At 47.3% G+C, this 144,179-nt stretch overlaps 1 protein-coding gene across 2 annotated transcripts; it reads right to left on the reverse strand.

The window, feature by feature from the left end:
* Positions 1-9,936: 9,936 nt before the first annotated feature.
* Positions 9,937-117,098, reverse strand: ETS1 (ETS proto-oncogene 1, transcription factor). Of its 2 annotated transcripts, XM_080983576.1 has the most exons (10): positions 116,963-117,098; positions 109,673-109,755; positions 102,139-102,283; positions 36,390-36,509; positions 35,392-35,592; positions 31,698-31,775; positions 30,739-30,990; positions 28,614-28,874; positions 16,867-16,985; positions 9,937-16,159 (listed from the first exon to the last, which is right to left on the reverse strand). In XM_080983576.1, exons 2-10 carry the CDS (start codon positions 109,742-109,744, stop codon positions 15,944-15,946), a joined length of 1,464 nt encoding a protein of 487 aa, XP_080839702.1. In that variant the 5' UTR covers positions 109,745-109,755; positions 116,963-117,098; the 3' UTR covers positions 9,937-15,943. The 2 variants fall into 2 exon arrangements, with proteins under 2 accessions (XP_080839702.1, XP_080839703.1); XM_080983577.1 differs by lacking the exons at positions 102,139-102,283; positions 109,673-109,755; positions 116,963-117,098 and adding an exon at positions 70,511-70,923.
* Positions 117,099-144,179: the final 27,081 nt, after the last annotated feature.

A 144,179-nucleotide genomic window follows, 5' to 3' on the forward strand; every position in this document is an offset into this window, starting at 1 on the left:
TGGAAAGGTGTGAGTTTTGCGGTGTAGCTGCATCTCACTTTGTGCACTGTCTCAGGAAGGGTGAATTAGCTGGGCTCCCATTAAGATGCAGAGCAATCTTGTCCCTCGTCCTTCCTTCCCCAGGTCTGTCGCAGCACAATCCTCCCTCAAGGGAGAAGCTTCTCTGCAGTCACTTTGTGAGGGGTTGGCAGATGCCTTGGGACAGAAGGTCTGGTTTCCCCTCCCGAAGTTCTGTTTATTATACTTGTTTATCATAATATTTGCACTTCTAACTCCTGGCTCCTGTTTTTAAGCAGCAATCCAAAAAAAGGCGCTGTTTGTGTATGTGTGTGTTTCTGTGTGAAAAGCCAACCTCGCTGCCACTAATTCCTCATTACAGGGGAATATCGAAGCCAACTGGAGGAGCTTGGGAGCTACACAAATAATTCTGCAGCTGAAGGGGCTGATTAAGAGAGAGTCACAGGGACAAAGTTCAGGAATGATTAAGGAAGGGCCTGGGAAGGCCTTATAAATATTCTTGGAGCAAAACAGCACTCCAGGGGGGACGAGAGGCACTGAATGTGATGCAGGGCAACAGAGGGCCTCTTCACCAGTTTTTCTTTTTAAAGCGCACACATTCCGATAGATAAATTCGTAGAGGACACATGGTATTAGCAATTGAAGTGAATGAAACCTCCATCTGTAAGAGCAGTGGACAGTGTATGCCTTGCAAGTAGAACATTTTGGCTCCTGAAAGCCGCAAACCTGGAAGTGAGTGTTCTGGTTTGTGAACATTCTTTGGAACCCTATCGCCCAACACAGGTTCCGCAACTTCCAATTGGCTGCAGGAGCTTCTGACACCCCCTTGGCAGATCCAGACAGGCAGTGTTTTCCATCCATCTCTCAAGCTGTTTGCCAAGGAATCTGCCAATTTACCACTGCTTGTCTCACCCACTTCTGGTGCTAGCGAGATCAGTGAGCAAGACAATTGTGGCTGCAGCAGCCCCTTCAGGGAGCCTTCAGTGAACCAGCTGCAGCTTAATGACCACATGACACATGGTCCTACTGCCCTGGTGATGGTGATGCCCATGGGATGCCTCACAAGGTTGACAGATCCCCACAGGATGCCAGTGTTGCCCGGAACATTATTTATGGCTCATACAAATTAAGGGCGGGACAATCTGTCAATTTCCTTTCCTCATGTTTCCAACCCTTTCTCATGTTTCCAACCTCAAGGTCAGTTCTGCACATTTTCATATCAGTTTGTGAACTTAAAAAATGTAAAACATCCTCACCAGCATTTTAGGGTGAATTTTTCCAAATAATACAGTGGTACCTTGGGTTACAGATGCTTCAGGTTACAGACTCCACTAACCCAGAAATAGTACCTCGGGTTAAGAACTTTGCTTCAGGATGAGAACAGAAATCGCACAGCGGCGGCGCAGCAACAGCAGGAGGCCTCATTAGCTAAAGTGGTACCTCAGGTGAAGAACAGTTTCAGGTTAAGAACGGACCTCCAGAACAAATTAAGTTCTTAACCAGAGGTACCACTGTATCCACACTATTGTGTGTGCAGTTTTGCCTAACAAGCAGTTTTGCAAAGCCCCTTGTATGACAATTCCACTATTCTACGATGCACGGCATGTTATTTTCATTCATCTTGATGCATACTTTGCCCTGGCAAGTACATTTCTGCACACCTGACTTGGCTGTAGAACTGCACTGCAAAATCCAGTGATTTTCGGATGCCATGGAATAGTTCTGTGTTTTGGTCCACATCTCATTTTGGAATGTGAAGTTTAGGTCGCTGTGTCTTTAAATGCAAACTGAATTGAATTCCCACCTTCACAGTGGGTTTCCCATACTCAGATGTGGCTCATGGGCCAAACATTTTGCCCCCTAGTGATGTATAGAGCAAGAGTGGCAAGAATCGTGCTGGCATTGTGATGGATAAAAGCGAAAAGAGAGAGAGAAAGAGAGAGAGAGAGACCAAGTGCAGAGGGAAGAGCCTGTCCACTCGGCTTTCCTGTTTCCTAATTCCAGCTGCAGCTGTTTCCCCTAGTTGTAGGCCAGTCAATGGAGTGGCAAAATTACAAGTTGCCGGCCTCCCATCCCAGCTGCATGAGGGTTGGCTGCCGTTACTGAGTGGTGAGAGAAATACGCACAGTTCAAAGTGAAAGATCCTCTTTTCTCTTTCCCCGATCATGATCCCTCCACATTTTCCAGAGTCCTGGCTCGGGAAATCACCCATGAACAGGCAGTTTTGGCCAGCCAACAAGCTCTGGGGTTTACATGCCTGGAGGGGCCTTGAAGGGAGGTGGGGCTTCTGCAGCAGGCCCCTGATCTCCTCAAATTTTCCCCACCTTAACCCCCCCATTACTACGCTTATAAGGCCCCTGGGTGCATTGCAAAGCATGGTGCATGTGAGATCTTCTCCCCTCCCCCGGCCAGTCTTCATTTGCTATAAATGAGCCTTTGCCTATTTTATGGGCACCAAACTCTTGGAAGTATCGAGTGGCTTGTCTGGTGTCCCAGCGCCAACCCAAGACATTTTGCTGTGTTTTTATTTTATATTCTCTATTGAAAAATTAAAAGTACAAAATTAAAAAGCGCACACAATATGAAAAGACACGAGAAAGAAGAAGAAACAAGAAATAGTACCCATGTTGAAAACAAAACAGAAAAAAATATATTGTGCACATTGCAAAGAAAGGGGGAGAACTTGTTGCTGTAGTTAACCAGTCCTTAGTCTAAGATGGTCTTTATAAAAATGAATTCCGTGAAGACATATTGCTGTGTGAGGTGCATCCCTCCTACATATAGAAGCTGTAGGGTTGCTGTTGTTATGATAAAACCAGCGACCACAGTACAGTGGTACCTCAGCTTACATACGCTTCAGGTTACATACACTTCAGGTTACAGACTCCGCTAACCCAGAAATAGTGCTTCAGGTTAAGAACTTTGCTTCAGGTTGAGAACAGAAATCGTGGTCCGGCGGCACGGCGGCAGCAGGAGGCCCCATTAGCTAAAGTGGTGCTTCAGGTTAAGAGCAGTTTCAGGTTAAGTACGGACCTCCGGAACGAATTAAGTACTTAACCTGAGGTACCACTGTAGTCATAATAACTGTATAAAACTATTCCAGGAATAGCCAACACGGTGCCTTCCAAATGTTATTGGACACCAGCCTCCACCAGCCCCAGCCAGCAGTCAGGGATGATGGGAGTTGTAGTCCAACAGCATCTTGAGCACTGCAGGTTCCCCATTCCTGTTCAAAGAAGTCTGCAAAAGTTGCTTATGGTTTGTTACAGCTTAGAATACAGTGGTACCTCGGGTTACAAACACTTCAGGTTACAGACTCTGCTAACCCAGAAATAGTACCTCGGGTTAAGAACTTTGCTTCAGGATGAGAACAGAACTCGTGCTCCGGCGGCACGGCAGCAGCGGGAGGCCCCATTAGCTAAAGTGGTGCTTCAAGTTAAGAACAGTTTCAGGTTAAGAACGGACCTCTGGAACGAATTAAGTACTTAACCCGACGTACCACTGTACAACATCCACAACTGATTCGGTTACACAAGGTTATGCATCCATGACCAGGGTACAGACATTCCAAAACAAGTCAATCTTTTAATTAGTGCTCTTCATTTGCACCTTGAATAATCTACTCTGACTTCCCCTTGGCCACCAGAAGAATATTTGTTTCCTCTGTTTGTTACTCGTTTTCTATAACTCTCTGCGAGACACAGGCAATCTGTTGGTTTCTTCTTCTTCTGCATACAACTTTATGAATGAGAAAGGGGGTGGGGTGGTAAAGCCCCCTGCCTGTGCCTTGGGGAAGGGGAGGGGTGGGGGTGGGGGTGGGGAGCAGCACAACCCAAAGCCGCGTGGCTTCATTTCCCAGCTGTGGAACTGAAGTCTGGCAGAGATTGAGACGAGTTGGAAATCCGGGCGCCAATCCGATCGGAACCCGCATCCCACAACCTCACAAATGTTCAATGTGGGGTTGAAGTCCGGCAGGTCTTACTTATGAGTAAGTGCATTCAGGGTCACTGCCTCAGTGATGCAGCTCTCTCTGCTCTTCCCACTGTTCAATTCCACCCCACCCCCAGCTTGGTGGTGGTGCTGCTGCTACGAGGGGCTGCGTTAGATGACTCACAGTTTCCATGATGGCCTTTTCGGCTCATCCCACTCAGTCCTTGTTGGGTGGGTGGGTGATCTGAAACAGCTGTCCCCAAATGCCCTTGCGAGTCTGTGTCTGTGTGACTGTTTCTTATCACCTGCCCTGGATTTATCGGGAAAATATTTATGCCTAAAAACAGGGAGGGGTGGCCACATGCCAGTCCCTGTGGCCTCATCTTGAGGGTGGCAGTGGGGCCTGGGCCAAGGATTCAGAAATGCTATGGCTCTTTGCCTGGGAAGATGGGGGATTTTGCCAGAGCCCTTCTGGGCTGCCGGCAATTCGTCTTGTCAATCCTGTAGATTAGGGCTATCAGTGCCTACAAACCATGATGGCTATGCTCTCTGTCTCCGTAGTTGGAGGAAGCCATGCTTCTGAATATCAGTTGTTGGAAACCACAGGAGGGGAGAGGGCGCTTGTGCTCAAATCCTGCTTGTGGGTTTCCCACAGGCAATTCGGCCACTGTGAGAGCAGGATGCTGGACTAGACGGGCCATGGGTCTGATCCAGCAGACTCTTCTTAAGCTTGAAGCTACATCCATTCCCCCACCCCCTTTTGCTTATAGTCCAGTCCATCACTGTCATGTGGCCCCCCCCCAAGACATGCCCCCTGAGCAGATGCAGCCTTTGAGCTGGAAAAGTGTCCCCTGAAGCTCAGGGTGCAAAGCCCCCGGTCACATTTCCTGCCATTCCACCCCACCCCTTACTCCATCTACCCCACCCCGCTCTCCCACTGGACTTCAAGCAGGAGGAAGAACCAGGTTTTAGCTGCTCCAGGAAAAAGTTTGCCCTCTTTATTATACCTAGCCAGTGCTCCCCCCTTAAAAATGTTTAGGGGTGCTCTCAGTTTGACTCTAGAAAACCACCATTTTATAGTTCAAATCTGGAAAAAATAAATACAGTAAATGGACAAAAGTCCAAAGATTCACAAAATGTTTAGGAGTATGTGTCCCCCTGCGTCCCCCAGGAGAAAGCACTGTACCTAGCAAAAAGGGGGAAAAGGGGGGGGGGGTCCTTCAGAAGGAGCCGCCTGGCACAAGCACCCATTGTGTGGACGGCTTTCATGGCAGGCCAGCTCCTTTGCAGAAGAGTCAGCCAGAGCCCAGAGGATGGAGGCAAAGAAAGAAAAAGAGAAAGAGAAGAAAAGAAAGAAAGAAAGAAAGAAAGAAAGAAAGAAAGAAAGAAAGAAAGAAAGAAAGAAAGAAAGAAAGAAAGGACTGGAAAGTTTCTGTTGGAAACCGTTCAGAAGCCTTCGCCCAGCAGGAGAAAACCCAGCGTGGAAAGAAAACAGTGCGAGGCGTGGAAAGTGCTGACTCTGAAAGCCAGCCTGGGCATCGGCCGCCAGCCAACCAGTCGGCCGGTCACTGAGGCCACCTGCAGCTGCAAGAGGAGCTGGGCTGTTTTCCACAGGGCAGGCCCTGGGCAGGCCGCTCCCTCCCCAGAGCTGACGCACTCCAAGGGCTGCAACTCCCACCTTAGGAAGAAAGAGAGTTTCCACTGGAAGCAGCAGCACTCTGTGCTGTTTCTCTCCTGGTTGCATGGAGACATTTTGTCTGTTTCTGTTTAAACAGAACTTTGCTTAGAGTCATGAGGACTGGTGTCTTGGGAAAGGCATACAGGCACTCGGCGTTGTTCTGCCACTGTTGAATCCCTAATACTGGCTTACTATTCATTATTATACTGTTTCAGTGCTTTTATGTTGATTTTGTATTATTAATATATATATATTTTTTAAAGCAGCCTGGAGAATCAGTGTGGCATAGTGGACCAGGACCTGGGAGAGACCAGGGTTCAAATCCCCACCCCCCTCAGCCATGAAACTCACTGGGTGACCTTGGGCAAGCCACTACCTCTCAGCACAACCTACCTCACAGGTTGTTGTGTGGACTGAGTGAGGAGGGGGAGAACCATGCACACCAACTTGAGCTCCTAGGAGAAAAAGACAGGACAAATGCAATGATAAATAAATGAAAGAAATGCTTTTACATACCGTAAATTAATCATCTTCATGGACACCCACTAAAAGCTTGAGCCTGAGCTTCAGGGCCAAGTGAGGATTTATTTGTAATTGTGGTTTTATCATTTGACACATTTTTGCCCACCCTTAAACCCTCAGGGGTAGGAGTGGGGTAGAGAAGAAATGGAACAAGTGTCTCTTGAGCAAGCGTCCTACTCTTGAACGCAACGCCTGCAACTTCAGCAGAGAGGTTGGCTGGATCCCACATGAATGAAGAAATGGTGCTCCGTGTTCCATTAAAAGGTAAAAGGACCCCTGACCATTAGGTCCAGTCGTGACCGACTCTGGGGTTGCGGCGCTCATCTCGCTTTATTGGCCGAGGGAGCCAGCATACAGCTTCTGGGTCATGTGGCCAGCATGACTAAGCCGCTTCTGGCAAACCAGAGCAGGGGATTCGAACCGCCGACCTTCTGATTGGCAAGTCCTAGGCTCTGTGGTTTAACCAACAGCACCACCCGCGTCCCCATTGAACTCTGTGTTCCATTGAGCTCCCTTAAATGTCAGGCTCAAGAGACCCGCTTAAGGAGACTGCCTGCTGTTCCTCTCAATGATGCTCAATCAACACTTGGCCTGACACCCATCCCTGTTGCAGGTAGGACGACCTAAACATTAACCAGATCCTGAGGCCTCTCCATCTAGTGGGGCTTGCTCAGAAGCAGCTGCTAACAAGCAGGCTCCCCTAGAGGACCTTATCAGATGAAGCTGCCATGTTTAAGCTCTTTGGAGGGCTGAGGCTGTGTGTCCAGAACTTGTTAACAAGCCCAGAGAGAGATAAAGACAGGGCTGGAATTCAGGTGAAGACAGAGGGTAAGGACTCCTAATTGGTATACCTTCACTCAACATGGCCATTTTCTCGTTCCATCTTTCTCTCTCTCTCTCTGGCCAGGTAGAATTGATGAACTGGAAGCTCCCAACATGTCTCAATAGAAGAAATGGTCTTATACAGAGTCAGACCACTGGCCCATCTAGCTCAGTGTTTTCTTCAGCAGCAGTGGGACACTTGCGACAATTCACTTGATGACTTTCGTGTAGCCCACCTGGACACAATAGTTAAGATGGTCCCCAAATCAAGAATATAAGAAAAGCCCTTCTGGATCAGGCCAATGGTCCATCTCATTCAGCATCCTGTTCTCACCCAGTGACCACCCAAATCCTTCAGTGGGAAGCCGGCAAGCAGTAGTCAAGCACAAGAGCCCACTCCCCTCCTATAGCTTCCTTCCAGCAACTGGTATTCAGAAGCAAATGAACAGAGACTGGGTCCCCAGAGTGGACAACCCCACTTCTGCTTGTATTTTGTTAACTGCAAACACACAGGCTGTCCCTGATTGCTTGTCCAGAGTTTAACTGGCGAAGCAGGAACCTTTGAAGCCGGGGGCCTAGCTTGGGCCAGGGCCACAGGGACGGCAGCCCTGGAGCAAAATTCTTAGGGACACAAAAATTCAAAAGGAAAAAAAAGAAAGGAAGTTGTAATAATAATAATAATAATAATAATAATAATAATAATAATAATATCCTTCTTCCCTACCCACCTTATCTCCCATGCAATACTTTCCTTGCTGTGGGTGCTGGCAACCCACGCTATGCTACTGCTTGAAGCTGACCCTTCGCTGTAATTTTTTTCTTGGTTTTATTGCTTTATCTTTTTGAAAACTGCTTTGAGTTTTGTTTGCTTTTCAATGAAGTAGCATATAAATTGTATAGGGACGCGGGTGGCGCTGTGGGTTAAACCACAGAGCCTAGGACTTGCTGATCAGAAGGTTGGCGGTTCGAATCCCCACGACGGGGTGAGCTCCCGTTGCTCGGTCCCTGCTCCTGCCAACCGAGCAGTTTGAAAGCACGTCAAAGTGCAAGTAGATAAATAGGTACCACTCCGGCGGGAAGGTAAACGGTGTTTCCGTGCGGTGCTCTGGTTTGCCAGAAGCGGCTTAGTCATGCTGGCTACATGACCCAGAAGCTGTACGCCGGCTCCCTTGGCCTATAGAGAGAGATGAGCACCGCAGCCCCAGAGTCAGTCACGACTGGACCTAATGGTCCTTTTAATGGAACACAGTGAGATGAGCGCCTCAACCCCAGAGTCAGTCACGACTGGACCTAATGGTCAGGGGTCCCTTTACCTTTACCTATAAATTTTATAAGCTGCTGCCTTAGACTGATCCAGGAGCCCACTGAGCCACACCACTTTCCAACTAGCAGTATCAACTGGCAGAGCTTGCCTGATCTCCCGGCAGCTGAGTCTTAGCTGTTTACTGGGTGTTTGTGGGTGGGGGGTTGTTGCATTTCCAGCGAAGTCCCCAGCATTGCACAAACAGGACTTCCAAGCCCCTACAGAGGCTGGGCAGAGCAGCACAGCTGAGTCAGCTAAATCATTTTCGTTCCTGGATGAGAAACAAAGATCAGCATCCAGGAGGTGTGGAGAAACAGTCTGTGTTGTAGGCACAAGCCAGCCTTTTAAAATTCTTATTCTCCATTTACAGGCATCAGACTGTAATATGTCGCAACCAATTTTGTTTACGAGACCCACTTACCGTTTGGGGGAAGGCGAGCCCATTTTGCAAATTTCGTGGCACTCGCAACCAAGCAAACACCCCCCCACGCCCCACACTTTGTAAAATAGGAAGATATGTTTGCACAATTAGGGACAGTCCTGGAACTTTCAAGAAGTGGTTGCAACATACCGTACTTTTCCATGTATAAGACTATGTTCTTTTCTTTTGAAATCATGCTAAAAAGTAGGGGTCGTCTTATACATGGGTAGTGCATAGGGTGGACGTTTGATTGGTTGCTGCCAAGGCTGTCAGTGGCTATTGTGTGTGCTATTGGTTGCTGCGTCAATGGGTGGTGTTGATTGGCTGATGCTCTGGCAGTTGGGCGGGTGACTTGCAGCTTCTGCCGGCGATGGGACAGACGGGAGGCGGATTTAGCGACACGTGTATTGAGCGTTTATTTGGCAATCCCCCCTAAAAAAAGCTGAAGAACCCTGGGTAATCCCCTCCAAAAAGCTCAATAACTCTGGGCAATTCTCCACAAAGGTGGATGTTTTTAATGTATTTCAATGTATATGTTTGTTTGTTCTAATGTATCTACTTGGGTTTTCGTTTCTTTGGCTTTTGAGTTGCCTTTGGCAAGAAAAAGTGACCCATAAATTTAATAAACAACAGGAACAATTAAATAATTATAACAAAACCTCTAAGTGGTTTAAGAAGAAACATTCAAGACAGATCGAGAAAGAACTTCTTCACCTGGTGCATAGTTAAACTATGGAACTCACTCCCACTGGAGGCCATGATGGTTGCCAGTTTGGTTTTAAAATAGGGTTAGACAAATTCATGGAGTAGAGGGCTGTCTTTGGCTACCAGTCATGATGGAGGCTGTGCTCTGCTTCCACAGCTGGAGGCAGCTATTTTTGTTATTGGTATCCATCTGTCTTGAGAGACAATGGGCAGCAATGCTCGGATCCTGCTTGTGGATTTCCCATCTGGTTGGATGTTGTAAGAACAGGATGCTGAGCTAGATAGGTTGTTGGCCTGATCCGGCATAGCTTTTACTTACCTTACTGAGTGAATGTTGGAAAACAGACTGGATATATAATCAAACATCTATGTAAGTTTCATGCAAGTACCGTAAATGGGGATGACTGCTCTTGTAAGCAGGTTGCCTACGTGCCTTTTGGCACTCTGTACGTGTTTCTCTTTCCACCCCGATGTGACCTGTGGTCTTCAGGGAAAGACAAGGCCAAGCATGCTGACAACCATGACCAGGGCAAGGGATAGCTTTGTGATTTATTTATTTTTTTAAATTTCAAATGGTTTAAAATACAATATGAAATAAGGCTACAGTATATAAAAGACTCTCCAGAAGAATGATGTGCCAGCATCAGCAATTAAAACAAAACCAACTCCGCTCCCTATTAAGTCTTCAGTGTGGGAGGGAATTGCATTTTGGAATTCTTTTTTTAAAAAAAACCACACACACATACATACAGACATCGCTACATCTCTAAGCTACCTCAGATGAGTTTGGTTTTCTTTTTCCTAAAAAGCACCTGCTTTTTTTTCTCCTTTTTTTTTAATTAAAAAAAATCTTGCTTTTTAAGGTTTTTTTTCTTCTCCCTTTCAGTTCTATAAAATATAAATTATATGAAAATACAAGTTGGAAAATAGTTGAACAGCATAATATAACAATCTTTTTCTTCTTCTAAAATTATCAGCTTAAAAAACAAAAAAACAAAAACCAGGTATAAAAACAAAGACCAAAAAATAGTAATTGTACAAACAACATACATTTTCTTCTTCTCAAATAATAACTTGTTTCACTGAGGCAGTTAATTCCTGGAGATATTTCTGTCATAAACATATATGTATACATCAGTTATCATCTATTCAAACTTCTTTGGAATGGAGTGCACAGTTCACTGGCGCTACAGAGACCCCATCAGAAACAGAACAGAGGGAGGGAGGGAGGGAGGGAGGGAGGGAGGGAGGAAGGAAGGAAGGAAGGAAGGAAGGAAGGAAGGAAGGAAGGAGGTGAATCTCCAGGCACATGAATGCAAGAGGAGGCACATTGGCACATCAACACAGCGCCACAGAGAGATGCTCCACACTCAGCACTTTTTAGGCGTAGTCTTCTGAACAACGTACACTGAAATAGGCCATGTGAGAATGAGACAACAACGTCTACCAACATACAGACACACACAGCAGGAAGCCACAATGAACGGCGGTTCCTGGTCCGACGATCCAAACCTTGTCATGTGTGGATTGGTCCACAGATATGTTCTCTAAAGACAGTGAGGTTCAAAAATCACCCAAAACGTAGAGAGGTGTCCTCAGCACTTTTTTTTCCTTACAAAAAATGTTTAGGAGTACTCTCATTTTCCTACTGATATTTAAATACTGCCCCTCAATGAGGCCAAACTTAGATTCACAAAATGTTTAGGGGTATGCGTACCCCTGAATACCCCCAGAAAAAAAGCATTGGGTGTCCTTATATTTCAGATATTAATTAAAAGCTATCCTTGGCAAAGGTGTCTTCCAAGTTCCCTCTGCGTATCTGCTAGAGCAAGTTGTTTAACTATCAGATCAGAATTTTCAATGGTAATTCGGAAGCAGGTTGCAATATAATACAGTGGTACCTCGGGTTAAGAACTTAATTCGTTCCAGAGGTCTGTTCTTAACCTGAAACTGTTCTTAACCTGAAGCACCACTTTAGCTAATGGGGCCTCCTGCTGCCGCTGCGCCGCCACCGCACGATTTCTGTTCTCATCCTGAAGCAAAGTTCTTAACCCGAGGTACTATTTCTGGGTTAGCGGAGTCTGTAACCTGAAGCGTCTGTAACCTGAGGTACCACTGTACTATACTGTCTAAAGAGACAATCCTGTGGGCCCTGAGAGGGTGCCCTGGGGGCTAGAGGGTACTGAGGAGGTCCACCCATGGAGACCTCTTCACTGTGGCTACAGGAACCTCTGCAGTCATCGTTCCCCATCAGTGCTCTGTTGTCAGGAAAGAGGAAAAACGGGCATGTTGGGGTGGATCTAGAGAGAGGCCTTGCACCCCCAGGACCCAAAGTTCTATTGTTCCCCCAACAAGGGAGGACAATATCCCAGCCCTGGATTTGCCATATTTGTTTCCCTCCAGCTGCTGCCTTAGATTGCATCCAGGCCAGTGGCAGGACTCTGGACTGGGCAATTCTCCCACTCTTTCTTAATCTGCCTCTCCAGTGAAGGAATTGCTTTTGCAAAGAAAACCCAACAACTTATGCCATTGGGCTGCAAAATGGCTGTTTGTTGTTTTTCTGAACTGAATTTCCTGGAGTTACTGAATTAATCACTTGCAAGGTACAGTTGAGCACTGCAAGGATGAGCCACTCCTACCCCCTTTCCTTCTTTCCAATGTGGCCACAAAGAGCTCAGAAGGCTCTACTTGGTTTTAGTTAAACCACAGTGAAGGGCTTAGTCTGATACCTAAACTGTGGTTTGTTGAAACAAGCCAGCTTCTTAAAATATGGTTTGTAATGGGCTTGTTTCAACAAACTACATCTAATCTTAAGCCACATCAAGTCTGGACAACATGGTGAGCTGTGCTTAATTGAAAACAGAAACAGAAGTTTCCAAAGTCTACCTCACAGATGGGACAACTCAGTGCTCAAAAGCTCTCAGATGAGCACTCCAAAGGTTCTGGTGTAGCTTCACATGGGTAGTGTAACTTCCAGCTGACACCTGAGTAGCTCATCAGGTGAATTGGTCATTTTGGGACTATGCTTTTCAGACCAGTGGAACTATCCCTGTTGGGTGCTTAACCAGCAACAGGAAGAGGCTTCAGTAGTTCTGGGACACAGAAATGCCACCTGCAATACTGGCTGTTTCCTATAGCTTCATGTCAGCTTCTCTTCTCTCTCCTGTTGGCTGGTTTGTGGCCACAGGTGTTTCCCCCTCTTTGCCTACATCTAAAGCAGTGTTCCCCAAACTTGGGTTTCCAGCTGTTTTCAGACTACAATTCCCATCACCCCTGACCGCTGGTCCCGCTTGTTAGGGATGATGGGAGTTGTAATTCCAAAAACAGCTGGAGACCCAAGTTTGGGAAACTCTGAAGCTTGGATGGGGAACCTCTGGCCCTCCAGATGTTGCCAAACTCTGGCTCCACAACTCTGGCAAACAGGCAGTGGTCAGAGTTGATGGGAATTGTAGTTGAGCCACATCTGCACAGCCAAAGGCTCCTTAATGCCTGGCTGAAAGGCACCATTTTTGGGCTTTATGAATACAACCTTTCCCCACCTCCACTACCCCCTCTTTCCTCTCATCTTCTACTCTGGCTCTTCTTCCTCTCTACTGGAATCAAATCTAGCTGAACTGGAGATTCAGTCATCATTACACCCATTCCAGGAACATCCGCCATCAATATCCTTGACTCAGAAACTATGTCCTATGTTGTCCTGAGAAATAATGAGCTTTATCTCCCACCAATCAAAACCAAGATCTCCAATCTGCCATGGCTAAATACATGGAAGCTCTTCCTTGTTCCCAGCCAGGTGGTCAGAGGCATGAAGTATCAAGTGCTCCTCCTCCTATAAACTCCAACCCAGCCAGTGCACGTGAAAGACTGGCATGCTAAGGAGAGGGATGTAATGTTTGGGGCAACTGTGGGGGAACCTTTGCCTGCTGAACTACAATTCCCATCACTCCTGGCCATTGGGCCACGTTTTTTGGGGATGATAGGAGCTGTAGTTCAGCAGTGCCTGGAGAACCAGAGGTTTCCCATCTCTAGTTCAGTGGTTCTTTCCAATGTTCTCCTCAGAGCAGTTAGGTATGTTTTTGTTGTTGATGTGCTTTCTACTCTTTATCAATTCAGGATATCTCTTGGGAAGCGAGTCATAAATTACATTTTAATACATAAAACAAAAATGACTAACTTAGGTTCATTACTTCCAATGGGTCTGTGCTCTGAGTAGAACCTAGTTGGACACAACCTTGAATTTGGTTTTTCAATTAATTACAGTTATACTTCTTCCTTCTGTCTGCCTTTTTGTGTGTGCAGGGAACTGTTCTGGACTGACTTCTATCTTGCCAGCTGCAGCCTGCAACTTGAAATAGATTTACCACCTCCTCTGACGTTTGTGAGAAAGGGACCTCAGCAACAACAGTGTTTGCTCTTTTTTCTTATAGCCCTGCCAACCTGAGATGTTATTATCTCAAGTCCTGATCTGCTTCAAATTCCGCTGGCCCGTCATTGACCCAGGAGTTCCCCCTCTTTTAATTCTGCATGATTGAAATGATTCAGCGTGAAGCAAAAATTAAAATACATTCAACTATTTGCCGCTTTAAGGTCACAGATTAAGTTATCCAGTTTTGTTTTAAAGGGAACTCTGGCCAATTCACACAATACATTTCCACAGTGATGTGGATCTAGGATCCATTAAGGGCTGGTGTAAAAATTATTAAGTGCGAATTTGACAAACACGTAGTTACAAACAGGTCTGCCATGCAGTTATACTCAGGGAGGTGGGGTTGGTGTGGCTCCTTTGCCAAGGATACATCCAGGCCTGTAAAACAAGGTGTCGTCACTGTAAATCACAGCTGGGGAGGGGTGGTGGGGAGGGTGCTGACACCCACAATGCCTCAATGGCATCAGCAAAATCATGAACATTAAAAAGGAGCAAGGAAGGCAAATAAATCAGTAGATTTCGCTTCACCACCTCAACTGCCTTCTTCTGTAATAAAAAAGGAACTTAAAAAGCCACTTTTAGGAAGGAAATGTTCCCATTTGCTTCTTTGGGACGGCCTAGGTTTGGAGCTCAAGGTTTTGCACACACAGTAGAGCATCAGGACTGGAGGAGAAACAAAATGGCATCTATCCCACTTCCAGGAGACCACATTCCCCCCCCTACCTAGGCCATAGTTTGGCATAGAGATTACTTGGAAACTGCAAATAGGTGTGCGTGTCTATGAATTAGGCTCATGGCTGCTGGCCCTGACTTGATGCTTAGTGAGTTGACTTTGTGGAAAGGTTCTATACACCAGGAGTGGCTCCAGCAGGCAGATTCCTCCACTAGACTCCTACATGCATGCTGGTGACCTGAGAATGGTTAGGGGACCCTCGCGGGAAGAGCTATTCTGTTTACAAAGTGCCCCATTCTAAGCACAACCTGAGATATTGAGGAACTGGGGCCTGTAAGCTGAAGAACCAACGACCAATGAGACATGAAGGGCTGGGTCCTCCCACCAATTAGGGGATTGGAAACAATCCTAAAGTTCAACGCTGGAAGAAAAACCTTTCTTTAATATATCTTGAAAAGGCATAGGGAAAGTGGAGGAAAGTCCAGATAAAACTATTGATGGAAAGAGCCCCTCTCCCCCTCCCCAAGACACAAAACTGATTCATCAGTTGGAATGGGAGAGCAAAGACAGAGTAAGGTGTGGGAGACCCTGTGTGAAAGCAAAACAGTCATTCACCCACAAATCTCTCCCCACTCCTAGGGTATATCTTGATTTTCTACTGAACAGTTAAATGCTTCTGTTTCTGGAGGGGTCTACATAGCCTCTGTATTTCCCCCCCCCCACCAAAAAAATGCTGATAGAATTCGCAGCTGGCATAACAAAAATAAAAACACCAACGACAACACAATATTGCAATACCGAGACCATCTTAGAGCTTAAGACTATTTTAGAGAAAAATACTGGCACAAAATTTTAATAAAATAACATTCTTTTTACAAATTCAAAAAAAGAAAAAGAAAGGTATTGGTCCCTCTTAAGAAGCAAACTTGTTCTTTGAAATGCAAAATTATTTAGGACCACCAATGTGACTTCCCTGCAGAAGAGGATGCTCTGCCCCCACCCCCCAAAAGGCCACTCCTCACTCTTAAAATCAAAAGGGAGCCTTATGAGCTTATGGATTGTCAGTTTATGGCACCTCAGGGGGAGGGCGGGGAGTTCTTTATTTATCATGCGATTCTAACAGGGCGGTTAACTTTTAGGCTCTTTCCCCCACTGATTTTTAAAATATCAGCCCCCAATAAAACTCTCCAAGGACATTCAAATTTCCCCCCCCCCCATTTCTCCTCCCAGCCAAAATATGTCACAGTTTCATCCAAAAGCATGATGTGTCGTCCCCCCCCCCCTTTTACAACCAGTGGAAATTCTTGTTTCTTTCTCTTTCTCTCTCTTTTAAAAGGAAAACCATGACAGTAAAAAAAATACAAATGACAGAAGTTCAATTGAACGCCTAGATGGATGTCCTGAATCCATCTACAAGGACTTCTGTTCTTGCCTGCTCCTTCCCTTCACTCATCGGCATCTGGCTTCACATCCAACATGGCGTGTAGCTCTTCGGGCGTGTATCCCAGCAAGCTTTGCAGGTCACACACAAAACGGTAGACGTAGCGCTTCCCGGCCGTCTTGTGGATGATGTTCTTGTCATAGTAGTAACGCAGCCCACGACTCAACTTCTCATAGTTCATTTTGGGCTTGTTTTTCCTCTTGCCCCACCTCCTTGCAACCTGGGAATGGCAAGTACACCAGAAACATCACGGAAAGTCCTTGGCGAGCTCGGAAGGGAAGGGAAATAAATGAGTCAATGCCAATCGCGTAAAATACCCTCGGGCAGCTTTAGCGGTCATGCAGAATCCCGGGAACTGTAGTTTGCTAAGGGTGCTGACCTTGCAGAGCTACAGTTCCTAGCATCCTTCACGAAGTAGAGTTCCCAGGATACTCCATGATTCTTAGACCTTCAGTAGTGGTGTAAATATCTGGTGTGGGTGCAGAAGGGACGGAAAGGCGATGAAGAGAGACAGGAGGTGGACTTTTTAAATACGTCAGTTTGGGTATTAGATTGCCATTCGCTCCAATTGAGCTTTAAAGAGCAGGTTGTCATGGGGCAACAACCCCCCCCCCCTTACTCAAGCATGGACCATGCCTGGATAAGAGCAGAAGAGAGGTAAGTACAGATAAGCCCTTAGTTTAATTAATTCAACACAAATTATAAATTTGATTCAGTGATACCAGCTTTTCAAAGTTTCATAGTCATTTCCATCTCCAAAGTCCACCTGCTGCCCCCTTACCTCTTAGTGCCCCCCCTAAGGATTTGTGCTGCCCCCCAGGAGCAGTACCACTCACTTTTGAGAACCACTGCTCTAGGTCCTTACCTATTTATTCCTTCCCTTATAGCACGAGTGTCTCTCCAGGCCTGATTCAGGCCCATACGTACCTCATCCGGATCAGATAGCTTGAACTCCCAGCCGTCACCTGTCCAGCTGATGAAGGACTGGCAGGACTTGTCTGTGAGGAGCTCCAGCAGGAACTGCCACAGTTGGATCGGTCCACTACCTAAGACAGCAAAGGGAAAGGACCCCAACAGCATTAAGAACGGAATCCATAGCAAGGCGCCTTGTCCACTAGGACCAACGAAGTTTTCAGCCCTTCATGACTGAGTGGTCTGCTACCTGCCAGGCCAGTGACCCAAAGGACTCTGCTTGCCATTTTTGTAAGACCCTCACCATGGGGAAACTTGGCTGGCTCAATCTGGCCTACAGATCGATGGTCCTCCACCCCCTCCCCGGGTTTAAGCCACCTCTGGATATGTGGCTATTAATAAACACATGTATTATGCAATATTGGAGGGTTCATGAAATATACTCTGAGTCGAGAGTGGATTTTATGCTCTTTATTCAGTTCATAGTGGTGAGGAAGAATGTCTGCTTTATATACATTATTTACACAATGGGCCCCATGTGATTGGCTAATTCCGGGATTCTCCTGTAGGCCAATCAGGTTGCAGATTCACTTCCACCTGGAGCTGGATTGGGTGGCTCCTGTGGACCAATCAGACTGCTGCATTCTGGGTTCTATTGTTCTAGGACCAATCAGACTGCTGCATTCTGAATCCAATTGTTCTAGGACCAATCAGACTGCTGGACTTTGGATCCTATTAAACTCAGTACATAACACCTCAGCTAGATGTTACAAAAGGCACACCCAGCTGGTGCCATTTTGGTTCTCCTTGCATGGCAAGGTTCCCCCCCCCCCCCTGCTCTTCAGACCCCCTGCCCTTCAGATGCATGACAACTAGCGTTTTGGGTAAAATCAAGCCACAATTTTACTGAATACATATTAAGAGGTTTGACTCAGGCATTGGGTAGAAGCCACCACTTTTGGCCCACCCAAAGTGGGCTAAAAGTAAGCCGGAAGGACTTGCGTTTGGGGTCAGCCGGAAGTGAGGGAGTCCCTGACCTACATGAAGGAATAATGCCCCTGCTGGATTGCATCTGGGGGGTGCTGTGGCCCCTTGCCCCCACCTGGGCATCTGGACAGAAGAATCTCCTCTGGATCCCTTTAACGGGATACTCCATTCTCAGAGGGGCAGGCAGAGGCCATAACCTCCCCTCTGTCCAAGACTACACCTACTCAAAGCCTAAACTGCCAAAGTTGTCATGAGGATGACGAAAACCTGAATGCTGGAATTGGGGGAAATTCCAACTTGGCACCAAATACGGTGGCCGACTCTGCTACTGCAAGGTCCAGCAGAGCCACATGTGACAGCAATATGGGGCGGGAGGGAGAAGTGGCTCCAGTGCAAGCGATGGGCCTTCATTATATACCGGAGGAGCGGGCTGGACCTGCCTCTCAAGAGCGGCCCACCTGCATGCCTGCTCAAGATTCATCAATTGAATGAGTGGGTAGGATCAGCTTCCCTGGCAGCAGGATCGATCCAAGAACCCCCTTTGCTGCCCGGGAAACAGTCCAAGGGGCTTCTCCTGTCAGATTGCAGCGGGCAATGCAATGGCGTCCACTGAGAAGGATGAGCTGTCTTTTGAGTAATCTCTAATCCAAATAGTGCAAGCCGCGATACCCCTGGGCTGTGGGGTCTCCAGTCTGTGATGTGGGTGAGCATGTGGGTGGGGGGGGGGCAGCAGCAGCAGGGAGGTACCACACGTAGTGATGCCATGCCACATGGCACATCTCTTGCAAAAGCCTTTGCCAGGCCCCAAGGGCATCAGTAGAGGAAGAGGCAAGCCTGGCAGGTTCAGTGTTGCCACTGAATGCAAAAATCTGCAGGATGATTCCCGGGCAAAGATTCAGCCCTGGTTCCCCAGTTGCTTAAGCAATATGACATTTATTTATTTTTTTGCATCCAGGCAAAGGAGGCCCCATTTCCCTGATGCACGGGCCTCCCCCCCCCACCTGCCGAAAAAGGGCCCTTGGCCGAGACCTGACCTCTGGCACGCTCCTGCCCCCGCGTCTTGCCAGCCGCCTCCCCTGACCTTGACTTTTTGTTCCCTGGCAGTGTTTACCAAGATGTGATAAAGAGGAGGCAGGTATGGAAATTATTTGGCCTCCATCCAAGGCGTGTTGATGCAGGAGCAAGCTGCAAAGACTCCCCGGGCAAGAATGCTCGGAGCCAGTGAGTCAGAGCCGTGGCTATTCAGGTGAGAGGAGGCAGACCCCAGAAATAGGGCAGCAGGAGTGGCTGGCTCTCGCCTCTCTTTCACGGGGCTTGTGCTTTATATATCCCCCACCTCCGGGCACCCGGCGTCAGCTGCACCCCCAGTTTCCAGTCTCTAGCCACACACAAACACACCGAGGGGCTGACAGTCTGTCACCTCCTGTCTACTTTGGTTGACTGGGTTAGACACACTGTCTCATGGGTGGGGAATCTCAGGTTCTGGGAGGAGTTGAATGCGGCCCTCTGTGTCCGGCCCTCATAACTCTCTCTAGACCACACCCCTCACCCGCACTCATCTCTTTGACTCAGCAGCGCTCAAGAGCAGATAAGCAACTTCTCCTGAGGCCTGCTGTGGATTCTGGGTTGTCAGGGAATGCCACTATTATTTGCCATTCCCCTCCAGCATCATGGAATCGTAGAGTTGGAAGGGATCTTGAGGGACATCTAGTCCAACCCCCTGCAATGCAGGAACCTCAGCTAAAGCATTCAGGACAGATGGCCATCCAACCTCTGCTTAAAAAACTCCAATGAAGGATAGCCCACCTTCCGAGGGGGGGTCTGCTCAACTGTTGAATTGGGGGAAGCCAGAAAGTTCTTCCTGATGTTCAATATCCAGGCACCTCAAACAATTTACCTTCTTCCTTTTCCCCTGCCTCTTAAGGGATACCATAGCTCAGGGGAAAAACATCTGCTTGGAGTGCAGAAAGTTCTAGGTTTGGTCCCTGGAATCTCTTGGTAAGGGCTGGGAGAGATTCCTTGCTCGAAGACCTGGAGAGCCATTGCTGCCAGTCCGTGAAGGCACTGCTGAGCCAGACGGACCTTGGGTCCGATTCAGTATAAGGAAACAGCTTCCTAAACTTAATGTGACCCTCCTCTGCAATGGCCTTTCAACGCCGGTTTCAGCCTGCCAAGTTATTTGTGGCCATGTGGACCACATCTAAACCAGCCTGGCAAAGCCAGCCAGGAAAACCTTCCAAGTTCCCATGAGCTGGGTTTCCAAGATGCTGAGAAATTCACAGCTAGCTTGGATATGCAACTCCAAAAAAACAGCAATGGCCTTGGTTTTTTTCCACAGTCCTGGGGAACATGTTGGCCTCCTGAAGATCCCGCCTTTCCATGCAATGGATCTATTCCTGATAAGAACATCAGAAGAGCCTGCTGGATCAGGCCAATGGCCCATCTTGGCCCAGCATCCTGTTCTCACAGTGGATGATCAGATGACCTTGGGAAGCCCACAAGCAGGACTGAAGTGCAAGAGCACTCACCCCTCTTGTGGGTGAACGATGAATCAATGACCTTCCATTCATAATTTTTAAAAGCTATTTTGCAAAGCAAACAATGAAACAAGGAAGGGCAGGGATCAGCCCTGCTCAACAACACCAGCAACCGCAGTAACAGCAGATGCTTCTAATTTACCACCAACAAATCCACAGTGAAGGTACAAAGTTGGTGCGAAATGTTGAGGCAAGCGCAAAACTAAGCTAAAAACAAAACTGGCAATATTTCAGACAGTCCCGTCGAGCAAAGCCCTCACTGGCTGCCCCGAATTTCCATCGCTTCCTAGGACAAAAGCAAGAAGCCCCAGGCCTAGGAGTGTAATGTGGCCCTTGAGGCCTCATCAACTGGCCCTCGGAACTCATTGCAGGCCCTGATTCTCTTCTGTTTTCACCTGGGTGGAAATATGTCCTTGAACTCTGATCAGGCCTCTTTATTGGCTTGACTGAATGGAGGGCGGGCAGGGCTGTGTGTGTAGGAACTAGCCTATTCTAAGATAGTAAAATCTGCACCTGTTGTTCCTTGGCCTTGCCTACCACTGCTCTGTGGCCCTCAGAAGGCTGCCCAGAAGGAAAAAGCATTCAGTCCTGCATCTCAAGCTACAGGGCATTTCCATTCCTAACAAGTCAAGGTTTAGCGAGAGCTGCCTGATCTGTGTTTGCACCTCTCTTGTGCCAAGCAAAGCTAGAACAGGAGCCAAGATTTCATGGCTTAGCCAAGGCTGGATGAGGACCACACCTGACTCCTGCTCTTCCTGCTCTTCCTGAAAGCTAACAGCAAACACAAGGAGGACCAGCAAACACAACACCAGGAAAAGGAGAAAGGAAAAGACATCAACCATCACTGTGTGACTCTGACCACCTTTACACTCAGCCCTGGGCTTGCAGAAGAAGTCTTTCCTGGTCTAGAGATTCCAGTTCAGTTGCACCTTGTTATAATACTCTGCTTACATACCCTCCAAGTGTCCCTACTTTCTAGGGACAGTTTCAGAATTATGAAAACCATTCCAGCTTCTGATTTGATCCTGGAATGTCCCTATTTCCCCTGCCAGTACCGCTGCCATTGAGCTTGGAGAGGAGGATGAGCTGTTGCTTGTCCACGACTGCCACTGCTGGCCTGCTCCCTTGGGCAGATTGTAGTGGCTCCAAGGAGGTGGAGGAGAGGCTACCACCACTGAGGCCCTGCTGGTTCAGAGAGGCAGGCAGAGGGCAAGGCTGCTCTGGGCAGGAAGAAAGTGAGAGTGGAGCTCAAAAAGTCTTGATATATATTTTTTAATGCAATGCAGAAATCATAGCTCAATAGTGCCTGACAGATGGCCACCTAACCTCTGCTTAAACACCTTGAACGAAGGAGAGTCTTCAGACTTCAATTTCTACAGGAACTCAAAGATCCTTGGGCTTTCCTCCATGCCATTTAGAGATACAGAGTCCGCGCACTACAAACAGGAGGACCCCTCCGACACGGACACGGCAGGAGCAGACGACAAGCTGCCTTTTGTGACGTGATCCTCAAAGCCTTTGGAAGGAAGCCGGAGGCTGGCAAGCTCAACCCACTGCAGGATCTGCCAAGCCCAGTCAGTTGCATGGGCAAGACCTGCCCCCCCCGCCCACCACAAAAGGCATCACCCCCTCCCCACCCACCAGGAAGAGGGAGAAAGTTCCGGCCTGCCCCTTGACAGCGGCCTGCTGACCTCTGTCCTGGAGAGGGAGCCCCACGCGCTAAGAATAGAGGCAGCCAGAGGGGGCTCACATGCTAAATGCAACTCACAAAGGAGGGCCTTGTCTCACCCCCAGAGGAGTGAAGGGAGCCCTTGAGCAGCAGCCGTCGGGAGACAGTCACACGCTAGGAATTCTCTGGCATCACTGGGAAAATATGACTCGTCAAACGGATTATGAAATGGGGACTACAGTGGGAACCCTGTTTGAGGAGAAAGTCCCTCTGGGTGTGGGTGTGCGGCAAATGTACATCTACAGGCACCACTTCCAGATGCTCCCATTGCCAGAGTTTACTATGCACAGACTCTGTTTAGCGCTGCTGCCCCACCTCCCGCTAAGACACTGGCTCTATTTTTGCCTTCTGGGAATGCCTTGTTAAAGTTGTGTTGGGAGCTGGTAACTATGTCATTCCTGAGTGACCCATTCCCGTATCTCCTAGAAGTGACATTTCGGAGCGACGGAGTGGGGCACCTCGACTCCAGCATGCACAGGTGAGAGGGAAGACACCTGAATGCCAAAGGGACACCTGTGCTGCTGCAGCTCCTGCAGAATATTTTAGACCATGAAGCTGTTGGTGGGCAGTTATGCTTTTCTGTTGCATCTCTAATAGTTAAACAAAGGGCTGCATTCAATGCCAATTCTACTCAGTGCAGACCCAATGGAATTAATAGGCATGGCCAACATAGGTCCGTTAATTTCAATAGGTCTACTCTGAGTAGAGGTTAGTGGGCTATTGAAGCAGTATCTTCAATGGATGTTGCAGAATCAATTTATGCAATGCCTAGCAGGCAGAGTAGAGCCTTTGGGTGTGTGTCATGAGGCAGGATGGGGAGTGGGGCAGGGGCTTTGGGGATGAAAATAAGGGTGTTACGTTTGTGCCCCTATTTTATTTGCCTGACATTCCACAGTTACATCACATGGGTCTGAAGGTCCCCTTGGTTCTACTAACTATTAGCTAGTCTGGTCAGAAGAACCATGTTCCATCATGCAACCAATACTGGGGTTTAAGGAAAGGCGATGGGCTGGCTCTAGATTCTGCCAACCTCAACCAAGACCTACCAGACTCCCCCAATCAATACCTCTAAACTGTCACATTCTGCCCTGGAAGACAACATTGAAAACAACCACTCAAAAGATTACCACCCTATAATTGCAAAGGCACATTGGGATGAAACCATCTCAACCAAACCATACAGTTAGCATTGAACTCTAGTGAATATCAACCATATCTAAAATGTAGCTTTTCTGTACATCTGGGGTTTAGGGGAAGTTTACTTGCTTGTGGTTTTTATCTGGCCTCAACATGCTTTTTGTCATTCTCCCAGTGATGCTTTGCAAAGCAGCTGTAAAAATGAGAGCCGCCCACATTTTATTGGGCTCTGATTTCAATGGGACAAAATACTAGGGAATAGAGTGTACGTGCCCTGTCACGTGCCAAACTGCTTGCAAAGGTTGTGAAGCTACGAGGCAGAAAATAAGTAAGCAAACTAGCTGCCTGCCTGTCTAAACATACCTACTTATTTGTTGCACATCAGCGGCTTGAAAGAAGAGGCAAAGGACCCACCTTTATAACTGAGAAGCAACCATGTTAGTAACAAGTAAATATTCGCTTATCTGTTCTCTCACATTCCTTTTTTTGGGTATGACCCCCCTCCCCTTCTGAAAGCTGTGTTCAGGTATTCTTTGGGGTACAAAGTAATGTGTTTTTTTTGGGGTGGGAATTATTTGAAGGTCTCATCTGCCCAGGGACTTTGCATGCCCACCCCTGACAGCACCCACAGGGTGTGGCAGAACATGGCATGGCTACTCACCTATCTCCGACCAACTATCAAGGCTGGGGTGTGTGATGTATAATGTTAAACAACAACAACAACAATAGGAGGTTTTGCCCATTTTGGAAAGAGCTTCATTTCTCCTCAGGACACATTTGCATGGCAGATTTCTAGGCCTTCATTTTAGCACACCCAGCCAGGAGTGTGGAAATGCCAGGTGGAGTCCCTGAACCCTTAGATTTTCGTCTGCTTTGAAATGGAGAAGCCTGGTCTGGGAACTACAAGGTGATGAAACTTTTTCTTTCAAAGAAAGCATCCACATTAAGTTTGAGGGGACAGCAAGAAGGTCCAATGTAGATGAGTCTTTTCTTTTCTTTTCTTTTCTTTTCTTTTCTGTTGGTTTATGGGGAGGAGGATAGGGAGATCTCACCCATGTTATTGCGGCAGCTGTTACCAAGCTTACGGGAGCCGTGCTTACATCAGAAGCATTTTAATGTTTAATGTTTTATTATGTTTTTTTATATGTTGGAAGCCACCTAGAGTGGCTGGGGCAACCAAGTCAGATGGGTGGGGTATAAATAATAACTGTTATTATTTTTATTGTATTGTATTGTATTATTTTATTGTATTATTTTTATTGTTATTATAATTATTGTTATAATTATTAGTATTATTATCAGACAAACAGACCCATGCAGGAATTGTGCTGTCGGAAGGACTGTTATTGTTGCAATTTTCATCACCTAAGGGACAAGACGGTAAAATGACAGCCTGTAAAACAAAATTGCAACACCGGCCAACCATGAATGCAAAGAGCTAATTTTGTTCTCATTTGCAAACTTCAAGCAGGTGGAACCCGAGTTACTGAAGCAGGGCGAGGACTCGCCTTCTGGGTTCCTCTGTCGGCTCAAAGGCAACCTCATGCTAGGAACTGTGAGCCTTCCTTATGACCCACCTTGTTCTTTGCAGTATGTGAATGATGGCAATTCTGTCTTTAACGTCAAAGGAATAGGTGATTGCTCACAACCTCCTGGGAAATTCAATGCAGCTTGAGTTGACCCAGGTGATGGCGAGTTTGGATCTTGCCATGTCTCTGTTCCTAAATCTGGGCACCATGCTGGGAGGAGAACAAAACCAGGAGGGCCTTTTGGTGGTGGCCCTGTATCTGTGAGCATCCGCCAAAGGAGAGCTTTTAAACCAGGCACCCCTTCAAAGAAAGGCGCCCTAAGCAGTCCTCCTCCATCCCATGAGCAGAAGCAGACTTCCAACTTTGAAGGTGCGTTCACATGACCGCTTACTCTGCATCCAGTCTGCTCCCACTGTTAGGTTTTGTTAGGTTCGCACTATGTTAGCTATAATCCATAGTGATCCTGTTCTTCCTTGACAAATACTGCTGTTGGAGGTGTTGTGGTCTCAAACCCGCTTCAGTCCAACTAGAAAACTGGATGAGTGAGTGTACATGTAACGTGTACATGTGCAGAGGATGGTTTCGCGAATAGACGTTTGGGTGGTTATGGAGAGGGGCGAACCCCAAAGGCCACAAGTGTTGGGTGAAGACATCCGCACCCCCTTCTGACCTGAACAACCCCATGCAAACATGACTTGAAATGCAGTGTCTCTCTCTCTCTCTCTCTCTCTCTCTCTCTCTCTCTCTCTCTCTCTCTGTGTGTGTGTATGTGTGTGTGTGTGACTGACCTTGCTGCATTTTAAGCTGCTAATATGAACTGCCCCTTCCTTTAACCCTGGCAATGGGGCAGCTCCCGCTGTTGCACGTGCAGGCAGCAGGCCAGCTTAGGGGCCCACAAGGCAGCTGCACGGCACATGCAGCTCCCTGTCCCTGCTGCATCTTTCTGTCTAATGGTAGAGCCTGTAAAATGGGCACGTTCCCTTTCCACCAACAACCTTGGGTGTGTGTGTGTGTGTCTTTCCAGTTGCCCAATCTAACAAGACCACCCAAGCGAGTGCAGCAAACTAGTAGTCAGGGGCCACAGAGCTTTTCTGTGAATTCTGTAGTTTTAGAAGAAAGCCAAGGGCAGGATTTTGTGAACTTGTGAAAGGAGGCAACTTGTGAAATGAGGTCAAGATGTGGAGGGCAGATAAGGGAGCTCAAGGAGGCTGACTGTTTGCCACAGGAGACATCAAAAGCCACGTGGGCCAGGCTTCCGCAGAGCCTCATCACCTCTGCAGCTCGGACGCAGATACCATCAGAGGGTTGGGGCCCCTGGCGATAAAAAGGAAAGTTCCTCTCTGCCAGCCAAGCAAGCAGCCAAGCAGGGGCAGCACACCCAGGGCCCCATTTCTTAGCTTATCGCAGAGATAAATAAATGCCGTGTGCTTTTAATCCATGTTCACTCAGAGGATTCTTACATACTGACTTCGCTTTTCCCTGCCATGTTTCGTGTCTTCAGAGTGATTCACAGACAGAATCATAGAAGAGTTGGAAGGGACCACAAGGGTCATCGAGTCCAACCCCCTGCAATGCAGGAATCTTTTGCCCAAGATGGGGCTTGAACCCGTAACCCTGAGATTAAGAATCTCATGCTCTTGGTCGTTTTCACAACAGTCCTGTAAGACAAGACAATGCGGCAACCGTCTCCCCACCTTACAGGGAAGGGGACATGAAGGAACTCTGGCCAAGACTACAGTGCCTTGTTTACACTCAGTTGGTGAGTTCATAAGGGAGGTGATTTGAACACAGCTCCCAGCTCCCATTCTTAACTAATACACTTATGCCAGCTTCCAGCTTTGGTGCCAGCAGCTCCTGGCAAGTTTATTTTGATCGGGCCCAGAGTCTGAATAAGGCCCTGCTCTCCACAGGCCATACTGCTCCCTGGCCTGACCCTGCACCCTCTGTGATTGTTTTTGCCTGGCTGGGATGCCTTTGGCTTGGCTTGATGGAGGACAGAGAGGGGTGTGCGGAGAAACTAGCCCACCGTCCAAAGGTGAGAGTCACATCCACTTGGGCCAAAAATGTTTTCCCGCCCCTACAATATAACTGAATGTAATTGCTTTGATGCTCACACCATGTGGGGTGTGGACTAATCTCCCAAAGTCTCCAGCAGCTTTGCAACGATTCAAGATTTCCTCTCCCTTGGCTCAGATCATCAGACTCCCACTGCTGAAGGGAGCCAGTCTCCAGAACCCCACTCCCAGCCCAGTTTTCTTATCAGCACCTATTCCTGCAAACAGAAAGCACTCATCACAGCTTGAAGCTGGAGCATCCAGCTACTTCCTTCTGTGCACAGCTCCTAAAAATGATCTCCCGACCCCACAAACACACACCGGTTCCCAGCCCCAGTAGAAGCGCTGCACTTGGGGAGGAAGAATCTCGCATGAGAGCTTGTCAAAAGTGCAAATCTTTCCTCTTGTCCCACCTGACTCACGGAGTCAAGGGTTGCTACTGAGGCATTGCGGTTCTAGCAAAGAAGGACAACACTGAAAACCTGAAATTTGCTCTCCTTTGATTTAGTGTGCAAACATATATCTGTGTGAGAGATGTGGGCCGCAATGCCCCATCCATCAAGAGACAGACAAACAGCCTCTCATCCCATCTGCAGGCTGATTTTAGCCAGTTTATAGGTGCTTGTAAACGGTTAGATTTTCTTTCAAGCTGAAAAGGTGCTTGCGCACGCCCAATTCAAAGTCACATATTTGTTCGTATCTGGATCTGAAGTATCACTTTCGCATCGGGAGTCAAAGGTGGCAAGTTAACCTAGCGATCTGTTTCAAGCTGGCTCCCCAGGGTTGAGTCACAGGGTTTCGATTCATTTTCATTTGTTACTCAGTTATGTGTAAACGTCCATAAATACACATGTTCCTGCATGCATCTCCCACCCTTCCTCTGGCACAGCCTATTTACAGATACAAGAGCATGAGCCAGGAAGGCTCCAGTTCATGGCTGGCTCACTTGTGGCCTCCAGATGTGGCTGGACTCCAACTCCCAGCAGCCCTTGCAGCCAGCATGCCCAATGGCCAGGGGGTTGTGGGAATTGTAGTCCTGCAGTGTCTGGAGAGCCCTGACAAGGTCCCCATCCCTGCCTTATCTTGGACTCAGATCACTGGTCCACCCGCATAGCTCAGTACTGCCTACACTGACTGGCAGCAGCTCTCCAGGGTTTCAGATACCTGCCCATTCCAGCCCCGCCTGAAGATGCTGTGGACTGCACCTTCTGCATACAGGGCAGCCCCTGAACTGCAGCTTCCCGAGTTCAAATCTCGCTTGCGCCACTAGGCAACTAAGGCAAACTGCTCTCTCCAAGCCTTCACCCTGATTTCACTTGGAATATGGGGGAAACAACAGCACTCTGCCTTGTAGGACTATTTGTCAGGATTACCAGGGATTTTTTAAAGCAGGAACTCAGGGGAACTCAGTTCCCTTAGCGGAGCCAAAATATCCACCTATATCTCTAATCAATTAAGTTGTGGCCATTTCTAATTCAGATCATTGTCTGCTTGAGTTTATTAATCACATCTTACATTTAGCCACTGCCTGGGGTTCAGGGGTTGCCACTGCAACTGGGCCCGCAATAGACAGACAGACAGACAGACAAACTTCACAGTGAGTTCCCGCACCTTTCCCCCCCAGAAAAAACGTACTGAGGAGCATAGATATGGTGCAGCCAAAGCACTTTGTACATCTGACATTACTACAGACATGCTAAACATAACTAAGGGCACTAAGCAGAGATCAACGTTTGTAGTTTGGGAAAGGGCCTGCATTCTGTCTGCCCAGCTATCCCCAGGGTCTCACCTGTGTAGCCAGCCAAGGCGGCCGCAGGAATGACGGGCTTGTCCTTGTTCATGTCCGCCCGATCTCGAACATAGTCCTTGAAGGTGCCTTTGGGCTTGTGGCTGGGCAGGGCCGCTGGGTAGTCCTCAGAGTCGAAGCTGTCATAGGAAGGGACACGTTGGAGACTCTGGAAGGAAGACTGGCTGCTCCACGACTGGGTCAGGCGGTCGCAGCTGTCGTAGCTCTCGATGCTCTCAAAGGAATCCTGGCCCCCGAGTTTCCCTGCGAGGCGAGAAGGAAACGAGGTTGGCGGAGAGGCAGTGGGGCCTAGTGGTCAGAGTGCTGGACTAGGGCCTCGGGGAGGTCAGGGTTCAGGTCCTCACTTGGCCCACTTGGGTGACCCTAGGCCGGATGCAGCCTCTTAGCCTAGCCTACCTTGCAGGGTTCTTGTGAGGATAAAATGAAGGGGAACCGCACACACCACCCTGAGCTCCTCGGACGAGGTGGCAATAAATAAATAACAAAGCAGAAACAGCAGTGGTGAACCTGCTTGCACTCAGGTTAAAGGATTCCCCATATTAAAGGGGAGTGAAGGTTGAGGAAGATGCTGATTCGGAGACCAATGGAAGCCCTGCATGGTTTGGGGCAGGCCCTGCGGATTCAACCCCATACAATCAAAGCCCACCCCAATGCACATTGGAAGCACTCAACTTTGCCCAGGGAGTCCTGGGGGCTGCATCTTCCACCCCACAAAGAGACGCAGTTCCCAGCCCCCTCCATGAACTGCAGAGGAGGCGAAGCGGCACAGAGGCAGATCGCACACCTTGCATGCAGAAGGCCTCAGGGTCGCCTCCTCTTTGGATGGTCCAGCAGCAGGTGATGCGAAAGCCCTCTGCCCTTTTGTAAAGCTAGAGATTCACTGGGGGAAATGGGCAAATCCTGAGGTTCATTTGTGGAGGCGTCCTATGTTTCCATTGCAACAATGGGCATTTTGTTTAATTGTTTATATAATTTATACCCCACATCTTCAGAACAGATTTTATGTTCTCCAACGGGATGTTTTGTGACTACAGAGCAATAAAATGAAGATCCATTCAAAATAAATAAACGCAGCAGGCAATACGACAAATTAAAAAAAGAAATAAAAACAGCACGTCAGTTTAAACGCACTGGGAAATCAAACAACTAAATCTAACTTCTCAGAACCTGACATGCACTCACCATCTCCAGTGGCTTTTAAACTCTGGCTTCATGATTTGCTGGTCAGGTTTACTCTAGCATGTTTTCACATGTTAAGTATATGCCCAAAACCTTTCGGTGCACCAGAATGTGGACAGGAAGAACAAAGCAGCTCTACCTTTTCTTCCTTGTGTTTCCCAAGGAAGCATAATAATTATTTAGTCTTGTCTTTGTAGGGATCACTTGATCAGACGCCAAACCTGCCAACTGTGGCCTCCCTGTGCAGATTATGACTTTTTATACCAGTCAAAGACGTGAGCCCCTATTTAGCCAAACGCATTCAGAAGAGTTTTGTTTTGTTGTTGTTTGTTTTTTAAAAGGGAGAGACGCGGAGAATTCTCCAGAATTCCTCAGCTTGACTGTTGCTCAATCATTTCTTCTTTACTGACAACCTCAGAGCATAAGAGGATCACTCAAGTTCACTAATTTCCCAAGCCGGACTGAAAGCAGCTGCTGGGGTTGTGTAAGATCTCTTAAGAGCAAATTCCGCTGGCAGAGATGCTGGCAGTGAAGACCCAGCTACTAAATCTCAAGGACAGAGGCGAGGAGGCTGAACAGCTGGCAAACTTGCCCACATATTTGCTGTGTCCTATTTCAACATCTCTCTCTAATTCAGGTGTGGTAGGGATCACCTGCGCAAGGTAGCTTGAGGGCCAGGTTTCAGGTGTATGCAACTTTGGGAAGCTTAAGGGGCCTATAACTCAACCAGAGAGCCCAGGTTTTGCATTCTCTACATGCTGGTGGACTATAACTCCCATCAGCCCCAGCAGACAAGGCCATTGGTTTAATTTCTAAAAAAAGAGCGATGCCAGCCTTTGGTGGAAGGCCCTTTTCCTTGGGAAAATCTCATTCCTTCTTATATGTGGGGTAGGGTTGCCGACTTGTGATTTTTAAAGTGTTCCATTACCTCGGCTAGTGCGCCCCATGCACATATTATCCGGCGTTACGACCTCCTGCTTGATTGTGAAGTAGTCGGTAGGCAGGGACTCCATCTGCACGGGGTCCCGGAGGATGACGGAGGAGGGGTACTCGTTCTCATACTTGAGAGAAAGGAGCTCCTCAGAGCTGATGGGATGGAGGGTCTGGTAGGACTCTGTGATGAAGCTGGGCTCAGAGAATTCCGAGGGAGGAACACACTGAGCGTGCTCAATGCCATAACCTGAGAGCGGAAAGAAGACCGCAAACTGAATATTATCACCCAGGGCATTATTATTATTATTTAGCTGGAACTCTGTTCTGGCACCTTCTAAGGGAGGCATTTATGGAGAGTTCCAGCACCTCTTTTTCTAGAAAAATAGCACCGTTGTTGTTGTTGTTAACTGAATTTATATACCGCCCTATACCTGGAGGTCTCAGGGCAGTTCACAGAACCCTTGCAGTTCTTGCTATTATCCATAATGATAATAGTAATAATATCATCACCATTAATTAAGAGAAAGAAGCCATAAGAGTCACATTTCTTCAATAATAATAATAATAATAATAATAATAATAATAATAATAATATTTGTACCCCGCCCATCTGACTGGGTTTCCCCAGCCGCTTTGGGTGGCCACCAACAGATATAGAAACATAATAAAACATTCAAACATTAAAAACTTCCCTATACAGGGCTGCCTCCAGATGTCTTCTAAAAGCCAAATAGTTGTTTGTTTCCTTGACATCTGACGGGAGGGCAACCCACAGGGTGGGTGCCACTATCAATAAGGCCCTCTCTGCCTGGTTCTCTGTAGCCTCACTTCTCACAATGAGGGAACTGCCAAGAAGGCCCTCAGTGCTTTTGCTCCTCATGTGCTGCCTAAACGTTGAAAGGATCCCCGGTGCTAAATCTTGAACTCAGCAAGGGAAAAACAAGGGAGACTTACTAATGAAGTAGTCTGATGTATAGCGGGATTCTGGGTAGGCTGCGTTCACTCCGTTTGCTGGATATGGCTTTATCTCTTCTGCACCGAGGATGGGAGGAATGAAAGGGAAGATGCCCAGTAAGTAGCAGTAGTAGCAGTAGCCTTCATTCATTCATTCATTCATAAAAAGCATTTGTATTGTATTAAAGGGTTTTCTCAGGACAGTGGAGGGCGCATGTGCCGTGTCCCATTGGTGTGGTGGCACTTGCCCTTCTTCTGATAGGAAATGCTCTGCATGGGGGGCAGGAACAAAAATAGAGGGTCAAGGACGGTCAGTTTGGAGGGGGAGAATGAGATATGTCCCCATTTTCACACGAGGAATGTTGGCAGGTATGCTCCTAGGTAAACATGCACAGGCTGGCACCAGTTTCTCACACCCAAACCCAACATGACATTCCGTGGACCTGTAGCAAAATCTTTTATATTATCTAGGTAGCTCCACACACCAAACACTGAAAGTCTCAAGGTTTCTACTCAGAACTGTGCAACCACGTTCCCTTTCCATCGTAACGAGCCTGACAATGTCCATCATCTGAGACGTTCTTGATCTGTTTGGTGGACTGGGTCATGCCAGGATACGTGACCCCCCCCCCGGGCACTCAGAAGTGTGGGGAGGGCCCTCTAACCCCATCAGCAATTACAAAACCTTGCAGTCAAGAGGTGACTCACCTACCGCAGGCCATATGACTGGAATAAAAACAGCAGTATGCTGGCTGCGATTGCTTCATCCATTTGGGCACATTCCACTTTTATTTTGTCTCCCCCTTCCAAAATAGCCTCCACTTCCCCGCAGTCAGCAGTGCCCTCTGTCTGACTGCAACCCCCATGCAAAGTTGACTGCGGCAACCTGGCCCCGCCTTCCCCTGTGGTCACACACACCCCATGGCTTGGCAAGCCTTGCCAGGAGGGGAGGGGGCACAAAGGCTGCAGAGATGCAGTTCACACAGGCCTCAGTTTGTTCAGCCCACCCCCCTTCATCGCTGCCGTCCCCAGGAGGGAGGCCAAAATTAGGCCCTTTTGAATGAAGGCACATTATCTCTGGCGAGTCTCTGTCTGGGCTCAGCAGAAACAAACCAGAGCCGCAGCCAGGCCCTGTTTGGGTTGTTCTCCTCCTTGCTGGCCAATACGTGAGGTCATAGGATCATAGAATCGTAGCACTGGAAGGGATGCAATGGGTCATCTAGTCCAACCCTTTGCAATGCAGGAATCACAGCTAAAGAATCAATGAAAAATGGCCATCCAACGTCTGCTAAAAAAACACCAACAAATGAGGGTCCACCACCTTCGGAGAAAGAAAGTTCCATTCCATGGTCGAATGGCTCCTACTGCTGGAAAGTTATTCCTATGGCTCAGTAAGAATCTCCTATCTTGTCATCTGAACCCGTTGTTTTGGGTTAAGGTTACCAAAACCCTACCTTCTGGAGCAGGAGAAAATAAGCTTGCTCCATCTTCCGTGTGACAGCCCTTCAGATGTTTGAAGATGGCTATCCCGTCACCGCTCAGACTTCTCTTCTCCATACCCAGCTCCCTCAACCGTTCCTCATAAGGCTTAGTTTCCAGACCCTTGATCATCTCTGATCACCCTCCTCTGCATATCTTCCAGCTTACTAATGTCCTTCTTAAATTGTGGTGCCCAGAATTGGACACAGGACTCCAGGTGGGGTCTGACTAAGGCAGACTAGAGCAGTACTATTAATGCAGACGTGAAAGGCCACAGCAGAAGAAAAGAGGCCTTTCCTTCTAAAGTCAGGAAGCAAGGTCACCACCTTCTTGCAAAAATGTCCATGCCAGTTGGACTGTCCCATTGGTCCTGTGGCTAGGGCAGTTGTGTCACGTAGGCTCTGGACTTAATGGCACTTAATAACACAGAGCATAGTTAAACAGTGGTGCTTATGCAAATCCTATTCTCAGTGCCCTGGTTTTAACTTCTTCTTGTTCAAATGCATTTACCAGAACCAATGAGGCAAAATATGGAAATAATTGGGAATGTCAGCTGCCGCTCCATGAGATCCTACAACTGAGCATGTTTACCTTCAGAAAGCCACAGGTATGTGTGTCTGGGGTGCGCACGTGTGGGTATACCAGAATCCATGTTCCCTGGTGGCTTTTGTGGAAGGGAAAAAAACACCCCCTCCCTCTCCTGACACCCAAAACAGCACAATGAGCACCTGTCTCCACCTATCGCAGGAGGTCCCCAAATGATCTGCAAACATCTCAGTGGGCAACACTCTGTTTACAATTGGTTTCGTCTCGCCTGTTTGCATTGTTCAGGCATGAATGCGGGTCTGTTTCTCAATGCTGGTCCAGCACGACCCAGGACTAGCTGAAGGTCCTCCTATGCCTTTGGGTAAATGAGGAATGAATCCTACAGCCCCACACACCAAAACACTCACAGGTTGGCAGCAATAAACTTCAGGACTTCGTATGAGACACACGGGCTCCCTTGGGCTGTATTTAACATGAAACTTTCCTGCTTTTGGCAAATAGAGAGTATGGCTGTATGTGGGAGATCTCACAGCAGGGCTGGCCTTTGATATTTTGCTGCCTGAGGTGGAGGACATAAAGGCAGCCCCTTCCCACTATTCATCTAGAACAGGAGTTCTCAACCTGTGGGTCCCCAGATGTTGTTGGACTACAACTCCCATCATCCCTGAGCTCTGGCCTTGCTAGCTAGGAGTGATTGGAGTTGTAGTTCAACAACATCTGGGGATCCACAGGTTGAGAAAGGCTGATCTAGAAGCTGGCTGGCTGGGTGGTTGAATGTGCTCTAAGCACTGGGGGGTGGGACAGGTCCTCCATGCATCGGAAGCAGCAGACTAATTTAGGACCCCCTGTCAGCCCTGTATGGCAAACCCTTCCATCAGGGAGTAACCACTGCTGTCCCTCAGCATCTGCCGCCTGAGGCACTTGCCTCCTTCTGCCTAATGGTAGGGCCATCCCCATCCCACAAGGAACAGACAAGCCATTAAGGCATTTGTAAAAGGTACAAAACTCTTCTAGTGCTGTGGCTTTGTTCTCATTCAGCTTCTACTCTTCTTAAGAGATCCTCTCAGCCCATTGACTGAAAAGCTGCGGAAGAGCTCTCTCAAGAGACTGTGTGCAGCGTCACTCAGCGGGGAAGGCACGTGAACAGTGGCAAAGCTCAGAAGATCTCCAGGGAGATCTGGGGGAGATCCTGGTCTGAAAGCCTGGAGCTGAGAGCAGACAGGGACACAGCCAGGAATAAGTGATGGAGTGCAGAGGACAGAGTTTGGGAATCTAGGGAATCTCACACGGTGGCACCTTGTTCCTGAGCTTGTTTGCAATTGTTATAGCTCATTTGATTTATTAGTTGCTCACAACAACAAAAAAGTCTCTAGCCAACTTTCAAAAAAATTAAGAGCCTAAAGAATGGCATAAAAATGAAAACAATACATGACAATAAAACCATTACGACAGCCCACAGCAAATGTCAACAGCAGAAAAGTGTTAGCAATAAACAGCAGGACACTGATCACAATCTGTCAGATGCCTGGGAGAGGAAGGAGGTTTTTACCTGGCACCAAAAGGGGGTTAATGGTGGCACCTGGCAGACCTTCCTGGGAAGAGCATTCCCTGCAGTGGTGAGCCACAACCGTAAAGGCCATGCTCTTGCTGAAGCCTATCATAGTGTTACCTTTCTGCAGGATCTCCAGATGTTCCCAGAGGATGTCTCCTACAAAATCCGGTGCCAGCTCCAGGAAGCAGTCCTTGCCCAGAGCACAGAGGGCAGCTCCATTCATACAAAACTTCTGGAAGTCCACGCCCTTCAGGCTGAACTCATTCACCGCCCACATCACCCAGTCCCGGACATGGGTTTCCGTCCATTGCTGAGGGTCTGCGCAAAGAAGCCACAGGAGAGAGGAATTGAAAGGCAGCTGCTCTGCGCACCATCTCATAAGGCAGGTGTGGGGAACCTTTGGCCTTCCAGATGTTGCTCCCATCAGCCCCAGCAAGCATGGATGATGATGGGAGTTGTAGCTCCGGGTCCTCACACCTGATCTAATATATGGTGGAAACATCATCACACTGGGAAAGGAGAGATTCAAGGCCATGAAGGGACCATATTAAACTTTGGAGCCTTTTATCTTTCTCCCCTTTAGCTGAATTTTCTCTCTCTTGCGGTCTGCGTTTCTACTTTTACTGGGTGCTGTGGATTTTTTCATGTGGCCTTTAACTGTTTAGAGTGATTTCACTTTGTTCAGGCATATTTCCCAAAAAGTGGTCTATGAACCCATAGAGCAACCACCACCGTTTATTCTGAGCTACAGGGGAGCTCAAAGGAATCTTAGGCAAATGATCACCACACTGGGGAAACTGTTATTTTCCTCCATGTGCAACTTGAATGGACTGATTAATGGACCACCTTACACCTCCCATTAATGGACTAAAGCGTCTACGGTTAATTTTTTAAGATTTCCTTAATCAAGTGTCAGTCCTGCATGCATGTGACATTTACAGGTACACCTTTTTGCTCCCCAGGGATGGTGGAGATGTTCAGCAACCACATTACAAATGCTTTAGGGGAAGTCGCGGCTGCAAAGAGGTTTTGACCCTGATCTGTACAACCAAATGACCGAGAAGCGAAACAGCCAATGTTCGTTCAGAGCTGGATTCATGGGGAGCTCATTGTACCTTTGGGGATTCCCAGCCGCTGCTGTTCTTTCGTGAAACCGCTGAAGGTGGCCTTCAGTGCCTGTGACATCATTTCTTTGCTGCTTGGAGTTAACAAAGGCACGTCGGCACATTCCATATCTGGAAGAGAGAGAAAGGAGGGAAATGAGGATGGTTCAGCTGCAAAACTCAGGACGATGGGAGAGGCAGCTGAGTCACCTGCAAGTCACCTGATTCGGCGTGACCTTTTTCTCCCAGCCTGAATGTTCATCAATGGGCAGTTTTATATTTGCTACAAATTTAAATGAGTCAACACATCTTAAAAGAGGAGGCAAAGGTTTCTGTTTAGTAAAGAGACAACAGGAAGAGGTTGAATAAGATTTCCCAAAATGAGTTGGTTCTGGAAAGAAAGGTGGGATTCAATGGGATGCTTTTTGTGGGCTGATTGTTTTCACAGGACATTTCCTATTCCACCAATGCAGTCTAGCAGATCCATCTGTGATATTGTGCCACTGCTTAGGAAATCAATCCTGAGGTTGCTGTTGGATTGTGATTTTAGACAAGCTCCTTGGGACGGCACAACGGCACCTTTTCCTTTAGCGCTGTTGGGCTGGCCCTCACTTAAATATAGTGCACCCACCTCACATTACACCAATTTCTATAAATTAGCGCAGATTATCTTGTGGGAGGGAAAATTAATGATTTGGAGTCTCAGGCAGGATTTGATCAAATAAACAAGAAATGTTTTATTAAACAAAGGAAGTTTATGATACAAAGTGGGTAAAACAAAGGATACTTCAGGTTATAATATTATTTCAGGTAGCCGTTCACCTAATAATATTTATACTAAATCTAACTAATGTTATGGACTTCTAATTAAGCACAGCTTCCTTTAAACTTCAGTTGCTTATGTTCAGTTACTTCGCTTCAGGTAGATGTCACAGGTTTTTAGATTAAAGAGTAAATGCTCAGCTTATTTCCAGTTATTTCCCTTCAGTTCTTTCTCAGTTGTTGCATAGCTGTTGCCACTTAATACTTTGGTTCTTAAACAAGGTGGTACTTCCTGTCAGTTACACACCCCTTAGACAACCCTACTCCTGAGGTACTCCAAGTAACAGACCCAAAGGGATCACCACACCCCTCTTAACTGGTTTGGGAGTCTTCTCTTTATGTAGAAAAATCTCTCCCCTCCTGACCTAAGTGAGACCTAAGTAGACTGTATCTTTCCTACTACTACTACTACTACTACTATATTTATACCCCGCCCACATCTGGCTGGGTTTCCGTAGCCACTCTGGGCAGCTTCCAACAAAATATTAAAAATACAATAAAACATGAAACTTTAAAAGCCTCCCTAAAGAGGGCTGCCTTTAGATGTCTTCTAAAAGTCAGATAGTTGTTTATTTCCTTGGCATCTGACGGGAGGGCGCTCCACAGGGTGGGTGCCACTACCGAGAAGGCCCTCTTTCCTCCACAGTTTCCAGGCATATTATCAATCTCTCATTGTACTTTGATAAGAACTGCCTACAGATGAAGGGGAAGGACAGTTTGGACCCCATGTGAGAGGTGGGCAAGGGGGAATGTCACGGGTTGAGAGGCTGTGAGAAGAGAAGGGGGAGCCCAGGTGAGAGCTGGCAGAGAACAACACCCCCTCTGTAGATGATGAAAGTTAAGATATAGTGATAAGGGAGGATCTTGTCTTTTTTTCTGTTCCTCCTCTCTCACCGATGTTCAGAACAGTCAAGGTTGGCCCCTCTCTAAGTGAAACCGAAGACATAAACCACAGGTTTTGCTGCAATGGTCAGAAGAGCTAACATTTTCAGATGCAACCGGTCGGCAGACATTCACCAGTTAAAGAGTTTGGTGTGGGAAAAGATAATCAGGCCATTGGATAATAAGTAACAGATTCCACGCATTGTTTAAATAATGTCGTTTGGATATTTAGAAGGTTTTATTAGCCAAGGCTCTGGAGAAATAAACACACACCCCAGCGCTCTCTGCCATCCGTCTTCCGCTCTGAGATAACACCAAGAGAAAGTGTCCAGAACACTTTTCCCTGACCCTCGAGCCGCTTGTTTTTAATGATGGGTTTGAGAGAGCTCGGAGGTTACAAGAGACCACCCAGAAACTGCTCCATCACCTTTGCGGCCTGGTTTGGAGGGCAGCTGTGTTGCTCTCCCGGCTATGGGAGAATGATTCAGAGGCAACCTGGGGCAAGGGGAAGGCGGGGGAAGAGGGAGGAGGAGACTAACCCTCTTCAAGCAGAGAGAAAAACAGATGGACCAGAAATAGGTGTGCAGCCGGAGGCCACGCACACTTACTCAAAAGGAAGCCCGCTAAGCTTTATGCTGTGAACCATCCTGTGATCTTTAGATGAAGGGCGGCAAAGTTCAGCGAGGCTCTCTAGAGAGTAAGTGTGATCACATGGGATCAGAGCCTTCAGAGACATAACATAGTACGCATCAGGTCACTGAACAGCCAATCTCAATGCCAGCCTTATTGAGCTGGAGAGAAAACCAGGTAACTGAACCCTATGTTTGTTTCATGGGAGTTAAGGTAAAGGTAAAGGGACCCCTGACCATTAGGTCCAGTCGTGGCCGACTCTGGTGTTGCGGTGCTCATCTCGCTTTATTGGCCGAGGGAGCCGGCGTACAGCTTCCGGGTCATGTGGCAAGCATGACTAAGCCGCTTCTGACGAACCGGAGCAGCGCACGGAAATGCTGTTTACCTTCCCGCTGGAGTGGTACCTATTTATCTACTTGCAATTTGACATGCTTTCAAACTGCTAGGTTGGCAGGAGCAGGGAGCAATGGGAGCTCACCTCGTCGCGGGGATTCGAACCGCCGACCTTCTGATTGGTACGTCCTAGGCTCTGTGGTTTAACCCACAGTGCCACCCACGTCCCTTTTAATGGGAGTTACTTTCAAGTAAATATGCACAGGATGAGGTTTTTCAGCCTCAACGTGTAGCAGTGTGCATTGTCTTACACCCAAAACCTATGAATGCTCAAAAGTAAACCTTACTGATTTCAAAGATTTGTACTTCCAAGTAGGTCTGTTTGGGTCTGCAGCCTTTAAGGAGTGTGGGGAGCAACACTGTTGCTTCAGCCAGGCATTTGAGGAAACTGAACAGGACGGAAGGCCTGTTAAAACATCTCTGCTAATATCACAGGGGCACAAGGAGAGCCAACAGTATCCAGCTCCTCCTGGTTGCATCCAAGTTCCAGTTATACATGGATAATCTTGAGTTTTACAAGAGCGCAATGCTAGATCTCGAGGAGCAGATACTGAAACCCGACTCCGCCCCGCAAAGCGTTCGGATTTCACAATGGCATTTTCACCCACAACCATCAGCAAAATGCAGAGTTGCTATTGCAACATCAGCCTTGCAGCAGATAACGGATGGTAACTAACTTGAGATAAAGCAAAGCTCCAGGACAAGCTGAAGAAGTTTAGATACCGGCCTTGAGAGTGCAAGCAAAGGTCAAGCACCCCTTGTGAAATCAAGGGGCCAGGTTTGCTACCCAGGAGGGCCGCTGCACATGTGATGTGGTGGGCCATTCTGTGTCATCTCACTGGGCAGGCTGACTTCACAGCCACTCCCTGTGGCACTCAGGGATACCTGTAGGATGTGGTTGTGCTGGACTCAGGGGTGGAGCATCTGCTTTGCACGCAGAAGGTTGCAGGATGAGTCCCCAGCAGCATCTCCAGGTAAGGCTGGGAGAGACACCTGCCTCAAATCTTGGACAGCTGCTGCCTGTCAGTGCAGGAAGTGCTGAGTTAGATGGAGCAATGGTCATTCTCAGCATAAGACAGCTCACTGCGTTGCTGCATTCACAACCATGTTTGTCCCATCCACATGCTGTGTCTTAGGTGTGTGTTTAATAGCCTTAGCTGCACACCTAAAATTATCGTGTGTGAAGTGGTCCCAAAACACACCTTTCAATAAGTGTAGGGGAGGAGGAGTTATCTATGGAAATGCATCTCCTCCCCAATTTCCTTATGGACAAGAATTCCAAAATGTAATTTGGCAGGTGGCGGGTTGGGGGGGCAACGTACATTGCCATTCCACTTGCATCTAGTAAAATAACTCCTTGTTGGGTTTGCACATGTGAAGCAGCAAAGAAAAGAAATTCATCCAGGAATTGGACCTTAAAATGATACTGGCTCTGTTGGGATCCAAACCAGGGTAGGTCTTTTTTTTGCAGCAAATCTAATTATATTTAAAACCCAGGCCACGCAGGGAGAGAGAGAGAAACTGGAATGGCGAGAAAGAGCACCCATGTTCCTCCCTGGGGTCTATAAGATAAAGGGCGTCACCCACTCCTATTGTTCTACTATGAGTGTCCCAATCTGCGTGGTTCTCCATCAGAGGCCTCCTTGCTCCTCTAACTCACACAGTAGCCAAGCTGAAATCAATGTCCGGTTGGTCACAGCAGGAGTAGCCTGACCTGGTCAGCCGTTCTGCTGCCCCTCCTGTCTCAGGATCTGATGGATGGAGTCAGAGGTCAGGGACCAAGCTCACTGCTGTCTTCTGCAGGAGCAAAACATCTTTCTTCCCCACCACTCCCCATCCTCATCTTCTTACTCAAACTAGTCAGGGAAAGATACCCGATGCATCATTGTCACGAGGGGAAAGAGCAACTCCAGCTGTTCTGCAGACTCTGAAACTGAAGGAGGCAGCAGCAGCAGCAGAGGCTGGCCCATTAGAGTGAAAGGCACACTGCTCCACCAACCTCAATCTGCCCCCAGCCAGATCAGGGAGGCCTAACAGCTTCCTCCTCCTGAGTCTCAGAGTTGCCGCTTGTAGAACTCAGCAGGGAGGAGGACCAAACTGGAATGAGTTGGCTCTGCCCGTCATTGGCTCTGGTGCCACCTACTGTTAGCCTCCCAGTTCCCAATGGGACCCAGCCAACACTGGGCAGCAGAGAAGAGCAAAAAGCAGAAAGCCCAGATTGGCCTTGAGAAGATGCAAGGGTTCGGGTGCAGGTGGTAGAACAACAAATATTGCCTTGCTGAAAAAAATAATCCAAAGAACGCAATGAAAATATTCAAATTTGAACTAAACGAAGTCAAGTCATGGTGAAGGGAAGTCACAGGGTGGTGGGGGTGGTGTAGAGTTTATGTTTGTAGTGTAGGGTGTATATTGTTTTTCTTTTGGTCGATTTTGTATCAGTATTTGTTTATTTTACTTTTATTTTCTGTATCATTTATCAAGAAATAAATAAATTTAAAAATTTAAAAACAAAAAACAAATGTTGCCTTGCTGGATCCATCTATTTCACTGCTCTGCTTCCAGCAGAGGTCAGGGACCAAGCTCTGCTTCCTACCAGCTGCCGGCTGGAGATTTAATAAGGATGGACTGTATTTTTTTTTACCAGGAATAGGTGAATCATGGTGCCAATGGCATTGTTTTTTTTTGTTTTGTTTTTTTTTAAATTTTTTTTATTGGTTTTACAGAAGAATTTTAAACAATACAAACAAATAAAAAAGACATACAAACATGTATAATTTCATAACCTTTTTTTCATATCCCTCTCTTCTTGGACTCCCCCAAACCTCCCCTTCCTACATCCCAATTTCCAAAATTATTTCAGCAAATTCTAATTAATTTTATCAAATATATTTTTTCTTATTCTTTTCTTCAACTTAATCTTATGTCGCTGTAATCTCCTTTTCTTTCTCCAAACCTCGACATTTTAACATTCCTCAATTTTATAATAGTTCTTAAGATAAATTTTAAATTTCTTCCAATCTTCTTCCGCCGTCTCTTTCCCCTGCTCACGGATTCTGCCAGTCATCTCAGCCAATGTCATATAGTCTATTACCTTCATCTGCCACTCTTCCAAGGTGGGTAATTCTTCTGTCTTCCAATACTTTGCGATGAGTATTCTTGCTGCTGTCGTAGCATACATAAAGAAAATTCTATCTTTCTTTGACACCAATTGGCCGACAATGCCCAAGAGAAAGGCCTCTGGTTTCTTAGGGAAAGTACATTTAAGTACCTTTTTCATTTCATTATATATCATTTCCCAGAAAGCCTTAATCTTCGGGCACGTCCACCAAAGATGATAAAAAGTACCTTCCGTTTCTTTACACTTCCAACACTTATTATCAGGCAAATGATAAATTTTTGCTAGCTTGACTGGGGTCATGTACCACCTATAGATCATTTTCATAATATTTTCCTTTAAGGCATTACATGCCGTAAATTTTATACCGGTGTTCCACAACCATTCCCAGTCAGCAAACATAATGTTATGACCAATGTCCTGTGCCCACTTAATCATAGCTGATTTAACTGTTTCATCTTGTGTATTCCATTTCAGCAGCAGATTATACATTTTTGACAAATTCTTAGTATTGGGTTCTAACAGTTCAATTTCTAATTTTGATTTCTCCACCTGGAATCCAATTTTCCTGTCTTGTTTATGTACCTCCATTATTTGATAATAATGGAGCCAATCTCGAACTTTGGGTTTCAATTTCTCATAACTCTGTAACTTCAATTTATCTCCATCTTGTTCCAAAATTTCCCAATACTTTAGCCATTCAGCTTCGCCAATGGCATTGTTTAGATGCTGGGAAGAATCAGCATGTGCAAGGAGTTCCTGCCCCACCATAAATCAATAGAAACCCTGCCCTGGTGCAACCTATGACTGAGAACACGGTAAGATTCTTAGAGGTAGAAGCGGCTGGTAAGGTGGGATGGGGACCCCTCTCTCACTTCCTGACAGGCAGTCAGCTGCTGCTTCCCCTGGGAGGGCGAGCAAATGCCCCAGCAGGTATGCCAGGCAGGCTCTGTTGGTGTGTTTGCACTGCACTGGACTCCCTGCTCCTTTGCCACTCCCAATAAACAAGAGCAAGATGTTTCTGCTTAAAGGAATTATTTAAAGTCACCTAGAAAGATGTCCACTAAGGTACTCCTTCCTTCTTTTCAATGCCTGGTCCCAGGACTTTTTTCATCCAGAACTCGCTGGAATTCAGTTCCGGCACCTCTCAGGTAGGCGCCATTGCCATTCTAAGACAAGGAGGGAGGCATCCATCATGAGTTCCAGCACCTCTCTTTCTAGATAAATAGCACTAGCTGCTCCACCTCACATTCACCACGGCTGAGACTGCAATCCCATGCACACCCATCTGGGACTTAGGACTGCACTGCCAAAGGGGGACTTTTCCTCCAGGATTACTCGAGAGTTGCAAAGAGCGACAACTCAAACACAAGCACATGGGGGCAACCCACTCCACCCCCCCAACTGCACATATGACTTTCATCTCTTACCACCAACACACAGAGAGATAACTCATCCTGTCTATATAAGGTATTTCAGAATTTATGGAAGGTACGTAAAACACCCAGGATTTAAAAATAACTGCCCTTATTCAACTCAGAGATGTCTGACGTTCATTCATAAACACCAAATACATATAAACAACCATGTGTTGTTTACGTAGCTCTAGAAGGTTCTGCCGACTATTAGGAAGCAGCTGATTCCCCACCTCTTCATTTTTTAAAATTTCTATTTAAAGTAAAGTAATAATTTCTGCATTAGATTTTTAATGGAAGTGAATAACAACGAAGTGAGCGCTAAATTTGTGCTATATTCTGCTATATTTCAGGAAGTGGTTTTTACGTCATGTGAAAGCTTGAATATAATGAGGAGGTTAACAGTTTGGGAATCATCAGGGGAAACAAAAGGAAGTGCTATGTGACAGCAGCATATGGCTCTCCCCTCCCGTGACCATTGGGCAACGCCGCCTGGGTCTGATGAGAGTTGCAACTGAAGAACACCTGGAGGGCACCATAAAGAAACAGGGTGGCACCTCTCACAGAGGACCTCTATCCACATTATGCGTAACTTGCATAACTACAAACCTCCAAACCTGGTATCCCCTTGAAATTGGTGTAAAGGTTTAAGTGCCGGTTTTGTACCACAAACCCTGAGTTTTGTGCCACCACCTCTCAGTGAGTATTGACATACAATCAGACAGACAGACAGACAGACAGACATACAGACACACACACCTGCAAACAGCATGGCCATGTCCCCTCAAAGTCTATGCTGAAGTATTGTGCTAGTTTGGTTATAAATTTACAGGAGACGCCAGTTTTGAGAGTTTGTAGTTAACACAATGTATGTATTCACACACACACACACACACACACACACAGAGAGAGAGAGAGAGAGAGGGAGACACTATAAAGAGATTTCCACAGGCACTTTCTCCTTCAAAATCTACTTTGTTCAACAATCCATCTACAAGGATTGATAAGCTCAGGACCCAAAGACCTTGGCCAAGCCTTTGAGCAAGTCCATCTCTCGTGGCCTGACCTCCATTGGGGAGACCAACACAAAGGACCACATGCTATGGAAATATTCCACTGCATTTCCAGAGATTAAAAAAAATATGTATACAGTAAGAGTCTCCACACAAAAATCCCACCGCAAACACAAGACCAATAAATTATATTTCACGTGCGCAATTTACATAATTTTGGGCCATTGTATTTTCCAGACACCATTTCCCACAAAGAGGTGATCAAATGTCAAATAACTACCATTATAGACAGCAGGTTTTTTTTTTTGTTTCCAGGGTCACATGATTAAAAGAGCACACCAAAAGCAAAAGCCTCCCAGCAGAAAAGAAGTCATAGTATCATAGACTTGAAGAGTTGGAAGGGGGCACGAGATTCATCTAGTCCAACCCCCTGCAATGCAGGCATCTTTTGCCCAACATGAGGCTCAAATCCACAACTCTGAGATGAATTCTCTCATTCTCTACTGACTGAGCTGTTCTAGGTCCAGACTTCCCATTGCCACACTAGTTTTCCACGTGCAGGAAGCCAGAGTCTTTCCAGACCTGACCCTGGGAAACTCCTCCACTGCTCCCCATTCTGATAGCTAAATGCGTGAGTCCTGCCCCCCTTTTGAGTTATGCTTCTTTGCACCCCAATAACCTGTTGCCTTGAGAAGTGCAAAGCAAATCTGGGTGCACAGGAAGTCTCTGCTGCCTCCTGGAGCCATTCATGCTCCCTTCAGGCTTGCCAAGACGCATGTGGGCAAACACACACCCCAGGCAGAAAACCCCCCAATAGTGATCAATTAAGAAACAAGCCAAATTGTCAGCATTCTGTAGCACTCTAAACCAGACACACTCTGTAACTAACCCTGTTCTGCTTAATGGAAGCAACATCCCCACATTTTCTTCTGCAATAAGACTTGTTGGTTAGTGCAAGGGGAGAAAAGACATCTGTCAAGTGTGTATGAATATTGCAGAGAGAGAGAGAGAGAGAGAGAGAAAGAACGCTAAATTTCAAGACTTCTCAGAATTTGGGCAGGTTTTCTTAGAAACCCTTGCAGTTCTACATCAAGGAATTCCCCTCCATACCAATGCCAGGCCCTCTACTCCCCCCCTTTGAAAGCAGCCAGCTTCCCTTGAGATAATCGCCTCTAATCCCACTAACCACTTTGCTAAATAGCTCTAATCCTTCCCCAAAGGATCAAGTGAAGAGGACAAGGGGGGAAAGGGTCAGCTCAACTTGTAATAGACGCCAAGGCTGGGAATGAATGAGAGAAGGCAAGCGGGTGGCAGGGCGACCCACACAGTCCTTGGAAGTGGGAGAATCGCTCATTCATTTGATGGCCATTTACCCACAGCCAAAGCCCAGAAGCGATTTAATTGCTAGGATGCCTTAAAAAAAATAAATGATAAAAGGCTGGATTTGTTTCACCAGAAACTAGAGAGAAACCACTACAGGAATGGAGCCTTCCAGTTGGATGGTCTCACAGGAAGGCTGCTGGCAGCTTGGAGCGCTCAAAGGTCTCCCACAGTGGCCAGAGACCTCTCCAGGAAGAGATGCTTCGGGGTGCCAGAATACCAGCTTCTCTGGCTTCCAGGCACATGTGGTTGAGGGAAAAGCAAGGAGCCAACCTGTGCAAGACCAAAGCCAAGGCAGAGCTGGCCAAAGGGTTGCAGATTTGAGTGCCCAACAGGCAATGCAAGCTCTGCATTGAGATACACTCACATTCTGGGTTGCTGCCCAAACTTCCCATATTTCCTCAACCCGCAGAATCATACACACTTCATTGCCTTCTCATTCACATTTCTCACAAGAGTAACAACAATACTGATCTCTCTTATAAGATGCTACAGGTAGAGATAATGGGCTGGTTCACAAGTTGCATGGACAACAGCGGAGGAAGCTGCTCAGGCGCCTGGGGCGGTGTGCCCAGGGACCTCCAGAGTCTGCCTGCCTCCTCCCACTCAGCTGCCCTACAGCTTGGGGGAAGGCAGCGGGCGGACCATTTGGGCAGCATGGTGCCTGCGCATGCCCAAGCCACCATGAGACACGTGGCTCGGGTGCACTGCAGGCCCCGCAGTGAGTGCCGCTCAGCATTTTGTCACCCCCCTTTCTCATTGGTGACACCTGGGGTGGCCCGCACCCACCGCACCCCCCTTCCTCCGCCCCGTGCAGGGCTCTGGTGTTTCACAAACGACGGCTTCATCCATATGGCCAGCTGAACAAGGAGGGTGGTGCAGTGCAAAGGCACCAGCAGGAACATCAGATTGGCTCTGCTGGGGCATTTGTACTCAACTCTGTTGCCACTGCCACCCGCTCCCCCGATGCAGCAGCGACTCACCAGCCATTTTCTTTAGACTTGGCACCTTTCACCACTGCAGTCTCCCTGACTATAGATGTGCATCTCCTGGTTCCAGTCACCTGATACGTCTGCAATTGCAAACCATCTCCATTTCTGCCGCAGTGCCAGCATTTATGGATGTCAATGGGTGGCAAAGCCACAAGCCTTCAAAGCACCACTGTTCAAATTGCAGATGTGGAAGGACTCCCAAACAGAACAGCACGGTGCTGTGGCCTTGATGCAACGATATGGATGAATCCGATGCACCAGCAGTCACGAGACACAACCAGCTCCCCATATAAACGTTGCCATCACACAATGTGGTTGCCAGATTTCACCACGCACGCCAGCCAAAACCAATGAGCGCCAAGCCACTTGTTTTCAGGGGCTCCTCATTTCCTGGATGTTGCTCACCAAGTTGGATGACGATAAAATAGGAAGCGACTCTGCCATCCTTAATGGGACCAGATGTTACTGGGAGAGAGAGCCACAAAGTAGTAACACCCACTCAGCCACTGACAAACGTAAAAACGGAGTCCATAAGCCTGCCCCAAAGTGGTCAAGGGTTCCATGAGATTGGCAACAAGCAATGGGAGCCTAAGGTACCCCCCTCCACAAAAAAGCTAACCAGATTGCTTGATAAATTCATGGAGGACAAGGGTATTAATGGCTAGTAGTCATGATGGCCTATATTGAAGGAGCTACAACTCTAAATACCAGGAGGGGAAAGGGTTCTTGTGCTCGGGTGTCCTGCTTGAGGATTCCCCATAATGAGCATCTGGTTGGTCACTGTGAGACTAGGTGGGTCACTGGCCTTGATGGCGCAGGACTCTTATTATGTTATTCCTGGGCCTCCCCTACACACCCACATGCATGGATGGAACAATAAGCATTTACGAAGCCATTCATTCATCCACCCTAGGCTGGAAATTCCCACTACTGGCTTGACTACAAGTCAAGTTTTCTCCATCAAGTTCTTGCCCCCTCATTTATGCAAATCACCATGTAACGCAAGACACATGGAAACCGCATGGCAAAGGAAAAAGATGACACTGATCCCAGTCACTCTCTGGCATCTTCCCTCCCCTTTAGCTCCTCCAAATTTCAGGCGGGCTTTCCCCTCCTATGAAAAGATTCCAGTTGGCCGGCTGTTCCCTGGCTAGAAACCAGAGGCCTGTGACTAAGACCCAAAAGCAAGTGGGTGATGCCCACCACGAAGGTTGGTTCAGATGCACACAGGGTGGGGAACCTGTGACCCTGCGGATGTCACTGGACTCAGACTCCCACCCACGCCAGTCTACCGGACCAATGGCCATGAATGATGGGAGTTGTAGTCCACAATATCTCTACTATAGATTCTGGTCAGCGACTAGTGGTAGGGGGCGCTCTCTGGGGAGGTTTTCACGCCTGGGCTCTGTATCCCAAAGTGGGCTGTCAGCAAGTACTGTGGTCATAGAATCATCATAGCTGGAAGGAAAACCAAGGGTCATCTAGTCCAACCCCCTTCATTGCAGGAATCTCAACTAAAGCATCCAGGACAGATGGCCATCCAAGCTCTGCTTAAAAACCTCCAAGGAAGGAGAGTCCATCATCTCCTGAGGGAGTCATAACCACCACTCACTCCCCATGTGAGGGCTGGCAGAGGGTGGAGAAAAGAGATATTTATATAACTATTTGTGGCATTTTTATCCAGCCTTTCTACTGAAGCTGCTCAGGGCTATGTGGCTGCTTTCAGTTTGGTCTTCACAACATCCCCGTGAGGAAGGTCTTGACTGAGAGATGATGTGGATTCTTAGCCCAGTAATCTGACCATCAGGACATCACATGAGCTCTGCAAAACTGGAGTTTGCTCTGGGAATAGGAATCCCGAATTTAGACTCGACGCCTTGGAATATTGTGCTAGACAACTAGGCAGATTTGCTTATCTGGAGACCTCAGGTCACCCAGGCAAGACTCTGCAATGCAAGAGGCAATTGCCTGCCTCAGTTATCTATGCTTAATTATTAGCAAGTCCACCAAAAACAGAAGAAAATTGTTTGGTGGGTGTAAGGGGAGAGGGGACGCGGGTGGCGCTGTGGGTTAAACCACAGAGCCTAGGACTTGCCAATCAGAAGGTCGGTGGTTCGAATCCCCATGACGGGGTAAGCTCCCATTGCTCGGTCCCTGCTCCTGCCAACCTAGCAGTTTGAAAGCACATCAAAGTGCAAGTAGATCAATAGGTACCGCTCCAGCAGGAAGGTAAACGGCGTTTCCGTGCACTGCTCTGGTTCGCCAGAAGCGGCTTAGTCATGCTGGCCACATGACCTGGAAGCTGTACGCCGGCTCCGTCAGCCAATAAAGCGAGATGAGTGCCGGAACCCCAGAGTCGGTCACGACTGGACCTAATGGTCAGGGATCCCTTTACCTTTAAGGGGAGAGAGGGAGGGTTCAAGGAGGGGCAAAGTGGTCTCCGCCTACAAGTGAGAGGGGGAGAGTAAAAAAAGAAGCGGAGGCTGAAACTACAGTTTGAAAAGGTGTCCAAAGAGTGTTGTTGTTGTTGTTTAGTCGTTTAGTCGTGTCCGACTCTTCATGACCCCATGGACCAGAGCACGCCAGACACTCCTGTCTTCCACTGCCTCCCGCAAACCAAAAACTTCCCACAAGTATGAAGGATGCATTTCAGACCACAGGACAATGGCAATAACGGCAGGTTTCTCATCACCAGGAAAACCAGCATCTCTAGTTGACTCTAAAACAGGATTAGACAAATTTGTGGAGATGAAAGGCTATCAATGGCTACCAGCCAAAATGGCTCTGCTCTGCCTCCACAGCTGAAGGCAGCAATGCTTCTGAACGCCAGTTGCTGGAAACCACAGGAGGCGAGAGGGCTCCTGTGCTCGAATCCTGCTTGTGGCATCTGCATGGCCACCTTGAGGCAAGGATGCTGGGCTAAAAGAGCTACTGGCCGGATGCACTAGAGCTCCTCTTGCACTCTTTGGTTCTCATCCCCTTTCCAAGAGGCAGAGAGCGACCGCAAAGCCCAACTCTGTGTTGCCACTTGGATCGCCCACCCCTTGGACATCCGACCTGCCCTCTGGAGGTCCTGCCAAGCTGCAGGCGGCTGGTCCAAGAGGCCTCCTAGCAGCCTGGGCTGGCTTCGTTCCCTCGTGGTTGAGAAAGAGAGAGAGAGCGCGCCTCGTAAAAGATGGCTCTGACGAAGGCAAAGGAGTGGAGGAGGTGGAAGTGAGGGGGGGGGGGCCCTTCATGACCACAAAGAAAACATCTCCTTGAAGCACAGACTTTTCCCAAGATATGTCATGAGATTCCCTCCCTCCCTCCTCCTCCTGTTCCCTTCCTCCCTTTCCATCTCTCCAGCCTGGCTCCTGCTGGCTGGCTGGCTGGGGCTGACTCCAGAGCCAGCCCAGATGAGTAAGGCAACTGACATGGGGAGTGGAGCCTGAGCAGGAGGAGATGAAAGGGAGGAGAACCCAGCCTGCCTCCTCCGCTGCTGCCTAGTCAGAGAGGAGGGGAGAGCCAGGACTGGGCCAGACCCTCCCAGCTGCTGCCTCTTATTAGGCCCGCCAGATTAGCAAGCACGCATTTACACATGCTGGCATGCAGCCACACCGGTGCAAAAGCAGCCTGGCCTCTGCAACTGAGTCCCTGTTTCAAGCAGGGCTAGAGACAGGCCTAGTTGCAGGCAATGAGGCCCAGGAATGATAACCAAGTAAAACGGGTGGGGAGAGATGGCTCGGGTTCAAATCCTAGTTCAGCTATGAAGTCACAATCTTTTAAACTAGCCTACCTCACAGGGTTGCTGGGAAGGTAACAGAAGAAAGAGAACCTCATACAATGCCCACAGCTCCTCGGAGCCCCTGCAAGATAAATGCTGCCTATTTAAAGTGCATTTAAAGCACCCCCCCAAAAAAAAAAACTCCTGGGAACTGCAGTTTACCCCTCACAAAGCTACAATTCTCAGTATCCATAACAAACTACAGTTCCTAGGTTTCTATTTGGGGGGGGAGGGGAGCTTTAAATGTAGAATGTGTACACTGCCAAAACATAAATCATCATCATGAGAAACCATCTCCATCATATGCATGGGGCTGTTTTGGTTTTCTTCATTCGCAGGCTGGAAGTAATAATGTATTCAATCCATAATCATATTACTTAGCATCGATACATGACATATGAAGAAATCAAGGCATGTTAGGCTGTCTGTACAGCAACCCTGCATTCATTTTCTAAGCTAGTGGATGGAGGCCTGGGCAGAGTGGCTTGCCCAAGGCTAGCTGGTGAATTCAAGGTTGGGGTAAGATTTGACCCAGGAACTTCTCATTTTACATGCTTTGATCCTGCTGCTTTGGGTTCACACATGCAGCCAACACAGAACTGAACCCCACCCAGCAACTGATGTCAGCCCCCCCCCAATCAGAGTGACCTCAGCTGATTGACGGGTGGCCATGGTTTTGGAGAAATGAACCACTGGCAGGCCAAGATTGGCCAGCGTGGCAAACGTTCCTCACCTCTGGTGCAGATAACACTAAGTCAGATGGAGCAAGAGGCCGACGTGGTGAAAGGCACCTTGTCAAGTACTTAACCTCTGAACCTGTCAAAGAGGCACAAAAATGTCTACAGTGTCAGCTCTAGGCTTTGGGGGTTCTTGGGCAAGATGGCCTCAGGGAGAGTTATGATCACCCTGCATTAACCTATCTCAGCCTCATTGCAGTGGGCCCTCTCCCAAGGCAATGGCAGCCAGACACCCAGCAATGCCAACCACCAATGCCTGCCATGACCACAGCCTGCGACATCAGAGTCTGTCCTCTACGTTTCTCTCCTCGCCCCCCTTTTAGTGAGAAGATTGCTGTGTGCCAAAATTAAATCCCCCCAACAGTTTGGGTCACACTAAGGGACACCAGACTAGAAGCAGAAATGACGCGATGAGCATCAAAGCATCAAAGGCTGCATCTCTTGGGACTCCTCCAGGGATGTAACTGGAGAAGATTTCACTGAAATACATCAAGGAACTCCTGGGTCCTCCCCCTCCCCAATTCCTCCCTAGGTGTTGTCTCTGTCCTCCTATGTTATTATTTACTCACAGTTAGATCCCAAGCTTCCTTTGAGGATCTGGGGAGAGCTTAAGACAGAGCATCTCCTTCTTTTATCCTCCCAAAAACCCTGCGAGGTCCATTAAGGCTGAGAGATACAGGCAGGCACAAAATGAGCAGGGATTCAATTTTCCATGACACCATCCATGCAACAATCCTTGCCACACCACACTTTATTATACTTCCGTTTTGCTAATGCAAAAGAGTTCTTAGGAGACCCTCTTGTTCCCTTCTCAGAGCTGCAATTCCCAGAATGGCTTAGCAGTCAATCGCTCCTCCCAGAGAACTCTGGGAACTGTAGCTCTCAGGAGAAAATAGGAGAGGGGTCTCCTACTAACTCTCACCCCCCACTTAACAAACTACAGCTCCCAGGATTCTTTGGGGGGAAACCATCACTGTTTAAAGAAGTACCATGGAACTTTAAATGTATGGCATGTGTATGTGGCCTGAATATATACTGCATTGGAGTGGAGAGAGAAAATATACTTCACAGAACTTTTAATACTTCACCCACATTTGTAACCATATAGGTTGGTTAGATATGCACATGTCAAAGGCTACCCAAGCAGAAAAAGGCCTTCAAGACTGACCATTTTGTGGGAAGGATGTGAGCACATCCCAGAACTTCAGAGCTGCACATTTAAAGTGGTTTAAAGCATGCTGTAGGCCCAGTGCAACAATAATACTTTCGTAAAAAATGACTTTTTGCAGTTTGGAAAGTGATGGGGAAATGCCTTGAAAAGTGTGGGGTGGGCAAATGATTTTCCTATTAATCCAGGGGTTAGCAAACTTTTTCAGCAGGGGGCCAGTCCACTGTCCCTCAGACCATGTGGTGGGCCGGACTATATTTTGAAGGGGAAAAATGAATGAATTCCTATGCCCCGCAAATAACCTAGAGATGCATTTTAAATAAAATCACATATTCTACTCATGTAAAAACACCAGGCAGGCCCCACAAATAACCCAGAGATGCATTTTAAATAAAAGGACACATTCTACTGATGTAAAAACAGGCTGATTCCCAGACTGTCCACAGGCCAGATTAAAAAGGCAATTGGGTTGGATCCGGCCCCTGGGCCTTAGTTTGCCTACCTATGTATTAATCCCTGGCTCACTTTGAGCCTGCCCCGGGAGCAAATCAGGATGAACGCAGGATTGTCATATAACCTTGCCGCAAACGAATCAGAGCAAAAGCTCAATGGAGACTGGGCATGGTCAAACCACCACATATACCTTGTGTGAGCAAATCAGGATAATTGTGGACTCGGCATGGAGGATCCATACAGCAGATTTAACCCCCGATTCCTGTCTTTTGTTACAAAAGCTCAGGGACCACCAGGTTTCCCAGTAGCTTTGACCAAGGAGGTACAGCTACTAACATGAGTTTGACCAAACTGCGGGAGGCAGTGGAAGACAGGAGTGCCTGGCGTGCTCTGGTCCATGGGGTCACGAAGAGTTGGACATGACTAAACAACAACAAAATATGGCTGGTTCCTTAATAGCTGCAATGCAGATACAAAAGTTGCAAAACCAAAAAGCTGAAGCAAGTGATGGTTGGAAACATCGCTTGCCCTTTCCCCTGAAGCCCTTGACAGCCACAACATTTCCCCTCAAAGCACAATAGTTGTTCCTTGGCAAGAGAATCTCTTCCTGGCTCTCATTCCCCACGGGGTGATTGTGGCAAGAACTGTAGATACAGGGTTCTGTATGGGAAGGGAGGCCAGCGTGGTCTCCTCCAGGCGATGTCAAACTACAACTCCCATCATCCCCGAGAGCTGGCCAGTGCTGACTGGGGCTGATGGGAGTTGTAGTCTCTGAGAAGCCAAGAGTGGCATAAATTGGAGTGGCAACCCATTTTATGCACACAACAGCCCTACGAGGTAGACTAGGCTCAGCAGACATCCCTCCTTTACTCCACATCCCACACTACACAAGCAGTTTCACCCAACTTTTGGTGGTTCGTTCCTATTTCACAAAATCTGTAGAAGACAGGGCTGCAGTGTTATAAATGTTTAAATCAGTGAAAAGCGTTCTTTCATTTGATCAGGTGAGTGCAATAACAAGTGTAAGAACCCTGAAGACACTTGAGTTCAGTGAGACCTTACCAGCAGTCAAATTAACTTCAGACACTTCCTTCCAGTTACAAAATTGCATATCTGAAGGAGGGAGGGGCGACTTATGAGGGACGCAAATAAGCCTTAAGGATGGGGCAGGTGGGAGAAACCAACATATTGATGCTGTTGGACTACAAGTCCCATCAGCCCCAGTCAGCATAGCCAATTGTCTGAGGGATGATGGGAGATGTAGTCCAACATCTGGAGGACATGTTGGCTCCCCCGCCTTAAAGCTAGGAAGGAAACCCCACAAAGCAGACCAGGGACAATTTGAGAAGAGAGGGCGCATCTGACAACTTCACACTCTATTTCTCATTTTTCCCAACCTTAAATACACATCTCCAGATTTTCATATCAGTTTATGCTTTGTTTTTAATAAAAACGAATCCTCACGAAAATTCATCAGTATTTGAGTGCAAATTTCGCCTAATGGAGACATTGAGGTTTTTTGTTTTTGTTTTTACAATCAAGCAGTGTCTAAATTTTATGAACTAAATATATACACTACAAACCAATTTTCCATAATATAATGCCTTTCCTATGTTCCTTTCACTGATATATACATTTCTATGCACACCTTATCCTAGTATATTCATTTGTGCACAAGTTAATTGGATGAAGAGCTGCATTGCAAAATTTAGAGAGTTTAGAATTCTGTGTTTCAGTTTGTGTATTCTTTCAGAAAGTGTGGATTAGGGAGGTCTGCCTTTAAATGTGAAACTGAACCAAATTTCTCTCCCCATCCCTGCTCCCTCCCCTCTCCTTACTTGAGCATGCCCAGTGGCCATGGAAAACTGACTGGCTGTTGGGAAGGTGGGGGCAAAGAGGTGAATGGAATGGCATATCCTGGAAAGGGGCGCGGCTGGCAGGAATGCTGAATGCAAGTACTCCACACTGCAACACTTTAGCTGCAGTACATAATACTTGGTTTTGCCTTCTCCACTCTGAAAACCAAAACAGCTTTGTAAGGAGACTAAGGGGCGGTAATAATTTTTTATTCATTCACATTTCTGCCGAAAAACAATTGCAGCGATGCTATCTAAAACATTCCAATGATAAAAGAATATAATATAAATGGCACAACAATGCCATTTACCCAAACTTGCTCATTGTATGCTGGAAAACACAGGAGAATTGATATGCACACAGTCCAGAAGTTTGGGTAAAAGAATTCTAAGCATTTACTATTAGTGACCTGTTTTCCAACTCCATACTTGAATAACTGAAACAATGCACCCAGATGCCGAAGTCTCCTTATAACCCTCTGACGGCGAACACACTGTTTACCCTACCGATGAGGTGAATGGCTGAAAAGTCTGCAATCCAGCAGGTAAAGAGAGGGCAATTTTAGGTTGCCTTCATTAGCAGTCCCTGGGCTGTGACTGGCTCCTCCAAGAAGCTACACCCTCGGCAGAGAAGCAAATGCATTTAGCAATCGCTCTTTGCTGGAGGGTATAAATAACCCTAGGGGGGAAACCAAAAAAACTCCCTAGAACTGTGCGATCAGATCTGCTCCTCTCTGGGTCCCCTCCCTTGAAGCTTGTGCTGATAAGGCAGCTGCCTTGACCACAAGTTAAAAAAGAGGCCCAAATGGCAAGAGTCTTGATAGCACAAGGATGGAAGAATGAGGAAATCCCAACAAAAGAACAGTGGCAAGAGAAATTGATGAGTTATGCAGAGTTGGCTAAATTGACATACAAACTGCGTGATAAGGACAACTGTGACTTTAAGGAAGAATGGGAACTTTTTACAAATTATCTAAAAACAACAACAAAATGAACTGGACTCCTTGGCAGGTTTTGAATAAACATTCACAAATTTATTGGTTGATTACATGATAGATAAGGCAAGGATATGTATAATTTTATAACATGCAGAGAATAACATGTGCCGAGAAATCAGAGAGAGGAGCTGAGGGAGGTCCTTGGGGGGGGGAGGGAGGGATTGAAGGGGGTGGGGGGAAAGGGGGTGGGAAATAACGGATGTGATTATATGGTCTGATAATTTGTTACGTTGAAATTGCTTAATAAAAATATTTTTTTTAAAAGAGAGAGGCCCAAACAGCTCCCAGGGTAGCCAAATAGAGGGAGTGGTTCCTCCAGGCAGTTCCTTCTCCAGCAGGGTGACCTGAGGTAAAAGAGGACAGGGTTCCTGCGCCTTTAAGAGTGTAAAACAACCTTAAGAAGACATCTGAAGGCAGCCCTGTATATATATATATATATTAATGTTTAATGCTTTATTGTTTTTATATATGTTGGAAGCCACCCAGAGTGGCTGGGGCAACCCTGTCAGATGGGTGTGTGTGTGTTATAAATAATAAAAATATTACTACTACAGTGGTACCTCGGGTTAAGAACTTAATTCGTTCTGGAGGTCCGTTCTTAACCTGAAACTGTTCTTAACCTGAAGCACCACTTTAGCTAATGGGGTCTGCTGCGGCTACACCACCGCTGCACAATTTCTGTTCTCATCCTGAAGCAAAGTTCTTAACCCGAGGTATTATTTCTGGGTTAGCGGAGTCTGTAACCTGAAGCGTCTATAACCTGAAGCGTCTGTAACCCGAGGTACCACTGTACTACTACTGAATAGGGTGTCCCTATTTTCATCAGAGAAATGTTGGTGGGTATGCGAGGGCCATCTAGCCCAACCCCCTGCAATGCAGGAATCTTTTGCCCAACTTGGGGCTCAAACCCACAGCCCTGAGATCAAGAGTCTCACGCTCTACCACCTGAGCTAACCCAGTTGGAAACACGGTGCCTGGGCTGGAAAAGCCCTCTTCTTCCTTTCAGCAGGTGAAGCTGTTCTTTTGGGAGCAAACGGAAACAGCTGGCCCCTCTCTAGCTGGGAAACACAGCATCCTCGACTCATGCAAAAGCTGCGAGCCTTGGGGTCGAGCGCTGAGTCACCGACGGAGCCAAAAAACTGGAAGCCAAACAACAGATTCCAGCCAGATGGGTCATCTGCAACTCAACCTAACTGGGGGATGACGTGCTTTGCTCCCACCCTGGAGAAACATCCAGCACACCTGGGAAAAATGTGGGAAATGATGGAATCAATAAATATTTATTACTGAGTCCACAATATTTGGATGGAGAATGTAAGCATGGCCAAAGGCCAGCGGAGGGAGAGAGCTCTTGGCCAGCAAGGCAGGCCTGATTAATTTGATATCTGCTTGGAAAAGGGGAAGCGAAGCAAGGCAGGGAAGGAGTAGCCGGCGAGAAGCAGCCTTGTTGCCAAGACAAAGGACAGAAGCAGCAGCAGGAACTGGCTCTGTGTCTGTACTTTGCAATTGAAGGGCCACCCCAACAATTTGCCAGTGGGCAATTCCATTTGAAAACTGCATGCTGTTTGCCGGATGAATGAAATTTATTATTGATTCAAAGGAATAATACAGGGTTGGCTAGTCAGGCTCAAAGATGGAGCTGTTAACACCAATGGAAACAGCTAAAGTGAAAATGCAACAAAACTATTTTTTTCTAAATCTTATTGATTTATTATTGATTGATTTTTCACCAAAAAAGACTTTACAGATTTTTACATAAACTGTGCAATGCAATGAAACTAACTCAGCAGCACTTGACAGCCATGAATCAAGACCGTGGGGCGACAAAACAAAATGGTAGCCGGGTAGTCATGACTGCCAACTACTAGACCATGAAGGTCTTAATCTCAGGGTTGCGGGTTCGAGCCCCATGTTAGGCAAAATATTCTTGCAATGGGGTTGGACTAGATGACTCTCGTGGTCCCTTCCAACAATTCTATGATTCTATGAACCAATCAGGATGAAAACAGCGTGGCCTGCTTGTATGCCTTTAAAAGCAAGCCGGTCAGCAGGGATCAAGAAGAGAAGCTTTCACAAGAAAGTCAGGATCATGCTGCTGCCGCCGCCGCCCTGATCACGTCTGCAGAGTGAGCTGCTGTTAACTAAGGCTGCAGAGGAGCAGAGCCCAGCTGGAGGAGTGAAGCTGGCCACCCAGCTCGGATCTCGAGCGCTGCCGGCCTGATGTGGAGCAAAGCAAATATAGAAGCTTCTGTGCATCTGAGCTGCTTTAGTCAAAGCCCCGAAAGCAACGTGCGGCAGGCGAAACCACATCTTCTGAAGTCTACCTGCTTTTCATGTGAAACTGCTATTTAAACTGCACTTGGTTGATTTTGTTTGTCGAGTCGAGAGCAGATGCCTGCCCACGCCGTTCCAAGAGTTCAGTTACAAAGTCAAGAAACCTGCTGGGTTTTTTTAGAAAGAGAAGGGGGTGGGGGGAAAGAACAAAGCAGACAATCTCAAGACTGCAGCAAGGTCTGGGTCTAAAACGCCCAGCTCCATGTACAGAAGGCATGGGGAACCTCAGGCTTGAGAGTTAAATGTGGCGGTTCAAACCTTTCTATCTGTTCCTTGGGACTCTCCAGTCATAATACACTCCCCCCCCCCCGCCAACGCTGCTCCAGGGTACATGTGCAGACAGACACCAGCAACATGCCCCAACGTTATTGGCATTAAGAGGGGCAGTGATTTTATCTAGGGCGGGAACCAACAGGACGCTCAAAACTCCATCAATAAAGATGAGAGAAAAATCTGAATACATAAACTTGGGGGGTGAAGTCCATGCTTGCTCTTCTAACCCTCCCCATGCACTCTGCAGTTGAGGCGTGGTGGGATTTGAGAGCCAGTATGGTGTAGCAGTTGGACTAGGACCAGGGAAAGACCCGCGTTCTAATCCTCACTTGAGCACGAATCTTGGGCCGGTCACTGCCTTCTCTGCACCTAGCCTACCTCACAGGGTTGTTGTGGGGTGGGTGGGAGAACCACAATGTCTGACTACAATGCTTCGGTTTAGTCACAGGAATGCCCATGGCAGTTCTATGGACTTCAGGGGCCCCAGGCACAAATGATGGGCTGGATGCAAGTGGCAGATCCTGTGTAGTCCATCCCACATGGGCAGATGCTGCAGTGGAGGGAAGTGGCCATTCCAGCAGGTAAGACATGGTCTTGATGTCTGTACCTGCCTGGGTTGGGTGACCAAACACCATGGAACTCCCTGCCTATTGATATCCAGCAGGCACCTTAAACTGTACAGTGGTACCTTGGGTTACATACGCTTCAGATTACATACGCTTCAGGTTACAGACTCCGCTAACCCAGAAATAGTGCTTCAGGTTAAGAACTTTGCTTCAGGATGAGAACAGAAATCGTGCTCCGGTGGCGCGGTGGCAGCAGGAGGCCCCATTAGCTAAAGTGGTGCTTCAGGTTAAGATCAGTTTCAGGTTAAGAACGGACCTCCGGAACAAATTACTGTATTTTTCGCACTACAAGACACACCAGACCATAAGACGCACCTAGTTTTTGGAGGAGGAAAGCAAGGGGAAAAAAAATTCTGAATCTCAGAAGCCAGAACAACAAGAGGGATCGCTGTGCAGCAAAAGCAGCGTTCCCTCTTGCTGTTCTGGCTTCTCGGATAGCTGTGCAGCCTGCATTCGCTCCATAAGACGCACACACATTTCCCCTTACTTTTTAGGAGGGAAAAAGTGAGTCTTATAGAGCAAAAAATACGGTAAGTACTTAACCGGAGGTACCACTGTACTCTTTTCTGCACCTGCTAAGAACTTTCTGCAGAAATGCTCAGAAAGTTGATGCGAATTTTAACCTGTTGTAGTATTTTAACATTTCGTATGTTTTAAAGTATGGTTGCAAATTCCTTCTGATTTTATTGTTTTATCTTTCCCCACATTTCCAAAACAGACCACTTTCTAAAAAGTTCTCATGAAAATTCACCAGCATTTTAGCATGCATCTCTTCTGATGTACACATTTTTTTGCACATAATTTTGTTTAATACAGACATCTTTGCAGAGCAATTTTCTTTAATATTTTATATGCTATTTTCACAAATGTGTGTCTTTTGGGGCACACCTTTCCCACAATATTTGCACTTTTGTACACCTTACTTGGCTGGAGAACTGTGCTGCAGAATTGGGGGAAGTGGGATTTCTGAAGGATGCCCATTTTGGTTCTCCTATTCACACTTGAAAAGTGCAAACTAGGTAGGTTCACCTTTAAAACATGGGATGAATCGAATTTCTCCCCATCCCTATTGCCAGATAATAATAAAAAGACAGTGGCCTTGGTGGAGCTGAAATAAACAGAGGAGTTGGCTTTGAGGCACTCAATTTATCAAATCTCCTATTAGTTTCCCCCCAATCAGTTTCTTTTCTTTGCCTCCTGGCAGCAAAGAGAAGCAGAGTGCAGCAGCTGAGGTTGAAAATCTGCATTGATCAAATACAGGAAATCTATTAATATATTACACACACAAAGCCACCAGTATTGTAACTCTAAGCTACCTATCTCCAAGCGTGAAATTATTCTCTTAATGCTGGGCTACAGAAATGCTTTGAGATTCCCATTTCAAACACAACACGGATAAGGAGATAGTTTATGTTGGGTCTCCAGTTATAAGGAATTAGAAAGGAAACTCAGAAGAAGAAGACCTTTACCACAAACATCAGTCTAAGGTGGGGGGAATTCTCTCTCTCTCTCTCTCTCTCTCTCTCTCTCTCTCTCTCTCTCTCTCTCTTTTTCTCAGTGTAATAGCCCTCCCCAACTCCTGCTGTTTTTAAACTCAACAGGATGCTCTGAGTTTGAACCAAAGAAGTAACGGAAAGCTTTTGAGTCCTTTCTGTTGATTCCTTCCCCCCTCTAACATTTCCCACTTGAAATCACCTCCTGAAGCTGCCTTTTAATCTGGGTATCTTTTCCTCACTGGGGAAAAATAAGCTTAGGGTGGGGGCAATTTTTAGCTGAAAATTGTCAGGAGGAATGCAATAATTTGCCTTTTTCAGGTCATTTTAGGTGCCAGCCTTCCCCAACCTAGTTCCCTCCAGGTGTTTTGGCCAATGGTCAGCTATTATGGGGATTAAGGTATAATCTAAAACATCTCAGGTACAGGTAGGGCCCAGATTGGGAAAGATTACTGTGTCCTCCTTTAACCCACCATGACTAACTGCAGTGCTCCGCAAAGGTATTTCTTTTGCTATCTAATATTTTTTTTCAATGGGACGGGGGAGGGCCCTTTTGCACACAGAAGAGATGCTCTTCCACTGAGACACAGCCCTAGAAACTGAGATATGAAAGCTAGGAGCTAAATGGCACCTTAAACCGAGGTTATGGGCACAACAATGGAATGTTTAGGCACACTTTTTTTATAACAAGAATACAAAGCTGAAAATGAATGAACTGCAGCTAAAATCTTACATTCATTTTTCACATGGTCTAGTCCTCATCTGAAGACTGCAAAAAACAAAGCCATGCTTCAGTTGCCCGCCCCCCCAATATTCTTAAGAGGGTCTCTTCTCCTGTCTTCGGAGACTGGCAGGAAGTGGGGAGGAAGGAAACGGTCCTCCTCTCTTTCTTCTCTGCAGTTTTAAACTGAAATCAGTGCAGTACTGAGCCCAGAGCTCAGAAACTGCTCCCGCTAATGAAATTCCTTGTCGCAAAACACGCCTAGAGCAATGGGAGTTTCGAACGCTGCATGGACTCTCCCTTAAGACAGGGGAAAGGGTTAAACAGCCCCCTGCTATCTGCAACTCCTCTGCTCAAAAGTTAGCAGCTTTTGGTCGAAAGCAAAACTCTCTGGGGGAAGATGTTCGCGACTGCATGTCACACCTGGTTGCGGCCGGAGATCAACACAGCAACAAAACAACAAAATGTATGTCAGTTCAGACATGAGCAATCAATGCCCCTCCACCCAATGCTCATTCCACACATGAAGAAAGATCAGCTTTTTTTCTGGGTGAAATTTTTATTGAACTTTAAAATCTTTCCAGCTTTTTAGTTTGTTATGCATTTCTCTTTAACCTTCCCGCCTTTCCTTCCGTGCCGTTCTTAATCTCATGTCATCTACATACCGCATTCTAATAAGTATTCCACCTAAGACACATTCTTCTAATTCAACTATTATCATTTTTCTTCTCCTTCTCATGCTTCAAATCCTGTTTGCGATTTAACCTGATTATGGTATTTTTTTCAGGTATTCTTTTTCACACTGCTGCCTCTTTTGCACAACAGCCTCATAGGCAGGGAAACCCGCTAAGTTCCTTCACTGTCTGCCTTTCCTCTACTTATTTTACAGACTAAGGTTTACAGCATTATTTTTAGTGTGTGTGTATATATATATATATATACAGATCACTAGAATATGTTCCAAGTGAGTTACCTGCACAGTTATTTGCAAGGTGGGAATGAATAAATGTCAGAACAATTTTTTTGGGGGGGTGGGAGGGTGGACTTCACATCAAGCCCCATCAATCCACTGTCAAGTGCTTACAGAGAAACGCAAACAGATTGTGGAACATCTGCTTGGCATGCAGAAGGTCCTGGGTTCAACCCCTGGCAACTCCAGGTAAGGCTGGAACCCCGGAGAGTCGCTGCCTTTCAGTGTAGGCAATACAGACCTGGATAGACCAGCAGCCTGATTCAGGAGAAGGCAGATTCCTAATGTTCTCCCTATAGCATGGGGGAGGTAAGTTCCCAATCCATGGCCTAACCTTTTTGCCAGCAAACTTCTTTCTCTGGCACTGCAGGAAAAAGCCAGGTAGGACTCAGTTCTGCTTCTTAGCATACCCTCCAACATTTCTCTGATGAACATAGGGATGTTTTGTTCCATAATAATAATAATTTTATTATTTATACCTCAGCCATTTGACTGGGTTGCCCCAGCCACTCTGGGCTGCTTCCAAGATGTATAAAAACATAATAAAAAATTACACATTAAACAACTTTCCTTTATAGGGCTGCCTTCAGATGTCTTCTAAAGGTTGTATAGTTACTTATCTCCTTGGCTCAGGAGACGTCCTACCATACCCTCCAACATTTCTCCAGTGAAAATAAGGACATCCTAAGGAAAAGCGGGACAGTCTGGGATCAAATCAGAAACCTGGACAGCTTCTGTAAATCCAGGACTGTCACTGGGAAATAGGGACACTTGGAGGGTCTGTTTTAGGAATATATCCTAAGTCATGTTCATATTTAATAGAGGCCAACTGCCTGTGGAAAGGGCCTCTTTTGGGCTGCATGATTTGAACCTGCACTGATGCCTGGAGATGGATGAAGTTTGCAGAGGTGGGCAACCCAGGATGCTTGAGGAATACCAAGCCTAAAGCCTTGGTCCATCAGGGCTTTCCATGCCTTGCCTGGATGATGGGGATGATGGGGATTTTATCAGGAGCCTTTTAGAGGCAAAGCCCTGTCACTATGTTCCCCCAGCTTGGCTGTTGCCTGCAGAACATCATCAGTCCTGAAACCCATTACAGGATTCTTTCAGAAGTGAATGGTGGGGAGGGATTAAACTGGATGATTTAACAGTCTGGTCCTCCTCCTTTTCCGACATGGCTTCATCTACCAAGACAGAAGCCGCTGGAATGAGTGTCCTCACTAGAAGATAGTTTTTTTGGTTTCTGTCATTTTTTGCTGCCCAAGTTTGAACTTTGCCTCAACTTTAAAATGCCCACAGTCTTCCAAGGCAGAGGAAGAATCAGGTTTAGGCTTTAATGGGCTTGTTAACATGCTGGAGAGAAGAGGGGTCCTTTCTGCATGAATGGGGGTAGGGAGAGTTAGTTCTCTCTTCCAATTCACAAAGTCCTTGATTCCCAGCCGCAACTGCACAAGCAACCGGTCCCTGTAGCTCCACCATCTATTTACAAATAGGTTAGGCAGCTCACAACTGCTGCAAGAAGTTAAAGTTTAAACGGAAAGGCCTGGCTTGGTCTGAAAGACAAAACAACCTCCCTCAGGCTCAGCCGCCCCTTTCAAGGAATCCGCCTTCTGCGTAGGCTCATTCGAGTGCATCTGGGAGAGATAGCATCACCTGGACCAATCTAGGCCCAGGAATCCCTGTTAAAAAGCCTCTTTGCTGGAAGCAATTCTACAAAGGAAGGCGTTGCCACTTTGAACAGCCGTGATCCCCAGATCTCTATACAGTTGCTCCTCTGACACCAGTGGGGAGTTTGCCATTTCATTGCTACTTAATGGTTTTCCGGTTCTCTAGTTTAGAACGTGGTCTCTATAAATACAAACAAGAAGCAATTCTTTAAGAACAACAGAACCACAGATGGGGAATGTGGCCCTCAAAACCTCTTTCTCTGGTCATTGGATCTCTCCAATGGGGCCACCTCTTCACAGGCCCTGCTTCATACCCTTGAGGGTTTTTTGGCCTGCCTAGGATGTGTCCTTGAACTCTGCCCATGCCTCTTGCCTGTCCTGATGGAGGATAGAGAGAGGGAAGTGTGACTGCGTGTGTAGAAACTAGCCTCCTGCATATGAAGGCAACATTTACATCAGTTGCTCCACCCACTTTTGTCTGTGACCCCGCTCACCACTGGCATGTGGCCCTTGGAAGGTTGCCAAGAAGAGAATGTGGCCCTTGAGTTAAAAAAGAACCATCCCCACCCTTAAACTAAACCTGTAAGTTCTAAACTGATCCAGTGCCAACAAGAGCGATCCTGGCTGCCCATTACTAAGCAGGGGGTTTGTTTCCTAAAGCCTGGCAGAACAGAAATGGTACCAAGTTGCTGGGCTCCCACTTGTCCCCAGAAGCAGGCTGATGTCTGTACCAAACAAGCCTCCTGAAAGAGTTCATTCCACAGGGCAGAAAGGCCGGCAAAAGATGGCGCCTGGAATAGGGCCTTACCAGAAGATCTCTACATACTGAGAAGTGTTAGAAACTCAGATATATAATCTAATTTGCAAATGGCACCTTGAACATAGGCTGCAGTTGCCACAATGGAATGTCTAGGCATTGTCTCCCCCATGTGATATTATTATTATTATTATTGTTATTGTTATTGTTATTGTTATTGTTATTATTTCCATTTCAATACCGCTTCATAGTTGAAAGAACAAATCTCAAAGTGGTTTACAACATATTAAAACACCAAATAAAACAAGCCAGAATAAATCTAATTCAAGCTCCAAGGGAAATATTTCAGATCCTTCTCTAAGTGACATTTTGCTTTCCCCAGCCACCAACCCAACATGCAGAGATCTCCATGTGGTTGCAATTGGACCCACGCCAGTCACAAAAGACACCTGGCATCTGGCTAATTTCAAACACTGGTATGGAGGGAAGCGGGAGGGGTGCAAAAAGGAGGCAACGCTCCCCGAGACCATTCTGAGCCATTCTGGTGGCCTTCTAGAAGTTATTGAGTTTCAGCTCCCTATATCCCTGGCCACTGACCATACTTGTTGAGGTTGGTAGGAGTTGGGGTCCAATAACATCTTGGGAGCCGCAGGCTCCCCATCCCTGAGTCAGTGTCTCCTCCAAGGAACCAGCATTCTGAAAAGGACTAGTAACTTTGCTGGCACGCTTGGTGATGTGAGTTGTATCTGGAGAAGGACCAAAGTCCCAGGATGCTCCAAAAGGACTCCCACATCTGTGGGACAGGGAACTAGGAGCCTTCCTCCAGAGGTTGTTGGGCTCTGGTTCTCATCAGCCCCAACCCACAGGGCCAGAAGCCAAGGGAAAGTGAGAGCTGTAGTCCAGCAACCTTTGAGGGCTACAGGTCGCCCAACCCTGATGCAAAGAGGCAGAACTCCTGCAGAGAGAGATTCATGTTGCATATGCACTAGTCTGTACTAGTGAACCATCCCTGAACTCGTCGATAAATTATAAGACCTAAAGCCGTGTTCACCTGGCGTGGCTCCTGGTTTCATGATGTTGCTTGAGGAATTCCTAGGAAAGGATGGATGTTTCCATGTGTACAAGGAATGCCTAGAATATGGATTGTTCCCAGTATGGGATCTCATCCCTGGATGTGTAGAAGCTAAGCAGAGTCTGAAGTCTGGGATATGGGAGTACCATGAGGACTGGGAGCATGAACACAGTTGACCTGCAAGGCAGCCCCTGTGTAGGCAGTCCAAAGCATGTTATTATTATTATTAACATTTGCACCCCACTTTTCCTCCAAGGAGCTCAGGGTGGCTTATATAGTTCTGTTCCTTCCCATTTTATCATCACGAAAACCCTGCGAAGTAGGTTAGGCTGAGAGGTAGTGACTGGCCCCCAAGCTCATCCAGTGATCTTCATGGCTGAGTGGGGATTTGAACCCTGGTCTCTCAGGTCCTAGTCCAATGCTCTAACCACTGCACAACACTGCTTCTTATTAAGTTTGTGCCTCACCCTTTCAACCAAGGCTTATGGCAAACAGCGAGGATTGGACCATGGAGAGGGAGCCAGTCATAAAGTCAAGAGTGATTCAGATCAGCAAATGGCCCCTTGAAAACAAGAGTAAAAAAGTCAGTCCCAAAGGTATAGAAATAAATAGAAATGCTTTTATTGAAAGAAAGAAGTTTGCATACCAGCTCAGATGACCCCTCAAGACAAATGCAGTTTCTAAATCACATATCGGGGTGGCTGGTGCTTGGAAATCTCTCCCCATTTTTGTATTCCCAGGTGGGCAGAAAAAATAAGAGGTTTATTGAGCCCTGGCTGTGCCAACATACACACAGACGGTTTGCCTTCAACTTTGTGGGTGGGGCTACCATATGCAGATGACCTTGCTTAGACGTGGATTTCCATTGCACCAGTGCCACAACTAAGAAGACCCTGCTATGCCCCTGACTGGCATAGGCATAGTAACAGATTTAACCACACCTAAAAGGTACTTTCCTGAGAGTACTTGCTTGGAGAAAGAGCTGCCATTCCCTGGAATACGCTGTACAAAATCATAAGGAACACAGGAAACTTTCTTAAACGTTCAGGCAATGAGAGCTGCTATTGACACAGATTCATACATTTCCAAATGAATAAGTACTAAACTTTCATAAAATTGTAGAGTTGGCTGGAGCCCCATCTAGTTCAACCCCGTGTAATGCAAGAGCTCAATTTTAAACTGAGCAAGACCACATTGAGGATTTGGTTGCATTCTGCACCACTGTTTTAGACCTAAATGGACCTCTGGTGTGACGAGAACACAAGCAGGGTCCTGCTTGGTCAGAGCAAAGGTCCACCTAGACCCTCCCCCAATTTCCACCAGCCAGATGCCCCTGGGAAGCCCACAAGCAGCAGCTGAGGGCAGTGGGCCACCCCTGCTGTTGCAATTGAAACTGCTGCATCTGAACACACAACTATCATTACTAATAGCTGCAGGTAGACTTGTCCTCTGTGAATCTGGCAAATCCTCTTTTAGCCAGGAGCCATCACCAGCTTGATGTAATTCAGGCCCTTGAACAGCCTCTTGCTTGATCACCTATGGCGAATAGGACTCCTCTCCAGGTGAATAGGAAGCTTTTGAAAACTGAAATAATGTTGGGGAGGGTTCTCTTCCCTACCACATCTTTTTCAGGAGGCTGATGTGCCATAAATGCCTAACCACAGATAAGGACAGGCAAGCAGAGTAGTGGGAAAGCAAGCTAGCCACAATTATTGTGGACTAGCAGCTTTTGTTTAGAAGATTTGGTTTAATAGTTGCTTAGCACTGATGTGGTGCTTTAGCGTTCTCAAAGCCCTTCACACACATTGTCTTAGTTGTCCTCCCAAGGATGTTACATTATTTCAGTTATCCTTACGACAACCCTGAAAGGTAGGGCTGGGACTGAGAGGAGAGCGCCTAGTAAGTTTAAGGCAGGATTTGAACAGAGGTCTTCATTTCATCGTTCAGTTGTTCAGCTCAACACGCCCAACACCCTGGTAATTTTCTGGATGCAAAACAGTGTGGATGAAAAGCATTCAGAAATTTGGGTAGTGAGGATTCTGCTTTGACAAAATCTGGGGTCACTGATCCTTCTTCATGAATGGAAAATTCTGCAATTCCCCATTCAGAAATGAAGCAAAAAACGAAACGAAAACACCCTCTTACAATGAAAGATGATACTTTTCCCTTTCTTTCTTTTAGGCAACGTGACCTTTTAGCAAACTGATAGGATGCATTTCTGAACTTAAGTTTAGGAATCAGCAGGGCGGGCTGGATTTTGGTTGCCAGCTGTCACCTCTTTCTTCCCGTTCACCAGGCGTTTCCACCAGCCGCTGGAACCAGCCGAAACCTGGGCCTGCTTTTCCCAGAAACTCAGGAACAAGGCTCAGAAATGGCTGGGGGAAAGTGAGAAGTTTAACATCCGTAAATACAGATGCCAGGAGTGTACAGATGCGGAGGGTCAGCCAAGAGGAGGGTCCAGCTGTGGGTGATCATCAGACTGAGCTTAACCCTTTCCCCACGCTGCAGATACAGTTTTGCTACCCGCACAAAAGAGCATCTCGGCTACATATACACCCTTTGCAAGAACCCAGCGGCTGCATTGTTAGCAGGCTACCTAGTCATATGAGGTTACTTAGCAAGCCTTTGCATTTTGCATCCAAGACTGGGCCTAAGTGTTAACCGCAAACAAGAAGAGCTAAAATTATTGATGGTCACACAGTAACTTAGCAACTAGGGCTGAAACCATCTCTCCAGATAACATCGGACACCCCTGCCCCCGCCCTTCCATCAGAAAGTTTCCCCAACATCTCTTGTAGTGTGTGTGTGTAGGGGGGAGGCAGAGGTACAAACGGCCCTGAAGCAGCAGTCTAGCACAGCTCCTCTCAACCTGGCGCCCTCCAGGCGCTGCTGAACTACAATTCTCACCATGCCTGTAGGACACAAGAGCTGATAGGACGTTGGCTGTGCTGCTCCCTGGGGCTGATGATGGGATTTGTAGTCCAGCAGCAACTGCAGGGCTCCAGGTTGGCAGAGATTGGTTTAACATGTTGATAAATATGTCACTGAGATGTCACTAGAATTTAAAATACAGCATTAAAAAAAAAAAAGTCTTGGAGGATGCAGAACTGATATTAGCAGATTAGCATAAGGCAAAAGCATCCAAATCAAGGTGTTTTTTGTTTTTTTGTTTTTTTGTAATCTGCAACCGATGGATTTATAAAACCAAAGGAACAAAACTCTAAATTTCTGGATGGGGAAAAATGTGTTTGTGTGTGTTTAAGAATATTATTTTTAAAGAGTTTTTATTTTTTTTAAAAAAGTAACAAAAGGGACCTCCATTTTATTTTCTCTCAACAAGAGATTAATGGTTGTTTTTGTCTTCTGCGTCCATATATTTATGGATTACATTCCAACCCTGCTTCAGGCCATGGTGCTAGGTGCACTTTACCTGGGAGTAAGTCCCATGGAACTCAGTGGGATTTATGTTTGAGCAGGCACGCATAGGCTTGCACTGTCAGTGTGATTCCTGTGTAAATAGGGGTTTGAACCCAACAGGTTTGAGCCCTGTTAATTTACACTGCCCTTTTCCTCCAGCGGAACCCCCAGAAGGATGAGTTAAAAGAAAGAAGCATTTTTTAATAATAATAATAATAATAATAATAATAATAATAATAAATCAACCCTCCCAAAAACCTGACTTATTTTTTAATAATAATAATAATAAATCAACCCTCCCAAAAACCTGACTTCTTAATTTAAAGAGAGAGAAGAATGAAAGAAAGCCTTCCCTCTGATATGGGATTAGAAAGCCTTATTTTTGCCCGCTTTCCCCCAACGTCCCCCCCCCCCTTGCCATCTCCAGCTGATCATAGGAGAATGTGCTACTTTCAGCAAATCTCACTTGTAAAAATGGTGTGTGATTCGTGCGCTGGTGCGGGTGGGAAGGGAGGGGACATTTCAGCCCACACAGGCGCTCCGAGCCAGACCTATTAGCTCTCCTGGAGAACAGTACAGCCGCGCTCAAAACACATACAGAGAGAGAGGGAAGGGAAAGGGGAAGAGAGAGAAAAAGACAGAGGGAGGAGGGAGTGATAGGAGAAGAGAAGAGTCAATTACACCCAAAGGGGAAAAAACGCTTCCCTGGAGATTCCAGGCAGCGGCTCTCGGACTGTGGTCCAACTGTCAGGAAGATGCTCCTGCCCTAACCCAAGAAACAGCCGGAAAGCCGGCCAGAGCTCCCTCTTGACTTGAGATGGGAAGCCAAACCACTCGTTTGCACCATACAGCGTCCCCACGAACTCCAATTCAGGGGGAGAAAAGAAACCCCGGGAGATGGGACTCCGGGCACAAACCAGACGGTCTAGGGGTGGAAGAAAGCCGGTAGAATCGGAGGGGAAGGAGGGGTTCCCCAGAAGAGGCGTCGCCAAAGACCGTGGAAACAGGATAGCCCATCCCAGGAAGGCGCAGTTACAGAGGAGCGAAGTTGAGCGCAGCCGTCGCCTGGGGACCCTTCGACCCTGACCCGGGGAGAGCGGGGCCGGCCAGGCGCGTCCCGGCCAGTAACCCCGCGCGCCGTCGGGGCACGCGAAGGACCGAGAGCGCGGCGCAGCGGCCCACTTACCCGGCGAAGGGAACATCTCGGCGTCGACCTTCTCGGTCTTGATGATGGTCAGGGTGGGCTTGAGGTCCACGGCCGCCTTCATGGTCCACGAGGGGGAGGGGGACCTTCCGGGTCGGATCCTTCGGCCCCTCTGGCCAGGAAAGCGCCCCGCGCCCGCGCCCCCGAAGTTGGAGACTCCGAGCTGCGCCCTCCGAGTCCGCCGCCGTGCGCCCCGCGCCCGCTTCTCCGCCTGCGGGGCAGCCCGACGGGCTCCGTCCGTGGCGCGCTCGCTGGCTGGCTCTGGCGCTGCCTTCCGCCTTCCCGTGCCTCGTCTTCGGGGCGTTCCTGCTCCGGCCAGCCCCGCCGCTGCCTCCTGCCTGCCCGTGGGTTTCTCTTCCAGCCCAGGAGCGGCTGTAGGCGCGGAACTCTCTGGGCTGCCGCCGACGGGAGGAGGGAGCAGGGGCCGGGCTCCGCTCCGTGACAGCGGCCGGGGTGGGACCCGCCTGCCTCCGCCCCTTCGCCGCCGCCCAGACCCTCCGCGAAGCGCCTTCGCCTCTGGACCGCGCTCTGGAGAGGGGCTCCTCTCTCTCTCTCTCTCTCTCTCTCTCTCTCTCTCTCTCTCTCCTTACTCCGCATTAGTTAATCCGGAGTAAGTCTCCCCTCAGGACCAGAGCTGTAATCAGGCACTGAAAGGGGAAGGCGGGAAGGGGGATGGGACTTCACGCTTTACTTGGTCCCTTGGGAGCAAAAGAAAATGGGTGCTGGTCTTGCTTTCTTCTTCATCGTCAAAGAGTCATGGGATTGTAGAGTGGGAGGGGACCCCCAAGGGCCATCTAGTCCAGCCCCCTGCAATGCAGAAATGACAGCTAAAGAATCCCTGACAGGTGGCCATCCTGCCTCTGCTTCAAACCTTCCCATGAAGGAGAATCCACCACCTTCCCAGGAATCACCATCACCATTGGCATTGCCAAACCACTTAATATGCCAAATCCCTAAGCAGTTTACCGGTATATAGCACACAGTAAGATAACGGAAAGGAAAAGCTCTATGTGACATTTAGAACCGAAAACACAAAGAAATGCATTGGTAAAAGCAGAGGAGCCATCTCAGCCTCTTCATAAAGTGGGAGGTGGTGGTTCTGCAGGGGGATGAGTTTCCTCTCTCTCTTGCACACACAGAACTGATTTTTTTTAAAAAAATCTTGCTAGTTTAATACAACACACAGAGAGACATACATACATACAGTGGTAGGAATTTGGGGCAGGTTGCTGGGAACTGTAGCTCTGTTAGGGGGGAACTACAGTTCCCTAGGATTGTCTGCAGGGGGAAAGAGTGTTTTCAGTGCGTGAGGGTTGAAGGCAGGCCCCCTCCCCTTAATGCCCCCTTTTCATGATTTTCTTTGCCGCTAGGTTGACCAGCAATGCTACAGAAGGATGATTCTCCCTCTCTTACATATCCATTAATCATGATGAATCACAATAACTCACATTTACAGTGTCCAAAGCTCTTCACATCCATTATAGCTGTACAATTCAATACATTTTTATGGACTGAGTGTGACTTGAGAGGGCATGCAATTGACTGCGAGGACGGAGCAAGAGGTCAGCTATTGCAGATCTTGCACATCTACTTTCCTGGGGGGTGGAAGGGGGATGCTACCCCAATAACTGGAGCAGGGATGGGGGAACCTGGGAGGCCCCCTCCAGATGCTGCTGGACTACAATTCCCATCACCCCCAGCCAGCATGGCCAATGGTCAAGGCTGATGGGAGGAGTTGGAGCGCAGTCATACATGAATGGCCACAGGCTCCACAGTCCCACATTACAGAATGCAAAGGGAAATTTGATGGGCTGAGAGAGCAAGTGGCACAAAGCAGGAGTGGGAGACCTTTGCACATGTTCTGCTTATCAATATCCGGCTTAACAGACTAGGGTGCCCAGAACTGGACCCTGGTTCATATTAGTTCTCTGGAGTGGGTGTGGACTAGAAGGATGCTGCTGAGCAAGTTAATATGGTTTGGTCCCTGACGCTGCCCTTCTTTTGTGACCATCTTATTCTGAGTCACAACCTCGAAAAAGCTCCCAAACTCTCCCAAGAAAAAGCCCAAACTCTCCCACACTTGTAGCAGAGGATGGAAGACATTTTGAATTTGGGCAAGATGGAGAACCTTGCTTACAGAAGATGGGTTGCCTTGGAGAAGGCCAGTTCCACGAGGCAAACGTGTTGGGGTGTATACTACCAAATTAGCTAGTGGGTGCAGGAACATCAAAACAGTCCTGCTGGATCAAACCAAAGGTCCATCCATTCCTGCATCCTTTCCTTCAGTAGCCAACCAGATACCGCTGGGAGACACCCACCTCCCCAAGCAGGGCTTGAAGGAAACAGCCTACTCTGGATGGACCTGAGTGGCTGGGGCAACCCAGTCAGATGGGCGGGTACAAATAATAAAAATGTTGTTGTTGTTGTTGTTTACCCAGAGCCAGATTGCCCTTGATCCTGGAGGTAGCAAGGAGCCATGGATAGCTTTATCCTCCAACAATTTGTCTAACCTCCTTTTAGAGCCTTCTAAGTTTGGTGGGTATCTAAACCTGAATAGTTCAACTCTGCCCTGTGTGAAGGAGTCAACCGCCCACCCCTCAGCATCACCAGATGAAGTGCTGACACTTTTTTCCCTTGTCCATCATTCTGTAAACCTTGACCATTCCTGTTCACCTTTCCCTCCCCAGGTAAAAAGCCTCAGACACTGTCATCTTTCCTTGTAAGGTAGCTTTCCAGTTCTTCGATATTTTTTTTTTGACATGTGACGATCAAAACTGTACATGGCGGCATTTTAACTGCCTTGTGTTTCACCCACATGCAAGGCCGCAACCCCCCTGACTTTAATACTTGGTTCAGTTTAGTTAAAACATTGAAGGTGGAAGAGGTTTTGTTTTGTACACGGAAAGCCGGACGCGATGCTATTTTCTGTTTGTACAACCTCTTTGTTTTATATTTGCAGGGTTGGTTTTTTAAAAGAAGAAGAAGAAGAAAGAACAGAGGAGGGCTTTTAGTAACAAATGTGTTTTCTGAAAACAAGGGGACATTGATGAGAGACAGCCTGAAGGAATCCACAGTGGGTCCACCTTTCAGAAAATTAAGCATGTGTGAAGTTGCATTTCAAATCAGTGAGAAGTAAAAAAAAAAAAAAAAAAAGGAGGAGGATTAAGACCCAAAAGTGCTGACTGCTTATTTCCCCCACCAATTTCACCTGAAACCAAGGATCCTTCCTTTGCAAGGCGGGGTTGGGACCGCTCCTGCCACAAAATATGCCGAGATCTCTATCACCCCAGGAGCTCGTGAGCCTAAATGAAGGTCTGGGGGGAAGGGTGTCTTGGTTTGCACATAAAGTATTTTATTGCAACTTCTGTAGCAAAAACACCCGACCACAAACGGCAGAGCACAGATAGGCGTGTATGACTCACAGAGGTCCATTTACCGGTATATACATATACATCTATATATTTATAAGCCTTTTTTATTACAAAAAAAAGAGAGTACAAACGTCATAAGCAACCTGTTTCTTGTGGTTCTTTCTGTGAGAAAACCTAACAGTCTTAGTTGCGTGCTGAGCAACTGCAATGTATTTCTTGAGATGCGCTTGGTTCACACGCAGACACATCCATACTGACTTGCCGCATCAAGCGGTGAGTCGCTCATGTGAACAAGTCAACCCAGATTTAGAAGGCAGCCTTTTTTTATTGCCAGATGCCAGCTAAAATGCTGGGCTTTTCGATGGATCAGTTCATATGCTCAGCTGCAGGGATCAAATGCATAACATTAGTTTGCAGAGAAACAGCAGGGTTTACCAAACTTGGGTCTCCATCTGTTGTTGTTGTTTTTTTGGGGACTACAACTCCCATCATCCCTAGCTAGCAAGACCAGTGGTCAGGGATGATGGGAACTGTAGTCCAAAAAAACCAGATGGAGAACTAAGGTTGGGAAGCACTGTGGTGCATATGTGTGATGTGCAGAAAAGGTGTTGCGTCTTCTCCAGACCCCAATCCAAATTTCATGATCATCCACCATCGTTGTGTGAAATCCTACAGCCCAGAAGTTATTGAATGTATATAAGGGGACAGAAACCCACAAATGTCACAGAACCTCCCCAAGCGTACATCATGAGGCATGTGGGGAATGGGTGAGCGATATCTTTCAAGAATGCTTGCTGCAAAGGGAGGTGGGGACCTTACTCAGCCTGGGGCTGCAGTTTCTTGTGGGAGCCTTCCAGGGGCAGCCTGCTAGTGGAAAGAGGTGCTGGGACTCATGCTTCTGGAATGAGGAGTGCTGTGTCCTGTTATGTCGATCATTACTATCAAATCTTCCAGCAAATGGTGCGTGGATTTGCCACCTTGGGGCCTGCTCCTTTCCCCTGGAAGTTCCTATACCTTCTCAATCCTTTGCTTCCAGAACTACTAAGTGTGGCTGTATTTGCCTTACTATGTGGTACATTGGTTGCTAGGCATGCAAATAGGTCTGACATGTGGGTGGGGATTGGTCTAATAATGGTTAACGATACAAAGGCTCAGGCAGTTCCCTGTGGCAGGAGAAAGCAGTCATATTCTGCTCTATAGGGACATTTAGGGGGCTGCCCCCAGCTGAAAGGTTCCAGTTTTCCCACGTCTCTTTTGCCATATATTTTTTATATATACAGTATAAAACATCAGGGGAAGAAGGTAGGCAGAAGAACTCATGAATAAGTGGAACATCATGACAGGAGAAGATTTGCCGCAAGTCCATCTTGAGATGAATCATTGCAAAGGAGGGAATTTGGGCAAGGTTGCCAACTGCCTGAACCAGGCCCTGCTCCTATGCTTCTAATGGCAGCTCGAACTGCAGGCCTGCCTCCTTGCCGTGACAAACTTCACCTCCTGTTTCCTGCAGATTGAATTCGATGGCTAAGGTGCTCCAGAGAAAGGCAGGGCAGCTTCATCACAGGCACAGACGCCACCCCCCACCCCCAAGTCAGTTGGCAACCCTAGCCATGCAAGAAAGGGTTTGAAATCGAGCATAAAAGAAGCAGCTGGCTTTGGAAACGACTCATTGCAGGCTCAGATGGAGAGAGATGATGCAATTTTCACAAGCCCATAATCTCTTCTTTTTTTCTGCATTGCATTGGAATGTTGTAACTTCCAGAGGCACGGAGGAGCAAAAGCACACACACACACACACACACACACACACACCCCACCGGGTAATTCACAAGGGGGGGGGGAGGCCTCGCACGATGGATACAGATGAGGAAAAGAGGCAGGGCCTGGTTCACACATAGCACCTGCAGCTTCGATGCTGGGAGGACAAGAATGTTCAAATGCATCTGTGGTCCCCAGAGTGTGAAAGCGGGCCTGACTGTTCCTCGGTTTCCTTTCCGCAGCGTTCAAGGCTCCATGCGGTTCTCAGGACGAGCCTCTTCCTCCTCCCACAGCAAAACCACAAAACCTCCTGGAACGGAGCACGAGAGAGAGAGAGAGAGAGAGAGAGAGAGAGAGAGAGAGAGAGAGGGCCTGCTCTGAACAGCTGAGTGGCCGGCCTGGGCTGTCAGCATCACTCCCTCCCCACCAAAAAAGAGGAAAAGGTTCCCACGGAAGTGATGGCCAGTAAATCCCAGACGCCAAGCCTGAAGGGAGAGCACGAGAAGGCGGAGTGGCAGGAAGGAGCAAAGATCAGCACGGAGAAGGCCAAATCCCACATTTCTCTCCATTGGGAAAGCTGCCTCAAACTCTTGCTTGGCTTTGTTTTGGCAAAATGACACCTCTCCATCCATTGGCTGAGAGCCTGCACACCTGAGCGGAACAGAGACGTGAAGGATTCCTCCAAGGGACCCAGTTATTGAGTTTCCACCTTGGTTTGCTTGCAGAGAAATCTTTCCATAATAGTTGATCGCCTCTGAATTTAAAATGTTGTGTGGTTTCTTTCCCTTGTACGTGGATATTATTTTTCTAAAGCACTTTGGTATCTTGTATGCTATAGTGGCATGTAAGTATTTTTTTTGTAGATAAGTGACTATGAAATCCTTAAAAGCTGTCAGTGTAGGCAATGCTGAGGCAGATGGATCCATGATCTGACTGGGTGCAAGGCAGTTTCCTGCATCCATCCATTAAGGACCATTTAGAGTGCTGCCTTCTGACTTGGGAAGCCCGCCTCCTGGCCCATCTGCTCTCCACACGTGTTTGGGTTTGTTGGGGTGGTTTTCTTGGACGGAGATCCTGGCTGCCCAACAATGCAACTCTTGTTTTTCTCTTGTTATGCTGCAAAGCGGCCCTGAATAGATCCATCAAAAATTATAAGCAGGGGCAGCCCCCTGAGGCTCTGAAAGATCACAGACCGCATGCAGGGCCTGAACAAAGACCCCGCTCTTTCCGAACAATTAGCCCGGCTAAAAGGACATCTATCTCCTTCCATTAGGGCCACCACGTGCCTCCGAGTCATTGCATTGTATGGCTAATTAAATAACATGCCTCTCTCCCCATGCCAGTCTCCTGATTAGCTTTTCTCGGTCAGCCAGACACAGCCACGCCAGGCCCAGTGAAAGCAGCACTCTTGGTGATGCTCTGTTTGTGTTGAAAGTTATTTTCGTATTTCGAAACTCATTGTTGGACATCTGCTGAGCGATGATCTCCGAGACTTTGGTGTGTGTTTTTATTGCTACAAGGGAATTTTAATTTCTCCATCAGGACTCTGCTCATTCACAGCCATTGATAAATCCATTCATTCATTCCTGGCATCCAGTAAGCATCAGTAGAGAAGAGGTTAGCTCTCCCAGTCTTCAATCCCAGAGCAACCCAGGAAACTGCCTTATATTGAATGAGGCCACTGGCCCATCTAGCTGACCACTGTTCACATAAACAGTGGTTCTCTCTTAGTCCTACCTGGAGATGCCATTGGGTATTGAACCTGGGGTCTTGTGCATGTATGATCACAGAAGCATATAGAATCACAGAACTGTACAGTTGGAAGGGACCCCAAGGGTCTAGTCCAACCGCCAGTGATGAAGGAATCACAGCTCAAGAATCCCTGAGAGAGACCAGCCAACCTCTGCTTGAAAACATCCAAGGAAGGAGAGGTCACCACCTTTGGAGGTCGAACAGGTCTTACTGCCAGAAAGTTCTCCCTAATGTTGAGTCAGAATCTCTTTTCTTGACATTTCAATCCACTGGTTAGGGCCTCTGGAGCAGCAGAAAACAAGCTTGCTCCATCTTCCATGTGGCAGCCCTTCAGATATTTGATGATGGTTCTCATCTCACCTCTCAGTCTTCTCTTCTCCAGGCTAAACATACCCAGCTGCCTCAACCGTTCCTCATAAGGCTTGGTCTCCAGACCCTTGATCATATTGGTTGCCCTCCTCTGCACACATTCCAGCTTGTCAATATCCTTCTTAAATTGTGGTGCCCAGAACTGGACACAGGACTCCAGGTCTGACCAAGGCAGAATTGAGGGTGCTATTACTTCCCTTGACCTGGACACTAGACTTCTGTTGATGCAGCCTAGAATAGCATTAGCTGGTTTTTTTTGCTGCTGCTGCTGCTGCTGCTGCTACTGCAGCAGCAGCATCACACTGTTGACTCATGTTAAGATTGTGGCCTACAAAGACTCCTAGATCCTTCACACAAAGTTTATCTAGTCAAATTCTGGTTTAAAAATAAAAGCATATTCAGAAGGGGCTTGACCTGAGGGAATGCTACTTTTGATAGATAAAGCTTTTCTACACCTGGCTTACACTTTCCAGAAAGTGATAGATATCGAGATGAAATTTAGTTACTTATCAAGGTTTAATGGTATATGTCAGAATTTTCCAGGCAATGATATCTACCATTCACCTCTTGAAAATGTAGTGACTACTGATAAATATAACCAGAGCACATCCTAAAAGAACCAGTGGTGATGCAGAATTTTTTTGGAGTAGACCAGCCTCCATTCAGGTGATCCTGGGCAGCCAGAAAGCCACACATGAAAGGGGCATCTGTCACCCACAATGTATCCTCAGAATCTGGTCATCATAGAGCAGGCTTCCTCAAACTCGTCCCTCCAGATGTTTTGAGACTACAATTCCCATCATCCCTGACCACTGGTCCTGCTAGCTAGGAATCATGGGAGTTGTAGGCCAAAAACATCTGGAGGGCCGAGGTCGACGAAGCCTGTCATAGAGCATCAGTCACCTGCGTTCTCTAAGCTGCAAAACTGCACCCAATCTAAACTCCCTCGATTGGAAGACCCTGGTCATCTTAAGGTCCTATTGGCAGAAATCTTGCACTGATGTCAGTAAAAGATTTTTAATAGTCCTGGATTTTGGAAGAGCAAGATATTCCTCAGCCAACAGACAACCATCACTGAGATGCCTTTGCATGGGGGAGAGGGAGCGTCCGTCAGCAGCAAACACGTAACAGCAGCAGCCTCTTTCAGAAACGAAATCCTAAGCGAATGGGTTACACCTTTTCATCTCAACATCTTGGCTTCCAGAGACGAATGTGGTAAACGTGTGGGATGGAAGGTCTGACCCTGGGTCAGGGTGCATCAGTTGCTGGCCATGTTGACAGTTTAATCTGCCTTTTCTCTGCAGCAGTGACCTATGACCCCAACACATTTTACAGTCCCCTCCCCTCTGCGCTCTCTCTCTCTCTCTCTCTCTCTCTCTCTCTCTCTCTCTCCCCCCCCTCTCTCATCATCACCATCATCTTCTAAGCCAAGGAGGCAGAAATTCATTTAGCCTGAAGACCACATTACCTCTTGGGTGACCTACAAGCACACAGCAGTGGTGGACATGGTCAGATGCAAAATCTGGCAGAGCAACAGACTTGACTCTTACCCTTCCGAAATAATAGTCTTCATGCAAAAGTCAAGGTTTCCTGCATGTACAAGCCCATGTCTCCATCCAGACAAGCCAAGAGGCATTGCCACAGTTCAAGGACAATTCCAAGCTAGTTCTGAAGGAGGGCATGGGAAAAGGTGGGCAGGCATGGAGTGAAGGGGAAATCAGGAAAGGAGCTTGGTTTGAGGAGAGTTCTGGTGGGGCACAGTTGCTCCCCAGGCCTGAGGACCCTCATTCTTATCTAAGCCATTGTCTTGGCCAAGATCTCGTTACCTTACACAAGTACAGAAGAAGCCAGCTGTCTAGCTTGTCCATTAGTAGGGACAGGTAGGGCATTCGCTACTGTGACCGACATGTCCAAAATGCACCATGAGCCAGAAGAGCTTGGCTAGGTAGCCTGCTTTGCTGCATGAATTCAACAGTGTGGTGTAGTAGTTAGAACACTGGACTAGGACCTTGGAAAGACCAGGGTACTCAGCCATGATGCTTACTGGGTGACCTTGGGGGGCCAATTGCTGCCTCTCAGCCTCACCTACCTCACAGGGTTGTTGTAGGGATTAAATGGGGGGGGGGGAGAGAGAGAGCCATGTACGCCACCTTGGAATATTAAACAAACAAACAAACAAACAAACAAACAAACAAACAGAATTAATCTCATAAACTTGCTTAACATCATGCCACTTGGTGGAAATATTGCTCTTATTCCAAAATAGTTTGGGATTGCCCAGAAACGTGTGTGCGCATGTTGAGGGAATGAGACGACTCTCAGATCTTAAAGAGCTATGGTGCTAAAACAGCGCAGCTAACAGGATTTCTTTCCATAAACCCTTAATGGGATTATCTCTGTCCGGACACATCAATGCCTAGGCCGGTGGTTTTCAACCAGTGTGCCGTGGCACCCTGGGGTGCCTTGAATGATGGTCAGGAGTGCCGCAGGCAACACTGGCCTCTGTCCCTCTTTCCCTTCCTCCCTCCCTCCTCAGATGCCCCCTCACATCTCTGCCTCCCGAAGGTTCCTGTGGCTGTTTGTTGCAGCAGCCCTGGCTACAAGCTCCACAGGCGAATGGTGCCTCTCGGGCTGGCCAGGGGGTGTTGGTTGCCAGGAGCTGAGGTGGTCCAAGGCTGCACTGAGCCACAGTCAACCCTTGGCCAGGCTGCATGTCAAATAATAATAATAATAATAATAATAATAATAATAATAATAATAATTTATTATTTCTACCCCGCTCATCTGGGATCAAAGTAGGCAAAGCTGAAATATTTTGCTTTTAAATAGCCGTGAGCCTGTAATCCAGGTACAGGCGAGCTTTGTTTGGCTCGCTTGGGGGATCTGCCCCAAATTTATTGGGAAATGACGAGAATTGGGAGACAGCATCCTCCCCCATAGGGTTCCTCTCTGCCAAGCTGACATACTTTACCCTGAGACAGTTATGGGAACAAATTCCACAGCCAACTGTTCAGCAGAAGCACGGGAGAGGGGAGGAAAGATCATCGTTTATATAGGGCTACTTTTTCCCAAACTTCCTAAGTGCTTTAGAGAGCGTCTCCCCTGGAGACCCAAACTGGAAACTAAGCAGATCATTGCTCTCATTTATAAACATCTGAAACATTAATGAAGTGAGAGGCAGGGAAACTGGGGAGGGGAAGACGGACTGCCTCGCGTGAAGGACTGGGCTATCAGAAACTGCTCTCTATGCCTCTGTAGACAAGGGCGGCTGTCAGATGTTCTACCTTCAAACAGGAGCGGAAAGTGCTGTCTTCTATTTGCCCATAATATATATGTTTCACTAGATATTGTTTTGCTGGAGAACTGCATCGCAAACTTCAGAGAGATTTTGAAAAATAGCAATGTTTCGGTTCATGCATTGGTTTGAGAAATGCAAGTTAGGCAGTTTCCGTAAGAAACTCTGTCTCAGCTCCTTCGCTCAAGAACCTCAAAGCATCTACTGCAGAATTCTCTACATGCTGCAGAGGATTCTGGGTGTGCCTTCAGTTAGTGTGATAATGATAATAATAATAATAATAATAATAATAATAATAATAATAATATATTAATACCCCTCCCATCTGGCTGAGTTTCCCCAGCCACTCTAGGCGGCTCCCAATCAAGTGTTAAAAACAATACAGCATTAAATATTAAAAACTTCCCTAAACAGGGCTGCCTTCAGATGTCTTTTAAAGATAAGGTAGCTGCTTATTTCCTTCACATCTGAAGGGAGGGCCTTCCACAGGGCGGGCGCCACTACTGAGAAGGCCCTCTGTCTGAGGTTCCCTGTAACCTCACTTCTCGCAATGAGGGAACCGCCAGAAGGCCCTCAGCGCTGGATCTCAGTGTCCAGGCAGAACGATGGGGGTGGAGACACTCTTTCAGGTATACAGGACCGAGGCCATTTAGGGCTTTAAAGGTCAGCACCAACACTTTGAATTGTGCTCGGAAACGTACTGGGAGCCAATGCAGATCTCTCAGGACTGGTGTTATGTGGTCCCGGCAGCTGCTCCCAGTCACCAGTCTAGCTGCCGCATTCTGGATTAATTGCAGTTTCTGGGTCACCTTCAAATGTAGCCCCACATAGAGCGTGTTGCAGTAGTTGTAGAGCACCGGGCAGGTCTTTGTGGCCCTCACCTGAACTACTGCAGAACCCAAGCATAATTTCTCTAGCTCTTCCTTCCCTGTGTCCCTGGTTTGTTTCCACTTTGAGAGGGGGAAATGGAAGATGGACTAGCGCCTGCCGGTCTTTTCTAGTCCCTTCCTATTTAAGCGCCTTGCATTTCTGGCTAACTGACCTGCAACCTGCTCCTCTCATTGACAGCGCTCTATTTAAGAGTGTCCTGGTGCCCATTGGGATGGTTAGTGCGTAAGACAGGGAGGCCAACAGGAGGCGGAGCCAGAGCCAAAGAGAGGTGGAGTCAACTCAGTCTCATTGTGTCCCCATCCCCCACTTCCTGCTGAGTTCCACAAGAGCAAAACCAGTGGGCAGTGCAGCCCCCAGACTGGTTGCTTGTAAGGTTGTATGTTATTCCTGTACCACTAGCAGACTCTTTGGATTACTTCCAACTCTACAATGCTATGATTATGCTTTGAGTTTGTGGATGCTACACTGCCCTTAATTCCTTGGTCCCATAGGTATTAGAATTTAATTAAGTCTTGGGGTGTTAAAACTGGATGCCAGACCCATGTGTATTAAGTTGTGTGCTGGATACTTCTAATCCCCTGGAATCAGCATGTGTTAAATGTTAATTAAGCTAGCCTGAGCTTCCTGTGTTGAGGTGATAGCCTGGGTATCATAGAATCATAGAAATGTACAGTTGGAAGGGACCCAATGGCCATCTAGTCCAGCCCCTTGAAATGCAGAAATCCTGCCCACAACCGTCTTTGGGTGGTCTTGAAGTAATGGGCCATTAAGAGAACAAAACATCCAAGTACAGTGAACACTCGGGTTGCGAACGTGATCTGTGCAGGATGGACCACAACCCGCAGCGTCCGCAACCCGCAGCGGTGCGTCTGCGCACATGCGGGTTGCAATTCGGTGATTCTGTGCATGCGCAAAGCGCGATTTAGCGCTTCTGCACATGCACGACCCCTGAAACCCAGACGTAACCCGTTCCGGTACTTCCGGGTTTTGGAGGGTCCGTAACCCAAAAAAAAATGCAACCTGAAGTGTCTGTAACCCGAGGTATGACTGTAATTCAGTTTGGGGCGTCTCCTTCAAGAGAGAAAGCCAGATCTTAGAGTAGGACACAAAGCAGCAGGCAGAGCACCATGCCTGAATCCAGGGCTGCAGCTATGAGAGAAGCAAGACCCTTCTGGGGTGATTATGCTTTGAGCCCCCTCCATTGTATGCTCAGGTTGTATGTGTGCGTAAACAAACCCTTTATCATAAAGACACTAGAGTTTCCGTGCCTCATTTACAAAAGGAAACATGGACCCTGAGTAAGTGCACCTGGAAACCCTGGGATCTTGCACCACTCGGAGATTGGGGAGCTGTGCAACAATGCTATGAAGAAGGGAGGCATGTGGCAGGCTGAGCCTGGTGGGGCAGTGTGTGCCATTTGTCTTCATGGGCTGGCCTCTACGGATCTGAGGTCCAAGTCCACTTCGAAGGTAAGGAGGCACAAGAATGGGGAGCAATGGGTGCCTTGAAACTGCCCATTCACAGCACCTGGGCACCAGAATGAGCACCTGGGCTCTGTCCCATTTGCCACCCTGGGGAGAGGGAGTGCATTCCTACTCCCATTATACTCACCCTTTCTAGATTTGCATCCATACATGAAACTTGGCAACATCTTCCTTTCTGGTGCTGCATTTGGCAAAAGATGAGCATTTGCTCTGCCCCCCCTGCCCCCGCCCCCTGCCGCCCAAGAATGGTCCCAGACCCAAATAAAGCCTCTTCTGTGGCTCCCTGATGGCAGAGCAGCCAAGACGTGTCCCATTCACTTTCCAATAAAGAAACACTCTTTCCAAAGGTAGAGGCACAATCCCACTCTCTCAGCTCTGCCGCCGGAGAGGGGTGCCCTCCACGCTCGTCTGGCACAGCTGCCTGCTTTGGGAAAATCTTTAATTCACTGAGAAATGCATCACAATTGCGCCAGGCAGCAAAAGCTTTCTAAAGCCCACAGGAAAGAGGTTGTCCTGTAACGGTGAAAGGCAACGAGGGAACCACTGGGAACATTTGCACGTGTTTTAGTGGATGGTGTCGCACTTGGCCAGGAGAGCATCACCTCTTTCAGAAATGCATTCGGAGATGATGACCCAGGACTCAGCTACATTGGCCAAGGAAAAGCGCTTTACAGGGGGACCTTGGTTGTCGAACAGCTTGGCTCCCAAACAAATCAGCTCCCGAACAGCTCAAACCCAGAAGTAAGTGTTCTGGTTTGCGAACATTTTTTGGAAGCTGAACGTCCGACGTGGCTTCCATGGCTTCTGATTGAGTGCAGGAAGCTCAAGCAGCCAATTGGAAGCTGTGCCTTGGTTTTCGAACAGCTCCGGGAGTCAAACGTATTCACTGAATAGATTAGGTTTGACAACAAAGGTACCACTGTATATGTGTTGTATATGCATTCTAACACTGTGAAACAAGGTGGCGCTGTGGAGTTCCGTTTTTGCCAACCCGATTTCTCATACAATGTTTACAACGAGTTTAACAGAAACGCTTTTTTGATGTGTGTCAGGGAACTGCCATCGGCTCAGGGGCGAGGGGGGGAAAGGTGGATGGATTACAGAGAGCCCCCAAAGATCGTGGGAAGCAGCACTTCCTCAGCGGAGGAAGGAAGCCACGCCTCTAGTGGGGAGGAGATGCAGGGCTCGGAGGATGCAAGGCGGTGCCAGGACACCTTGCCTGAGCAAAGCGGGGAGGAGGGAGGTCCCCCTTTACCCAGGCCTTCCTTGCGCAGTAGGCTTTCGCGCAGAGAGGGGAGGCGTAGGCTGGGGGTCAAGAGACTACTCTGCTGGGGAAGATTTAAGGACCGCCCACTCTCAGATTCTGCTAGTGAATGAGCAAGACGTGGAATAGAGGCGCTCTGCCTTGTAAAGGTTTTTAGCACCAATAATAAAGCTTTAGAACAGACCAGTGAGGCACCTTGCCTGATTGCTCTCGAGCAACCACCCGATAGCCATAACAATGTGTCTAGATCGAGCCCTGGTCTAGAAAAAGAACGTTGTCCTCTCCGAGAAGAAAGATGCATTTCTGACTTGAAAGAGTGTGAGACACTCCTCTGCATCCATCTCATGCCCTCCAGATGTTCTTGACTAAAGCTCCCACCAGCCATAGGGAGAATCGCCATGCTGACGGAGAGCTGGAGTTGGAGTCCAAAACATCTGGACAGCACCAGAGAGGTGGTTGTTGGATGCTAACAAAACACCTAATTCTGGGCTTGCATATACGGAAGTGGGGCCTTCAAAGGTCTATAGCTGAGTTGCCTCTTTGCTGTTTTCCACCATTACACATCCAACCTACATTCTTTACTGGCCACTCGTTTCCAAGTCCGTTAAGACTGGACATTTTTGCTGCTTTCCTTCATAGGAAGGTGCCTCTTTTGTTAGGAGGGATGTCAGAAAATTCCCACCGAAACAGGAGTAGAAATTGCAGGGGTTGACTTATTCATCCTGCATCTGGAATGGAAATCCACCCAATGAATATGAGTGGTACTCACTGCCTTTGTTTTCAGTCCACAAATGGTATGTACATTATGACTCCTCTCCCCGTTCACATTGTGTTTCCTTTACACGGAAATGAATGGGGTGGAATAGCATCATCATCACCTCAATAGCTACTTAATTAATTGTGCAAAATTCTGCTACTGCAGACACTGAGATGAATGGCATCGCTTTTGGCCAGAAGCTAAACTGCAGCAGAATGGCAACAGCACTGCAGGCAGCAATGAAAGGTTGGACCAGAAATTTACGCCTTCTTGCATCCCTCCTTGCCAGGCAGGCAAACAGGTAAGAGACAAATGTGGGGACTGGGTTGGTGGCTGGGGTGTCACCAAAGCAGCCAACACAGTTCCCACGTGGAAGAGGCACTGGGAGGTAATCTCTCTCTCCTGGATTAAAGGTTGTGGGTTCCCCAAACGCAGGCCACATAGGGCATGATCCACCGAAAGTTTTTCCTGTGTGAGCCCCATTAAAACAAAAGGGGGATGTGCAACAGCTTTAATGCATGCTGTCCATGCACAAGCCACAGTGGGTGACAGTTCAGAAGCCCTGGGTTCAGATCCTTGCCACTGCAACAACAACCTTATGCAAGCCATTATCACTCAACCTCAGTCCCCATCTGCAATGTGTGGATAATAATACTGGCCTTCCTTACAGGGTCGTCACAAAGACTTATTGACATAACGTATGGGAAGCATTCAAAATGCTGCAGCAGTGATCAGCTTCAATAACACCCCACAGCTGCGCTGCCTTCAAGAGCACTTGCAGGCCAAGCTTAAACTGTTGGTTTTAACCTTTAAAGTATTAAATGGTTTAGGCTCAAACTACTTGCCTAGACCTACCTGCTCACATACCGCAATCTCAACTGGAGGCCCTCTGGGTCTGCCTGATCCCTAGACCAGTGAGGTAGATGACCATTCAAGGCAGGGTCTTTGCTGGGATGGCCCCACTGTTCCGGAACTCCCTTCCACTAGATGTATGTAGGCAACTACGCTTCTGAGGGTTTGGAAAGCCTTAAGGACCTGCTTGTTTATTTGAATGGGTTTTATTCTTTGGGAATAAAGCCCCTCATTTACTCGCATTCAATATGTGTGCGACCGTGTATATGTGCATTGGAAGTGACCCAGAAATGTCATAAAGACTTCACTGAAATGTCACTAAATGTAGGGCTGCCATATTTCAAAAAGTGAAAACCCGGACACAAAAGTTGTTGATCTTTCTTTGGCAAAGTTGTTGATTTTTTTAGTTTTACCAAATTTGTTGAGCTTGGGTTGCCATACATCCAGATTTTCCTGGAAATGTCAGCAATTGCCCCCAGACAATGTTTCCAACAGACATATTGCAACCCTACGAAATGGGTGGGATGGAGTGGAGCAAGGTGTTTGCAGGCTTTTTCAGTGGGTTTCAATTATATGCGATTGCACCGACACACACAGTGCCTCGGAATGTAACCACCACGTAAACAGGGGGCTGCCTGTATATAATTGCTGGAAGTTGCTTTAGACAAGCTTTACCGGGGAAAGTGGCATAGAAATATTTTAAAATATAATAAAAAGCGCTGCTAAGCATTAGGATCAGTGGTGCTCTGATCTTGTGCTTGGGGTCTTAAGCTGACTCCTCTTAGTACCGTAGCGAGCCTAGTTTTGCAGGCACAAATAATTCACATAGTTCAGATAAGTTCCAGATAAAAGGGCTGATCTGCTATCTGAGTCAAAAAGCAACTTCAAACTGTTCCCAAATTGCCCACTGCATGCACTTTGGCTCACCATGCAATCTTCATTTAAGTTTCAAAATCTTTCGGTCAGCAGAGGCTGATCTGAGCCGCAGTCTTGAGACATCTAAAGAGGTCTGCAATGCTACTGCTGATCTCTTTAAGCACCGCAAGCAGAGGCCCAGCACTGGAAGAGTCTTTCTAGAGACCTTCTCTGGACATCTTGGTCGAAGAGGAGAATGTAAGAACAGCCTGCTGGATCAGGACCAAGGGGCCTTGTTTAGTCCAGCTTCCTGTCTCCACAATGGCCAACCAGATGTTACAAAGGTTGGGAAGCTCGCAAGCAGGACCTGAATGCAACAACCGCCCTCCCCATCAGTGGTTAGAGACTGGGACTGGGACTGGGACCCAGGAGAGACCAGAGCTCAAATCATGAAGCTGGCCAGGTGACCTTGGGGGGCAATCATTGCCGCTCAACCTAACCTACCTCGCAGGATTGTTGTGAGGATTAAATGTGGATGGGGAGAACCATGTACAGTGGTACCTCGGGTTAAGTACTTAATTCGTTCCGGAGACTGTTCTTAACCTGAAGCAGCACTTTAGCTAATGGGGGCCTCCTGCTGCTGCCGTGCTGCCGGAGCATGATTTCTGTTCTCATCCTGAAGCAAAGTTCTTAACCCGAGGTACTATTTCTGGGTTAGCGGAGTCTGTAACCTGAAGTGTCTGTAGCCTGAAGCGTATGTAACCCGAGATACCACTGTACAACACTTTGAGATCTTTGGCGGGAAAGGTGCAACAAATTAATGGGTAATAAATTAGCCACTGATTCAGCATTCCCTAGGGATACAGGCAAGGACTGTAAGATGGCAGTTTCTCTCTCCCCCCCAATCCCCTCCAAATCTCTGCAATCCCAGCAGAAAACCAGCATCTAAAGCATCTCCCATCGCCACACCTTTCTGCCTGTCATGGAGACCCTCAAAGTGCAGAGTCTCCATCCATAAAAAGTGGCCTTGGGACGAGTGTGGGGTGGGAGTCAGAGGGTGCATGTAGACAAAGAACCAAAGGACTTCCTCCGCCACACCGCAGTCTTGTCTTGTCCGTGGCTCAGCATTGTTGGCAAGCGCAGGGTTAAGCACGGAGGAGGAGGAGGAAGGCGGCTGTGAAGGCCACGATTTCTGGTTTATTTCAAGAAGGGAAGTGTGTGGCTGCCCGATTAGGCCGATGGCTTCCTCTTTTCCCATAACCTCCAGACCCCCGTGGCCCCAGTGTTTACTTTCTGAAATGAAAAAATCTGCTGCTGTTTTTCTTTCTCCTTTCTTGTCCTCCCCCCCCACCGCCTATTTTTGCATTTGTGCATGCGGCACATGATTGGGGGGGGGTTGTCTTCGCATGCCAGGGGGGCAGGAGTGGGTGTGGTGATGAGACTGGCTGAATAGGGCAGACACCTCTACTCCTCCTCCTGCCCCCCCCCAAGTCTTGCTCCCTCCCTCTCCGCCCCACAGGCCTTTTCCAGCTGCAGCCTCTGAGTTCTGACATCTCCAGCACCAGGTTAAGAGAGAGAGAGATATTAATGGGAGAGTTTTGTCTCCTGCTCCAGCAGCTATAAACACAACGAACATCTGGCAAGAGAAGGCTTCCTTTCTGCCAAGCAGCACAGGGGGGGTTCGGGGGGGGTGGAGAGAAAGCCCAAGCTATTTTCAGGGTCTCAGACCCACCCCCCTCTGTTCCCACCCGCTCCCCCCTTTTTTTTCTTCTTGGCTGGGATTGGCACGCAGCACTGCCCCCCTCCCAGCGATTCCCATTCATAGATAAACCCCAGAGAGGAAGTCACTTCAGCTTACAAAGCGATGGTTGGGAAAGAAAAATAAAGATGGGATAAGGCAGGAGGTGGAGGAACTTATCCCTCCTGCTACAGCTCCCACCTTCAGCCACAGTTGAGTTTTCCTGGGTTGCATGTGGGGTGCGCTGCTGAGCGTTGGGGTGAGGGCAACTGCATCTGGCTCCCCCCATGCCCCAGTCGGCAGCAGCTGTGTTCAATCAAGGGGTCTGTGTGCGATTCCTGCACTGCAGGGGTTGGGCTAGATGACCCTCAAGGTCCCTTCCAACACTACAATTCCACGATTCTACGATGCATGTCGCTGCTTAGGCTGCACCTCGTGAGCAGCCAGCAAACCTCATGGAAGGCAGCAGGCCTCAAGTCAAGGCACAGCAAAACGTGCAGGTCCCAGCTGTCTGCACTCAGTTGCCTCTAGGCCTGAAGGCATGCGTGTGTGTGTGCAAAGCTGAACCAAGACTGCATCCCGGCAGCAGAAGTGGGGCAAGTCACAACACTGGCAAGCTTTCACACAGAAGCAGAGTCCTGAATAGGGAATGGGCGAATCTCCCACAGAATCCTAGAACTGTACAGTTGGAAGGGACCCCAAGGGTCATCTAGTCCAACCCCCCGTGACGCAGGAATCACAGCTCAAGAATCACTGACAGGTGGCCATTCAATGCCCCCCTGCAAATGATGGAGAGTCCACCACCTTCTGAGGTAGTGCGTTCCACTATCTAATGGCTCTGACTATTTCCATTTCCCTCATTTTTCCAACCACCAAGCTCATTTCTCCACATTCCCACATCAGTTTGCAAATTTAAAACAAAGCAAAACATCCACATCAGCGTTTTTAGCGTGACTCTCTCCTCAGGTACGCCTGTCTGCAAAGCCCTTTACCCGAACATGATGCATTTGTGTGTGTTTTTGTACGTGTCACTCGGTGGGAGAACTGCATTGCAAAATTCAGAGAAATGCAAATTTCCACGGCTGGCGCTGTGCTTTGGTTCATGTATTATTGCTCTGGAAAGGGCAGATTAGGCCAGTTTGCCCATCAATGTGAAATGGAACTGAATAGTGGCTGAATTGTGAAGGCCTGTATTGATGTACCAAAGCACAAAGCACCTCTTCCTTCATGCTGAGCTCCTGGGCATCATCCTGACATGCTCCTGCTCAGGATTCCAGACTGCAATTGCTGAGCAGGAGGCATGAAAAGACAGCGAGGGAGAAAGGAAGTGAAGGACCCCGGATTGGACAACTGCAAGGCCCACAGGATGCAACTGCCCTTCCATTATGTCGCCTTCCTGTGGACCAGCACCATGAGATGCATAGGGATTTCCTTGGCACCAAAGGCAGGACACCTGGTAAGAACCAGTGTGGTGCAGTAGTTTGAAGGCCAGAAAAGGACCTGGGAGAGACCCAGGTTGAAATCCCCATTCGGCCATGAAGCTCGCTGTTTCTCAGCCTAGCCTACCTCACAGGGTTGTTGCGGGGATTAAATGGGGAAAGGGAGAACCTGTGTATGCCAACTTGAGCTCCTTGGGATAAAAATGTAATGAAATACAGTGGTACCTCGGGTTAAATAAGTACTTAATTCGTTCCAGAGGTCCATTCTTAACCTGAAACTGTACTTAACCTGAAGCACCACTTTAGCTAATGGGGCCTTCTGCTGCCGCTGCGCCGCCAGAGCACGATTTCTGTTCTCATCCTGAATCAAAGTTCTTAACCCAAGGTAATATTTCTGGGTTAGCAGAGTCTGTAACCTGAAGCGTATGTAACCCGAGGTACCACTGTAAATGAATAAATAAGCAGACAAATTTGTGGCCTTCCAGATATTGTTGGACTCTTACTCCCATCAGCCCCAGCCAGAAGGCCAGTGGTCAGAGATGTTGGGAACCGTGGTTCCTCAATATTGGGAGGCTCCTCAAATAATAATAATAATAATAATAATAATAATAATAATAATTTATTTATACCCCGCCCATCTGGCTGGGTTTCCCTAGCCACTCTGGGCAGCTTCCAACCGAATATTAAAAACAATACAGCGTCAGACATTAAAAACTTCCCTCAACAGGGCTGCCTTTGATAGCGGAATGAACTACCTTGGAAGTTGGTGGACTTCCCTTCACTGTGGGTTTTTCAGCAGAGGTTGGACGGCCGTCTTGTTGAAGTTCTTGAGCTGTGATTCCTGCATTGCGGGGGGGGGGGCGGGGGCGGGTTGGACTAGATGACCCTGGGGAACCCCTCCCAACTCTACAATTCTAGGATTCTATGAATCTGGCCTCTTTTCTTTCCCTCTTCTCTCATGTTTCTTATCTTTCCTCTGTTGTCCTGCTACATCACCCTGCCAACTGTGTCTCACCGTCCACTGCCACTTTGTGGAAATATAACAGGGGTGTGTGTGGATCGGGGGTGTTTGGATCGAGGGGGGGAGAGAGAGGACCCCCAGTGTGCCTGCAGACCCCTTGCCAGCATCCCCCTCCATCCCTACCCAAATCTCTTGGGGTCTCCCTCCCAGCCCGTCTCAAGCAGATGTGCCTTCTTTGAGAAAAGGAGCCCATTCATCTCCTCCGGAGAGGCAGTGCGGGGGAGGCGGCAGTCAAGAGGACGTCAGTGAATGGGGGTGGGGGAGTGTGAGTGGGATGTCAGAAGGGGCTGAGAAAGGAGGGGGGGAGGCTGCAGTTAAAAATAGGATAAAAGAATGTGGGGGAAAATGCAGCGCCTTCTCTTTTAAGCGTGGCTCTGAAAATGCGCTGCAGCTGGAGAAGCCATCGGCTGCTGAGCCGTCTTGGCCTTCACACACACAACACAGCACACAACACACAAACACTCCCCTCCCAGAAAGGGTCTGGAATTGGGCCCAGAAGCTGCGCACAAAGAGAACTTTCCTCCAGGGAACTCCACGAGGGAGGAAGAAGCATGAATGGGGGAAGTGCAGGGGGTTATAGACCAATTCCAGGGGAGGGGGAAAAGAGTGGGGTGGGGGTGGGAGAGAGAGAGAAAAAGGGTCTTCTTGCCCCTCCGCCACCCCTCAAGTCAAGCCACCCACCACTGAAAGCATCTCTCTCTCTCTCTCTTTGAAAGTGTTTTTTATTGAATTGTATCTATATAGCCCAAATAACAAAACAGAACTTCACAAGACAAACCAGAAAACCAAAACAGAACCAAATCCATGTTACATTCACAAGGAGAAATGACAGAGCCGGCTTTCCGGATATTTGTGATGAGATCTAGACAGGTAAGAGGAAAGTGATTAGCTATGATTCCTGCATTGCAGGGACCCTCAAGAGTCCCTTCCAACGCTACAGTGTTATGATTTTATGAAAGTACTGCCGTAAGATCAAATCGGTGTGGCCACACAACCTGCACGATACACAGAAACAAAAACCTATGACTAAAACCATCAAAGGCACAAGGAGTAGCAAGAATGTTACATCCAGAAAAACTTCCAACCCATTGGATGTTACGTATCCAATATTTCTTGAGAGGCTTGTGGAAGAGAGCATCTCTGAAATGCGGTCCATGCCCCTCTGAGCTAGTCAACCTTCCCCTAGCTCTCAATGGGAAAAGAGGTGACTGAAGGACTCCGTTTGGTTTGGCTCTGAGGGGAGGCAGACAGATGTCAGCGACTTCTACATTCCCTGACAGATGATATTCTTGGTGTCCCTCTCTCTCTCTCTCTGTGTGTGTGTGCTTAAAAAGGATTAGACCATTTTATGGAGCACAGGTCTATCACGGGCAAGCAACTGTGATAATCCAGGGGCAGCATGCCTCTGAAAACCACACACTGGGAGGTTTTCAAGCAGAGGTCGGGTGCCCATCTGTCATGGATGCTCTAGCTGAGATTCCTGCATTGCAGCGGGTTGGACTAGATGACCCTCAGGGTCCCTTCTAATTCTATGATTCTACGTAATGACAGGGGAGGACTGCTCATGCTTCTCTGTGCTCTTCCCAGGATGTCTCCCCACTCCAATTCCTTGTGTGACTTTTAAGGTGGAGGTGAAACTTTAGCGAGGCAACCTTGGTTTTTAAACTCCACCATTCTATGATGCTATCGTCCGAGCAAATGATCCGTCTGGTTCAGCACTGCTTACAACAAAGGTAGGGAACCTGGGGGCCGAATGTGGCCCTTGGCATTCTCCTCAGACCACACACCCCTCGCCAGCCCAACTTGAGGCCCTCCTGGAGGGCTTTCGCCTGGGTCCTGGAACTCTTCCGATGCCTCTTGCATGCTGCGAACGTGAGAGTGTGTGCAGGAAGCAGCCTGCAAGCTCAAAGGCAAAACTGGTACCCCTTGCTCCGCCCACTCTTGCCTTTGGCCCCGCCCACCACAGTTACAGAAAGGAAATCAGCCCTCCAGCTGAAAGGAACAAACACCCCACCCTTGCCTGCGGCGTAGATGCTCTGCCAGGTGCAATCTGTGGTTGGAAACAGGAAGTGGTGCTTGCAGCGCTGCAGAAAAAGCCGGCAGAAGCAGCACCGAGGCAGCCAAACCTTTTGCAGGGCTGGCAATGGGCAAGCTTGGCATCAGGCAATCCAGGGTGCAAGGTGAGGGATGCCCAGGGGGCCATGCAGGGCACCCACAAGGGCCAGAGGTTGCCCACATTTGATCTAGGCCCTTCCCAGCCCACTCTGTCAAACGTCCCTTCTGCGTGCAGGGTGCTTGTTCCGCAGCTGAACGACTGCCCTTTCTCTGTCTGCCGCCCCCCCAAAAAGTTTGCTTTGCGGGTACAGTATTGAAGCTCCAGACATGTGAGTATTTTTGGCACAATGAAAGCACTCATATACCACACTAACAGTCACAGCCTCCCCCACAGAACCTTGGGAACTGCAGCTTGCTAGGGGTGCTGAGAGTTGTTAAGAGGCCTCATCACCCTTCACAAACTACAGTTCCCAGAATTCTTTCGGGAAATCAACAGCCGCTGAAGTGGCGTGACAGTGCTTTGAATGCAGATGGTTCCAACTCTTACACAGCAAAATCAGATCTATTGCTATTGACTTGGAACTCTTGTACAATTCAAGTGAGCAATATATTTATTGTGATATTCAACTCAGATTAAGGGACATTGAAAAACAAAACTGAGTCAGTCATAAATAAAATTTGCTCCCCCAAGTTTTATGGTTTCAATCTAACAGATAACAGGGTCACTTATATTTCAAAATTAATAATTCCAGTCCAACGCAGGGCTTTTATATTACCCCGACTGAACGTTTCTCCCCTCAGCTTTTGTCAAGGGCAGATATTTAAACATCCCCAGAAATGATAGATATTGCGGATGTTTTTTGAATGTGCCGGACACAGTAGAACATATTCTTTTCTACTGTCCATTGTACAACCAGCTATGCAAATGCATGCTATATCCTTTTCTGGGTAGTCTAACATCACAGCACAATGAAAGTATCAGATGCTATCTGTCTAACATTAACCCAGTAGTAACTGCAAGGGTGGCTGAGTTTTTAATCAACAGTATCTCTCAGAGAAGCGAATGGCACTATTTGGTGGGAAGAAACTCCAATGAAAATCCTAGTTATTAAATATTTTTCCATGGCTGTTTATCTGCATATATTTTAAAATTTTATATATGGATGTTTTATGATGTATATTTGTAATGCCCAATAAAGGTTTGAAGAAGAAGAAGAAGAAGAAGAAGAAGAAGAAGAAGAAGAAGAAGAAGAAGAAGAGGAGATTGGATTTGATATCCCGCTTTATCACTACCTGAAGGAGTCTCAAAGCGGCTCACAACCTCCTTCCTTTCTTCCCTCACAACAAACACTCTGTGAGGTGAGTGAGGCTGAGAGACTTCAGAGAAGTGTGACTAGCTCAAGGTCACCCAGCAGCTGCATGTGGAGGAGCAGGGAAGCGAACCCGGTTCACCAGATTACAAGACTACCGCTCTTAACCACTACACCACACTGGCTCTCTTTGGCGAAGCAAGCTTTGAATGCCACGGTGTGGATGTGACTGAAGTGGAATAAAATGCTTTGCTGCCCCAGCACAACAACAACGAAAAGGAAAGCAACATTTTGCAGCTAGGAAAGTGAAGGGGAAATGTCCTGAACAGCATAGGATGAAGGAGTGATGGGCAGGAAGACACAGAAACCTCCCTCAAGCAAAGCGGGATGGCAAGGTCATTGACATATAACTTCCCCACTGAATATCAGAAGGGAGGAGCAATAAACAGAAGAGCTGTAAGTCTCAGAAGACATTTGACAACAACTCCCCAACGTACAACCTCCTGACAACTTCAGAGTGGGACTCACCCCCACCAAAAATGCAGCTGAGCAGGACTATGTGGAAAGAAGAACCTATTTCTGGTAAGTTGTGGCTTTCGGCCTCAGGTTGCAAAAAACGTGAGATGTTGTCAGATGCTGATCTCTTTGCAACATGCCCTCCCTGCCTTGTTGCCTTGAGGGCACAGGAGTATCAGAAAGGAAGGCTTTTTTTTAATTGCCTCAGACCTCTTGCAGAGAGGCAGAATGCTCCTAAGCACTGCATATACAAGACCGTCAAGCTAAGGACCTGAAACTAGGGTTGCCATATTTCAAAAAGTAAAATTATTGATACCTCCAAAATGGTTGAGCTTTTTGGGGGGAATCCTCCCTCCAAAATTGCTTTTGGAGCTGTTTTTGCTGCTTTTACCATCGTGTTGCCATACATCCGGGTATTCCCTGACATTTTGCCAATTCACCAAAATCCCCCCCCCCCCCGGCCATATTTACACCCGAAAACCAGGACGTGTCAGAAACTTTCCTTATATATGGCAAGCCTACCCGAGGCCTACCTTTCCACAAAATGAACTCAGACTGCAAAATCACCCCAGAGTCGAGTCTGAGAAGTAGACAAGCATGTGGTTGTCTCTGAAAGCTGCCACTCTGGGACAGAATGCAATGCAAGTTCAGAAAAGCTTTTGGGGAAATAAGGACTACCCAAGCCAACCTCTCCTTACACCATCATCATTACCATGACCACCACCAGCAGCATATAAATTTATACACCCCCCTTCATCCAAAGCTCTCAGGGCAGTTCATAAGAGTCTTCAGTGGCTCCATCAGCTTTTGTCCTGGACCCACTCATTTTTTTGTTTCTCATCCAGCTGACTGCTGGCAGGTGGCCCTTGGAAGGCTGCACACAAGGTAATGTGGCCCTTGAGCTGACAAAGGTTCCCCACCGCTGCTGTACACAGTACTGACTGGCTAGTGCCCACAATGTTACTAAGAAACTTCTCTACCTCCATAATCCTTGCAGCAGCTTTCCTCTTAAAGTAAAATTTCAATAATACAGTGAATTGGCCGATCAATGCGTGAATGTTCATGCAGCACTTTAAAACATTTTAAAAGTTGGACGGTCTGCCTAAATGGGGTGGGGGCAGGAGGAAGCTAGGCTCACATAAAACTTGGGAGTTTACAGTGGGCTCCTGTGACAGCTGCCTTCCATTTATTTATTTCTTGCAGGTTTCTAGTCCTTATGATTAAGGACAGGACATGTCCGCACAAAACCTGGAAGCCAGAGTAGGACTTGTGTCAGTAAATAATGGGTTTATAATCCTTGTTCATTCCTCAGGCCTATTAAAATTAGAATAAATTTAGCAAATGAGGAAAAATAATGTGGAAATAGGTACATTTGATTGGCATAGTTGATTCGGGATGTGGGTTCTTTTGGTAGTGCCTTGTTCCACCAGATGCATCTAGCAACCTGGCAGCCTCAGCTGTTCTTAATTTTGCCTCTCCTGAAAGGATCAAAGCAATTGGTGATGGACTGCCCTGACACTATCAGTTGTGGCTCCAAGGGCTTCCGGAATGGGACTCTTCCTCCAAGTTTTGCAACAGTGGCTCATCCCCTGCTCCCCTTATGCCATTTGTACTGAAGATTCTCTCCCAGCATCAGCATCAAAAAAAGATAGCTCCTTAGAAACATCTTTGGAACTCCAGGAGAGTGATAACACTATTGCATCAAAACCATCTCTCTTTCAAAAGTCCAAAAGCCTGGGATTTATGGCCCAGCGACAGCACCGTATAATCTTATCTCATCTATCTAAAAAAAAACCTATGGAAGATTTTCCTTTCTGGGAGTTGTGCTGCCTGCCTCACTGAGCAAAGAAGCAGCCTCTTCTCACCTAACACAAGAGTTGGCACTCAGCAGCTCTTTCCAATATTTTGAATGACTATGACTTTATTGAATGGCATTGATGGTTTCAAAGGAATTTGCTGCTATACGCTACTGTGCTTTTTGATGTCATAGACATTGCAATGCTTGTTGCGTTTTTAATGGCATTGCGGTTACCGAGAGCTGCTTTGAGCTTGACGTCTGCTGTTGGAAAAGGGGAATACAAATAGTGAATTGAGCATGTAAATAATCTTGCTTTGGGCACCAAAGGCCCAAATTCTTCTGAGGAAGGTAAAACGACTCCCCACACCAAATATGTTCAAATTTGGTTACAGGGTGGCATTTTAAGAAAAAAAACATTCGAAACTAGACTCTGTGAGCTGCAGTAGGTGCTTCCAGGTGGGCCCTAAACTGTGCAGTCAGCCATCTTGTTCATTCAGGAAGGTTTTCCCCCATGAGTGATTTTTGTCCTGCATTGCACTTATCTTGGGCTACTTTATTCCCCACCACAGGAAGTCCGAATGGGGAGCAAAAGGCCCCTTCCATGCTCTGTGGATGGAGATATGGGAAGATATAAAGCCATAAGAATAGCCAACTGGATCAAGCCAATGGCCCTTCTAGTCCAGCATTCTGTACTCACAGTGGCCAACCAGATCCCCGTGGGGGAAAGTGACAAGTAGGATGCCGCAGGGTTCTGTCCTGGGCCTGTTGTTGTTCAATATCTTTACAGATTACTTGAATGGAGGTACGGAGGGTTTGCTCATCAAATCTGCAGATGACACCAAACTGGGAGGGGTAGCTAATTCCACAGAAGAAGTGAAAAAAGTACCGTATTTTTTTGCACGATAACACTCACTTTTTTCCTCCTAAAAAGTAAGGGGAAATGTCTGTGCATGTTATGGAGGGAATGCCTACGGGTGGCATGCCTACGGATTTTCCTCCTCTAAAAACTACGTGCGTGTTATGGTTGGGTGCGTGTTATAGAGCGAAAAATACGGTACTTTCTTTTTTCTGTCCCGAATCTCCCAGCCATAAAGACAACCAAAAAGGATGGAGATGCTTTCAACAGCCTGAATAATCCTTTGCCACCCCTATTTCTTGAACCTGTGTCAAACTCCCGACTAGCACCCCCCCCCCACGGTTCCCATCTGGAAGTGCCGGGGTCTTTTTTGACAGCCAGAGCCAAATCCTGAGAGTGGCCCCCACAAATTGCACACACATGTGCAGTCAGAGCAGAAGTGAAACTGAGCACCTAGAGATACACACAAATATAGGACTTCCTTGCCTATGTGAAGCCGTAAGGCAGGCAGAAAAAAAACCCCACATTAAACCCCATTAAAATAAAAAAAGGAAAAGAACAAAGAGGGGGAAATCCTTGCAGGTTACTGGTAGGAGTCAATACTGTCTTAATAAACACTGCTAGTGTTATGTGAGATCTCAGAACGGGCCCTGGACAGCAATGGGCTTGATTCAAATTTTAGCTCAGTCCCAAACACTGAGTGGCCTGAGGCAACTGTCATTTCTCCCAGCTTTCTCTGTCAGCTTGAAACAAGAGAACACAGTAATAATGGCCAACTTTGCCGGGTTGTAGTGAGAATTGTTGGGATATTGTGCATAAATCTCTTAAAGCACAAATGAAAGGTCAACTAACTAAATAATATGGATTAAAATAGCCTACTCCCAGATGGGCCTATTTGGCCCTTGATACTGACATTACAGGCCTGGGTCTCTGCACCCTCATTTCATGAGATCAGGCCAATGGGGCCTGGAGGCGGGGCCTTTTCTGTGGTGGCACCAAGAGAGTAGAATATCTTCCTGATGTTTAGTCAGAATCTGATTTCTTGTAGCTTGAAGCCATTTGTTTGATTCCTGCCCTCTGGAGCAGGAAAAAACAAGCTTGTTTCCTCTTCCATGCAACAGACCTTGAGATATTTGAAGATGGCTATTGTATCTCCTCTCAGTCTCCTCTTTTCCAGGTTAAACATGCCCAGCTCCTTCAACTGTTCTGCATAAAGGCTTGGCTTCCAGACCCTTGATCATCTTGGCCGCCCTCATCTGCACACATTCCAGCTGGTCAACATCCTTCATAAATTGTGGTGCCCTGAACTAAACACATGACTCCAGGTGCGCTCTGACCAATTCAAAGAGGTTCCTACACACACATCTTCTATCCAGGCAACCAAGAGGGATTATCACAATGCAAGGACACCCTGCAGCGAGGCAAAAGCATGTAAGGAGGGGGCAGGGCCAGAGCAGTGAGGGGTGGGGCCTGGAAGAGGAGGCATGGCCTTGGAGAAGCATGACCTGAGGAGACTGCTGAGGGCTAGGAACAGGTGCACCAACCCCTGAGATCCCCTACTCCTGGTCCAGAGAAATCCTTGACCTGCTTCATGGTAAGGCTGAAGAAGAAAACATTTGTGTCCAGCTATATAATAATAATAATAATAATAATAATAATAATAATAACAACTTTATTATTTATACCCCACCCATCTGGCTGGGTTTCCTCAGCCATTCTGGGTGGCTCCCAACAGAATATTAAAAGCATGATATGCAGTGGTACCTCTAGTTACGAGCTGAATTCGTTCCGGAGGTCCGTTCTTAACCTGAAACTGTTTTTAACTAGAGGCGTGCTTTCGCTAATGGGGCCTCTTGCTGCCACTACACCGACGGCACACAATTTACGTTCTCATCCTGGGGCAAAGTTCTCAACTCAAGGTAACTCTTCCAGGTTAGTGGAGTTTGTAACCTGAAGCGTTTGTAACCTGAGGCGTTTGTAACTTGAGGTACCACTGTGTTTTGATATAACTATCATCCTCTTAAACCTTTAATACTGAAGGTGAAGAAGATGTAAACAATCTCTGTACTTCACTCAGTCACAGCCATGGGGTGGTTTTTTTTTGTTTTTTTGTTTTTGTTTTTGTTTCCCTTTGATTGGTTTGAACATCCCATCGAGTTTCTGAAGTTGCATTTTCAAAAAGAAAGGAACAAATATTTAAGAACAAATGGACCCCCAACAAGAAAAGTTGCAACCTGCAAAAGCTTTGCAGCATGAAAAGAGCATGTGGATGCCTGCAGAGGAAGTGGCGGCGGCACAGTGATGACGAGAGGAGGCTTTTGACAGTCAACAACAGTCGTTGCACAAAGGAAGCCGCGGAAGAAACCCCTGCACTTGTTACAACATTTTACCTTAAGAAACAGAAGGGTGTTGGAAGAAGAGCATCTGCTGGGTAATAAGAACATAAGATGAGCAATCAGGATCAGGCTAAAGGGGGGCCCCACCTAGTCCAGCATCCTGTTCTCGCTGTGGCCAACCAGATGCCCCAATAGGAAACACACAGGCAGGATCTGAACACAAGAGCCCTCTCCCCTCCTGTGGTTTCCTGGAGCTGGAATTCAGAAGCATCACTGCCTCTAACCTTAGAGGCAGAACACAGCCATGCTGGCTAGTAGCTGTCAATAGCCTTCTCCTCCTCCATGAATTCCTCTAATCCTCTTTTAAAGCTATCTAGGTTGGGGACCATCACTGCCTCCGGAGGGAGCAAGTTCCACCATTTAACTATACACTGTGTGAAGAAGGACTTTCTTCTATCTGTCCCAAATCTTCCAGCAGCCACCTTCGTTGGAAGTCCATGACTTCTTGTGTTATGAGAGAGGGAGAAAAGCTTTTCTCTGTCCACATTCAGCACACCATGCATAATTTTACAGACCTTTATCATGTCTCCTCTTATTCACTTTTTCTCTAAACTAAAATAATAATAATCCCAAATGCTTCAACCTTTCATCAAAGGGAAGTCACTCCATGCCCTTGATCCTTTTGGCCATCCTTTTCTGAACCTTTTCCAAGTCCACAATCTCCTTTTTGAGGTGAGGCAGCCAGCACTGTACACAGGATCAGGCAGGCCCTGTTTCCACCTAGTCCAGCTGAGCTTGGCCAAAGCAGGGCACTCTGAAGATTTGGTGGACTCAAGCTGCCATAGCTAGGGATGATGGGAGTTGTAGTCAACAACAGCACAGGGCGAGGGGAGCTGCACAGCACATTGGCTGTTCCTGACTTGCCAGAAAGTGGCCCACGAAGGTGGAAGCAGCAGCAGCAGCCTGCTTCCCTAGTTAATTGTCCTCAGCATCAGGACCATTTAGGAACCAGCTTTACCCTGAGCTAGACCATTGGTCCATTCTAGCTCAATACTCTTGACACTGACAGGCAGCAGCTGTCCGGGGTTTTAGGCAGGGGACATTCCCAGCCCTACCGGAAGATGCTGGGGCTTGAACCTGAGGCCTTCTACATGCAAAGCAGGTGTTCTGCCAATGAGCTAATTCCCTTCCCTGATGCAACAACCCTCAGGAGAACATGGAGTTTCCTTCTGCCTCACCATCACAAGCAGGAGCCATCGCTAGGCTCGTCCCCTGTAAAATCAACCCCACATATGCCGGCGGCCATGATTATTCTTAGCATCATATATTTATGTACCTACTTGACCGCATTGGCGGAACTCGAACGGTTACATGTCCCACATAACACCTGAAAGAATTCATTAGTGGCACAACTTGCACCTTGGAACTCCCTGCCTCTTGAAACCAGGCAGGAACCTTTGCTGTACCCTTTTCGGCACCTGCCGAAAAAGACACACTTGTTTCGTCAAGCCTGTCCGGGTGCTTAGAAAGTTGGGGGGCGGGGCGGGTTTCATCTGGTTCAATCTCTTAACTTTCTGAAAGTCTTAAATTGCTGTTACTCTTTCCCTATTTATTATTTTACTGTTTCACTTTTTTTTGTAAACCTTTCTTTTTTAAAACAAACAAACAAGCAATGTGTCAATTTCACGAAAAGGATAAATGAATATTTTGCAGACAGCTAGGGTAGATAACTGAGGCTGAACGAGAGAGACCACGTGAAGGGGTCGAAGAACCGAAGCCGGGCTTCCAGAATCAACATTCCCTCTACACAGTGTGACATGATGGCAGGGGGAAAAAAGATTCTGCGGTGGGGAAATAGGAAAATGCCTTTGCCAGAACCAAGCGGAGACCTACCTGTGCTGTGATATTCAAGCCCCGTGGGCACTTCCTGGATGTTCGCTTCATCCCAGAGTGGGTAGAATGCCCTCTGCTGGTAGCAGGTGGACTGGAACCCACAGGTCGCCCACGGGTCTTCGTAAGGGTTGACATCTCCCTGCCTCTGTGGGAAAGAGAAGCACACCTGGCTGAGCAAAGGTTTCCAGAGGAATGACGCCGAAGGCAGTCACCTCAAAGTGTGCAAGCTGTGAAGCGTGCAGAGGACCACGATGATCAAGGGTCCAAGCTTTGTGAGGACCAGTTGAGGAAGTTAGGGATGCTTAGCCCGGAAAGGTGGAGTCCAAGAGGAGATACGAGAGCCATCTTTTCAAATAGCTGAAGGGCCGCCGCATGGAGCATGGAGCAAGCTTGTTTTCTGCTGCTCCAGAAGGTAGGATCTGAACCAAGGGACTCAAATTGCAAGAAAGGAGATCCTGACTAGACATTAGGAAGAATTTTCTGGCAGTCAGGGTTGTTTGACAGGGGAACGGACTCCCTTAAAAGGTGGTGGACTCTCCTTCATTGAAGGATTTAAACTAGAGGTTAGATGACCACCTGTCAGGGATGCTTTAGTTGCGATTACTGCATTGCAAGGGGTTGGATGAGCAGAACATTGGAGTCCCTTCCAACTCTATCATTCTATGGTTCTTTGAGCCTGGATACAGTGGTACCCTGGGTTACAGACGCTTCAGGTTACAGACTCCATTAACCCAGAAATAGTACCTCGGGTTAAGAACTTTGCTTCAGGATGAGAACAGAAACCGTGCGGTGGTGGTGCAGCACGAGACCCCATTAGCTAAAGTGGTACCTCAGGTTAAGAACAGTTTCAGGTTAAGAACGGACCTCCAGAACGAATTAAGTTCTTAACCCGAGGTACCACTGTAGCTTTGTCTGTTAGAGCATGCTGCTGATAACACCAAGGTTGCAGGTTCAATCCTTGTATGGGGCAGCTACCTATTTCTGCATTGCAGGGGGCTGGAGAAGATGGTCCTCAGGGTCCCATCCCATTCTACAGTTCTATGATTCTTTGAAAGTAACCGGGGCCTTGGCAAATACTTCTACAAAGTGCACCCTGGTCCACAGGTGCATTTGATGGGTGTTTGATGCACTCAGTGCATCAAACTGCAGAGCAGGGATAGGGAACCCCTAGAGCTGAATAGGGCACATGTGGTTCTCCAGCTTTTTCTGTGCAGCGTTTGGGATTCTCCCTTAGCTATCCCTTCCCCAGGTCAATCCAGGTCCTCCTTGAGTGCTTATCCAGCTGGACTGGGCCCCTGAACTGGAAAGATGCTCCATCTGGAGATGGGGAGAAGCGGGGGTGCACAAACCTCCTATCTGGACTATACAATGGGAAAACCCACTACTGAATGCGGCTCCCAGGAGGTTCCACACCAAGAAAGGACAACACCCCCCCCCCAGCTCTTTGCAGTGTTTGTGTGATTCTCCATCTCTTTCCCACTCAAGTCAAGAGAGACAGAAAGGGCTGAACATGCTGCAAATCATTAGATTCTCAAATCTGAATTCTGAAAATTAGTTTCAACATAAATGTTGGCAATGCTGCCACAGGGCCTTTTCAGTGGTGGCTCCCTGATTGTGGAATCACCTCCCCAGTGAGGTGCGCTTTTCTCCTTCCTTATTAACTTTCAGGATGAATTTGAAAACATCCCTGTTTACATTTGGTGGGTGAGGAAAGACCATTCCCGGCAACCTTGAGATCACTGGACGGAAGAATATTTTTAATCGGAATTGCCTTTAGAATGTTTTTCAATTGAAACTGTGCAAAGTGAAACTTTAGATGTTTTTAACTAAAATTGTTTTTAGAATGCTTTGCCGTGCTTTTGTTTTGAAATTGGTTGTGCGTTTGCTGTCTGGGGCTCCTTTGGGAGGAAGGGAGGAATATAAATTCAATGAATAAAAACAGTCAACCGTTATTCTATGAGCAGATAAAAACATATACTCAGTAATAACAAGGTCAAGTCTCATGGGTCAGAGAACGCCTGGGCAAAAAGAGATGTCTTTAGAGGACATCGGGGCAGGCGATCGGGGCAGGACTTTAGGGCAGATGTCCAGGGGCCCACTCAGCATGAGCTGGAGGAGCCCCCAAAGTACAGTGGGGAGGAGTCCGGCTTCCTACAGTTTGAAGAAAAGGAAGTGATGCACATGCGGTTGTATTCAATGTTAGTCCTACTCAGAATAAACCCTGCGAAATCAATGGACACAACTCCATTGTTGCCATTGTCCTTCCTTGGAGGTTTTTAAGCAGAGGTTGGGTGGCTGTATGTCAGGGATGCTTTAGCTGAGATTCCTGCATTGCAGGGGAATTGGACTAGCTGTCGCTTGGGGGTCCCTTGCAATGCTATGATTCTATAATGCAGGGATTTTTTTGGGGGGGGTCTGCAGATGTCCAGATGTTGAAGGACTCCCAGTATAACCAATGGGTGGTGCAGTCCAACAACAACTGGAGTGCCACAGATTCTGCATCCCTGACTTGAAAAGATGGGGCCATGTAAGAACTATTATAGCCTTATCAAACTATTGGTCCACTTAGCTCAGTACTGTCTACACTGACTGGCAGCATCTCTCCTGGATTTTCAGCAAGGGAGACCTTACCAGGGATCGAACCTGCACTCTTCTGCATGCAAAGCTATTATCTTTCCCCTAAATCCAGCATCTGAAACTGCCCCATTGCCTGCATCTCTGTTTGAGCATCTCTGCCTTCCAACACTCTGGAAGCAACCCAACGTTAACGCTCTGGCCCGACTCTTGCAGCCTGTTTCAAAACGGAGGGCGGCTTTCTGCAGCCCTTGCTGCCCCACCCATATCCTTCCACCAGCACAGCAGCGGCACTGTCACACGTCCTTGTCCCCCAGGGAGCTGGGGGAGGCTCAGCCATAGGAAGCGACAGGAAGGCAGGAATAATTTTAGACAAACAACGCCAGGAACTCTGTTTCTTTTTTAAAGTAAAAGAAAAAAAAGTTGCTGCCACACGAGACCGCCCTTTGGAACAGATCTTAGGTCACAAAAAGAAGCTGCTTTTTTTGGGGGGGGGGAGTGGCTTAACTGGTGAAGGAGCAACCTTTGAGCCCAGGCTTGGAATTGGCCATTTGCTGCATCTACCATAAGTAGGACCGTAGCTCGGTGGTGGAGAACTTGCCTTGCATACAGAAGGTTCCAGGTTCAATCCCTGGTGTCTCTAGGTAGGGCAGGCAGAGAAATTTGCTTGAAACCCTGGAGAACCACTGCCTTCCACAGTGGGGGCATTGGTTTCTGGGCGGGAGTTGATCACAGTGTGGATTTGCCACGTGTGCCTTCCTCTTAGCATGTTTCTCCCTTGTGTCCTGAGTTCGAGTGTCTTCAAAGCCCATGACACCTTTGGTAAAGGCTGTTCTCCAAATGGAGCACTCGCAGGCCAGTGTTTCCCAGTTGTCAGTGTTTATCCCTGACGACTGCTCCTGTTAGCTAGGGATGATGGGAATTGTAGTCCCAAACATCTGGAGGGCCGGAGTGTGCCTATGCCTGGCGTAGATCTTAGGTCAAGTGTGGGGAGGCAGCCAGGGCTGTGACAGAGATGTCGGGGTGCAATCCTGTCATCACACTCCCCCACTGCCATGCATTGATTTCCCACATTTGCATTGCTCCAAAATCTTCTGATATTTCTTTGGCTCCATATGTATATTCACGGTTATACATTTCAGGAAAGAGTACATGCGAGCCATGTCTCTGAGCGCTTTATGGGCCCGGAATGCCAAGCAGGATTAATCCAGAAACTGTCTAATGCTTCAGGAGAGGATTCCCACGCAGGCTCAGCTTCCACCGATATCAGAAGTTATTAGGATCAAGCCCTGCAAGGGCGACATGCGAAATTCTGACTCCGTCAGAGCAACCACAACATTCCCCAGGCGGGGAAATAACACTGACTGTCTACAGCTCACCACAGAGTCAGAATCCTCAAGCAACAAAACTGCCAAAGCTGGCCTTGGAAGAATTCCACCGTGGACCATGGCTACCAGTAACTGGATGCCATCACAAATGTCAAGATGATCCAGGAGGGTCAGTGCAAGCAAACCGGGGAGATTGACGGATATGTGCGTTGTTGGGAATCCTTCGGCCAAGTTGCCCTTAGTAGCCCCAAGTGCATGAGAGGCAACTGTGAGGCACTCAAGGGAGGGAGATGGGCACTGCAGGGTTGCCTCCAGCACTTGCCCTACTCAGAGTAGAATCACAGAAGTGTAGGGCTGGAAGGGACCCTGAGGATCATCTAGTAGTTCAACCCCCTGCAATGCAGGAATGTGCAGCTGCCCCATATGGGGATCGAACCTGCAACCTTGGCGTTATCATCCCTAACCAACTGAGCTATATGGTGCTGTATGAGCTGCAATGCTCCCCCCCCCCCCGGAAAAACAGGCGCCAGTACTCACCATGAAGTTGTTGCAGTACCTTTGAGCACTCCCTTAAAAAGAGCATTGGCTATATGAGTTATATGAGGCATCATTTAGCCCAACACCCTCGTAATGCAGGTATCACTGCTTAAGAATCCCTGACAGATAACTCTCTGGGGTGGGGGGTGATTATTGTTTTGTTTGTTACTACACTACATGTTTTTGTATTTTTATAATGTAAACTGACCTGTGATCCTCGGTTGAAGGGCAGTACAGTGGTACCTCGGGTTAAGAACTTAATTCGTTCCAGAGGTCCGTTCTTAACCTGAAACTGTTCTTAACTTGAGGTACCACTTTAGCTAATGGGGCCTCCCACTGCCACCGCGCCGCGATTTCTGTTCTCATCCTGAAGCAAAGTTCTTAACCCGAGGTACTATTTCTGGGTTAGCGGAGTCTGTAACCTGAAGCGTATGTAACCTGAAGCGTATGTAACCCGAGGTACCACTGTATATAAATTTAATAAATAAAGAAGATAGTGGGCATGCCTAACTTAGGTTCATTTATTTCAATGGGTCTACTCTAAGTAGAACTTACTAATTGGAGGGATACCAGCCCATGGGTCTTACTCCCATGTTGCAGAAGGTTTGTGGGGGTTTTTTGCACCCATTGCCTGGCTACAGAAATGCACTGCATAATTCAGAGAAGTGCAAATCTCAAAGGAGGGCTGGGTTTCGACGCACGGATTGTGTCAGAAAATGAGAATGAGGCAACCCTATGGTGTGTGTGTAAAAACCATCAACCACAGCCCTTAAAAAACACCACAATGTATTTTCCCCACCCCACCCCACTGCTAACCCCAAAAGCAAGCAAGACAATGTCACCACTGGCTTAAACAAGCAGGTCTTTTAGAAATAATATGGCACACATGGGTGTAGCCAAGGGGAGGCAGCTGCCCCCCTAGATCAATAAAATTAAATAAAGATACATAACAAACTGAGGTTATGCCCCCTCTAACAAAAGGCCTATCCTGTCCCGTCCCCCGCAACAAAAATCCTGGCTACAACTCCTGTTTGCCATCTATGGAAAGAAAAGGTGTAACAAGGAAACAGCTTGTGGGGGGTGATAATGGGGGAGGCCAGTTGCCTAGATGGGGCCAGACCTTGGGACAGCTGAGTTCAGGGGAAGGAAACTCTTTTTCCTGTTATCCCAAAATAATAGCAGGCTCAGCAGACCTTCTGCCAATGACGTGTTCTGCATTCTCTCCTGGCTTCTGAGGCCTCACACGAGAAACACCTCAATACAAACAGTACCTTATTTTCTTTGAGTGCCATCTCACAGAGATCTCACAGAGATCATCTCACAGAGATCTCTAGGCTCTGCAAAGTTCCCCGGAGCATTCAGGAATCTACAAGGTTCCAACTAGTTTCCCAGGACCCTACTTTTGAAGTGTGTATTTAGACTCAGGGCTGTATCTAGTGTTCTCCATCCACTAGTTCAGGGACTGCTGAGCCAGCAGACAAGCGAGGTTTTAACATGTTCTGCAACATAGAAATCTGGTGTGACCATTGTGCTAGTGTGAAATTGTGCTACAAATTGTGCAATCTATCATGCGACGAGGTTACCAGCAAACTACTCGTCCACCCTCTTGCACAACTGGTGCAAAACATTTCACTGGCGGAAAGAGGATCCCACTAAGGACCTTTAACAGGCATAGGCAAACTTGGCCCTCCAGATGTTTTGGGACTACAATTCCCATCATCCCCTGACCACTGGTCCTGCTAGCTAGGGATCATGGGAGTTGTAGGCCAAAAACATCTGGAGAGCCGAGTTAGGCTATGCCTGGCCTTTAACCTTGGGTGCAACCCCATGTAAATTGGCAGAGGCAACATTTGTACAAATTTGTCTCCTCTCCTGCACTCTTCGTTTCATGACCCATTTCCTCTTCCTTGGCAATGGCCACTTGATTGCTAACTCTTGAAACTGCGAAGGTGGTGTTTGTGGAAATAGCCAATGATGGGTGGATCTTCAGGGTACATGACAGAGCCTGGAGGTGATGCCCAGTGGCTGGGGGCAGATTGGGAGTGAAGCCCAATGTTTTTGCACATGTCTGGGGACCGACCCCAGCACAAAAGCACTCTGTGCATTGAAGACAGCCTTTTCTGAGAGGAGGCAGAAAGGCTTTCCCTTCACTGGCAGCTGGCCCAAAGCAAAGGAATCAGAAAACCAGCCCCCCACCCTGGTTGACTGGCAGCTCCCAGTGTGAGGGTCACACCCTGCAGAGATCTCACGTTGCTCAGAATTGCTCCTTGACGGAGGCTGCTCACATCTTCAGATGTGAGTCACCTGTCTAGCGGGCTGTGCTCGCAATGGAAGGCAGCAGGGAATGTGAAACTCACAGCACCCCTTGCCTTTCACATGAATCAAGACAGACACCCCGAGATCCTTCCTGCATGAGCACCAATAAAAAGGGGGAGGATACCCTGAATGCCTATCCCCACACCAAGGCATGTGTGAAGTGGACTATCAGGTGCTGAGATATCAAGGGGTGAAATGCACGCATGAACCAAGCCCAATCTCCAAGTCCATTTCTTTAAGTTTACTTAGAAAACCAGGAAGTTTGACTTATCGAAGGATGCTTTGTTTTGCGGCTTGCATTTTGTTTCATAGAATTGTTGGGTTGAAAGGGATCAAGAGGGTCATCCAGCCCAACCCCTTGCAATGCAGATTCGGAAAGTACAGATTATGTAGGAATGCCTTCAAATACACACTGAATCTAATTTCTCTCCCATCTCCAGCTTGTACAAGAAGTCTGCTTACTCCGAAGTCTGAGTGAGCTCAGTGGAACTTATTTATAGAATCACTGACTTGCAGAGTTGGAAGGGATCTTGAGAATCATTCTAGTCCAACCTCCTGCAATGCAGGAATATGCAGCTGTCCCATGCAGGGATTGAACCTGCAACCTTGGCGTTATCAGCGCCACACTCTAACCACCCAAGCAAGCGCTCACAGAATTGAATCCTCTGTTTATTCTGAATGTTTAAACTCAGTTGATTTGAACCTGGCTGAGATCGGTTCATTCTCTGCCTTGTGTTGCCTCCCCACCCAAATATTGTGCCCAGCAGAGCCTTCCTTACCATCACAGCAGGGCGGGCCAGAGGATAGGGGGCTGGGCTTCCAATAGTCGTATCCATATAGTAACTCATCATCTTTGAGGCACCTGCAGAAATGGGAAAGGACCTGTTAAACGAATTCCCAAGAGATGGACATGATGCAGAAGGTGGATTCTCTTGTCTGCGTTGCCTTTAGGCTGTAGCCAATGTTCTCTGTCTGCTGGTCCAAAGACCCTTACGTAGAGTGGGCGGTTGGGTTGTAATGTTGTGCAACAGAGGAACTCAGCACAACAGTCTGTTGTGCTACAAAATTACCAGCAACCTGCTTATGCATTCTCTTGCGCAACAGCATCCCACTAGTGCAAAACCTTTCACCAGCAGAACAAGGATCCCGCTACATGACTTTAACTTAGCGCTAAATTAGAGACAACCCTCTGTTCATTGGACTCAGGCTTCTGAAAAGATGAGGTTGCTGGTACTATTATTATTTAATTGCTTTTTACAGACCGTCTCAAATCAACTTACAAAATATTAAAATGCATAGCAACTGAAGCATTTATAATTCCTAACATGGAGTAAAATATAAAAACAATAAAAGGGTACATCAACGATAATAAAATGAATCTGATTCTACCAAGAGCTGAACTCCAAACCAGGCCATACTACATTATGATTAAATGAATATCCAAACACCTGAATGTTTTGGCCTGGGAGATAATGTTGGCGATGTTGAGCCCAGGTAAGTTTCCCTGGAAAGAGTGTTCTGTAATTGGGGAGCTACCACTGAAAAGGCCCTTTCTTTCATTGCCACCCTTCATAGCTCCCTCACCGGAGACACACAGACAGTGGCTTCTGGTAACACATGTAAGGTTCAGGTAAGTTTGTAAGGAAAGAGGTTTGGGGGCCCCAAGCTGCAGAATCAAGATGGCGGACTGAACCTTAAAAAACTTCCCTGGTTTCTTAGAATACTAAATCTAGGGAATGAGTCTGCTATTATATTCCTCCCCTTCTCTCAATGGCAGAAGTGCAGTGTCAACTTGATATTTTTGTGAACATACAAAACATGGTCATTTTTCATCATTTCAAAGCCCCACTCCCTGCAATATTTGAGACTCTTAGCTCTGAAGGAAACTGAGGAGTTCTTTAAAGCTCAAAGGGAAAGCAGATTTCAGTTTATTAGGATGATGGGGGCAGTTCAAAAAAGAAAACAAATCCTTATGGTTGATTGTGACATGAAACAGCTGGCAAGAAAGGCAGAAACTGGTAGTTTCATTTCTTTCTCTGAAGGGCTAGAAATATCTCCATTTAAGCATCTTGGACTCCTCTCACTGATGGATGGATGGATATTCCTGAGATTATACAAGCAATAAAGAAAGCAGTGAGACATGCGATAGTATAGAGCCAACACATGAAAGTATGCAGAGCTCTGACAAAATGTGCACCATTTACATAAGTAACAAATATTTCAATTACGAAAGAAGAACACACAAACAAAATATCCCACTGCTAAGCCATGGTCATTGAAAACCCACTAGTTAGTTCCTCAGTTATAGGGAAGGCTGAAGTTGGCTGCTTGGATGAACCAGCAGGAGGAAGATCCAGCGCTGAGATCAATCCAACCACCAGGGAAGGTCTTTCTCTGGTCCTCACTGTTCTTTGATGGTTTGGGGTGAATTCCAGGCTATGATAGTCTGACAGGGAGAGTGGTGATATGTCTGGAATACAACTCCCATGATCCCTGACCAGTAGCCGCATGGGCTAGGGCTGATGGGAGTTGAAGTCCAACGACATCTGGAAGGCTACATGTTCTCCATCCTGGATTTAACATCTGATGGAAGTAAAAAATTTGAATAAGATGTAAAAGTATGTTTAATTACTGTTGAAAATGATATGTTTTTAAAAAACTAATAAAAAATTATATTTTTTTTAAAAAACATCTTTGGCCTCGCCTCCCCCAAAACACAGGGAACAGTCGAGTTCAATGAGACTGCAGCCCAGATAGGTTTTTGGTTTACATCTGAACCAACATGCCCAGGATTGTATTCAACTGACTTTTATTCAGGGTAGGCCCATTGAAATTAATGGTCATGACTAACTCCAGTCTATTAATTTAAATAGGTCTACTCTGAGTATTCTTAATTACTTGGAGCTTTATAGAAAACATTTGGATGGTCTAAAGCTTTAATACTGAATCCTGTCTACCAGTAGAGCTCCCATATTTGCATGGTGGACTAAATGTGGGCAGCTCCACCAAGACCTTCTTTATCTCTAAACATTTAGTTGACACTGACCATAACTAGTAAGCTTTCTACCATTCTATGATTCGAACTACTTTTAAGACTACAATTCCCAGCATCCCAGACCGCTGGTCATTGGACTTGTAAGCCAAAAACATCTGGAGGTCCGAGATTGAGGAAGCCTGTACTAGAACAACAAGCCAGCTGCTTTAGCAAACAATGAGGATTGCTCTGTAGCCGACCTTTGTCAAAACTCTTTGGCCTTTTGGTGTCTTGGTGCAAGTAAACAAATACACAGTTACAATCACAAACAGATAGCCGAGCTGGTGACTGTGCAAAAATTTGAAGTGGAGCATGTGAAGCGAAACTTTATAAATGAGCTAACATGATCACCCACATCCCTGGGATTTAGACCAGCTAATCAGATATGGTGGTAGTAATAATAATCCTAATATAGTATAGAACGAAGTTGTACTCAAAACTAATGCACTTAAGTTAGTCGGATCCATTAACTTCAGTGGACCTTCTCTGAGCAGGACTAGCATTGGCTACAACCTGTTATTCTTACTACAGCAGCGGCATTTCACAGTATTCAAAGCACATTACATTTTAAACCTCCAAGTAAGGTAGATCAATATTATCCCCACATATTATCTCTATGTTGCAGGTGGGAACATGGCTTGTCATGAGCTCACTGGGGTGGCCTTAAATGAGCCTGTAGAAGTGGCAAGATTTGAATCTGGGACTTCCCAATTATCACATTAGCCTCACAACCAGACAACACAGGCTTCTGCCCTTTGGAATGGGTAAAGGTAAAGGGACCCCTGACCATTAGGTCCAGTCGTGACCGACTCTGAGGTTGCGGCGCTCATCCCGCTTTATTGGCCGAGGGAGCCGGCGTACAGCTTCCAGGTCATGTGGCCAGCATGACTAAGCCGCTTCTGGCGAACCAGAGCAGTGCACGGAAACGCTGTTTACATTCCCGCCAGAGCAGTACCTATTTATCTACTTGGACTTTGATGTGCTTTCGAACTGCTAGGTTGGCAGGAGCAGGGACCGAGCAACGGGAGCTCACCCCATTGCGGGGATTCGATCCGCCAACCTTCTGATCGGCAAGTCCTAGGTTCTGTGGTTTAACCCACAGCGCCACCCACGTCCCTCAAATTGGCATCATTCTATAAGCCCACAGTGGCCAGTTTCCACTCCGCATCTCCAACAAGCAAGCCATCTATCCTGGCCAGTGAATTTGGGGAGCTACTACAGGTACAGACGCCAGTCGAGCTATACACACGCTACCGAGTCCTGGCTTTCTTCAATTTGGTCCGGGCGGGGGGGGGGGGGACTTCTTCTGCTTATAAAATCCCATATCCTGCCTTCCTCTGCTCACCATTAGCCTCTGAGAACATGAGAGGCAGGGGCTATGAAGGCGTAATTAGTTTTGGCGAACATCACAATCAACAGCAAGGAAGAGGCGGCTGGTAAAACTGACAAGGCAGGAGGTCAAGGCAAGGGCACTTGTGAGGAACCCAACAGATTGCAGGTTGTGGGTGACCATTAAAGCCACAGAGGGCTGCTTCACTTTAGGTCTCAGTCCCAGAGCGCAGGAGCCGTTGATAATTAAAGGAAGATGTGGATGGCTGAAAAGGTGCAATGGGTGGCAGGGCTCTCAAGCAATTAAACCTTCTTGGCTTTTTGTTCGTTAACTGCTTGCCATTTAACCAACTAATTAACTCAGCTTAAATGAATCACAGAATCGTAGCGTTGGAAGGGACATCCAGGGTCATCTAGTCCAACCCCTTACAATGCAGGAATCGTGAATGCATATCACTCAGATAGGTGCCTTTTTAAAGACACTTAACATATGGTCTAAAACAGGGGTCAGCAAACTTTTTCAGCAGAGGGCCGGTCCACTGTCCCTCAGACCTTGTGGGGGGCTGGACTATATTTTGGAAAGGAAAAAAAAGAACAAATTCCTATGCCCCACAAATAACCCAGAGATGCATTTTAAATAAAAGGACACATTCTACTCATGTAAAAACACGCTGATTCCCAGACCATCCGCGGGCCAGATTTAGAAGGCGATTGGGCCGGATCCGGCCCCCGGGCCTTAGTTTGCCTACCCATGGTCTAAAGCCCCACCTCTCATTGTTAGGCAAAGGAAGTCCAACTTTAAGATTTTATTTCCCACACGTTCTTACAGTAACACACCAGAACCAAAGACAGACTCATAGAATTAGACAAGTGCACATCTTGAACCCTCGACAATTAATTGATTAAAGGTTTAGCTGATGATTCTACCCATTAATTGGAGTGGGAATGGTGAGACCGGTTAGGCTACAGGCAGAAATTAATGGGATGTCAAGGAAGGAGTGCCAGTTTCCCAAAGGGCAACCCCAGCTCAAGCTCTCCAGTTTGCCATGGAAGCACATCCCATGATGATGTCCTCCTGGTGCCCTTCCCTTCCCCAACTCCACACAGCTGGATGTCACGAGGAAGGAAACACCCCCAGTGATTGCATCATTTACTATGTAGTTGTATAACATGACAGTGGAGAGAAAAGAGAAGAGCTTTTGTGGGGTGCTGCAGTTGGTGTGCTGGACATAATTCAGATTCGCATTGTTGCTCCTGGGCTGACATTCAGCCAGTCACCATCTTTCTGCCTAACCTACCTTGCAGGGTTGTTCTGGGGATAAATTGGAAGGCGGGGGGGGGGGGGGGAGATTCCCTGCAGGAAAGGGAGCATTTTTTTAAAAAAAGTAAATTGCTGTTTTCAGTGACAGCCCCTGTGACCAGCGTGGTATCTGCTTCCAGTTTTCGCCTTTGGCGAATTATATAAATTTAAAACTTATTAAATTTTAGATTAATTTTTTCCAAACGTTTTCACAACAACCATCCAATCGAACACATTGTTTCATACATTGCCTTCCCACCCTTACCTCAACAGTGTTTTTACTCAGACCTTTTCTCCTGCGTTATATATTCATCTACAGTGGTACCTCGGGTTAAGAACTTAATTCATTCCGGAGGTCCGTTCTTAACCTGAAGCACCACTTTAGCTAATGGGGCCTCCCGCTGCTGCCACACCGCCGGAGCACGATTTCTGTTCTCATCCTGAAGCAAAGTTCTTAACCCCAGGTACTATTTCTGGGTTAGCGGAGTCTGTAACCTGAAGCGTCTGTAACCCGAGGTACCACTGTATTACAAAGTGTTTCTCTATTACAATTATTTTATCATTTTTCTTCCTCTGCTTTTATCTCAAATCCTGCCTGCAATTTCATTTGACTGTAATTGTTTTTTGTTGTTGTTGTTTTTTAAAGTCCACAAAAGGCCTCCATTCTTTTACCTTTGGTATTCATTTCTGAACTTCTTGAATCGAAAATAATTGTGCTCTATATAACATCATTTGCAGACCAGGGGCAATGCATATCTTCAGTCAGGTCAAAGGGGCCAGCCAGGCCCAGAGCCGATGGAAAGGTTAGACCCAGTTATGGCTATGATCCTCATCAGTTTCCTACCTTTAATTACCCGCACAAGTCATCTGTCTGCAGACACCTATAAGATGAAAGTGGCAGGCCTTCAGAGGCATTGCTCCTTAAGAGCCATTAAGCAAGGGGAGAGGGATTCCTGCATGATATTCAAAGCCTCCATGGAATTGCTGCCTTTGACAATATTGCCCAATGCTTTTAAAAGCGTGGTAGAATCGCACATTATGTCTCAATTAGGAACTTGTGGTGGGGAAGGTAAGAACTATTTGCCTGGGCGTAATTTTCTCACTCTCTTTTGGGACAAATCACATTATCTCATGCTTCCATGTTGTAGGATGAAGCTCTTCTTTTTATTAACTCTCCAGTGGGTACTTTAAAAACAAAGGACAGCTTGATTCTTCAAGCAGTCATGCTGAAATATACATTGCTCGCTTTCAGATTAGCCCACCCCACAGGGTTGTTGGGAAGGTAAAATGGGGAGGGGGGAGAACCACACGCACTACAGGAGCTCATTGGAGGAAAGGCAGACTATAAGTGCAATAAATACCTAAGTAAACTGGGAATTTAGCCTCAAAGAGTTTGGGGACTAGTTGCGTACAATGCACCAGGTTAGAAAACAAAATGGAAAACATAAGCTGCAGCTAAAAATTCCCACAATGCTTCCCAGAAATACTGGTCATGCTGGGAGACCGTTCTTCGTAATGCGCTATAATCTTCCTGCAGAAATGATGTGCTGGTCCATTTCTGACACAGGCAACCGAGGCCAACAGCTTTGCTCTTCTTCATTCAAGTTCCATTTTCCTGCTACTACTACTAAGGAGTGGAAATGGGAAGGGGGGGGGGCGTGGAGAGAATGAGGATGCTTCAAAACAGACACCAAATATATCTGCATAAGAATCCTAAAGCATGCCATCCAATGTTGATGATTGATAAGATTAATGTTGATATTGTATAATGCAGCAATTAAGGATAAGAATAAAAACATCAGGGCTGGAAGGACAGGAAGTCAAAACGAAAAAATATAAGTGCATGTGAAGTAAATCTGTTAAAACCTTTGAAAGAGCTAATAAAAATTAATATTAAAAAGGTAATTTTTTTTATTATCACTACTGCTAATAAATAGGGTTGTATCGAAAGTTCTTCCCTGGGGAGACTCATTGAAACTAATTCATCATATCCATTAACTTCAACGAGTCTACTCTGAGTAGGGACACAAACCATAGCAACTAGCACCCCAACTCTGAACACTCTGCGGCATATCCGCCTACCGAGCAATGTCAAAGCTTGAGAAATTAGGTCCAGCCACTGAGCCCAGAAACAAAATTCTTCCCTCCCTGCTTTTATTCGTCACCTGTACAAAGCACCTCTCCACTGCGGGAGTTGGAATGGGTGCCTGACTCCAGATTGCAACGTTCCCTCCCTTCTCTGCAACCCCTTCCCCACGGAGTGCTGGAAGAAAAAGCGAGTCATAGGTCATAAAGCATCGTGGGCTATCAGTGCTCCCAACCTCCAAACGGGGGAGGGGGGAGAGCAAGTAATAAGAAGAAATTACCAAGAAGTAAAGTTTTATACTGGCTTCCTTTGCAACTTGCCTGGGCAGAGAGGAGAGAAAAATGCTGCGCGCGGCTGGAGGAGGTTTTCTTGCTTTCCACGCCTGGCTCAGGACTCTGATCCAACTACCTGGCAGAGTCTTCTTGGCTGGGGCTAAAGAGGATGGAGCTACCACAATGCTCCTAGCAGAGGCGCCTCTTCAAATGGAAAGAGGGGTGTGGCCAGGGGCGCAGCAGGCAAAGGGGCAGCTGGATAAAGCCATCTTTCTCTCCCCCGCCCTCGTCCGCGCATCGCCAGCAGCAGCGCAGCAAGGGAAACCTGGCGCGGTGCCACCGACAAATGCAATTATGCAAGCCAGGAGCCCATCCAAATGAAACTGTCTTTCCGATAGAAGCCATATTGGGCGGCGGGGGCAGAACAAAATATTTCATATGCCTGCCCTTTCCCCCTTGATCAGGTGGACAGAGTCATGGAAACACAGAAATGTCGAGTTGGAAAGGATCCTGGGGTCATCTAGTCCAACCCCCTGCAATGCAGGGCCCCTCCTCCATTCTGAGCTTTGGCAACTCTATTGGCCCTTAGCTGCTTTGCTGAACGGTTTTTGGGGCTGTGTTGTTTTTTTTCGGGCTTCTGTGTCTCCAACTCTCAAGTCCCAAGGGTGTTATTTACAGAGATCTGTCGTTTCCCAATCACAATGAGGATTCAGATGTGGTTTGGTCCAGCCAGCCAGGCCAGATTGGGTCTGATCTAGATTTACAAACTGAAGCCATAAATTGGCTTGGGGGGGGGGGGGTCCATGCACAGACATCTTGAGCGGTTTGGTATCATTCATAATCCTGGCTACCTCAGGAAATACCCTGACTCAAGATTATTTGGGAATAAAGGGAGACCTCCCTGCTGCTCACTTCCGTTCATTGTGAGAACCGTTCATTCATGTCCTGCTGCCTTCAGCTTCCTGTTCCTTAACTGGTTACCCATCTATAAAATGACTTGTCCTCTTGTGCGGGCTCCCACTACTAAGTTTTATCAAGGTACTTAGATGCGCTTTAAAAACAAAAGCAAACAAACCAGGTTACCAGATCACTTTTGGCTATGAGCCTGTTGACACCCACAAAGAACTCTAAAAGTTTGATGGGGGGAGGATTTCCCTTCACGGATGCCATGCTAATTTTGTCTCAGTAAGTCTTCATTTTTGTTGCCTCTTTGTTTTATATTATTTTATCCATAAAATTTATACGTTGCTTGAGTTTTTTAAAAAGCCCATCAAAGTGGTTTACAAAAAGATCAAAGAAGAAAACAAACGTATTGGCAAAATACATGGATCAGACGATAAAGAAAAATATACACACTACAAAACCACTGACTTTCTGGATCAGGGCCCCCACAGCTGCTTTTTCTTCACAATGGAATCATAGATTCATTGAGTTGGAAGGGTCCCAAATGGTCATCTAATCCAACCCCCCCTGCAGTGCAGAAATCACAGCTAAATAAATTGTGACCTTAAGCACCCCTTTTTTGAATAGCATGCTCCCCACCCCAATTTCAAGCTAAGTAACATACCATATAGATTGGTGAAGCATGACTATTTGTATGTTAATCAACCCAGACCTGCAAGCATCACATGCCATCCTGAGGCAGTGCCAGGGACTAGAACATGGGTAGGCAAACTAGGGGCTGGATCTGGCCCAATCGCCTTCTCAATCAGGCCTGTGTTTTTACATGAGTAGAATGTGTCCTTTTATTTAAAACACATCTCTGGTTTATTTGTGGGGCACAGGAATTCGTTCATATATTTTTTCAAAATATAGTCTGGGCCCCCCACAAGGTCTGAGGGATAGTGGACCAGCCCCCTGCTGAAAAAGTTTGCTGACCCCTGGACTAGAATCCTAGCAGGCCCTCCTTTAACAGCGCTCTGAGCTGGTAAGCGCTAGGCATCTGCGTCCCTCAGCATCCCCAAAGTGTGTCATTGCAGGAAAGCCGGGTGTCAGCCCCCAACCCATGCCCTGCGGAGGTCTGGGAGCCAATCATTTTAATTCCCCATTACATTCCAGAATGGCGCTATTCTTCGGGCATTGCATTGTGGGAAACATCAATGGCTTCTTCACTGGTACACTTGCATTCTGCCACTGCCACCACCGGGCGGGTGGGGAGGCAGCACTGATGGCCCTGACGGTAACGGGCTCTGGTACCTGGGATGGATGTCTGTGGATCAAGTGCCCTTTCAAAGGCAGCAACCTCCATGGTCGATGCAAAAAGGTTTGCAGGATCCAGCCTGACAACTCTCCCCTCAAACCCACAGCCAGCGCTGTGTCAACCTGAGCCTGCCTCTGAAGAAGGGCAGGATTAAAATCTGAATGCTTGTTTTAGTTTTGAGGGCTGCAGCAATTATGCTCCAGAATTTTGTATCAAAAACACGCCCCTTTCCTTCCAGATTTCCACATTTACCCATATATGGTGAAATATGCCCACGTCAGGTGGCGGTGCTTACACCTTCTAAGCCAACCCTGCGGATATAAAGAGCTCATCGTTCCTTGCAGCTATTTTAACTCAGGAAATTATTCAAAGGGTTATATATTCTGCTCGGCCTTTGATTCAAAGGATATTTCAGATCTGAACACCATAAGAATGGAACTTATCCAACGCTGGATATATAATTTGGACATTCCTTTTCCATTTCAGGGAGATAACCCTGCCAGCAGCTGGGATCAAAATGCCTTTGAGGTGTCCTGCCGCAGCTTCTGTGAGATGGAGGCCTTTAGGACTGAGCAACCTTTTTGGCAGGATTTTTTTCTGGAAAAAAATTACAGCCCAAATCCTACACCCAGCTTACTCCAGAGTCAATCATCATTAAACGAACGGTTCCTTCTGGAGAAATGTGTGTGGGATCATGAGTGGCATTGTTCAAATTACGAGGGTTGTACTGGAAGTAATGAGCCGCGTTTAATGAGTCTGCAGAGAATTCAGATTCATTACTTTCAGTAAGTCCTTTGTATTAAGTACTGCGTTTTGTTTTGTTTTTTAAAAATGTGTATTTATATGCCGATGCGCTACAGCTGTTACTCATGCAAATCACTCTATTAACATTAAAGGGAGAGTTAAATGAACTGTGAAGGAAGGGGGTCTTTTGTGTGTGATTGGCTGTGGTTAAGCCCGGAACACAGCCAATGGGGTGGTGCATGAGGCTTTGACTCTACCCACTGCAAGTGTGTGTGTGCATGTGCACGCACACACACACATATATACACACACACACCCTCAATGTTAGCCATAAGGGACCTTGGCCCTTGAAATGAAAAAGGATCTGAGCATCTCTGAGCTAGGGACTCTGGATATTTAACCAGGATCAAGAGGAGTGTCAGGCTACATGAGACGGCTCCTTTTGTGTAGGTAATCTGGCCAAGGATGATCTGGAAATGTGTTACACAAATGTTGATTACTACTATTGCTCTTGAGCGTCCCATGGACTGCAAGAAGATCAAACCGATCCATTCTTAAGGAAATCAGCCCCGAGTGCTCACTGGAAGGACAGATTCTGAAGCTGAAGCTCCAATACTTTGGCCACCTCATGAGAAGAGAAGACTCCCTGGAAAAGACCCTGATGTTGGGAAAGATGGAGGGCACAAGGAGAAGGGGACGACAGAGGACGAGATGGTTGGATAGTGTCTTCGAAGCTACCAGCATGAGTCTGACCAAACTGCGGGAGGCAGTGGAAGACAGGAGTGCCTGGCATGCTCTGGTCCATGGGGTCACGAAGAGTTGGACACGACTAAATGACTAAACAACAACAACTATTGCTATTAGTATTGCTGTTATTATTAGAGGAAGTCTGTTGGGGGTAGGAGTATCCTTTGTCCCATAGAAACTTTTCCACATACACATAGCCTGAAAGGACTCAAGGCTCCTACAAGGCTCCACACTGGAGCCCTGAATTTTTATAAATAAATTTATTTGCTTGGTGCGGATTAATGCTAAGGTTGCAGGTTCGATCCCCACATGGGACAGCTGCATATTCCTGCATTGCAGGGGGGTGGACCAGATGATCCTCCTCAGGGTCCCTTCCAACTCGACAGTTCTGTGATTCTATTGTTTATATCCCACCTTTTCCCCTGACAGGGACTCGAGGCAGTTTACAGTTAAAACAGAACCAGCCAAAAACATGGCTGGATGTGGGGTGAAGGAGGCAGAAGCGATCATTTTAAAAAACAACAATAAAATATTAACAGTAGTAAAATATATAAAGATAAATTAAGCTATCTGTTTGATCAGGTCCTCTGGGATAGCTCAGTCGGTAGAGCGTGAGACTCTTAATCTCAGGGACATGGGTTCGAGTGCTACATTGGCCAAATACCCCTGAATTGCAGGGGGTTGGAGTGGTGACCCTCTCTGATTCTTTGAAAACATACAGCTTATTACAATGAAAACATTGACTCCTATTGGGGTGGGAGACATTGCAACTCCCCCCCCCAAGCTTCCTCTTGGTTAAACGCAAACCCACCTATAGGGGTGGGGAGGTCAGAGAGATGGTTAGGCAACAATTAACAGTTGTGCATTCCATCCCCAAAGCTAGTGGAACTTCAAAGTTCACCAGAGATTTGAATCCTGCTGCGACAGAAAGGCTCAAGGAAGGAAGATTGTTCTTCCTGTTGAAGCCAGCCCTCAGCTCCGTTTCATGGTTGGGCTGTCCCTGAAATGAATCAAAAGAGGTCAGTGCCAGGGGAAACGTCAATACACCAGGTTCCTCTATGCTCGTATCTGGACTTTAATGGCTCCTCCTCCCTATCCTGTGTTGGCATGTGACATGTGGTACAGATGTTCATCCTCTGTGCTGCCTGGCTCCACATCTGGGTGACAGGTGTTTCTGCATCCCTGTTTGCCAGCAGACCCAAGGAAGTTGATGGCAGCGAAGCCTCCCTTTCTTCCTCCTCCTGCCCTGAGATATCAAAGAGCGGGGCGTTTGCTTTTTTATTTATTAAACTTCTATCCCACTCTTCCTCCTAAAGGAGCCCAGAGCGGCAATCATTAAAACAAGTTAAAACAAGTCCGTTTAAAATAAAACAAAAACCACATTTAAGAGCAATTTCAAAACCCAACTAAAGAAACACACATTTCAGACCCATTTAAAAGCCATTTGGAACATCTGGTGTTTTTTAAAAAATCTCTAATAACTGTCATGATGACTGTTTCCCTGGAAGGTGTGCTATTGTCCAACCCCATCCCTCGGGTCCAAGCCTTACCCATCCAGGTCAAAAGGAGTCACATGCTAAGAAACGTGGGAGATTTCAAGGGGTAAAAAAAAAAGAGGATGTACCGTGCTATATTAGAAGCAAAAAAAAAACCCTTGTTTTGATGAATTGGAAGAGCCGCAAAAAGATGCCATTGAGCACATGGATTGATAATATGGACAGATTAGCTACATACGAATGAATTGCATGTCAACGCAAATTAAGAATGGATAAATATGAAGAAATCTGGAATGAATATTTAAGTGATAAGGCGGATAGTGGGGGGAAGTGGGGGGAGGAGAGAGAGGTGATAAAATATTGTTTAAAAGGTGCATATCAGTATATTTAAATCTGAATTGTCAAATTGTGTTATTATTGTTATTATGGTTTTTGTTGTAGTGTCTTTTGCAGTTGTTGTTTGTATTGAAAAAATGATTAAATAAATTTTTTAAAACAAGAAAAAGATGAGTCCATTTGGATCAGCCCAAAGATCCACACAGTCTTTCCTCCAAAAGTGTCCAACTGAACACTTCTGGGAAGCAGAGTGCAAAGGCAACAGCTTTACCTTGGCTGTTGTCTTTCCTGCCAGATGCTTTAGACTACAACTCCCAAGCAACCCAACAGGACCAATGGTCAGTGATAATGGGAATTGTAGTTCAAAGCTTCTGTGAGGAACCAGGTTGGGGAAGGCGGCAGTAGGCCGAAAGCTCACTCCCTTCTTCAAGGGGGCACAGGAACCTAAGACAAGTCTGTTGGATCAGGCCCATCTACTCCAGCATCCGGTTCTCACAGCAGCCAAACTGGGAAACCCACAAGCAGGATCTGATCACAAGAGCCCTCTCCCGTCCTGCTGTTCCCAACAACTGGTATTCAGAAGCCTTCAGCTGTGGAGGGCAGAGCATAGCCATCCTGGCTGGTAGCCATCAATAGCCCTCCCCTCCCTGAATTTGTCTAGCCCTCTTTTAAAGCCATCCAGGTTGGCGGCCGTCACTGACTCCTGTGGCAGTGAGTTCCATAGTTTAACTATGCGCTGCATGATGGAGGACTTTATCTGTCCTGAATCTTCCAATGGGATTCTTAGGCTGCCAGTTTGGCATGATCCAAACATGAAGCACCAGCAGGCTCAGGGGAATGCCAAGGTTTGCAGAAGCAGAAAAACTATTTGGGGGGTGTCTGGGCAGGGGAGTGCCCCCCCGCAAAAAACAGACCTGTTGAGGACTGGCCGTGCCGAGTGGACATGGAAGGCTATCTCTGTCTGTTTTAGTGGGGTGGGGAGAATGGAAAACTGGGAGGAGGGGAAAGGAATGGAATATATTGAAAGGGGCCATGGCTGGCAATTGGCCGGCACCCAGAACAGAAGGACTCCATTACAGCAACATTTCATTGCAGATCCCATTTGTACTGCTTGAGCAGAAGGTTCAAAGAACCCAATAAGCTTACCATCTTCTGTAAATGTGTCTCATAATCCCACTTAAAATGGTCTAGGTCACATATTTTGGCAGCAGACCATCCACTGATCATCTATGCTGTGTGAAGAAGTGGTGGGTTTTTTTGGTTCTGTAATAAAGCAATCTGTATTGAGCTCCGAAGTTTTGTCAGAGATGCAAAGGAGCCGTTCATTTTGCTGGAGTGCCCTGGCCAGGGACGGACTGGCTAGCCTACCATGTGGAATGAAGTAAATTGAATAATTAAAGACTCCTGTGACCCCTAAGGCACCATACACAAAGGAGGAGACAGCTCGCTGCATCTCTGCAAGAGTCCCTGTTCTGGGCTTGCCTCTAGCTTTTGCTCTGGGCAGATAACTCTGCTGCAATAGCTGTCTGACTGGGGCTCCCCCAGACAGTTGCTATTTGGGAGCACAATTTGATCACATACTGGCAAATGCCGATTGCACAGCTGAAACGGGTTTGGTGTTCTGGTGCAACAGAGCCAGACTTTTCGCAATAAGGAAAGTGCCGGGAAAATCTATCAGAATGTGTAGCGTAATCATGCACACACAAATCAGAACAAATGCCGATTCCCCACAGGCTTTGAGTGTGGGAGGGGGGAACCAGGACGATAGCTCAATGAAGCACCCACCGCCATTCATTCCCTCTGCCAAATCACCTTCCTGCAGAAGGCCAATCGCTCTCTTCATAACCTGTCTGCAATCTTGCACTCTTCCTACATCTATCGCTCAGGTCTGTTGTGATGCTAAGGTGAGGAAACCCAAATCCACATATCATTGGAAGACGCCATCTAAAGAGCGGTAACCCAGTTTGAAGCTGTGGGTGGAGTGGGGATTTTGCTGGGAAGCCAGTCTCTTGCCGGGCCCTCCGACAAGCTGATGATAAGGGAGGTGGCTTAATTATGGCTTGCATTATTAATCTGAAGAACTGAGCCTTGAGTGGGAAATGGAGACGTGGGGGATGAAGTGTGGGGAACTGACGGCGGCCAGTGCTCATCACAACTGGGGGAATGTGCACAAATACAGCCATCAAGGCCCTGCTCAGGGAAGGCCTGCATTAAAGCCAGGCGGGCATTGATCACACCACCTCCCTGGAGAAGGTTTCTCCCTGTGGCCACTTAGGCTTCATCTGTGCGCACCGGAACACCATGCATTATTCAGCAAAGGGCACTCTATGCTATGCGCGTGCACAGACACAGAGGATCTGTTGGAAATTGCCTCCTCGTGGTGCTAAACACTGTGAGAGAAAGCGAGATGGTGGAACACATTAAAAAAAAACCCAGTTGCCTCTCCTTGCTGAGGGTTCCGTTACAAGGAAATTCATCGGATCGGGGAAACACCAGAAGCACTTTTGGTTCGCTCCTTGTGTGGGTGGGCAGAGCATCCCTCTCACAGGAGAGGCCTTCAGTGGACTTAGGCCAGATTCACACCACACTTTTAAAGTGCTATGATACCACGTTGACGGCCATGGTTTCCCCTAAGAATTCTGGGAGCTGTAGTTTGTTAACGGTGCCAAGAGTGGCTAAAACATGGGAATGTTGTAGATACTAGGAGAGGATATGTTGATTAAATTGTCTCCTTCCTAACTCATACTTGTGAGTCAGCAGCAGAGTGCATTCTCCAATATATAGCAGGTTGGTAGATTCGTTTGAATCTCTTTACTTAAGCAATCCAATCTGGCTTTGTTCAGATTGGGTTCTGTTCCTGGCAAGTCCCCTTTTATCGCTCCTAAAAAGAATAAAGACACAAGTAGCTTCTTTTAAAAATAATAAAAAGTTTACTCACATTCAGTTCACAGTTGGATCCCTGGAGGCAGGCTTTAGCTTAGAGTTATAGAAAAGGGTTTGAGTTCATCACATATGGGAATGAGCCCATGTCCTGGTGGCTGAGAGCCAGCAGACAGCAAAATACATCAGTATCAAGAGAGCACGGCATCAAGAGGAAGAAAAGGGGAGATGGCTTCATGACTGGACCTTTTGAGGGGTTTGCAAGGGTCACGCCCACCTACCTGGTCACACACAGGGGAGGATGCTCCAAACCAGCTGTAACAGGAAGTTCAACTGGCTGGACCAAGATCCCCCTGTCCGTGTCCACTCTAGGCAGACAAGAAATGTTGTACTTGACTGCTCCAATGGATTACATCTCACATAGAAGACACCTATTTCCACTCCCTGGGCTCCAATTCACAGAGTGGTTTAACCATCGATCCCTCTTCACTGGAAACTCTGCAAAGTTGCATATGAGAGTTACTATCTTGGCTACATTGTTAAGATCCAGTCCCAGCAAATACAGTGGTACCTCGGGTTAAGTGCTTAATTCATTCTGGAGGTCCATTCTTAACCTGAAACTGTTCTTAACCTGAAGCACCACTTTAGCTAATGGGGCCTCCTGCTGCCGCCGCGCCACCGGAGCCCGATTTCTGTTCTTATCCTGAAGAAAAGTTCTTAACCTGAAGCACTATTTCTGGGTTAGTGGAGTATGTAACCTGAAGCGTAGGTAACCTGAAGCATATGTAACCTGAGGTACCACTGTACTAGGTATTTAGTAAATATTTTCTTAATCATCCCACTAATGGTCCATTAGCTAGTAGGTCAGAACCTCTCATATTGAACAGACAGAAATCTGTCCATTTCAATTCCTCTCATTTTACCAATCTTATATCCAGTTCTCATAATGACCTCATCCATTTGAGAATCTCTTTTCAGCCCTCCTGACAATTCCCCCCTACTTTTTAGGGTGCCTATCTCTCAACATGCACACTTTTTTTTGTATGTGTGCATTTTTATGGACACTTTCCCCTTAGTCTCACATTTCCATGCACATGATGTGGCTGGAAAACTGCAACGTGCAATTCAGGGAGGTTCGAGTCCCACCACAGGTTGCACAATTCAAGTTGACACAATCACAGGGAGAAACTGGACATGTGGTGTTCTGATAAGGGATAGGGAAATGCATGCAAAAGGGTGGGGTAACAATTGTTTTGAGTGACATTATATAACCTCCTATCAAATGCACCGAAACCAGTGGTCAGCTGGCAGCAGGCATTGCAGAACCCATGTGCAAATTTTGCACAAAGCCGTCAGAATAAATCCTGCATGAACAGGTTGTCCGGCAATGGCTGGAGATGAGGAGCCTATCAAAGACGGGGTCAGGCTTGGGTGAAGGGGTGGCGTGCAAAGCCACTGTGCCCGGAAATGCTTGTGTCACCGCCTTGCACTACTGGGATGAAGGACTCCCCTATGAAGGGGTCACAGAGATGCCTGTGAATCAGATGCTTCATTCTGCAGCCATCCCAGATGGAATCTGAGGGGTTTCCCCTCCTTTTTAAAACTGTCACTTTAAAACTGGCTATTTAAAAAGCTGTCTGCTTGAGGAGAACAATCATCTCTTAGGAAGGAAACAAGTCCCTCAACTCAGGATTTCCCCCCCTTGCCATCTCCAGCCAGGCCCTTGGACAATAAACAAGCTGTTGGTGCCTGGAAAGGGGTGGGAGGCTTTGACTGCAACTGAGGGACCAGAACAGATAATTCTCCTAATGGGGCCAAAGTGATACATTTCTAGCTTGGACAGTGGAATGGACTCTCTCAGAAGGTGGCGGACTGTCCTTCGTTGGAGGTTTTCAAGCAGAGCTTGGATAGCCATCTGTCATGGATGCTTTAGTTGTGATTCCTGCATTTCAAAGGCATACCCTCCAACATTTTTCTGATGAAAATAGGTATGTCCTATTCAATAATAATAATAATAATAATAATAATAATAATAATAATAATATTTTACTACAGTGGTACCTCGGGTTACATATGCTTCAGCTTACAGACTCCGCTAACCCAGAAATATTACCTCGGGTTAAGAACTTTGCTTCAGGATGAGAACAGAAATCGTGCTCTGGCGGCACAGCAGCAGCAGGAGGCCCCATTAGCTAAAGTGGTGCTTCAGGTTAAGAACAGTTTCAGGTTAAGTACGGACCTCCAGAACGAATTCAGTACTTAACCTGAGGTACCACTGTATTTATACTCCACCCAGCTGACTGAGTTGCCTTAGCCACTCTGGGCAGCTTCCAACATATATGAAAACATAATAAAACATTAAACATAACAAAACTTCCCCATACAGGGTTGTCTTCAGATGGCTCAGAGGTCGGATAACTCCATACGCTCCAGCATTTCTCCGATGAACATAGGGATGCCCTAAGGCAGAGGACATTCTGGGATCAAAGCAGAAATCTGTCAATCCGGGACATGGAGGGTCTGCAAGGGGTCCTACTAGATGACCCTTGGGGCCCCTTCCAGCTCTATAGTTCTATGATTCTATGATTATCCTGACTTTCCTTGCTGGACAAAGAACTGGAACGTCAGTTTCTGCTGATGGCTTCAGTGCACATATCAAGCCAACACATAAGCAAGGCTCAGGGTGCACAGAGACTCCCTGAGGGCAGAAAGAAAGACCTGGAGAGCTGGATTTGGCACCCAGGCCAGAAATTCCCCACTGCTAGCCTGTTATGCTGTATCTCTGCCTCTGGTGACCCCTTCACTGGAATCCAGGTAATTCCAGGATGCCATAGGCCAGCCTTTCTCAACCTGTGGGTCCCCAGATGTTTTTGAACCACAACTCCCATCACCCCTAGCTAGCAAGGCCAGAGCTCAGGGATGATGGGAGTTGTAGTCCAACAACATCTGGGGACCCACAGGTTGAGAACCGCTGCCATAGGCACTGACTGCAGGTGTAAACCAGGTCTGGAAGTTATCAGGATGCGTCCAAGTGAGAGGACCCGTGAACTGTGTACAATTGCACCCAGAAGTGCAATTCATCATAGTTACCATCCATGTAGTTTTCATTGAGTTAACACCTAATATGGTTAAGAGGGAAATGTAATTTTAAAAATCATCCTTCATAAGGGTGTTGCTAAACCACCGACTCACTCAAAAATGACAACGTCACAGTGGCCTACAGTCAAACTATCTGAGATGCTGGAGATCAACAGGGATGAGACATCAGAGGAGAAATACGTAGGGAGAGCTCATGAGATCTCGATGGAAATCGGTGCCAGTTCTGGTGCTGCTTCTCTGTTGGTGGGAGAGCAGTGGGGTGGGTGGGACAACCACAAGAGCACCATCTCAGGGATTTCTGCTGCCTGAGGCAGCTGCCTCTCTGAGCCTCTGAGCCTCATCATTATGCCAGCCTTGCTGAGAGGTGACATGAGAGCCATCTTTGAGTATCTGAAGGGCTGTCCCATGGAAGAAGAAGAGTTTGGATTTGATATCCCGCCTTTCACTCCCTTTAAGGGGTCTCAAAGCAGCTAAGATTCTCCTTTCCCTTCCTCCCCCACAACAAACACTCTGTGAGGTGAGTGGGGCTGAGAGACTTCAAAGAAGTGTGACTAGCCCAAGGTCACCCAGCAGCTGCATGTGGAGGAGTGGAGACGCGAACCCGGTTCCCCAGATTACGAGACTACTGCTCTTAACCACTACACCACACTGGAAGATGGAGCAAACTTGTTTTCTGTTGCTCCAGGGGGCAGGGCCTGACAAATGACAAAGGAGGAGATTCTGACCAAAGGTTAGGAAGAGTTTCCTGATGTTAAGAGCTCTTCAGCAGTGGAATGGACCACCTGGGAAAGTGGTGGACTCTCCTTCACTGGAGGTTTTCAAACAGAGGTTGGATGGCCACCTGACATGAATTCTTGAGCTGTGATTCCGTCATTGCAGTGGACAGAATTAGATTACTCTCTGGGTCCCTTCCCAACTCCAGGATTCTGTGGTTTGAAAGCTATCCTTCACACATCCTTGGGATCAGCTGATGGTGAAATGATAAGTCAACCTGGTAAATCAACAGGGCCTTCCTTCCAGGCCAATGCACAACTTCTTCCATGGCTGGCGTGGCTATGTCTGCAGTACCAAAAAAGAAGAAGAAGAAAAGGTGTGTGTGTCTCAGGAGGGGAATCCCCTCAGGCCATGGCAATACCAGTTCCAAACTAGACTTCTAGGCAGGTTCAAGACACTGAGCAGGTCCTATTCCAGGAACCGGTGATTAAGAGGAGTCCGGTAGAGCATCATGAAACACGTACCTCGGTGACTGATGCTTTCCCCAGCTTTGGTTCTTCTCAACTCCACCAGGAAACGTCTCCATTATCAGCCTGGCATTTGAAGGATTGCCAGGATAGTTGCCCAAGGCCTGTCATGGAGATGAGCCATGGTTAAACCCAGCCCTAAACATCAAATCCTGCACCATCCTAGGCCACCCTTCCTTAGCATCAGTGTGCTCTTTAGTATATCCAGTGAGCTATAGAAAATGGTGACAAAGTGGATGTTTCTTTTGGTTGTCGTTATTATTATTATTATTATTTTAAATGCATTGGTTGTCCTGTGTCCATGGGCAAATGTTCTCTCTGCCCAGAAACTTGAAAACAATGGGCAAAGGGATTGTTTCCCCTTCCCCCTTTGCTTGGCATCTGTGAAATTGTGCAACAATGTTTTGCGACCCGGTAATTCCCAATCCCTCCCTTAGGAATCGGCCTTATTAACTCGTGCAGTCAGACTGTTTAATGTATTGGCCAACTCAGGAAGGACGTGTGTGTGTGTGTGTGTGTGTAACAGAAAACAAATATTACAATCAAAATGTTGAATTCCCCTGTCACTCCTTTGCCAGAACAAACCTTCAATCAGAGGAAGCATTTGGTCTAAATATAGATGCTCCAACAAAAATCCAGACGCTCTCCCCCCCGCACACCAAATTTCATGCTGTAAAACATCTGCTGAACAGTTTCCTATAACTGTTTTTGGACCTTAAATCAAAGAGAGGCAAAACAATGCCCCCCTTTTTTTTAAGTGCGGGGGGAGGATAAATGTGCCTTCCTCTGAGAGTAGGAGGACAATAGGAATGGAAATAGCAAAGGAGAAACGTGGTATCATCTTGAGTACAGAGAAGTGTGAAGGCAAGTCCAGGTAGTTCTGCTTCACCTGGGCATTTCCTCTGCAGAGATGTCCACTTTGGGGAACAAAGCCGAATGTTGCAAGATTCAGGACAGAGGAAAAAAGTCCTTCTTGATGTAGCGCATAGTTAAACTGTGGAACTCGTTCCTGCAGGAGGCAAGCTCTTATATTCTGGTGTTCATGTGTGAAATGGCCCCTTGGTTACGCTTGATCCCTCGTGGCTGAGTGTGGCTTCGAACCCCACCCACAAGCACCGCACTTTGGGCCGTGTGAAAATCCTGCCCGCGTTGTTCCCACCATGATGGCAGATTGATTCCTCACACGCAACTCACCTGTGGAGCTACAGCCGTGAAACCATTGCGGGAGCCAGGCTGGCGGTTCCAGGATAAGCTCATAAGAACATCATAAGAGCCTGCTGGGTCAGGCCAGTGGCTCACCTAGTTTAGCATCCTGCCCTCACAGTGGCCAACCAGATGTTTGTGGAAAACCTGCAAGCAAGACCCGAGTACAAGAACCCTCTCCTGTCCTGTGGCTTCCAGCAACTGGTATTCAGAAGCATGGCTGCCTCCAGCTGTGGAGGACTCTGCATATAGCCAGCATGGCTAGTAGCCATTGATAGCGCTCTCCTCCTCCATGAATTGGTCCAATCCTCTTTTTAAGCCATCCCCATGGGTGGTCAAAACGGCCTCCTACAGGTGGGAGTTCTGCCATTTAACTATGTGCTATGTGGCAAGTCCCTTGCGCAGTTGTGTCACCCCTGGAATGCCTACTGTCAGCAAGGCCCTGTGGCTGGCTTGAGCCCAGCTGGCCTGACCCACATCTGCACAGCGCCAGGGGCAGCCAGAGCACATCTGGCCCCATTCCCCTATTCAATTCCAGGCACCATCGTTCGAGAGCCACGTTGATTATTATAATTTGGAGGCTCCCTGCCAGCATCTGCAGGGAAACAATCGAGCCCTTCACTCAGATTTTGGCAGGGGCCTTTCCTCCACTCCAGCCCGTGCTGGCGGTGGCGGGGGGCAGTTTTCATTTTGGATGGCTCTGCCCTCTCCCGGGGACAGTGCTGCGGTCACACCTCTTTGGCTTCTTGGAACCCTGTACCTCCCTGTGGCTGTTTCCTGCCAAGTCACAGGATGCCGTGACGGTGCGGCTGGGAAGACTTCAAACCAGCAAACACAATCAAAGGTTGTCTGCCGAGCAGAGGCTAAAAATGGCTTCTTGGATGGACGCCCGCCTGCTCTCCTGGGGCCGTTGTCAGGGGCATTCAGGTTCTGGATCTGTGACGAAGGAGACTGATCTAATCTCGCTTCCTGTTCGTCATCAAGCGGGTTGGGCATTTGGCTCATTCCTGCTGACCCCACAAAGTCCAGGACCCACCGATTTATATGCTAAAGCACCAGCATGGCTTTCCTGGCAAAGAGGCAATGGATAGCAGACAAGTAGAGGTGGTGGGGAGAAAAAGAGTCCTGAAGGACTGAAACCATCAGCAATACACCACTGACCAAAGTCTGGAGGGTTTTATGGGATATATATTGTTACAAAACGGACGTGGGTGGCGCTGTGGGTTAAACCACAGAGCCTAGGACTTGCCGATCAGAAGGTCGGCGGTTTGAATCCCCGCGATGGGGTGAGCTCCCGTTGCTCGGTCCCTGCTCCTGCCAACCTAGCAGTTTGAAAGCACGCCAAAAAGTGCAAATAGATAAATAGGTACCGCTCTGGCAGGAAGGTAAACGGCGTTTCCGTGCGCTGCTCTGGTTCGCCAGAAGCAGCTTAGTCATGCTGGCTATGTGACCTGGAAGCTGTACGCCGGCTCCCTCGGCCAATAAAGCGAGATGAGCGCCGCAACCCCAGAGTCGGCCACGACTGGGCCTAATGGTCAGGGGGCCCTTTACCTTTTCCTTTTATTGTTACAAAAGTTGGGTGCCTCCCCCACTCTCTGCAGAGTGATAGCAAGATCCCAAGGGGTACCAGTCACTCACCCAGGGTCTGTGTCCCTTTGGAGAATTGAGACACGGGGGAGACTGTTGTAGCTTTAAGATATATGGTTTATTCACCTATTTACACCTTCAATCTGGAGGGAGTCCAGATCTTACAGTACGGTCATTTCAAGAGGGAATGAAATTTCCTGTTGCCACAGAAGGTCTGTTGCTGGGATTCTTCTGGTGGTGGGGCACAGCAGTCACCCCCTTGGGTCACCCCTTTGGGGTGTGTTGGGACACTCCCGTAGGTCATTGGCTGTGGATGGGCTTGTTCCTAGGTGAGAAAGTCGAGCAGCTGGTGTACAGTGGTACCTTGGGTTAAGAACTTAATTCGTTCTGGAGATCCGTTCTTAACCTGAAACTGTTCTTAACCTGAAGCACCACTTTAGCTAATGGAGCCTCCCGCTGCTGCCGCCACGCAATTTCTGTTCTCATCCTGAAGCAAAGTTCTTAACCTGAGGTACTATTTCTGGGTTAGTGGAGTCTGTAACCTGAAGCATCTGTAACCTGAGGTACCACTGTATGTGCAAGAGAGTTAACCCGGATTCCAAGTGGGGGGGGTGTTGAATTTAATGCTACAACACTTAGAAATGAGGGTCTCCCGCATGACAATTGTCCCATTGCCTTCACACACATCAGAGCACCAGAAGGCAAGAGCAACTTGACTTGTAAGCACATTTTGCAAAGCATTCCCCTGTAGTACAATGCTCTTTTGCCTGGACTTTTCATAAATATATTCATTCACCTATGCATTCATCTGCTTACCTGAGCAGACGTGTTCTTGTGCACATTCCTTGACTGGAAAACTTGGCTGGAGAGGTGTGAACATTGAAGGACGGCTGTATTTTGCTTTGCATATTGTTTGGGGAAGGATGGATTGGGGAAGTTTGCCCTTAAATGTGAACTGAAATGAGCTGTTCTCCCATTTCTGCGGCAAAGGCGTAATTCAGTGGCCCAAGGAAACATCGGTTTGGTCTTGGGTCCTGCCCACCTCTTGCTCTCTTCCCCGTCCCATTTCTAGGAGTCTGTGAGATCTCTCTTCCTGCTCCTTCTTGTCCTTCCCCGCAACTGTGGCGTCTCCATTCATCATTTCCTCTTTCCGCCTCCCACCCACCTCTCTCCTAGCTCCAGCTGTATTTTTAGCAGCCTGGCCATTCTGAAGATGTGAGCATCTTTATCTCCGAAGAGGAAGCAGGCGGAGGAGTCTCTCATTGCAGCTTGCGAATGCCCCTTATCAGCCCACAGCCAGGCTTTTGGGGGGGAGGGTTATCTTGGAGCTCCTCTCCTGGAGTTGTACCTTCCAGGCCCTTCTGCCTCCAGCTTCCTCATTTCCCATCCCCACCTCTGAGTTGCTGCTTCCTAAGTTCATTACCCCAGAAGCTTCCCCTTCTGGAGGGATGAAGAGGGTGTCCCCAGCCAAGATGGACTCTTGACCACCCTGCACCTCATCTGTATGGATATCTGGAGGGAGGGTAGAGAAGGGTGTGTTAAAAATGTAGCCTACAAAGGTAAAAAAAATTACATCTATTGCTCTGCCTACATTTGTGAAATATACTCGGAGTCCTGTAGTGATTTCATGCTCTTTATTGCAGCTTGTAAAACAGTGATTTAATTGCCCCCCAAACCTCAGGCCTTTATATCCATTATTTACAAAGTGAGTCCCGTCTGATTGGCTGATTCTGCTTCCCTCCTGGAGCCTGATTGGTCTTTTCCTGCAGGCCAATCAGTTGTTGCATTCTAGGATCCAACCAGCCTAACAGGCTGATTAACTTTCTCCTGGAGCCTGATTGGTCTTCTCCTGCAAGCCAATCAGTTGTTGCATCCGAGGATCCTGCTTGCCTATTGTTCTAGGATCCAAGCTTAGTACATAACAATTTGCCTCTGGCCCTTCCTGCCACTAGGATATGACACACAGACATTTGCCCAGCAAGGAATGACTGAAAAAGATTCCACACCCCTTCTCTAACCACTACACCGCTCTGTCTTTAAATACTGGATACACTCAAACAGGGCTGGCCCTTGAAAAGTGGCAATGCTACCATCTCAACGCCAACAAAATCTGGGCTTGCATAGTGGCTAGACTATTGGACTGTCAGGATTCGGGGAATACCAGGTCCAAATCTCCACACATCCATGAAGCTCACTGGGTGACCTTGGGCCGGTCACTGGCTCTCAGCCTAACCTACCTCACAGGGTTGTTGTGGTGGCTAAATGGGAAGTGGGAGAGCCATGTTACACCACCTGGAGCTCCATGGAGAGAGAGAGATGTGGGATATACATGTAATAAATAAAAATGACTAGGTCAAGCTGCGCAACTCTTTTAGAAAGCTGTCTTGGAAAGGTCCTCTTATCAGAAGCCGCCCGCAAGTCCACATCTGGGTCTCTTGCTGTGCAGTGTGTGGCATGAGGTTGATCTGGAGGGCGAGGCCTTGCGGGTCTCTCTCACCCGCCTGGCAGCTTCTCCAACATAAAAGCAGCAGAATCTATTGTGCTCACAGACAAGAGCAGGGAGGGGGTCCCCGAGTGGACGGTGTTTGTCCAAGAACTCAGAGAGTTTACAATTCCAGAGTCAAAACACTGGAGGCCTGGAAGCCAAGGTTTCCTGGGCAGAGCCTGCTTGCTAAATAAAAGACAAAGGAAAGAGCAATTAGATGCCATTAATTGTTGTTAACGAAGGTGGTGTTCGCTGCCAGTGCCCCCCCCCCTCTAGCGGATGCAGCCCTGGAGTTACCCAGCAAAGCTGCAATAACACTGGTCTGGGGATGGTGTTTGTTTTAAGCCTAGATGTAAGCCCCCCCCCCCAAAAAAACCCCATCCACCCAAGCTTTCTCCCCTCCTCTGCTCCCTCCCTGCCAGGCTCCTTTGTCCTCCCCAGTTGCTACCCAGAGGAATTAACAGGGTGAGAAATTGATCGGTTGGTATCCATTTGTCTTGGGAGACAATGGAGGACTGCACCTTTGTGGGTGAAGTCAAATTCCTTTCAGACTGTTGAAAGGTTACAGTACTGTACCCAATATGGCTGTAGCGACCAATACATGAGGGACATGCTTTGTTGCAGCTGGGGCAGATGAAGGTGTCCTGTCTTGCTGCTGCAGATGCCCCATGGCGTTTCTTCTCTCTGCGTTCCTCCCAGCGGTCATTCCTCTTCTGGTCACTACTAGGGGAACATGACTTAACTGCCTGTCTCTTTGTAACACAGAGTTGGTCTGGTGCCAAAAGCCAGTTCCCCCATAGAGCACATCCTTGGGGATCCTGCCCTCTTCCATTCCATGGGCATGACTAAGCCAGCGTAGTCATGGCTGAGACAGGAGTGCGAATGTGCTGGGAATGTGGGCTTGGGAGAGCACATCTTTGTTTGGAATTCTGTCCTGCCACGTGATACCCGAAATCCTCCTGGCACAACTCATATGACGCAATCGGAATCGCCACCAGGAGCAGGAGTGCCAGCTTGGCCCTGCGATGGCGGGTGCCCGGGGCCATGGGTGCCATGCTGTTGACATTTCCATTCCATCTTAAGGAACAGGCATGAGATTGTCACGTCACATGTCTGTTTACATTCCAGCACAGCTTGCTGGGAACTTCCATTTGCGTATAGCTTTTGCTATGAGACGACATGAGAGAGAGAGAACATGTTTCTTTGTTCTGATTTATGTTTCATAAATCTGTAGCTGTAGCATGACTTCACAAGCCTCACGCCTATTCTGTGTGTGCAGTACACTCTGCTAATAGCGTGCCCTGGCTTTTGAAGTCCGGGTCGCTGATTTACGTTGGAGCACGGGCCGATGGAAGGAGACGGCACAGCTGGGGCTTATCAGCTGGCCTCCCGGCCCTCTGCATGTCGACATGGCCCTGAAATTTGTGGGTGCCTGGCCCCTTCATGGGGAATATTGTGGGTACTTGGGCACCCGGAACCCCAGGGAGTTGGCAGCTATGGCCAGGAGGATTCCTGAGCAACTTCTCTGCTTCAACTCAGGCAAGCAACTGGCTGTGGACTTCAGCTGATAGACAAATTTGACAATTTCACTTTCTCTCACAGTTTTCTCCTTTTTCAAAGCTCCCCCTCAGTGCACCGTCCTTTGGTTCAACCCATCCCATGTCCCTACCTCCTCAGTTCTGTCTCCACCCAAATTAGACCTTCCTATCAGCCCAGACTGGTCTCTAGTGGAGCCAATCTTGGCTGCTGGGGGCAGGGACTGGTTTGCATTGGAGCTGATGAGAGCAGGCCAATGGTTCCATTTGCACATAGTGGGAGGTACCTAACCCAAACTCCATACCCAGCGACATAATTTGTGTACTTATTGTTTACATACTCAACTGTTTATAATCCACACCATCATAAAATCCACCAAGGCAGTTTACAATATAAAAATACAATCAAATCAGTCTATAAATATCTATAAAACAAAATCAAAACATCAGCCCATCCTGGTTGGCTAAAAGGAAGAATACATGTTGTGTTGATGCCCATCTGAACAGTACAGTTCTCAGAAGATGTCTGGAAGAAGGGAGGGTTTCTGCCGAACCTCAACTGGCAGGGAGTTCCACAGGGCAGGTCCTGCCACATCAAAGGCTATGACCTTAGTGAAGGCCAGCAAAAAGCAAAAACCTCAGGGGCCCTCTGAAGTGCACTGTCAGGGGATCTTGGTGATCCTCTGACACAAACATAGATGACATGGCCCCATATGCTAAATCTGAGAAGTGCCCATGCCACAAGGAAGCTGGAGCTGCAATCCTTACTGGGTCTTTCATACATTGCAAGATGTTGAGAGGACCAGGACCCCTAGCAGCCAATCTCCAGCGCCTTACCTCCTATGCCACCAGCAGACTGAGACTTAGGGCAAGGATAGCCTACATGGTGCCTTGCAGATTCTGCTGAACTTCAACTCCCATCAGTCCCAGTAGGCATGAGGGTGATGGGAGTTGTAGTTCAGCAATATCTGGAAGGCACCACACTGGCGACTCTTGCCTTATGCGCAGATCCAGCCGCAAGAAGGTACGTGTATGACCCAGATCTCCGCCAATGGGGCTTCCAACCAGGGTGTCAACCTTCAAGTTAACCATCTCATTGTGCTGCTGATCTGAGACTATTGTTGCTGCAGCTGCAAAACCTCTGAGCCTTTCTAGGTCACCTTTGAAGTGCATCATTCTTGTATTTCTTTTTTGCAACAGCGGCAGCTTCCTAGAAACCAACGTCGCCTGCTGCAAACCCGTGCTTTCAAAAGCTTTTTCTTCTTTTCTTGCAAATAAACTGGAGGGATCTGTTAGGTGTTTTCGATTGTCATTTTTTTCCGAGGTCTCCCATGGCTAGACCTTTGTCCAAGGCAGCTCGACGGCACCCCCTAGAGGAAGACGTCTGCCTGCCGTTCCCCAATGTGGGCTGCACGTTTGTATCACATGCCAGGCTGGAGGTGAAGGGTTCACAGAGCAGGCTGGAGGCCAACAGCAGAGTTTAATCAGTGCGCCTTGTGCGATAAGCAGAGCAGCAGCTGGGAAAACCAGCAACCCGCTTCCATAAAATTAAAAAAATCTTCCCATTTCCCGTCGCAGGCTGCACAAGCCTCCCATGTTGCAGCTGGATTGGGGAGTGCCAAGCGAAATGTGCCCCGATATGGCACCATATAATGCCAGCATCATAAGAACCTAGTCCAGCATCCTGTTCTCTCACTGGCCAACCAGATGCCTCTACTTGGAAACCCGCAATATGTATTTCTGAACACACTTTATCTCTAACAACAACAACAACAACAACAACAACAGCCTGTCCTTCACTCTGAGGACCTAGGTGGGTTACAACATTAAAACACAGCATTAAAAATAAGGGGGTCCTAAAAATATTGTTGTTTAGTCGTTTAGTCGTGTCCGACTCTTCGTGACCCCATGGACCAGAGCACGCCAGGCACTCCTGTCTTCCACTGCCTCCCGCAGCTTGGTCAAACTCATGTTTGTAGCTTTGAGAACACTATCCAACCATCTCGTCCTCTGTCGTCCCCTTCTCCTTGTGCCCTCCATCTTTCCCAACATCAGGGTCTTTTCCAGGGAGTCTTCTCTTCTCACGAGGTGGCCAAAGTATTGGAGCCTCAGCTTCATGATCTGTCCTTCCTAAAAATATATACCTCAAGAATCAAATACCAGGGTACAGAGATGTATCTTCATTTTTCTTATATTAAAAAAAGAAATTTTTAAAAATTTTCTTGAGCCACAAGCTGCTCTGTAAAATTAAGGGAAATGCAAAATCTGAGTCGTAGCTGCACATTCTGTTCTACACATTTTTCCGAGAGGTGCAGATCAGGTCTGTCCATTCCACTTATACAGAAATTTGCATTAATTGCCCCACCCACTTACCCCTCTGGCTCCACCCACTACTGGGATGTGGTTCCCCTCCCCTCCCCTCCCCCCCCCCGGCCAAGGTTGCAGAGAAAGGAATGTGGCTGGCCTGTGGTGTGAAAAACATTTCACTTTGCTGCTACAGGTGGAATCGTTTTGTCCATTGCCTCAGGCAGCAAAAGGTCTCAGGTCAGCCCAGGTTGCAGGTTGAGTGACACTAGCATTGCCGCCCTACAACCTTCTGGGTCTGAAAGCACAATGCGTCACTAAGGAGGGATGCAATGCGGGCTGAGTCCTTGAACCCTTTGGGCAAGCAAGGAAACTGCTACCAATGCGCCACCACCAGGCCATCTGTGGAACTGCGGCTTCTCCATTCTTAGCAGCATCCATGCGGTCCATCACAATATCAACCGACCACTTCCTGCTCTGCCAGAATTCTCCTTCCTGGACTGCAACTCTCATCATCCCAAGCCAGCCTGGGTCATGGGTTCGAGCCCCACATTGGACAACAGATTCCTGCATTGCAGAGGGTTGGTCTAGAATAGATAACACCCCGGGGTCCCTTCCAGCTATGATTCTACCCATTTAAGGGGAGCATAGCTCACTCGGTAGAGCATGAGACTCTTAATCTCAGCCTGGGTGGCCTAAGCAGTGACTACACAGGGGATCAGCGTGACCTTGGCTTGCTTGGTCTGCCAGTTGCCCTGGACTCCTGAAATGGGCTTTCCACCTTCATCTTTCAACAGAGTAACAAGGGTTTTGAAACGCCTCTTGATTTTTTCTCCAATGCTTCATGATAATGTGGCATAGAGCCCTCTGATGGCCACTGGCTGCCATTGCAATATCTGTGAATGGAGGAAGGAGGAGGGATGCAGGACTTCTTTTAGCAAAGGGTTGAAGTGAGATGGCTCTCATTCAGGGATGGCGAAAGGTCTCCCCTCCCCAGACCAGGGCTTCTGATAGCTTCACACATGTCTGTAGCAGAAAAAGAGAAAGGAGAACATTGTGCTGTCCTCAGTTCCCCTGTTTTCATGACCTACTTATTCAATGCACCAGAATGAGGAAGTGAATTTGCCTTTTTTAAAAAAGAAAGTGTTGCATTCATAAGGCAAGACTGAATTAATTCATTGGGACTTACTTCTGAGGAGGGAGGGTGGAGGAATTTGTCTCAGTCCACGTTTGAAGGCAAACTCACCTAATTTGCACTTTGCAAAGCAAGACACCAACCGGAAGTTAGCCCTCCTCCAAAATCTGCACATTTCTGAAACATAGAATCATAGATATGAGACAGATTGTACCTCTTGCATTTCATAGGCTTTTAAAAAAATCACACACACATGCACATGCCCCATCCCTAACACATATTCATGTATCTGCCAACGAGGATAAGTCTTCATGCAAATGGTTTTATAAAGTTGTTAAGTTTTGGGGGATTGGGCAGTTGAGAGTTAATGGAGCCTGGAGTGTGGCTGGTGATCATCTTAAGCATGGGTAGGCAAACTAAGGCCCGGGGGCCGGATCTGGCCCAATCGCCTTCTAAATCCAGCCAGTGGATGGTCCAGGAATCAGCGTGTTTTACATGAGTAGAATGTGTCCTTTTATTTAAAATGCATCTCTGGATTATTTGTGGGGCCTGCCTGGTCTTTTTACATGAGCAGAATGTATGCTTTTATTTAAAACGCATCTCTGGGTTATTTGTGGGGCATAGGAATTTGTTCATTTTTTTCTTCAAAATATAGTCCGGCCCGCCACAAGGTCTGAGGGACAGTGGACCGACCCCCTGCTGAAAAAGTTTGCTGACCCCTGATAAGGGTCCTGGCAAAGTTGCCAAATTTTCTCTTCTCCAGTGGGACCTGGTAGATTGCCACAAGCTGGGATTTTGTGTCCTTAGGAACTACTGTACCTGAAGGGGAGGAGAGGGCCTCTCACCAGGGGGTGCTGCCAGGTACTTAACACAGCCTTTGGACACAGGGCCCTGACACAAATCTGCATAACATTCAGATATGGCAATGTGTTTGCATAGATTCCTTGGGGACATTAAGGCAGTGGGTGGGCGACTGGTGTCTTGCAGGAAGTGTACCCAGGCATCCTCTAGCAAAGCTGGGTGGTGGTTGTTTAAAAAAGTGTTTTGAAAAGGTGAAAGGGCTGGGAGATCAGGGACCGTCTGCAGAAGACCCCAGGTGTGGGAGGCTTGACAACACTTGTGTCTCTCCTTCCAACTCCTAGATAAGGATTATGTGATCCAGGAGGTATCTACATGTAAGGACAGCCTGCTGCCTGAGTACGCTAACCACATTTTGGGATGCTAGCTGTCATCCTAGAGGTCTGATGTGGAAACAGCAGGCTTTGACTGCCTTTTGGAGGGTTTAGGCCAGAGCTTTCCAAGCTTTTCATGCTGGTGACATACTTTTTAGACGCGCATAATTTTGTGACACAATCATTCCATTATACTAGCAAACTGTAGGTTAAATTAACCCTTTTCCAGCTCTGTGAGGAGCATGAGGAGCATTGATGTGACACACCTACACATTGCAGCCCATGCACTAATGTGTAGCGACATGCAGTTTGTTTGCTGTTTTTTTTCTAAAAAAATTTGATTTTACAAGCATAAAATTATAACAGTACCAAATACATACACATACTGTATTTAGAGATTTCTCTGAATCTCCAGACTTCCCACCATCCCCTCCATGGGTCCTATTGTCAACATTTTCAACTGCATATTATTTCATCATCCATATTTTATATCTCTCCATATTGTCCATAGCATTTGTTACATTAGAAGTGTTATTAGAATCCTGCTAATGTTTTCATCTGCTTATGGTGGTCTCCTAAATAAATTATAAATCTTTCCCATTCTTTCTTGAAGTTTTTGTCAGCACACAATTTGGAAAGCTCTTGTTTAGGCCATGGGCCTCCACTTACACTCAAACTCTTTATATTTGTAAATGAATGCAACAATACGAAACACCGGTAAGCCTCCAAAGACCCATTTTTTCATACCCGACCTGGTGAAATGCTTCACTCCTGGAACATCTCACCACTCAGGGATAAGGTGTGAGCAGGCCATCGTGTTTGACTCAGAAGATCAGCACCTTCAGGGTGACTGTCTATGTCCACAGAATCAAAGGACAAATATATTTTTTGGGACTGTGCCTTTTCAGGCTGCACATCTCAGTGAGGTTCCTGTTTGAATGTTCCCCCACTAGCTGCAATTCTTGCATTGCAGGGGGTTGGACCCTATGGATCCCTGTGGAATTGGCAAGTTTGCCGTGTAAAATTAGAGATTGAGAAGAGACTTATTTTAAAGAAAATTGGAAAATGTTTGCAGAATACTTAAAAACTCAGTGGAAATATGTTAAAATGCAAATAGGATTTGAGTAAGAACAGCAGTGGGGTGAACTTTTTGTTTTTCTTTTGTGATAAGTAAAGATAAGTATAGAGTAACTATAATATGCAGCATAAAGTCATAGGTAGAATGATTGATTGCTAAATTTGAAATGTGTTGAATTGTTTGTTTAAAAAAATTATATAAAAAAATAGATGGACCTTTGGGTCCCTTCCAACTCTACAACTCTGTGATTTTATGGGGGGGGGGAGGATTCTCTGCATGTAGAAATGTTGGCTGTCAAGGAGAATGTTAAGCTGAGGTCTTCTCCCTTGTGTGCAAGTTTTGGGGTACAGAGAACATTCATCTGGACGAACCTTTGTGAAGCCAACAGTCAACAGAAAGGACAGTTTGAAAAAATAAGATAAAAAGAGACCAGCTTGGAATCCTTTTCCCAATGAAGTCCCTCCAAGGCACAAACTATAGGCCACCTTGCTTTCTCTGTAGAAACACGGACACAGAACACACTTCTCAAACTTAGGGTGGATGGTGGAACAGTGGATCAGGACAGATGGACATAGTCACTGTCAGCAGGAAGGGGGCGAGGAGACCGAACTCTGCTTTCCATTTGGTCTCAGTCTAAACGATTTCACTTACTCAGCGTCTGACGGAGATAGGATCTTGGATGAACTCCAGCTGGCTTTCAGCTCAGTACAGACAAGGAAAAAAAGAGGTGATGTGGGCAGGAAGGTGTTTTTAAGAAGTGCCACTGTCTTTGACTAATGGCCCACTCCTGCAGGTTTTTGTCCAGTCCCCTTTGCCTTTGACACAAGGCTTGGCCAGAAGTAACCAGAGGAATAGGCTTGATAGTGGTAAAAAGTGAGGCCACTGCTGCCAATTTATGGAATCTGGAATCTGAAGCAGAATAACCTACTGACCTTTATTTTTGTGGCAGCCAAACTCATTGCAGTTAGGCACCAGAGATCATTTGAAATAAAATTCCTCAGATGAATGGTACCAACGGGTTAAGAGCTGAGGATTGATGAGGAAATTCATACATAGCTCTGTAGAAGAGGGTCTGCTTTGCATGAGAAGCTCCCAGGTTCAATCCACAGGGACATCTCCAGGTAGGGCTTGGGGTGTCATCCCCCCCGAAATTCCAGAGAGTTGCTGCTGGTCAATGTAGGCCATACATGAACCACTGGGGTCAGCAAACTTTTTCAGCAGGGGGTCGATCCACTGTCCCTCAGACCTTGTGGTGGACTGGACTATATTTTGAAGGGGGGGGGATGAACGAATTCCTATGCCCCACAAATAACCCAGAGATGCATTTTAAATAAAAGGACACATTCTAAAAACACGCTCATTTCCGGACCATCTGCGGGCCGGATTTAGAAGGCTATTGGGCCAGATCTGGCCCCCGGGCCTTAGTTTGCCTACCCATGCGCTAGATGAACCAAAGGTCTCACTTGGTACACAGCAGTTTCCCAGGTTCCTTTCAAAGCAACTGACAGCAAATCGCCCATGAATATGTTATTTGATAAGGCATTACTTCATTTTATATTAATTGTTCTGAAGACCAGTAGCCTCAAACAGGGTTGGCGCCAAGAGTCAGAATGTCTGGGCTTGTGCCAAGAACCCAAACCGCACCAGGGGATCTGCTCTGCCTCAACTGGGAAGCTTTTAAATTTGCTGTCCCACCTCCTAGACTCTGCATTGAGCGACTTTAATTTTCTCTCTGGAGATCTCACAGAATCATAACATTGTAGAGTTAGATGGGACCCCAAGGGTTCTCCAGTCCAACCCCCTGCAATGCAGGATCTCTCAGCAACTGACCAAGCCTTAAGAATCAATAGATTCATATGGACTTCCTCGGATGGTGGCGGACTCTCCTTCAACAGAGGTTTTCCAACAGAGGTTTGAGGGATTCTTGAGCCGTGGTTCCTGCATTGCAAGATGACCTTTGTGAGGGCCTTTCAATTCTACCATTCCACAGTTCTATGGTATGTTGGTTGATAATTGGTTGCAG

Source organism: Podarcis pityusensis (assembly GCF_964106645.2).
Source record: "Podarcis pityusensis genome assembly, chromosome: 15".
Taxonomy (NCBI): domain Eukaryota; kingdom Metazoa; phylum Chordata; class Lepidosauria; order Squamata; family Lacertidae; genus Podarcis; species Podarcis pityusensis.

What these genes read in the sequence shown, in the direction of transcription:
- ETS1 (XM_080983576.1), bottom strand. Translation starts at nt 109,744, where the DNA reads ATGATGAGTTACTATATGGATACGACTATTGGAAGCCCAGCCCCCTAT. An exon ending in TGGCCCGCCCTGCTGTGATG is followed by an intron (nt 102,284 to 109,672) that starts GTAAGGAAGGCT and finishes TCTTTCCCACAG; the next exon opens with AGGCAGGGAGATGTCAACCC. An exon ending in GCGGCTGGGAATCCCCAAAG is followed by an intron (nt 35,593 to 36,389) that starts GTACAATGAGCT and finishes TTCTTTGCGCAG; the next exon opens with ACCCTCAGCAATGGACGGAA.